The 144,179-nt window shown below is 41.1% G+C and overlaps 4 protein-coding genes across 5 annotated transcripts in view; 2 read left to right on the forward strand and 2 right to left on the reverse strand.

Moving 5' to 3' along the window:
* The first annotated feature begins 12,986 nt into the window (after positions 1–12,986).
* LOC119859427 (solute carrier organic anion transporter family member 1A2-like) lies at positions 12,987–32,747 on the forward strand. The gene is made up of 15 exons (XM_038411565.2): positions 12,987–13,076; positions 13,602–13,717; positions 15,095–15,236; positions 18,443–18,575; positions 19,840–19,949; positions 22,236–22,382; positions 23,673–23,771; positions 24,227–24,460; positions 27,047–27,211; positions 27,325–27,520; positions 28,763–28,928; positions 29,857–30,041; positions 30,601–30,665; positions 31,285–31,402; positions 32,357–32,747. The coding sequence occupies exons 2-15, from the start codon at positions 13,658–13,660 to the stop codon at positions 32,505–32,507; spliced, it is 1,971 nt and encodes a 656-aa protein (XP_038267493.1). The 5' UTR covers positions 12,987–13,076; positions 13,602–13,657; the 3' UTR covers positions 32,508–32,747.
* A 16,285-nt stretch (positions 32,748–49,032) lies between these two features.
* LOC119849945 (solute carrier organic anion transporter family member 1C1-like) lies at positions 49,033–86,485 on the forward strand. Of its 2 annotated transcripts, XM_043516701.1 has the most exons (16): positions 49,033–49,269; positions 54,958–55,103; positions 55,739–55,880; positions 55,982–56,114; positions 57,370–57,500; positions 58,269–58,415; positions 65,735–65,833; positions 66,538–66,783; positions 68,084–68,248; positions 69,349–69,544; positions 73,289–73,454; positions 75,997–76,178; positions 79,592–79,656; positions 81,273–81,390; positions 84,319–85,593; positions 85,697–86,485. In XM_043516701.1, exons 2-15 carry the CDS (start codon positions 54,993–54,995, stop codon positions 84,539–84,541), a joined length of 2,124 nt encoding a protein of 707 aa, XP_043372636.1. In that variant the 5' UTR covers positions 49,033–49,269; positions 54,958–54,992; the 3' UTR covers positions 84,542–85,593; positions 85,697–86,485. The 2 variants fall into 2 exon arrangements, with proteins under 2 accessions (XP_043372636.1, XP_038243311.1); XM_038387383.2 differs by lacking the exons at positions 49,033–49,269; positions 85,697–86,485 and having other exon boundaries at positions 54,958–55,078; positions 84,319–84,670.
* A 29,597-nt stretch (positions 86,486–116,082) lies between these two features.
* The window catches only part of LOC119858829 (solute carrier organic anion transporter family member 1C1-like), an 86,443-nt gene continuing 58,346 nt past the window's right edge, over positions 116,083–144,179 (reverse strand). Inside the window, exons 10-15 of the mRNA XM_038410288.2 lie at positions 124,841–125,036; positions 123,933–124,095; positions 122,622–122,806; positions 121,365–121,429; positions 117,967–118,084; positions 116,083–117,011 (exon numbers count right to left, since the gene is read on the reverse strand). Coding sequence (XP_038266216.1) covers positions 116,795–117,011; positions 117,967–118,084; positions 121,365–121,429; positions 122,622–122,806; positions 123,933–124,095; positions 124,841–125,036 — 944 coding nt within the window. The 3' untranslated portion in view covers positions 116,083–116,794. The remainder of the gene's footprint in view (positions 117,012–117,966; positions 118,085–121,364; positions 121,430–122,621; positions 122,807–123,932; positions 124,096–124,840; positions 125,037–144,179) is intronic.
* LOC119858833 (solute carrier organic anion transporter family member 1B3-like) overlaps positions 142,513–144,179 on the reverse strand; it is an 18,550-nt gene continuing 16,883 nt past the window's right edge. The window contains exon 6 of the mRNA XM_043516835.1: positions 142,513–143,481. Within this exon, the coding sequence (XP_043372770.1) occupies positions 143,343–143,481 (139 nt within the window). The 3' untranslated portion in view covers positions 142,513–143,342. The remainder of the gene's footprint in view (positions 143,482–144,179) is intronic.

Here is a 144,179-nt window from a genome sequence, read left to right on the forward strand (position 1 = left end):
GGGAGATGAGGATGTTTCACACCTGGCAGGACTCATCAATACAAGAGGAAATCCCTATTTAAAAATGTACTTAGAAATTTTGAGGGTATTACCTATAAACATTCTGTATGAACCAGGAGACTAACGAGCTGGATGATGATATCAGCGCGCACAAAGCATGTTATCACAAGCCAAAAAACTGGGGCCTGATGGATAACGAAAGTGAAATGTTTTCAGGTTATATAAACCATTGACTAATGAATCATACTTAATGGCATTTTTCAGAGAGAAAGACTCAGGAGAGACTTTGAAGCTTTTGAACTGCCAGTCAACCTTCAGCACATTTGCTACTTTATGAAAATTTAAAGGATGTTCACCATATAATATGCCTCGTTAGCAGAAAACTGACAAACCGGAACACACAACAAATTTCTTTGAATCTTCAGCAGAATATCTTCCTGCCCAAAACTGCATCTTTGGGTATTCACCATTTTTTTTCTATAAGTCAATTAATTTGGAAAGCTGCTTTGACAGCTGCAACATTTTATATTTCCTAACATTTAAAAATAAACGTTTGTGTAACTGAATGTCTTAGTATATTTACCACATGGCTGGAAGACATAAACCTGTTTTATTTAGAAAACAATTATAATACAATACATAATGGAAATAATTATGCTAAATAGTGTTCTGATAGACTTTGGCTTCAATCTAAATAAACAGGGATAATAATTAAAATAAAATAATAGTTATAGTAGTTTGTACTTATGTCAGAGTAGTTTTCATCTGAAGAACTGAATTAGTATTATTCCCATTTTACAGAGTGAGAAACTGCAGCAGGGGGTGTTTAAGTGGCTTGCCTACAGTTAGCCAATCAGTGGCAGCCTGGGGAACAGAGCCACACTAACTCCTGCATCCATGATCTAACCACTAGGCAATGCAGTCTTTCAGATAAGAATAGACTGTCCCCTAAGCCACCTCACACTCAAAATCTGAACTCAGGGGTTAAAGTAAGAGTGTGTGCATGTGTTTAGGGGAGAGCACAGTTCCTAAATGCAGAGGGAAGCTTTGCCTCCTCTCACTGGCTTGGGAAAGCAGTGCTCTTGCAAGTTTTCCGGTGCAGTGATATCTCCCCCTCTTGTTTCAACCTATTGTCACAACTTCCTGAACGAACACTGCTTTAGATGAAAAAACTTCAGTTAACTAGCCTGCTATCTCATTATTTTTCACCCTCACTCTGTATTTCCTGGCTTGAAAGACCCAGAAAGACCCCCAATACCACAAGAACAACTGTTTTCACTATACCTATTTCCAGGCCAATTAGGGGCCGTATGTATAGGAAACTACATGACAGAGATTGTCTGCGTGAGATTCCCAGCGCGGTTTTGCGGATCATCCCAAAAGGCACAGACATGCATCCACACTTTGGGTACTTATCCAAACAAAAGCAGAACTCTGAGTGGCGGATTCTGTGCTGTGCCTCACAGGACGTGCAGCACAGAGGGAAGGGTGGCTTTAAGCCACTTGGGTGTCGCTCGGATTCTAGGTCAGCAGGCAGCTGACATGGAGGCTACTGTAATTTATAGCTGCCTTACTCAGCATGCGTATGGACTTCACTACATCCTAGGGCAGCCCACAACATGGGTGGTGTGTGACTCCTCCATCTGGGGAGGCTGTGTGCACCCGGACTCTGGCCCCGCCCCGAGGCCCATCCCTACTCAGCCTCCTCCCCTTGAAACTCCGCCCACACTCCACCCCTGATCCCAGGCAGCCCCCTCCTCAAGGCCCACCCTGCTGCCACTTATGCCTCTTCACCCCCTTCTTCAGCTCCCCCACCCCCGGCCACTCAACACTTGTGTGCCTATTTGCCCCTCCACCATTCCCCCCTCATCATTCAAGCCTCTTTGCTCCCTTCCCCAGCCCCCCGCCACCGGCTGGCTGGCCACTCCCCGCTCATGTGCACCTCTTCGCCCCCTCGCACAAGACCCCCATGTGAGTGGAGTGGAGATGGGAAGAGGCAAAGACTCGGGGGAAGAGGATGCATGAGAGTGCGGCCTCAGGGCAGAGCGTGGGCCGGGCCACAGCTGGCTGCGGTGCCCAACCTTTCAGTGGCTGCACGCTCCAAAGGCAGCAGGCTGGCTGTTTGGGGAGGCTTACTTTCGCCTGGTCTCTTATACGTGCCTATAGCCCACAATCTCAGTAATGTTCAGCTCTACCATGGATGCTTCCCTTTTCCCTCCTTGTTCCACTCCAGCACATTCCCTGTGTGTATAGTGCCTCTGCACTGCACATGTGCTCTACACTGCTCTTGTGCTGGAGGAAAGGCCTGTATGGTCTTTATATGCTACCAGAAAGGTATTTAATATCCCGAGTGGCAGCCAGGATTGGCCCCGAATCTTCTGAAGTTCATCCGTGGCTATATAAAATATTGCCCTGCTTTTAGATTAGTACCAATAGGTTTCCTTGACTGAAATATAAGATTGAGACTTGGGGTCAAATTCTGCATTTCATACTCATCACTGGTTTCAGAGTAGCAGCCGTGTTAGTCTGTATTTGCAAAAAGAAAAGGAGGACTTGTGGCACCTTAGAGACTAACAAATTTATTTGAGCATAAGCTTTCATGAGCTACAGCTCACTTCATCGGATGCATTTGGTGGAAAATACAGTGGGGAGATTTATATACACAGAGAACATGAAACAATGGGTGTTACCATACACACTGTAAGGAGAGTAATCACTTAAGATGAGCTCTTACCAGCAGGAGAGTGATATATGCCATCATGTGCCAGCAATGCCCCTCTGCCATGTACATTGGTCAAATTAGACAGTCTCTACGTAAAAGAATAAATGTACACAAATCAGATGTCAAGAATTATAACATTCAAAAACCAGTCGGAGAACACTTCAGTCTCTCTGGTCACTCGATTACAGACCTAAGATTGGCTATTCTTCAACAAAAAACCTTCAAAAACAGACTCCAACAAGAGACTGCTGAATTGGAATTAATTTGCAAACTGGATACAATTAACTTAGGCTTGAATAGAGACTGGGAGTGGATGGGTCATTACACAAAGCAAAACTATTTCCCCATGTTATATCCCCCCCACCCCACGTTCCTCAGACGTTCTTGTCAACTGCTGGAAATGGCCCACCTGAATTATCACTACAAAAGGTTTTCTTCCTTCTCCCCCCCCCACACTCTCCTGCAGGTAATAGCTCATCTTAAGTGATCACTCTCCTTACAGTGTGTATGGTAACACCCATTGTTTCATGTTCTCTGTGTATATAAATCTCCCCACTGTATTTTTCCACCGAATGCATCTGATGGACTGAGCTCTAGCTCATGAAAGCTTATGCTCAAATAAATTTGTTAGTCTCTAAGGTGCCACAAGTACTCCTTTTCTTTCTACTCATCACTGGAGATTTTTAAGAGCAGGTTAGACAAACACCTGTCAGGGATTGTCTAGATAATACTTAGTCCTGCCAGGAGTGCGGGGGACTGGATAGATGACCTCTCAAGGGCCCTTCCAGTCCTATGATTCTATGATTTTACTCAAACAAACTCCCATTGACTTCAATAGGAGAGTTATTTGAGCAAGGAGTGCATGGTTTCTCCTCAAAACTTATTATTTTAATATATCCTGCAAACTATAGATTGTAAACTCTTCACAACAGGGGCTGTCTTTATTCTGTATATTGCAGAGTGTTAAATGTGTGTTCAGTGCCTTGTCATAACCATACAGCTAGAATTTCTCCTTACCTGTAAGGGGTTAAGAAGCTCAAATAACCTGGTTGGCACCTGACCAAAAGGACCAATAGGGAAAGAAGATACTTTCAAATCTTGGTGGTTGGGGGGAGGCTTTGTCGGTGTGTTCTCTGGGGAAAGCAGAGAAGCATCAGGTCAAAAACTCCTTCTCCTATAAACCATCCTGTATAAGTCTCTGATATTACAAAAAGAGTAAGTAAATAAGGCAAGGCACATTAGATTACCTTTTGTTTTCAACTTGTGAATTTTCCCTTTGCTAGAGGGAGGTTTATCCCATTTTTTTGTAACTTTAAAGTTTTGCCTAGAGTGAAATCCTGTGTGTTTTGAATCTGAATTACCCTGTAAAGTATTTACCATCCTGATTTTACAGAGGTAATTCTTTTATCTTTTCTTTAAATAAAATTCTTCTTTTAAGAACCTGATTGATTTTTCATTGTTCTTAAGATCCAAGGGTTTGGGTCTGTGTTCACCTGTACCAATTGGTGAGGATATTATTCTCAAGCCTTCCCCCGGAAAGGGGGTGTAGGGTTTGGGGGAATATTTTGGGGGAATAGGACTCCAAGTGGTCCTTTCCCTTGTTCTTTGTCTAAATCACTTGATGGTGGCAGCATACTGTTCAAGGACAAGGCAGAATTTGTGCTTTAGGAAAGTTTTTAACCTAAGCTGGTAAAAATAAGCTTAGGGGGTCTTGCATGTGGGTCTCCACATCTGTACCCAAGAGTTCAGAGTGGGGAAGGAACCCTGACAGTGCCAAACAAATAATAATAATTATTAATAAAAGCATATTTTTGGAGTGCACTGTAATTTCTTTGAATCAATCCAGCCAAATCTGTATTTCTAAGGCACTCATCCCCTGGGGCTCAAAGGGCTTCTAATGCCCTTTTAAAAATACATTTCTTTATGTATTTGTGATCTGTGAACCTCAAAAGGTTTGGAGGTTCAAGTTTAGATAAACACCCAAAAGTTCAGATGCTTGTTCAATAGCACTTTGATCTAAAAATTGATGAGGAAATCTCACGACCTAGTTGTCTCTCAAGATTTTTGGCAGTTTCTGGTTTGCGCAAGTCAATGATAGTCAAAATAGGCTTGTGGTATGTCTAGAAGCCTGCTCAGGCCAAAATGAAGAAGTGCAGAGGCTTGTGAAAATTTAGTTCTTCTCCATCCAAAGGTCAGAAAGTCTGGAATTCCCTATCTCCAGAATCATGGAGAAAAGTTAAGGATAGCAGCCCTTCTTCACATGCAAACAAAAGCGTCAAGTTGCCTTATCTTGTTACAGTTCAGTGTAGTTTTTCTATCTTCATGATGCCTTAAGAAAAATAGAACAAAAGAATCTAAATGAATCTCCCATGAAGCCAGAACCCCCTTGGGTACATTGAAAATACAGTTGTGCAAGATGACCAAATTAGGGCAAATTAAAAATGAGTTTGGGAGTATTAAATTTAAGCAAAGTGTACCAGAAACAAATCTTGTATAATGAGCAATCTGAATCTCTGGAAACTTAGGCATTTGAATGTCAAATCTCAGCTGAGATAAACTAGAATATACAGTAATTTGACATCTTTCTGAAGATGCATTAGTCTTTAAAATAGAAAATGTGGGTATTTTTGTAAGCAGAAAAGAGGGCAATTATTTGTTTTAAGATTCTAAAATGCAGATTGTTTGTGACACGCTCAGTGTAAAAGCAGAGCTCTCTAAACTGGGGCCATGGAACCATAACTACTGTAGGCACATGCTATAAATGACTTAAACTGCTGCCTAGATTGTTTTTCTGCAATAAGGAAATAAGTACTTTAAGGGAAATTGTAAAGTATCTGCTATCTAGTTTTCATAGATTTATTTATTTTGCTCACTTGTAATTCCCTTAAAATTTAGGGCCAGAGTCTGCTGTCCTTACTCGCACTAAGCAGCAATTTTTCATGAAAATAACCTTGTGGAAGTCTATGGGATTACTTGTGTGAGAAAGGACTTCTCACTTGAGTAAGGGTTGCGCTTAAAAATTACATAATAAGATGCTCTCCTTCAGATTTTATCCAGGTCTATTTAGCAAAGATCAGAACTTTTCTGCTATGGTTTTGTTTTCTTGTTTTCCAAAGTCTAACAGGTGTGGGGCATAATTTCAAAAGTTCATGTGCATTAAAATGGACAGCTGCACTTATGCATAAGTATAACTGGAATACAAACTTTTGAAAATATGACCCTTTCTGACCCATTGTACAAAAACTTTGACTATTGCTTAGAATAAATAGACAAGAATTAAAAAATAAAATACCCTCTAATTAGTTAATGGTTAGAATAGCACATTAGTTGTATGTGTGTGTGTGTAGAGAGAGAGGCATACAGAGGAAGGGATTAGCACCAAGAAACAATGAAAATAGTATCTGCTAAACATGAAGTGAAGAATAAATAAAAACTGGTTTGAAGGCATGGGCTCTAATTAATTAATTAAAATACCTATTATTGGATTATTTCATCCAATCCCCATTGTCTACAAATTAACATTATTAGGCTAATTAGGCCTTGCTTCTGCAATCTGATTTGCATGGATGGATTGTTACAGTCACATGATTGACGTCTCTGAAGGGAACGCTCCAAAAGCATTGGGGGTGAGGGGAGGGCAATGCTGCATGGACAGCTGAATCTCTCTTCTACATGGAAGTGGGTAGATCCGTGCACTATGAGTTACTATACACAGCACCCCAGAACTAGAGAAGTGACTTGAAGCCTCAGGCTGCATTCACGTGTTGCTGACTTTTCCAGTGGAAGAGCTGCAGTTTTGGCAGAAAGCATACTCTTCATCCACCACCCTGGCCTGCCCACCTTTCAGGAAAAGGAGAGATGGCTACATGGAGACAGAGAAGCATTTTGCCCAACCATTTTTTCCCTTAGCATATCTCCCCCATGGCTTTTTAATTGTGCTGTCTTCACTCCACATCATGCAATATGTGGGCAGGGAACATAAGGGCCATTATCTTTATGTTTTCTATTATTCTGTCATTGCTAATATTTTATTCTCCAAAGCATGAGGACTTTGCACAAGAAAACTAAAGGTTAATAGTGTTTCTATTTTAAATTAAATAATCTAAAAGAAAACCCACCAAATTTTCTTAGCACAACCAGCAAATAAGAGGCCATCATGAATGTAAATTTGAAAGCAGAACTGTAGCTTTCATTAAATTACAACTTTTGTGTGAAATTTTCACATATTGGAAAATTTTCTACAGATTTTCATGCAAACTGTTTCCCTCTGTCTGTGAAACTGAAAAGCTGTTCTCTCTAAAGTACATATTTATGAGTTTTTGACCTGAAGGCAGGTGGGAAAAAAGAGACAACCTCACATATGCTCTAGTGGATTGACCACACAGCTGGGGGCCAGGAATTCACAAGTTCCTTCCTCACTGACCTTAATAACACTTAGCACTTATGTGGCTCTTTACACATATTAGTAGCACACACTGTGAGGCAGGTAAATATCTATGTCCTCATCTTACATAAGGGTAAACAAACTCAGTTGACTTGTTCAAGGTTATATAGGAAGACTGTGTCAGAACTAGAATTAGAATGCATCTCTCCTGATGCTCAATCTAATCCTTAATTTACTAGACTACAGTGCCTCCTGGACAAATCAAATACCCTCTCCCTGTTACAGCCACTAAAGCTCCACAAAACTGGCCAAACTACACTCCACTTTCAGTATGTGCTAGCATGGATGAGTATGTCATGCTGTATGGTAGCTGTCATAATACAATTTGTTGGATTAGCTCTGCTACATTTCTGCTATGTGACCTTGGGCAAGTGTCTTCATCTCTCCGCTATTTGTTTTGTCTGCTTACATTACATTACATTACATGCTTACATGTCTGCTTTAGGGCAGGGATTGTCTCTCACTATAGGTTTGTACAATGCCTCACTCAGTGGGGCTCTGACCTCTGTTGTGGCCTCTAGACGTTATGGTAATAAAAAAGATAATAAAAAAATAAGATGCCTGAACCCACAGAACTATAATTTATCATATAAATGACTTAAATTGTGGCTTCTTCAAATACATTGATTAATCTATTATTTTCAACATGGGCATATCTGAGCTCAGTATAGAGGCCCAGAGTGTGAACGTAAGCAGAAAATTGCTCCTATCAAATCAAGATGAATTAAAATCTGAAATAGCAAATGTTTGACTAAAACAGAACTTTGGTTACTGCACAGGGGTTAATTTTCAACAAATTAGGATTAAGAGCAAAGTCTCTTTTTTGAAGGAACATTATCAACCACTTGTTCAAACACCTCAGCAAGTTCAGTAAATCGATGACTTGGCAAGTTCAGTAAGTAGATGACAAATTTTCTGTTATAAGGCTTGTAAAATTGCTCATAAAATTTGTTTTCCCCAATATAATTTACTTGGTCAGCAGAGTTGGTTTTATTAAAACAGGATTGGCAGTTTTAAGTGGTTTTAAAGAATTTCTTAGTTATGCCTATTTTGCAGGAAATCTCCTTTGTACACAAAGATTAACTTAAAGTCATCGCATTGTCCATGCAAAATGGTTGTGCCAACTGGTTAAGGTATTGGCATTGACGAGCTCAATACCTCAGATAGTTGACTGCAAAGAGATGTTTCTGAAAAGCTGAGAGTTCTTAAAGGTATCCTGCAAAGAAATAAAACACAACAAAGCTGGGTTTATAAAGATGACCTGAAAGATATTGTGTTCTGCTTGGGGCTTTAGTTGTTGTTGTTTGGTTTTACATTAGAAATTCAAGTCCTGTCTTCCCAGAAGACTATAATGGCTGGAAAACTAGTGAAATGATGTCATCTCAACAGTTATGAAAGTGAAATTTGAGCATTCAAGACAAGAAGAGATATTTAGTCAGGTTAACAAAAACTTTTATTTATTTATTTGTTTTGTCACCACCTATTTAACTTCAATGGCCAATTAACATTTTGGATAAAGGACATCTCTGTTAAAATTCAGCACCCTAAGGCCTTCAATTTAGGTGTAATATCACTCAATAAACATGAGAGAGATACACATCCTCCTCTAAACACAGGAAAAATCATAGCTGGTATTCCTGATACTTTAAAGTAACAATCAAGCAAATGCCCCCTCCCTCCCTCTCCCTACCTTCTTTATGCATCATAAAGAAGGTAAAAAGAGTACAATCCTGATTTTTAAAAAAGGCTTAACTATTTGTTCAATCTAAATGTTTAACATCACCTTTACAGCTTTTAGACTGAAAGCAGTAATCTGTTTATCACACTACCAGCCATTTTTTAGGGCAAAGTTCTCTTGCCATTTTGATACAGCAGGGAGATTGCAATGAGAGCTGAACAAATAGAAGGAAATAGAAGGAAAATTATTGGCAATCAGTCATTAGACTTCAAAAGCGAATTTCAATTCATCCATGTTCAGAAAAGTGAATTGCATGTTATGCATTGGTTATTAAATTTGTAATTCAGACTTTAGGTTAGTTACTTAAATCACTGAATGCCTTTTGACAATGGACTTTAGGTAAGGAAGTTACAGAGATCTCTGTAAGTCTGTGTTTGCTTGAGCACCATATGACTAAGCATTTGGGACATGAAGCCACAAAAACATTTGAAAGCTAGGACTATTATTCACTGTACCCTCCACCCTGTCTCAGGAACATTGCTGGAAATGATATAGTTGGATGACAATTGTGACTTTCAGATGATCTTCCCTCCCACTCAGAAACAGATTAAAAGTAACTTTACACAAATAACTTTTAAAAAATACAGATTAGAATTATTAACAGTTGTGCTTCAAAGGCAGGTAATAAATACTAATTAAGGGCAAAATTGCCATTTTACAGACTGTATATGTAGGACAGTACGTTGTGATGCCCCAGAGGAGACCAGAAAGCTGATTGTGATTTTGAATCATAATCTGTCTCCCGGTTTCCTTCTGCTCCAGCAGAGGCCAACCCCATAGTTAGCACAGCATATGTCCTCATATATGCCAATGCAGCTGAACTGGTTGGCAGAACCAAGGATCCACCCATTACCTGCCCCATACTGCCTGTTCTCCACCCACATATCTGGGGAGGAAGGCCATAGTGGGCTCCAGGAGACTACTGTCACCTACATACTGCTACCCATGCTATGACATGCTGTATGCCCCACAGTCTGCATAAGACAAAGCATACATTTTCTCGTGATCAGACTCGGCAAACACATGTTCAGCCTAATAAACACAATTTAATTCTCTGCACTATTGTTATAACCATTTTTGTCTAGTATATTAGAGACACAAGGTGGGTGAGGTAATAGCTTTTATTTGACCAAGTTCTGTTGGTGAAAGAGACAAGCTTTCGAGCTGCACAGAGCTCTTCTTTACCTTACCCACTTTGTCTCTCTGCAATTTAATCCTGGCAGTGGAATAAAATTTGCAAGTAGATAGGTTTGCCTTACAAAATAAAAAACAAATAGCATTTATTCTACTATGCTACTTGTCTAAAATGCTGGAGCACTTGAATTAGTTAGTGCAAATAGTTAAACGAATGTTATAATACTGTATAGCTTCATTAAAGGCTGAACATGAAGAGATGAAAGCTGGACTGTAATATGGGTTAATGCTAGTGAATCGGCCAAGAATCAAGGTCATGAAGAAATACATTTGAAAGGATTAACATTGCTGTGGAATTTACCGTTCCACGAGGTCGATCCTATGGGATTCAAGAGGAAGACTGTGAAAGAGCAGTTGAGTGCCACTGGTAGGTCTAGTGGAGGCTGTTTCTTTTTTTCAGTTGTGATCCAGTAAGGTAAAGTAGGTTGAGAGGATCAGGTGCTGTGAGATGGGAAAACCAGAATACATCATAAGGCAGAGTATAAGAGATGAAAGAGATGAACTGATAAATGCACATCCATTCCTGGTGTAAGTGTAACCCACACACCTCCTGGGTGTGATGTTCTGTCCCATCTAGTGGTACTGAGACCACTTAGAGCAGCGATGGGCGAACTTTTTGGCCTGAGGGTCACATCGGGGAATGGAAATTGTATGGCGGGCCATGAATGCTCACAAAATTGGAGGTAGAGTGCGGGAGGGGGTGCAGGCTCTGACTGGGGGTGTGGGCTCTGGGGTAGGGCCAGAAATGAGGAATTCAGGGTGCGGGAGCGGGCTCTGAGTTGGGGTGTGGGGGGAGGTGAGGACTCTGGGGTAGGGCTGGGGATGAGGGGTTTGGGGTGCAGGAGGGGGTTCCAGGCTGGGACCAAGGGGTTCCGAGGGTGGGAGGGGGGATCAGGGCTGCGGCAGGGGGTTGGGGCATGGGGGAGGGGCGTGAGGGCTCCGTCTGGGAGTGCGGGCTCTGGGGTGGGGCTGGGGATGAGGGGCTTGGGGCACAAGATGGGACTCTGGGCTGTGAGCGAAGGTGGGAGGGGGGATTAGGGCTATGGCAGGGGATTGGGGTGAGGAGGGGGGCTCAGGAGTGTAGGCTCCAGGTGTCACTTACTGCAAGAAGCTCTTGGAAGCATGTCCCTTCTCCGGCTCCGAGGCACGGCCAGGCGGCTCTGCACGCTGCCCTGTCCACAGGTGCCATCCCTGCAGCTCCCATTGGCCAGGAACCATAGCCAGTGGGAGCTGCGGGGGGTTGCGCCTGCGGATAGGGCAGCGAGCAGAGCCACCTGGCCACACCTCCATATACTACGTAGGAGTCAGAGGGGTGTCATGCTGGCTGCTTCCTGGGACCTGCGCGAAGTGGGGCAAGCACCTGACCCCACTCCCCCAGCTGGAGTGCCGGAGCGGGGTAAATGTCCAACCCTGCTCCCTGGAGGGAGCTGAGGGTCAAATTAAATGGTCTGATGGGCTGGATGTGGCCTGTGGGCCATAGTTTGTCCACCCCTGATTTAGAGAGAGATTAATGAGTGTGCTCTACAGTCTTAGCTAACAACGGTATGGCTTTTAGCTCATGCAGTAGAGGCTCATGCCCTAAACTCCAGAGGCCCTAGGTTCAATCCTGGCCCCTGACGATCGGGGACTATCGGTGTTACAACTGCGGGCTTGTCTGGGATTTCAGCTGGGAAGTCTCTGAAGCTTGGGACGCACTTCCTCAGCTAAGGCAAGTATGTAACCCTTGCACTACCTGGGTGTTGCGTTCTGTTCCATCTCATGGCACTGATATAACTTAGAGAGAGATTAATGAGTACGCTCTTCACTGGCTTTTAGCTCATGCAGTAGAGGCTCATGCACTAAGCTCCAGAGGCCCCAGGTTCTATCCCGCCCACTGCTGCTGGCCTTACATAAAGTGGGGCCTGGCTGAACTCTAGCTCACTCTTATTTTGTTCACATTCTCTCCCTTACAGCCAGTAGGTAATTGTATTATATAACTTGAGTTAATGAAGCCCTTTCATAGACTCATAGACTTTAAGGTCAGAAGGGATCATCATGATCGCCTAGTCTGACCTCCTGCATATTGCAGGCCACGGAACCTCACCCATCCACTCCTGTAATAGACCCCTAACCTGAGTTACTAAAGTCCATGATTTCAAGACTTCAAGTTACCGAGAATCCACCATTTACACTAGTATAAACCTACAAGTGACCTGTGCCTCATGCTGCAGAGGAAGGCGATTTTTGACAACAGTCATTAAAGGTAAATTCCTTCAATTCTGGCATTTTCTCTGCTTCACTCTGGCTTTCTGCTGTAATTACATCTCAAACACTCAGGGGCTTTTCAAGATCAGTGGTGCCTCAGATTGTATTGCCCTTTCTCCTCTCACACCTTGGAGAAGTCCCAGAATGTATGAGATTTGAAGAGAGCAGCTGGCTTAGCAGAGCTGCTAGATCTACTAAAATACCAGGAAGAATCAGTAAAGGTAGGAGGCTCTTTGGGAAACGAATCAAGTAGAGTGGAATACTTACCAAAATTTTTATGGGAAAACTGTTTCTGGTTCAGTTCAGTTCAATGTTTTAGGCCAGTTCAGAGTTTTTTGTCTCCTCCTTTCCCCATACAACTTGAAACCAAGAGATTAGGTCCTAATCTACTTCCATTAAACTGAATAGAAAAACTTCCATTACCTTAAATGGGAAGTTGGATTGGGGTCATAGTAGCATTCAGAACAAGACTAGATGACATTGATATGGCTAATAAGAACATGCATAGTTACATTTGATAGGAGAAAAAAATCATGACGGATAGAAACCTTTGTGCTTCAGCGTATATCTTTAACCACGCATTGACTGTGTTTGGGAAGAAACATCCTGTATGAGCAGGTTAGTATATAATTGTCCAAAATAGGTTTTTGCTCCTTCCTCCGAAGCCTCTGGTACTGGCTATTATTGGAGACAGGATAGCAGAATGCATGGAGACAGACTCCGGCTTTGAGCTGGTAGGTAGCCAATCTTCCTTCTCTATTATGCACATGTAGGGTGACCAGATAGCAAGTGTGAAAAATCAAGATGGGGGTGGGGGGAAATAAGAGCCCATATAAAAAAAAGCCCCAAATATCGGGACTGTCCCTATAAAATCGGGACATCGGGTCACCCTATGCACATGATCATTTCACAAGTGAGCCCCAGAGACTATCAACCAAGGGCCTGATCCTGCTAGGGCAGAGTGCAGGCATCTGCATGCCTTTAATCGCCATTGAAGTCAATGGGTAGTTATTATCTCATAGGAGGTGGCCAGTACCTTGGAGTTTTGAGCATCATGTCTTAAAAGTTCTAAATTAGAAAAGTTTATAATTCATTTCCATAATGGCCTAATTTTTTATCTATGTATTTATTTAATTGTGCTTATTATTTTGAATGGAAACTGCTCCAGTTTAGTGATATTATTGAATCTCAGAAGGATTTTGTTGCATTTTTGAGAATATTCCTTTACTATGGTTTCTTTTCTTTCTTTTATACAATAGTAGCATCATCAGAAATTTTCACAAGCAAACATCCAGAGCCTCCTTAAAAAAGCAACATGAAAGAAACTAAGAAACCAGCTGCAACTGAGAAATTCTGCTGTATTTCCAAGCTTAAGGTGATCTTTTAATTATTTTATTTATTTATACACACAGTTGTTGTAGCTGCTTGCCTTTAGATTAAAAGTTATAAACCAATGGAACTGTAGGTACAAAGGTAGGAAGCATTGATTATTTTAAAGTCTCACAGTTAACTATAGGTTTCAGAGTAGCAGCCGTGTTAGTCTGTATTCGCAAAAAGAAAAGGAGTACTTGTGGCACCTTAGAGACTAACAAATTTAAATTTGTTAGTCTCTAAGGTGCCACAAGTACTCCTATACAGTTAACTATAAAGTTCAAACATAGTTTACTGTAAAATGTTGTTTAATGTCTATCACCTTAAGCTCTGTGATGCACTGGAGGGAGCACTTGAAAGCTCCTTGTTAAAACTCCCCTCCAAACTGAAGGAGGGACTGAGGGGATTTCCCTTCCTCTGCTATAGACACCTCATTTCTGGAAACTGCTAAAGGATTCTTGGCAAAGGTGACATACTTGCGATGAGCTAATATTTTGCTTTGAATAAACCGAATTGTATTTAGTGGCTTCATTTTGTGTTAGTATTTCATAGTCACTGTTTGTTACTAGCATTTCCTACACTTGAATATGATCGTTAAAAGTTTGGAAGTTATTTAAAAATATTCTCATTTTTATTTCATGTTTACTAAGTAATACCCCCAGATGTAAAGGCATCACTCAGCAAATGAGTGCATTTATATTTAAATAATCTCTTATCAATTACTAAACATTACTTGAAAAAGGACATATTATTATTTACCATATTTTAAATTTACTAACTTTGGGCCAGATTGTGAACCCTGCTCACATGGGAGAGTAGTTACTCACAAAAGTAGTCCTCTCAAAGCCAATGGGACTGCTCCTGGGAGTAACTGATGACCCACATGAGTAAAGCCAAAGGCCTTTCAGGTCACTTGGTTGGGGTTCTTTTTCCTTTGGTGCATGTATTATTCAGTCCCACAGATGGCACTCTTGCAACAAACATCTGCTCAGTGGGGAAATTGCTGCAACTAGACTATCTAAAAACGAACCTCAAACACATCCTTGGCTGTAGAACTCCATGTTAAGTAGTGTCTGGTGAAGAATGGGATCTGAGGGTTCTGAAGGATGAACAGCAATGATAACACAGATGTATGTGAACAGATGGAAGGTAAAAACCTGCTCTCCTTATTCATGGATGTAGTCCCATTGAAGTCACAACACTATGCACAAGTACAGCAGATAAAGCATATGGAGTTGAATTCATATTTAGTTCAAAACTCCAGGGCTATGTATTTTCTTTCACTGGAAACACAACGTTGTTGGGAAAAGTAGCTATGAAGTATGCCTAAATCTCCGTACTCTTGTTAATTTGTGCATGTATTCTTCTCTTCTTCTCCCAGGTATTTCTGCTGGCATCATCATTTGCATATCTAGCTAAAACTATGTCTGGGGCTTACATGAATAGCATGCTCACACAGATAGAGAGAAGATTTAATATTCCAGCCTCTCTGGTGGGCATTATTAATGGAAGCTTTGAAATTGGTAATCATTTATTTTAATATTCTTTGACAAAACAGTATTTTTCCACAGCTGGGGTGAGGGGCTATTTCGGCTCTTCCCTTTCTTCATTAGTATGTCTCCTGTATTTAGGCCCATTGAAATCAATGGGACCATTTATGTGACAAAGGGAATGCAGATGCAAACTCTGGTTCCACTAGCTTGATCTGCTTAGGAGCTGCCAAAGAACACCTGACTGTTATATTTTGCCAATAGAACATCCAGTTTAGCACAAAAGATATTATTTAACATTTATATGGCACTGTTCATCAAAATTTTCAAAATTCTTTAGCCTGGTAAGTATTTTTATCCTCATTTTACAGATGGGCAGATCTTAAAGGAGTAAAAAGCTGTAAAAACATACTTCTGTAACTGAAGTTTGAAGATTTGACTCTGAACAGACAGGGAGCAGATCCATTGAGAAAGAAGGGGCTATTTTTTGGGTCACTTTTCAGAAAACAACTATATACACTTTAATGTTTAAGAGCAGGATTGTCCCCTGGAATTGTGGCACTCTCCTGACTCCTTTTTCTGGCTACCTGCCTCATAGATCATAGGACTAAGGGAGAGTAACCCCTGCTGGGGCCACTATTCCATCTCCTACACCAGTGAGTGGGGAGTGAGAGAGCAGGGGGGAGGGAACGGAGCGACCCCTGCCTCCACAACAGGTATAGATCTACAGCAGATTATTTTCCCCCAGAGCAAGGAGGAATCCCTTTGAGTGTCACAATTTCCTCCCTGGTCTGTTTCTTCAGCAGTGCAGCTATGGGCCACCCATTACTCAGGGCAGCTTGTGTTCTGCAGTACCCAGATTCAATATGTTTTTTTAAAAGCTGGGATTCTAGGTGTATGTGGGGGGTGGGGAAATGAGATCCAAAAACAGTCTTTCAAAAAAAAAAAAAAGGGATCATACCTTTGATATTGTATGAAAAGGTTGTCTGGGGGGGTGGGGGAAATGAGATCCAAAAACAGTCTTTAAGAAAAAAAAGGGATCATACCTTTGATATTGTATGAAAAGCTCCCAGCTCTGCAATTACTGAGCACAACCCTGCTATCAATGAGGTCGGTTAAGGCCAAACATAGGGCTCATTTGTGGCTTTGGTGCAAGGCTTGAGCAAAGGGCAGTCGGTAGCTGAGCTGCTACAGGAGCAGACCAGGAACCAGACTTTGATTCTAAAAGGGTATACTTTACAGTGTAGGTCCTGATTACCCCTTGCTTCGGGGGGTGGGGGGAGGAAGAAATCTGCACTATAACTGGCACAGATTACTTCCCCTGGAATGCCGACTCATTGATGCTGGCTATTGCAATGGTGGGGGATGGAGCCAAGGATTCTTCCACTTCTCTCCCCTACCTGCCCACTCCATGCCCACTCTGCAGTGCAGTCCCATAAGGCAGCTCAGAATGGAGCCTTTGGAGGGAGGGACCTTTGAAGGATTTACAGATCCACCCAGGATAGTCTCATGCTTTTGAAATAACAAAGGAAATTGCCAAAATTACTGATGCTGGGTCTAAAAAGGTGATGGTTTAAAACTAATTAGCCCCTGTTATTAATATGAACATGTAACTGAAAAGACGTGTGGATATTGTCATCTTGATTGATTTAAAATTTCAGGATTAAAATAATATTAATATGTAATGTAACGAACTCCATAGGCATGCTCCAATGTAGAAAGTTGCACCCATACTTAAGTATAAATGGGACTTTTGAGTCTTATACCTGGCTCAATGCAGTTTGACTATCGATTAGACATAAAAAGGATATGCCTCATTTCTTGCACCTTTCTCGGACACTGCTGGCACTGGCCATTGGCAGAGACTCAATACCAGACTAGATGGACACATGATTTAACCCGGTATGGCAGTTCCTGTGTTTCCAATAAAAAGGAGGATGTCTTAACAAGTGTATCAAAAATTATACCTGCCCTGGACCATTTTGGATCTGGTTCTGCTCTCAGCTATACTGGTTATAAATCCAAAGTATAGTAAATCCAGTGAAGTCATAGGAGCTACATAGATATAAGATGAATGTGAGTGAGATCAGAATCAAGCTGTTTGAGTCTATTTATATTTTATAATGACATTCAGTACAGTAACCTCTTTTTTCTCCCCTATTAAGTTATTTTTGCAAGTAATATAAATGAATCAATTCTTCTTTCTATATGTGTTATCTTGTATTTATTTTCAGTGTTGAAGTACTTATATTTATATTTCTGCATTTTCCCCCATCATTGCATTTATGTGTTAAAATCTGTGCCATAAAATCTGTATACATAGAAAGTGTCCTAAGAGAATAATAACGTACCAAGACATGTATTATCTTGGAGCTGCAGGGCCTAGTTTCTAGAAAACAGTGTTTACAATATATCATAAAGCTTTTCCTCACATGAAATGTTCCCTCTCTAAAAAGAAATGATTTAATGGGGGACTTCCTTTATCCATGTTATTCCTCACAAATCAGGGAAGAAATAAAGGGGATATCAAACTGACTACACTATGTAGCATCCCCATCAGAACTTAGAGAATAATAGATTTTTGAGTTCGGTTTCCAAACAAAAAAATACGCGCGGCGTGGGGGGGATTTGATTAGTTTTGAACAGAATTTAAATGTTGTTTGTTTTTCCTTGCCAAATTAAAAAAAATGGTTTGTTTAGAAAATGTAGTTTTAAATCAATATTTTGTTTCATTTTAAAACAAACAATTCTGACATTTTAAAATGTTTGTTTTTAATTGTTTTTCAGCTGAAATTAATAGATCAATTAGACCCAAATTTGAAAATAGAGCCAGTGACCTGAAAAATGCATTTTTTGGCAAATTTTTATTTGCTGAATAAATTTCACCCAGCTCTAATTCACATGGGTTTCTGTACTCATCCGTGTTTTCTCCATTAAATTTACATTTCTCTGAAAGTGCACTGACGGCAGTAATTTAGTATGCAGGTGGTTGTTTTCTTCTTCTGACAGCCTCAGTTGATATTCTCCTCTTTAGTCATAATTTCTACTTTACTTAACATTCTATTATCAGAGTATTTCCTAGTTGGCCTAGCCCTTTACGCAAAAACCATAGACACAAAAAACATAGATGAAAAAGTCTTATTTAATCATCTAGCCAATCCTCTTGCTAGTACAGTAACACCCACATCGGGTAATTTGGCATGTAAATGTGAAAATGAACCATGCTCTTCTTTCTGCAGGAAACTTGTTGGTGATAGCATTTGTGAGTTACTTTGGTGCAAAACTTCATAGACCAAGAATAATTACTTTGGGGTGCACAGTTATGTCTTTTGGCTGTCTTTTGATATCACTACCTCATTTTCTCATGGAACGGTGAGTATTTAGCTAAGGATGGACCAGATTGTGGTATGCTTACTCACCTTGAGTAATACGTTATACCACAAGTGGTCCCACTGAAATCAGTAGGACCACTTCTGGAGTAAGGTACGCTCAGCATGAATCAAAGTATCAGAATTTGGTCCTTTTTTTTTTTTTGCAAGGGCTTCAGAAGTTAATAACTACTTCCTAAACACAGATTAATGTCTGGGAGATTCACATCTCTACTGGGCAACCCATAGGTGCTGACTTTTATTTTTCCTTGGGGGTGCTCCAGCCCTGCTCTGCCCCAAGGCCCCTCCCTTACCCTGTTCCCTCCCCGAGGCCCTGCCCCGCCCTGCCTCTTCCCACCCCCACTCTGCCCCTCCCCTGAGGCTCCACCCTCACTCTGCCTCTTCCTGCCCCCTCTTCAACCCCCATCCACTCACTGCTCTCCGCCCTCCCCCAAGCGCCTCCCACAGCCATCAAACAGCTGATCAGCAGCACCACCAAACAGCTGTGGCAGGTGAGTGCTGACCACCTGCTATTTTTTTTCCTGTGGGTACTTGAGCACTGGAGCACCCATGGAGTCAGCGCCTATGGGGCAACCTATGTTCTTCCATTTTGTTTCATCTCCTGATCCGAATGGGCAGTTATCACCATGGATGATTACCTCTCTGCTCTGTGATGTCTCAGCAGGGGAAGCTCTAAGTTGCATTGCTCTCTATTACTATCATATTAGGATACCATAGTAATATTATTAGTATACCTTATTATATTTTCTTGGCCCTGAAGTCTCTTTCTCCTGTATCGCCTGTGTCTGTAATGATGCCTACATCACTTCAAGTAATATCACACATGTAAATCACTGACTTGTATCCCCCTCTACAAAATCCTTTTTCATGGCTTCATCTCCTCTGGCCTTGACTGATTCAACTCTTTCCTATATGGATTTCCCAAGTCCCAGCTCTCTGGCTGCAGCACAAATGGAATATAGGTTTCTATTATGGGGTTTCTTTAATCTTCATCTGAAACATCTGATACTGCATTCTGTCAGAAACTGAATACTGGACTGAATAGACCACACATCTGATCCAATATGACAGTTTCTTTATTCCAGAGATGATTTTGGTTAATGAATGGAACATTCAATGAACTTTTGATTCTTATTATATCTGCTAATTCCTTTTCTAAACAGCTTCAGTACAAGAGAACAGCTTTATGAGCTGGATCTGATATATTCTCTCTTTAATTTGGAAACATTTTACTTTGGCTCAAACAGGTATCAGTATGAAATTGCCCTTTCACCATTAGAGAATTCTTCATCAAGCATGTCCATGTGTCTCATAAATCAAAGCCAATCCTCCACATATATGGAGAAACAATCAGCAGGTATGTCTCTTTCTGTGTCTAGTGCTCCTTTTTTGCTTAATTTCTTTTGTAGGTTTTGAGCAGGCTGCATGTGTTTCATGAATGCTTTTTCTTGGGCTCAAGGTTAGGTGTAAAAAGCTGCAGAACTCGGGCAGTTTCTTTGCTTTAGTCTTTTTCTTTAGGACAGTGTAATAGTCTGTGGCCCTAGAGACATTCATGGCTCCACGTGCAGATCTTACAATGTTCACAGGCATGGTGGACCTTCCTTCACTGTCTGATTGTGAGAAAAGCTAACAGAACATAGATTTTGGAAACACTCTCCAGGCTACCTCGCATGAACAAGGCAGCATTGCGAGTGCTGGGAAAATGGGTAAGAGATATAAGAATCCCACCTTGTTGTATCAAGCAGTGGAGAAAAGGAGGAGGAGGAGGAGCAGAGAAGAGAAGTAGCATCTACTCCCTTTCAGTAGACGGTATGTGTGATGGGGGAGAAACTAGAAGCTATAAACTAGGGTCTGTAGCTTATTTTATTGCTTGAAACATGCAAGTACCTTGCCAGTGCCATATTAATGTAAATTAATGATATTGTTATCAAATGGCACTACAGAGACCAATGAAATACTCATGGCATAGCATCCTGCCACTAAGTTGTTATATTTTTGCCATGGTGTTCCATCAATCTATGATAAGGGTGTATCATGGTGATGCAATATTATTATGCAAACTTTGCAACATAAAGACAGGATGTCATTATTTTTTGGTTCTTTGTGGCTCAATTTAATGAAGAACATGCCCTTCAAGCTCTTCATGGTTGTGCATCACTGTTCTGGAACTTAAAGAAAAATGAAAATAATACATGCTACTTAATACTACATGCTACTTAGCAACCACACTTTGTGTTACATATCATCTTTCATCTGAGGATTTAGAGAATTGTTTGCCTCATTTTATGAAGGCAGAATATTATACACAGAGAAGTTAAACAATTTGCCTAGGTTATGCAGCAAATCAGGTTGTAAGTAAGGAATAAAACCCAGAAGTCCTTATTCCAAGTCATTTGCTTTGGGCAAATTATTTTGGTTTCACTATGAACATTGTTAGATTTGCATAGCTCTGTATGAACTTTCAGCCCGAGTTTTTAGTTTAAGTGATAGCACAAAATATTGGTTTTATACAACTGTAAACTGAATATTCTGACAAGGTTATTGAATTTTGAGCTAGCTCAGCCCAGTAGTTTCAAGGTGGCATTAATTTTGGGAACCTTAAGTCAGGTCTTGAAAGGCAAAAAAGCTTTCAGAAGGGCTGATAGAAAAATTTCAAGTGAAACATTTTCATATTGGAAAATGAGATGTTTTTAAAATCAATTTTCTGCAGGAAAAGATAATCTTCAGCAAATTTTCCATCAGGAATATTGAAACAAAATGCTTCATTTCAGGGAGTTCAACCCAAAACAGTGAGCATAGCAAGTGAGCCACAGGGAGAGACCATGGTGTATCATGGGAGATGTTGTGTAGCCAGGTAGCAGTACCCATAGGAAAGAATCAGAAAAGAGGTTTTCCAGTTTTGTGTTCGTTTGGAACTGTCAAAATGTTTTCATTTTGATCAAAAATGTCAAAATATAATGCACCATTTCCAAACTGAAATTTTCTACATCTTTTATTATTTTAAGAAAAATTTTGATATTTTGTACTCCTCTGGGATGAAAACAAATGGTGAAATATCATTATGTTCCATGGGACAGATACGCTGTTTTTAGATCATCTCTTACTTTTGGTTCACAAAGGTGTTTTTCTGCCATTTTAAGGATACACATCTATTCCATGAATTATCTAGGGGTCAAATTCTGCCAGGCCTTTATGCAAGTAAACAGCAATTTTGGAGGAGGAAGAGATGGTGCAAGGACTTCACCTAAAGGCCAGGCAGAATTTCAGAATCTTGTGCTCACAAGAATGCAGGCATCATTGTCTGCAACTGACCTCAAAGTTACAGTGGCCCAGTGGGTGGAGAGGAGGCAGAGATCTGGCCTAGGCAGTGACCAACATTCCTGACTGTGCGGACGGAGTAAATTGCACTCCATAAAGTGATGTAGCAGCAGGCATAATGCCTCTGAGGCAAACTCTTTACCAGTTCTCCTACTGGGTTAATATGTATGACTCCTCATTGCCCCATTCTCTGGGCTGGGCCTATATGGCTCTACCAAACCCTAAGTGGTGAGGTGGCTTTTCATATTCATTTCTCTTTGTAGAAAATATTTCATTTCCAGGCAACATTAAAACCACTAATACAGGTTTCTTGTTTTATTCACAGAGTGCAAACAAAAGTCTGGGTCCTTGATGTGGGTGTTTGTGTTGGTAGGAAACATGATACGAGGCATTGGTGAAACTCCCATCATGCCATTAGTAATTTCATATGTGGAGGATTTTTCCAAAGCAGAAAATTCATCTTTTTACATAGGTATATCTTCAAGTGCTCAATCTTGTTGTGTCATGGGCTGGCTTAAAAAAAAAACAAAAAAACCCACCCCCGCCCACCCTTTTTGGCTCTTCAAAGTAAATAGTGCACCAAAATTCTTTTTATTTATTTACTGAGTAGTCAGAGGTGGGTGCACACTCCAGAAAATGTCATTCAACTATCAGTTAAAATGTTTAAATGAATTTGAATGTACATTGTTTGTATTTGCACCCGTGGAGGCTGGGATCCTGCACTGAGAATCAACTGAGCAGACCCCTGAGCGTAGGTGGAGCCCCACTTAAATCAATGGAGCTCTGCCTGGGTTTAGGGATTTACCCTTGTGCCCTTAGCATTCGCTTTCTTTAAATATTCTAGTGAAAAAGTTACTTGGTTGGTATATTTGACTGATCAAAAAACAGAGGGCTTGATCCAAAGCCCATTAAAATCAATGGAAAGACTCAGGCCCATGAAGCACATATAGGAGAACAGGGACAGCAAGTGAATTTCAGATTTATAAGCAAGCAGCCTTGATATTAAGTGTCAACCAGAGAACAAAGTATGCTAGGGCACTTATAGAATCATAGAAGTATAAGACTGTTAGGGACCTCATCTAGGTCCAGTCCCCTGCACGCCGGGCAGGACTAAGCAATAACTAGACCTCTCCTGACAGGTGTTTGTCTAACTTGTTCTTAATAATCTCCAGTGACGGAGACTCCACAACCTCCCTAGGAAGTTTGTTTCAGTGCTTAACCACCCTGACAGTTAGGAAGTTTTCCTAATGTCGAATCTAAACCTCCCTTGCTGCAATTTAAGCCCATTGCTTCTTGTCCTTTCCTCAGAGGTTAATGAGAACAATTTCTCACTTTCCTCCTTGTAACTACCTTTTACGTATTTAAAAACTGTTGTCACCTCAGTTGTCTCTTCTCCAGACTAAACAAACCCAATTTTTCCAATCTTTCCTTGTATGTCATGTTTTCTAGACTGTTCATCATTATTATTGTTCTTCTCTGGACTTTCTCCAATTTGCCCACATCTTTCCTGAAATGTGGCACCCAGAACTGGACACAATACTACAGTTGAGGCCTTAGCATGGAGTAGAGTAGAAACAAGTCAGCGACAGAGCTGGGATAGAATCCAGGAGTTCTGACTCAAAGTCCACTGCATTAACCACTAGACAAAACTCCCTTCCTGTGTGCTCAATCAATTGAACTGGGCTAAAAACAAAACTGTTTTCCATGAAAATAACTCTGTGTAGGTCTAATTTTGTGTATTTTTCTCCTTTCCCAATTTTAGGGTGCCTACAGATAGCAACTGTGATAGGTCCTTTTCTTGGTTTCATGTTGGGATCATATTGTGCACAGCTGTATGTGGATCTGGGATTCACAGAAATAGGTAATGAACTAATATATCTAAATAAAATTTGTATGTATTAATCAACAGGGATGATTTTTGTATATTTCAGCATCAACTGCACTTGTAGTTTTATGCCAGTTTGCTAGTAATAGTTTTCTGATGGAAAATCATGTTGTTCAGTTCAACAAAATCACCTGAATTCAAACATGAGTGAAAGAATCTGTCAAACAGATCATCTGGTAAATTATTCTGTCATCTGAGATAGTTTAACAGTAAAAAAATAACATATTCAATATAAAACACCCAGATTTGGCAGATAAATTATTTGCATAAAAAAGAGATATTGGTGACCTCCACAAGCCTCATTTTAAGAGGTACTTTGAATCTTTCAAACAGTTTTATTCTATCTTAAATATGAAAAATAACCAGCACAACCAATGACCACAGGGAAAGATAACTCAGAGCTAATCAGATGTGTGTTCCTTTATTTTTAGAGGAGGTGACTATAACACTTACTGATGCCCGTTGGGTTGGGGCATGGTGGCTGGGCATTCTGATTTGTGGATCAGTAAATCTGCTCGCTGGAATACCTTTTTGTTTTCTTCCCAAATCCCTTCCAAAGGAAGGACAAGCAAGTGATACTGAGTTATTAAGTAAGATAAATGAATCACTGCTACAAGAGAGAGGTGAAACTCAAGCCAAATGGAAAATGCGTGAAATCACTAAAGGTAAGTTAAGCTAACTATCTCCTAAATGTACAAATTGTCATTATATGGTAAAACACATTAAAACCAGCACCATACTAGATAAGTCTTTCTTTTCTCTATATGATTGGACTCTGTGTGTTTTATAACTAAAGATGGTACCGAGTTGCAAATTCACACAGTGATTTTCAACTCCCCAAAGTATAAGGGTGTTGGATCTGGGATTTTGGATTGGCCCCTTATAGAGATAAATGCCTGCTTTGAAATTGAGATCCAGATTCACCTCCCCACTTCTCCTAAATTTCAGGGGAGTTTTGATCTGGAGTTTTGCTTCCAGCCAATCGCTAATTATAACTAGAGCTGGGCAAGACTACTGTACACTGACAAAGTTTAGACAATGAAACTGAAAAATCACAGGAAGTTGCAAATCTTAGAGGGTGAAATCCCCTCTCCGCGTTTCCCCAGGCAGAGAACCAGCGCAAGGCCTGTGTGCCACTTAAGTCCCAGTTAAATCCTCAAAACAGGACCTACAAGGCACTCAGGTGGTTCATAGGTCTCTGAAAACAGGTGGATTTCACCCAGAAAGATTTACTAATTTTTTTTTTTACTGTTGCATGGATATAGATAATAAGCTTTATATTTGTAAATTTCCAGGTTTTCTATATGTGGTATACCTTGTTTTTTCTTTTAATTTCTGTATGTCTTCCAGTTCTTCATATTGACCCTTTAGGAACATAAATAACTAAAATTAATTATAGGAGAAGATTGTCGGAAGAGACTAGTGGTACTGGTTGTCCCAAGTGAGACATTTTAACAGGCCCTAATTTTTTAGAAAGGACTGAGCACACGCACTCTGAACATCTTATCTCTTGAAGGTATCTCAAGATAGGTGCCACTTCACATTCAATGTACCCAAAATCATTAGTTACTTTTGAAAACCTATATTAAATCTTCACTCTGTTAAATACAAGGTCATTTCTTTTCAGTCATGTAGTCCAAAAATCAACAGCCAGTTTTCCTTCCATGAAGTAATCTTTTGACAAAGAAAGGTGCCCATTCCATCACTCAGCATTTCTAGTCCTGCAGTGTTATGTGAGAGCACTTTTCTTTCTATCATCATTCATAGGAGCAGAACTTTTTATTATATTTATGTGGAAGTCCACTGACCCTAAAAATCCCTAATTAAAAGGTGTCTTGGTTTCAAGTGAAAAATCCACTTTGTGTAGTTCAACTTAACACTCCCATCCCTTTCCAGAATGTTTTGATCCTAGACCATGTGGCATCTACAAACAAGGCAGCCTACTCATAACATTTCAGCCATTAGAGACATTTGATTTTTTTATTATAAACTAAACAATATTGTGAGGCTGATATATTAACCCTCATTTACTGAGATACTAGTCCTCCCTCCCTCGAAGGATACATTTCGATGAAAAGCGGTGCTCATTTTCGACAAATTGTGGTCATTATGTTATAAAAGTTTCAGTTTGTTTTGCAAAGTTTCTTGACAGTACATCAGCACACTAGCTAGTGCAAAAAATTAAACAGAGAGGAATTATTTTTTTTATGGTTTGGATTCTGATTCTGCAAATTTTACTCAAGCATAACTCCCAAAGAAACCCAGTCCCACTAATGTCACTAATCTTTGACTGAATGAGAACTCAGGATCAAGTCCTTAGAAGTGTGGTGGAAGAGACAGTGGTTAGATCCTAGGTAGCCATTATGAAACCAGCAGTGCAGCATTTCAGGAATGCAAAATCTGAAAGAATGATGAGATCTAGTTAGCATGGTGCAGTGGGAAGAAGCATTAATATCCATGTGTATTTAATATATGTGGGACATGCTTAAAGAAGTCATAGTTAAAAATGAACTGTATTTGAATTCCACTGTGAAAGAAAAATGGACGGAACCAAGAATGCCTGCACAAAACGAATGAGGACAATAAAAGATCCTGTATTGGAAATGGAGGGGAGGGGGAGACTCAAACAAGAAGAGAGTCAATTAAGGTTTTTGTTTAAAAGATGAGGGCAGGAAAACAAACCCAGAATGAGTTAATGCTACCCACACGGTTTATTAGTAACCAGAAGGTTACTAATTTATTATACAAATACATCATGATTTAAAAAAAAAAAATAAGCACTCTTTTGTGCTTTACAGGCAGTTCCTTGCATTGGAATTGGGTGTGTAGGGTAGGATAGGGACATCCTGGGCTAACAAAAGACCCTCCAGGGGACCATTCCAGATGGTTTCAGCAGCCGTGTTAGTCTGTATTCGCAAAAAAGAAAAGGAGTACTTGTGGCACCTTAGAGACTAACAAATTTATTTGAGCATAAGCTTTCGTGAGCTACAACTCACTTCATCGGATGCCAATGATGCTATAGCTCTCGAAAGCTTATGCTCAAATAAATTTGTTAGTCTCTAAGGTGCCACAAGTACTCCTTGTCTTTATTCCAGATGGTGTTAGTTACAATAGGTCTGTGGCCTCTGACCAATCCCAGGATTGAACTGGATTCAATTTAGGGCCACCTATGCTTCCCTCCTTCCTCAGCCACAATGAGCAATGTCATCTTGTAAAGCTTCAAAATAACGTGTCACATTCTTTCATTCCAGATTTCATCCCATTCCTTCGGAGTCTGTTTCACAACCCAGTTTATATGTTGTTTATATGCATAACTGTGATGCAGTTCAGTGCTTTCATTGGTATGATCACCTTCATGCCAAAATATCTGGAACAACAGTATGGGAAATCTGCATCACAGGCCATCTTTTTAATAGGTACACTCCCATTATATCTCATTTTTGCCTACCAGCTGGTGACTCTACTGAGGGCTTTATATGATAAAATATTTTCATAACAAGAAAAGCTTTATTTGCTTGTGTCTCCATAGCTATTTACAATTTACCAGTTATATGCATTGGATATTTTCTTGGAGGCTTTCTAATGAAGAAATTCAAGATAAGCACCATTCAAGCTGCCAACATAGCCTTTTGGATCTCTTTAATTGAATACCTAATCTACTTCGCTGCTTATTTCATGGTCTGTGAAAATTCTCCAGTTGCTGGTCTAACAGTCTCCTATGAAGGGTATGTTCTTTAAGTCACAATACTGAAATGATCTGTCATCCCCTTGTAATAAAACAAATATTCTAGTTAGAAATGGGCCAAGGAGTCCACAGTTTGGTTTTGCAAAAAACAAAACCAGGAGCACTTCAGATTCAGGTTTTAATTTATCCAAACCATCAATGTCCAAGAAGGCAAAGGCAGTGAGTTTCTCTCTCCCTCCCCGACTCATCCTCCCACCCTATATCTAAAACCATAGTGTTGAGAAGTTAGTTAACGCGGTGGATTAAGTCCACTGAGTACTCTCCTTGGAAGATGACCTACCCTAGGTCTCAAACAAAAGTGAGAATGTAGTGGAAGAGGTGAAAGTGCTGCAGTGCTGTGAACTGGGTTCATGTGTTCTGAACATTTAAATTAGCCTGTTTGCCTCCAGTTTTCTAAAGCTTCCATGCAACAATATAGAAACAAAAATGCACATACAGTTGCATGTCCCACTGGCACTTGTGACTCATACAGTCATATATTCAAGTCAGATATTTGCTGGTGTAAGTGGCCAGTTATTTGTCTGGCTGACCATTCACATATGTAATTGCAATAACAGAGGGACATACAGGAGATTGTTATTTAAATATTATTTTCATGTAGATAACATGGAATGTTTTATCTGCAGTTTCTTGAGTTGAAGGTTGCCACTAATCTGTATGTGTGTGCCTGTGTATATACAAACCTATACACACACAGACACACACACACACATGAATAGATGATATAAGCACCGCAGGCTATGAAAGTCATGTTGTACAGCAGTTGTAGTATATCTCTACAATATCTCGAGCCAAAAAAAATTACACAGAAGAAAGACTAAATTTTAAGGTTTCAGAGTAGCAGCCATGTTAGTCTGTATTCGCAAAAAGAAAAGGAGTACTTGTGGCACCTAGAGACTAACAAATTTATTAGAGCATAAGCTTTCGTGAGCTACAGCTCCGATGAAGTGAGCTGTAGCTCACGAAAGCTTATGCTCTAATAAATTTGTTAGTCTCTAAGGTGCCACAAGTACTCCTTTTCTTTTTACTAAATTTTAAGGGTCTGACCAATGCATGTTTTATGTAAGAAGTGCAGGGCCAAGTCCTGGAAAAGTTCCTGACCTACCAAGAGGGTTTTATGTAGTCAATGATAAGAAGTTTCTATTGGGGAGTTGTTTTAGGTGGTGGTGATGGTTGTTTTTTAACTCCTTAATTGTTTATTCACCTTTTAAATATATTTCAGAATAGAACAGGTCTCATACATGGAAACAACCCTACTTGCTGACTGTAACAGTGATTGTGATTGCTCAAGTAAAGTGTGGGACCCCGTTTGTGGGGAGAATGGAATAACGTATGTTTCACCTTGTCTTGCTGGTTGTAAAGCTTCAGATGGAACAAGCAAATATACAGTAAGGCCTACCAGCTCAAATTATGAAATCTAGCTAGCACGGTGCAGTGGAATATATACATACACATTTGACTAGGATTTTAAAGAGTGATAATTAGAGATGGGCAAAGTGGTTTGGGTACAATAAAGACTGACCTGACCCTTTGCCCCAAATTCAAACTGACTGTGAAAATTTGAAGCTTGAATTAGTTCAATTAAACTAGAAAGAAAGAAAGAAAACAAAAGATTGAACAAGCCTCTTCTCTTTTATGGAATAGACAGAAGTGGAAATACCAAAATACCATTTGAGAAGTTATGCCTCTGGTATTTTCCACTTCTCTGAAACCTGGAAGTGCCAGTGTTTAAAGCAGTCTAAAAAAGTGGGGGATCTATCATAATCTGGACGCAGCATCTTTGGTAAGATACTGCTGAAAGTTTCAGCAATCAAGTGCAATTTTAATTGGGGCAGGGGTCAAGTATTTGACCCTTGCACACAGACCCCCATCACCTTTTTAAACACTGGGAAGCACTAGAAATCTCTCAAAAATAATAGAATTCTAAAGCAGGGCTATAATGATCTCTAACAGGATGGCTAACAAACAAACAAACAAAAACTCTGATGAGAGGTTATTATCTTAATACGGTAAGAATTTTCCTTAAGGCTTTAGTTATAAATTCTTGCATGCTAGTTGGAACATGACTGAGAATGAGAACTGCAATACAACAAAATAAAACACAGTCCAAAGAAGAGTTTAGAAAGTCTGAGAACCAATAAACATATTTTAAAAACTATGAGATCACACAGAGGGACAGATTTTGATGCCTTACTCATGATCATTATTCTCTTGCTCTGTGAATCAACTTCATTGGCACCTCACATGGTGTATGATACTATTCAGTGTAAGGGTATCGTAGTCTGGGCCTAAATGATTAAAACCATCTTTTGACAGGTATTTGAAAATTGCACCTGTGTTGCAGCTTCTGGATTTTCATCTGGAAAAGTCTCTGCGGTTCTGGGCCAGTGTGACAAAGAAGCAAACTGTGACATGATGCTTCACTACTTTTTAATATTATCAATAGTCTGCAGCTTCATTTATTCCTTAGGAGCCATGCCTGGATATATGGTTTTAATAAGGTACAGTAGAATACCCTTACTGTAAGCACCCTACTAGAAATTTTATACTGAGGTCATGCATTCCTATGAGTCGGTGGAGGTTCTCTGTCTTCTTATGCTGATTGTTAGGGCTTATATTTCAGGATAAATATTTCTAAACTTTGGAAGGTGATTTTACTTCTGCCCAGATTAATGGGAGCTCTTTGATTCAGTTTACTGAGACACCTTAGCAAGGTGCATAATAACTATGAATTTACTGATCACATCTGCTCAGCGTGCATATAAACACAGCCCTGATTTAACTCCCAAAGTCTTGCGATGGGCTCATTGCAAAACAGTGGATGGTACTGTGAGGGCAGCCTTTCCTCTGGTTGTTCAAAAGTCTTGGTCAAGAATCTCGAAAAGACCTCCTCTTTCATGAGAGCCACTTAATCAAGATAATGGACCCCTGTAATTTATGGCCAAGGTAGTTGGATTCTGGTATAATGTGATGCAGAATTTGATTGACAAACCATTGGCAACTTTGTTTCACATTTATATTGCCAACTGTTGTTCAATATACAATGCAATTCTCACTTAGGTCTCTAAAGCCTGAAGAAAAGTCATTTGGTGTGGGTATCCATACACTTGCTTCAAGAGTATTTGGTAAGAAATGTTTTAAACCATGCTGTGAGTGCAAACAAGGACAAATGCAGAGGTTATATTCACAATATGCATCTCCACTTATCTGAAAAAAAGAACTGCTGGTACACGGGGCATGGCCAGGCAAACATGAACTTTGCTTTAGAGCCAGAGGCATCTGGGTGCAAATTAGACCAACTTTCAGTCTGGGCTAATTTATGCCAGGGACTTGACCAGCCTCCATCTTAAAGCCACCTTGTGCCATTTTCCTCCTGCCAAATGTTCACTGAGTATAGTTCAGCTGGAAGAGAAAATCTCTCCCATGGTATCTTAAATATTTCTGTTTGATAAGTGTGGGCAAATGTTGACATATGAATGGCAACTACAGTATATATTTTTTAAACTGCAGTATAAAGTGCCAAACAAGCATCAAGAAAGAAACTACTTAGGTGGAAATAAGAGAAGGAGGCTAAGGAAAGAGAGAAGCTTGAATGAACTATAGAGAAGGGGGCTGATATAGGAAGAGGGAGGAATTGATGATCCTATATTTATTCCATTAATCTGCAGAAAAAGTGTGCTTCTTACATAAACATTGAAAAATGTCTTACTTATCCTCACAGTCACCCCTTTCTCTCCCTTCTAGCTGGAATTCCATCTCCCATTTATTTTGGAACTTTAATAGACACAACATGTTTGAAATGGGGAACTCTGAGTTGTGGTGGTGAAGGAGCATGTAGGATGTATGACATTGTCACATATAGGTACAGTTTCTTTTGCACACCTATCTATATCTGTTCCTCTATACTGTGTTCATCCCTATAATATCTGTTCTATTGATCTTCCTCTAGTTGACAAACCACAAAATTGGATTATAGATTTGGCCATAAACATATTCTTCAGTATAAACCTATTTCCCTTTTAAGGTTACCTTTGCCAAGTATTCTGTTTCCATAACAGCTTCTCACCAAAAGTTTCTTGTTATTGCATCATGCCCATATATTACCCCTTTTATCACAAAGAATCCTAAAATGTTTTATTATGGTACAAGTATTATTTTATTTATTTATTTAATTTATTTATTTGTATTACCATAGTGCCAATGGGCCCTAGAAATGGACTAGGACCCCATTGTGTTAGGTCTGTACAAACACCTAACAAAAAGACAAGCCTTGCCCACAGGGCTTCTACCTCTGAAATACAGCTGCTGCTATTGAGAAAAGTGGCAGCTGTTTAACAGCTGACAACAACATTGCATAACATCTTTGAATAGGAAGTGAAGGACACTGTCTCCAAATGGAATTGCAGGAGTAGTTCAGGTAGAGAAATGTAGTTTTCCAAGTTGGAATTTGTCTAAGATACCATGGCTATAGCCCTCTATGGTCCTAGAAGAAATGCTGTGAGATCTTTAAAGACCACTTGTATTCAGCTCCTCATTTATGTCTTATTGAAAAAATGGTCCCTTCAGCAGACCATTATCCACCTTTGTTAGGATATTGGTTCAATATAGGCTCAGAAGTACGAAAGCCACTTCCTAAATAACCTAAGTATTACCTCATCCATGTACTGATCCAATGTACATTGAGATCCAAAAGAATCACAGCTCAAGCCATTAGCGTACTTTCAGAGCAGTGAGGTTTTACAGTGACAAGAACAAAAAGCTATGCTCTAATGCTGCAAGCAAGCATGTTTTTAATGAATCACACCTTTTATTCCAGATGGCTCTACCTGGGACTGCCAGCGATATTACGTGGACTGTCCTACATCCCATGTGTGTTAATTCTCCTTATTTTAAAGAAACAACTTGCATCTTCTGAAGAGAAGACCTTAAATAGTTCACCAATGGCAACAGAGGTCATAGAAGAGTAAAATGACTGAACAGAGAAGCATTCCAAAAGCTCAGACTTCTGCGGGGCACATCATGAGACAGCCTCATAGTATAAACTTGAACATATCTTTACTAATGATTGGTGATTGAAACTAGTGAACACTTGGACTGAGACTAATATAATTATTAGGGCTGTCAAGGGATTAAAAATATTAATCGCAACTAATCATGTGATTAAAAAAATTAATCCCGATTAATTGTGCGATTAATCGCACTGTTAAATAACAATAGAATACCATTTATTTTCAATATTCTTGGATGTTTACTACATTTTGAAATATATTGATTTCAGTTACAACACAGAATACAAAGTGTTCAGTGCTCACTTTATTTTTGATTACAAATATTAGCACTGTAAAAAACAAAAAAATTGTATTTTTCAATTCACCTCATACAAGTACTGTAGTGCAATCTCTTTATCATAAAAGTTGAACTTACAAATGTAGAATTATTTACAAAAAAATTGCATTCAAAAATAAAACAATTTAAAACTTCGGAGCCTACAAGTCCTCTCAGTCCTACTTCTTGGTCAGCCAACCACTCAGACAAACAAAGTTGGTTACAATTTGCAGGAGATAATGCTGCCTGCTTCTTGTTTACAATATCACCTGAAAGTGAGAACAGGCATTTGCATGGCTGTTGTAGCTGGCGTTGCAAGATATTTATGTGCCAGGTGTGCTAAAGATTCATATGTCCCTTCATGCTTCAACTACCAGAATATATGAATATATGCACCCATGCTGATGATGGGTTCTGCTCGATAATGATCCAAAGCAGAGCAGACTGATGCATGTTCATTTTCATCATCTGAGTCAGATGCCATGAGCAGAAGGTTGATTTTCTTTTTTGGTGGTTTGGGTTCTGTAGTTTCCACATCCGAGTGTTGCTTTTTCAAGACTTCTAAAAGCATGCTCCACACCTCATCCCTCTCAGATTTTGGATGGCACTTCAGATTCTTAAACCTTGGGTCAAGTGCTGTAGCTATTTTTAGAAATCTCACATCGGTATCTTCTTTGCGTTTTGTCAAATCTGCTGTGAAAATGTTCTTAAAATGAACATGTGCTGGGTCATCATCCGAGATGGCTATAACATGAAATATATGCAGAATGTGGGTAAAAAACAGAGCAGGAGACATACAATTCTCCCTCCAAGGAGTTCAGTCACAAATTTAATGGACACATTATTTTTTAACAAGCATCATCCACATGGAAGCATGTCCTCTGGAATGGTGGTCAAAGCATGAAGGGGCATATGAACGTTTAGCTTATTTGCATGTAAATACCTTGCAATGCCTGCTACAAAAGTGCCATGCAAACACCTGTTCTCACTTTCAGGTGACATTGTAAATAAGAAGCAGAGAGCAGTATCTTCCATCAATGTAACACACTTTTTTGTCTTAGTGGTTGGCAGAATAAGTAGTAGGACTGAGTGGACTTGTAGGCTCTAAAATTTTGTTTTGTTTTTGAGTGCAGCTATGTAACCAAAAATAATCTGGATTTGTAAGATACGCTTTCACGATAAAGAGACTGCACTACAGTACTTGTATGAGGTGAATTGAAAAATACTATTTCTTTTGTTTTTCGTTTTTACAGTGCATATATTTGTAATAAAAATAATAATATAAAGTGAGCACTGTGCACTTTGTATTCTGTAAAAAGAAAAGGAGGACTTGTGGCACCTTAGAGACTAACAATTTGTTTGAGCATAAGCTTTCGTGAGCTACAGCTCACTTCATCGGATGCATTCTGTGTTGTAATTGAAATCAATATTGAAACTGTAGAAAAACGTCCAAAACATTTAATACATTTCAGTTGGTATTCTATTGTTATAAGTGTGATTAATTTTTTTGAGTTAATCACATGAGTTAACTGCGATTAATTGACAACCCTAATAATTACACATAGCTGGTTCTCAGTTTCCTTCTTAAAAAAATCTAATAGAAGACAGACGGGAAAAAGGTGTGTGAATGGTATAAAAGAACTGAAACTCTCAATATTATAATTATATAGGAAATGTCAGAGGCTAGTGATCTGAGGATAGTACTGTGAACCAAAAACAGCTGAGGTTAAATCCTGGCTCCACTGAAGTCAGTGGGACTTTTGCCATGGAGTTCAATAGAGCCAGGATCTGTCCTGGAATTCTATATCCAGTTCTGTCACACACTTGCTTTGTGACTTTAGTCAAGTCATTTAACTCTCTGTGCCTCAATTTCCCAAGTTGTAGGTAATACTTATTTTCCCTGTTGTGAGGTGTCCCAGCCATGGTCAAGCTCCCCTTGCTGGACACTCACAGCTTGCTGTTTTTGGATGCCAGCACTGGATCTGTGTACTTCTGGCTTGCTGAGTCCAAGCAGAGTCCAAGCAATGCCTCTGGCTTTGGTTCTCTAGGCAAACACTCAGAGTACAGATTCTGCATTTAGCAGTCCTTTCTGAGAGCTGGGACTTTGTAGCCAACTGCTTAGGTCTTGAGACTAGTGCCAGCTCTCTGAGTAGTTTAAGCACACCATTCCCAGAGCTCCAATCTTGCGGGCAGTTTACAGTTTACCTCTTCAGGGACACAGTGCAAATAGGCACAGAGGTTACAGAAGGATTTCTAACACAATGACTTTTTTCTTTAGACGGCACAAAAGATCCATAGATTTAGGAAAATAAGACACACTTGCACATGAATCCCTGTCTTATTTCCTCACCATTCTTGAGATTTCTTTGGGATGTGGGTCGGTGTCCTTTCAGGGTCCAGGAGGTCCCCTCTGCTGGGCCATAATCCTGCAGTTCATGGTGTCTCCTTCAAATCATGGAGTCTCTCTGACCTCTGCAATCCGTTTTCTTCAGCTTTGGCTGATCCCACAGTCAACAGGTCCCCTCCCCCTCCTAAAGCCTGTCCCTTTGTTCCTCTCTGTCTCTCTTTGAGTCCCTCTGTATTTTTAAAAGGCTGTACCAACACCTCAGTCTCTTTGTTCTCCCTCTACGGAAATTCTGCTGCTCCTCTCCCCTCTCCCTGTAGACAAGTCATGTAGACTTCAGCCATCACATTGTTTTAAGGTGCTCTCATTTGAATGGGAAGTATTCATGTTATTGACTTTCCATTGTCCCTGGTCTGGAAGGGATGTGACACCAACCCTGATAGCATATGGCTGACTCAACATCCACTGAAGTATTCAATGATATAGCTGCTGCTGCTTCATCTCCTTATCCCATCAACCAGGATTGAGTTATTGTGCAAGTAACAGCCATCTACCTCTGTCTGAAGTGGCACTAAGGACCAGCTGTTTACCATCTTCTTTGATGCAATCCACCCAACACTTGCTCAGCTTTCCTCGGGGTCTCTTTCTTATCTCCCTTTCCTCCCCTGCTATCTTCACCAGGTCCCCTCCATTCATCCTCTGCATGTGTCCAAACCAGTGAAGTTGCTGTCTTTTAGGATATTGGGCTTCATTGCCTGTGCAGGTCACTGCTTTTTGTCTGACTCTTTGCTCTGACCGCTGCTCCCCCTGACCCTTTAGAGGTCAGTTCAGATGCTAGGTGCCAGAAATCCTATTGGCCAGTGACTGCCAGACTTAAGGCAAGTAAACTTCTGGTATAGACATGAAACACACTCCCACCAATAGCAGTAGTCCCTTGTGGAGACGCATACTGGCCAGTCTCACTCCTCATTATAACCAGTATCTATTACAGCCCTTTGATATCTTGCCATAAAAATATGAAAATTACTTGCACCGATATAGTCATCTTGTGCCAGAGACCATAGTGTGTTGGCTGAGGGCCTTTCCCCAGTTAGACTAAGCCCTGGTCTACACTAGGAGTTGAGGTTGAATTTAGCAGCGTTAAATCGATTTAACCCTGCACCCATCCACACGACGAAGCCCTTTTTTCGACTTAAAGGGCTCTTAAAATCTATTTCCTTACTCCATCCCTGACAAGGGGATTAGCGCTGAAATCGGCCTTGCTGGGTTGAATTTGGGGTACTGTGGACACAATTAGACGTATTGGCCTCCGGGAGCTATCCCAGAATGCTCCATTGTGACCACTCTGGACAGCACTCTCAACTTAGATGCACTGGCGAGGTAGACAGGAAAAGTCCCACGAACTTTTGAATTTCATTTTCCTGTTTGGCCAGCGTGGCAAGCTGCAGGTGAGTGCAGAGCTCATCAGCAGAGGTGACCATGATGGAGTCCCAGAATCGCAAATGAGCTCCAGCATGGACCGAATGGGAGGTACAGGATCTGATCACTGTATGGGGAGAGGAATCCGTGCTATCAGAACTCCGTTCCAGTTTTTGAAATGCCAAAACATTTGTGAAAATCTCCCAGGACATGAAGGACAGAGGCCATAACAGGGACCCGAAGCAATGCCGGATGAAACTTAAGGAGCTGAGGCAAGCCTACCAGAAAACCAGAGAGGCAAACGGCAGCTCTGGGTCAGAGCCCCAAACATGCCACTTCTATGATAAGCTGCATGCTATTTTAGGGGGTTCAGCCACCACTACCCCAGCTGTGTTGTTTGACTCCTTCAATGGAGATGGAGGCAACATGGAAGCAGGTTTTGGGGGCGAGGAAGATGATGATGAGGAGGTTGTAGATAGCTCACAGCAAACAAGCGGAGAAACCAGTTTTCCCGACAGCCAGGAACTGTTTCTCACCCTGGACCTGGAGCCAGTACCCCCCGAACCCACCCGGCGGAGAAGGGACCTCTGGTGAGTGTACCTTCTAAAATACTATACAAGGTTTAAAAGCCAGCATGTTTAATGATTAATTTGCCATGGCATTCGTGGCTCTCCTGGATATACTCCCAAAGCCTTTGCAAAAGGTTTCTGGGGAGGGCAGCCTTATTCCGTCCACCATGGTAGGACACTTTACCACTCCAGGCCAGTAGCACGTACTCGGGAATCATTGTAGAGCAAAGCATTGCAGTGTATGTTTGCTGGCATTCAAACAACATCCGTTCTTTATCTCTCTGTGTTATCCTCAGGAGAGTGACATCATTCATGATCACCTGGTTGAAATAGGGTGCTTTTCTTAAGGGGACATTCAGAGATGCCCGTTCCTGCTGGGCTGTTTGCCTGTGGCTGAACAGAAATTTCCCCGCTGTTAGCCATGGGGAGCAGGGAGAGGGGAGAGCTAGCCACGTGGTGGGGGGAGGCAAAATATGACCTTGGAACGAAAGCACATGTGCTATGTTTGTAATGTTAACAGCAAGGTTTACCGTGAAAGAGTGTACCCATTGTTCTATAAAATGTATCTTTTTAAATACCACTGTCCTTTTTTTTTCTCCACCAGCTGCATGTGTTTCAAGGATCACAGGATCTTCTCCTTCCCAGAGGCTAGTGAAGATTAGAAGGTGAAAAAAACGCACTCGTGATGAAATGTTCTCTGAGCTCATGCTGTCCTCCCACACTGACAGAGCACAGATGAATGCGTGGAGACAGACAATGTCAGAGTGCAGGAAAGCACAAAATGACCGGGAGGAGAGGTGGTGGGCTGAAGAGAGGGCTGAAACTGAAAGGTGGCAGCAGCATGATGAGAGGAGGCAGGATTCAATGCTGAGATTGCTGGAGGACCAAACTAATATGCTCCAGCATATCGCTGAGCTGCAGGAAAGGCAGCTGGAGCACAGACCGCCGCTACAGCCCCTGTGTAACCAACCACCCTCCTCCCCAAGTTCCATAGCCTCCTCACCCAGATGCCCAAGAACGTGGTGGGGGCGCCTCCGGCCACCCAGCCACTCCACCCCAGAGGATTGCCCAAGCAACAGAAGGTGGCATTCAATAAGTTTTAAACTTTTAAACTTTTAAACTTTTAAAGTGCTGTGTGGCCTTGTCCTTCCTTCCTCCACCACCCCTCCCGGTTCTTCTCTCCTCCACCACACCTCCTGGGCTACCTTGGCAGTTATCCTCCTATTTGTCTGAGAAATTAATAAAGAATGCATGAATGTGAAGCAACAATGACTTTATTGCCTCTGCAAGCGGTGATCGAAGGGAGGAGAGGAGGGTGGTTAGCTTACAGGGAGGTAGAGTAAACCAAGGGATGGGGGGGTTTCATCAAGGAGAAACAAACAGAACTTTCACACGGTAGCCTGGCCAGTCATGAAACTGGTTTTCAAAGCTTCTCTGATGTGCACCGTGCCCTCCTGTGCTCTTCTAACCGCCATGGTGTCTGGCTGCGTGTAACCAGTGGCCAGGCGATTTGCCTCAACCTCCCACCCTGCCATAAGCATCTCCCCCTTACTCTGACAGATATTGTGGAGCGCACAGCTAGCAGTAATAACAGTGGGAATATTGGTTTCGCTGAGGTCTAACCGAGTCAGTAAACTGCACCAGCGTGCTTTTAAATGTCCAAATGCACATTCTACCACCATTCTGCACTTGCTCAGCCTGTAGTTGAACAGCTCCTGACTACTGTCCAGGCTGCCTGCGTACGGCTTCATGAGCCATGGCATTGAGGGGTAGGCTTGGTCCCCAGGGATAACTATAGGCATTTCAACATCCCCAATGGTTATTTTCTGATCTGGGAATAAAGTCTCTTCCTGCAGCTTTTGAAACAGACCAGAGTTCCTGAAGATGCGAGCTTCATTTACCTTTTCAAGCCATCCCACGATGTTGGTGAAATGTCCCTTGTGATCCACCAGTGCTTGCAGCACTATTGAAAAGTATCCCTTGCGGTTTATGAACTCGCCGGCTTGGTGCTCCGGTGCCAAGATAGGGATATGGGTTCCGTCTATGGCCCCACCACATTTAGGGAATCCCATTGCAGCAAAGCTATCCACTATGACCTGCACATTTCCCAGGGTCACTACCCTTGATATCAGCAGATTTTTGATTGTGTTGGCTACTTGCATCACAGCACCCCCCACAGTAGATTTGCCCACTCTAAATTGATTCCCGACTGACCGGTAGCTGTCTGGTGTTGCAAGCTTCCACAGGGCTATTGCCACTCACTTCTCAATTGTGAGGGCTGCTCTCATCTTGGTATTCATGCTGTTCAGGGCAGGGGAAAGCAAGTCACAAAGTTCCATGAAAGTGCCCTTACACATGAAAAAGTTTCACAGCCACTGGGAAACGTCCCAGACCTGCAACACTATGTGGTCCCACCAGTCTGTGCTTGTTTCCCGGGCCCAGAACCGGCGTTCCACTGCATGAACCTGCCCCATTAGCACCATGATGCCCGCATTGCCAGGGCCTGTGCTTTGAGAGAAGTCTGTGTCCGTGTCCTCATCACTCCCGTCACCATGTTGATGTCACCTACTTGCCCTGTTTTGGTTTGCTAGGTTCTGGTGCTGCATATACTGCTGGATAATGTGCGTGGTATTTAATGTGCTCCTAATTGCCAAAGTGATCTGAGCGGGCTCCATGCTTGCTGTGGTATGGCGTCTGCACAGAAAAAAGGAACGATTGTCTGCCGTTGCTCAGAGGGAGGGAGGGGCAACTGATGACATGGCTTACAGATATTGGTTGGTTTACAGGGAATTAAAATCAACAAAGGGGGTGGCTTTACATCAAAGAGAAACAAAAACAACTGCCACACAGAATGGCCCCCTCAAGGATTGAACTCAGAACCCTAGGTTTAGCAGGCTAATGCTCAATCCACTAAGCTACCCCTCCCTCTGGCATTTCAGGCAGGACTGAATCTCCATTAAAATTTTCAAGGTGCCCCTGACAGACCTCACTAAAACGATTGTCGGCCATTGATTTCACGGAGGGAGGGAGGGAGAGGGGAGCAAATGAATACAAAAGAAATCTGGTCTATTTCTTGTTTTAATCCATTCCATTTATCTTTTACATCTTTGGCTGGCAGCATATGGTGCAGTAGGACTGGTTTCAAAGTAGCAGCCATGTTAGTCTGTATTCGCAAAAAGAAAAGGAGTACTTGTGGCACCTTAGAAACTAACAAATGTATTTGAGCATAACATTCAAAAACCATTTGGAGAACACTTCAATCTCTTTGGTCAATTGATTACAGACCTAAAAGTTGCAATTCTTCAACAAAAAACCGCCTCCAACGAGAGACTGCTGAATTGGAATTAATTTGTAAACTGGATACAATTAATTTAGGCTTGAATAGAGACTGGGAATGGATGGGTCATTACACAAAGTAAAACTCCCTCCACCCCCCCCCCGCATTCCTCAGGTGTTCTTGTCAACTGCTGGAAATAGCCCACCTTGATTATCACTACAAAAGGTTTTTCTCCCCTCCCCCCCCGCTCTCCTGCTGGTAAGAGCTCACCTTAAGTGATCACTCTCGTTACAGTGTGTATGGTAACACTCATTGTTTCATGTTCTCTATGTATATAAATCTCCCCACTGTATCTCTACTGAATGCATCTGATGAAGTGAGCTGTAGCTCACGAAAGCTTATGCTCAAATAAATTTGTTAGTCTCTAAGGTGCCACAAGTACTCCTTTTCTTTTTGTAGTAGGACTGCAAGCCATCCACATCTCCTTCTGCTCGGCAGAAGATGGTACAATAGGACTGCCTGCAGGACTAAAGAGAATGACCTGGTCAAGTCACTCCTAATTTAGTACCTGTGCCCATATCTGCCCAGGCGCACCTGATCGACCTTACCGAGGCGGCCAGGAGCACCTCAGACATGATGAGGATGGTTTTCAGGCCTATTACATCATCTGCTGCCACAAGGTAGTGGGTTGCTGCTGCTGTGTAGCAATGCTGTACCGAGTCTGACAGCACCCAGGAGACATACAGTGACAGTGAGCTGAGAGGGCTCCATGCTTGCCGTGCTATGGCGTCTGCACAGGTAACTCAGGAAAAAAGGCGTGAAACAATTGTCTGCCGTTGCTTTCACAGAGGGAGGAGGGAGGGAGGGAGGGCCTGATGACATGTACCCAGAACCACCCACGACAATGTTTTTTGCCCCATCAGGCATTGGGATCTCAACCCAGAATTCCAATGGGCAGCGGAGACTGCGGGAACTGTGGGATAGCTACCCACAGTGCAACACTCCGGAAGTCGACGCTAGCCTCAGTACTGTGAAAGCACTCCGCCAAGTTAATGCACTTAATGCACTTAGAACATTAGTTCTAAGTAGGCTGCCCACACATACCCTGAGCTTTCTGGTTATTTTAAAGGCACCAAATGACTGCTAATAAAACCTTAATAACATGTCACACCCTCATATGTCTGTATGTCCCATGTCTGTTACAGATAACTTTTTTTCTTAGTATTGTTTTTGGAGATTAAAAAAATTATTGAAACTATTTCTTGTATTTCTCCAACTGTAAAGCCAGGTGAATCAGATTTTCATTTGAGTTTATAGGTGTTCACTGGGATGACCTTGTGATATATCCAGCCTTCCAATAACACAGAGATTCATTCTGGCGTTTATTCTAATGTATTTCCAGTTTCTGGCTCCATTAATAATGCCTCCTCATAAAGTGTACCCAAACACCTTGGCTGGGATTTTCATAAGAGTCTAAGGCAGTGAGGTAGTGAACTATTGAAATTCAGTGGATTTTGGGTGCTTAAGTCCCAGCCTTAAGGAACAATCCAAATGATTCTGCATCATGGTGGAAGAGTCAGGTTTAGATACAGGGTAATATTTTCAAAAGCATGGTAGTCCCATTTTCAAAAAATGCCCTAGGCATTTAGGAGCCTAAGTCCTGTCGGCTTTCAATGGCATAACTTGGTTTCCTATGTGCCTACGTCACTCTTGAACATGGAATCTCAACTCCTATGTCAGTTAGGAGTGTTTGAAAATTTTAGCTATGAACTTATTCAATTTGGTAGCAGGCATGACAAAATTATATGCCAAATATGCTATAGTCCTTGACAATTTACAACTCCCCATGCTAGATCACATGTGTAAAGGGCTTTTATTAGTGCCTAGGGGAGCCAAGGCCCAGATCCTCAAATGTATTTAAGTGCCTAAATAGGCAAAAGTGCCTATTCTCCAAGCTGGAGGTCATGTATCACAATTATTACCTCCAAAGAGGGGTGTTTAGGAAATACAAAGGGAAAATGCCAGTGATGCAGGGCAGAAAGGTATGTAGTGTGGGTGGGGAGTTATTTAATTCTTCAAGGTTGGGCAGTGTGACAGGAAAGTCCTCATTTGGAGAACAGTGGGCCAAAAGCCCATTGTGGGTGTGGGGAAGGGGAAGAGATTGAGCTCAAAGACTATGTTTTATGTAAAATGTCTTGATCCCAATTGTGTGCATTTTTAACGACTGGCCTGTTTAACAGCGTTACCATTTAACTGGCTCCAAACAGACTTTGAAGCTAGACATCTCACAGAGATGAATGGTGAAGCAAAGCAGTACAGTTCATACTGTACTTTTCTGTTACTATTGTTTTGGGGCAGTTTTCTGGAAGGCTGGACAAATAGGCAACAGTAACTGCTAGCTGCAACATGAAGGTTCTTTGGAATGGAAAAACAACCTGTAGAAACTTTACTCAATAAATTAAATAAAAATCCTGGGGTTCCACAGAAAAAATCAAAAATTGCTAAGAGCGCCCAATAGAGCACGATCTGTGCTTCATTATTTTATTTGACATAGTTTGCCATGTCACATTGTATCATCATTCTCAAAACACCTCCTAAATAATCTGGCTCACAGGGAATTCGGCATCTTGCTCCTGCTACCTTATATTATAAAACCTGTACCCCCCACTGATGAGCAGTTATTTGTCTGGATACGCCCATTAAGAACTATATTAGACTTAGGTATTTTATTTATTTGTTATTTATTATAGGGCCTACTAAGGGCCAGTTGCAGGCAGTGGCAAAACCCACGCTGAGTTCAATAGGATTGTTAGCCCCAAATTTCTTTCCCTTTTTTACAATTATTTTTATTGGTTGCCATATAAAAGATTGGCCTCATAAAACCATTCTCCAGAAACTAGGAAAAATGGAAGGTCTAATTGGAAGGGGTTGTTACACTGGAGAAAAGTCTCAGGTGAATTAGAGCAGGGGTTCTCACCTTTTTTTTCATTTGTGGACCCTCTAAAAACTTTTGAATGAATGTGCAGACCCTTTGGAAATCTATTGTCTGTATAGATAGTTGAATTCTGCATGGTCAGTTTTCATCTAAGTCTTTCACAACCCCTTAGACATAGTCTGCGGACCTCTAGGGGTCCGTAGACCACAGGTTGAGAACCACTGAATTAGACTACCTTTTCTTGCCATATTTGCTAGTCGGAAATGGCTTGAGCAGTGAAGGGTGAACGTGAGTATGAGCTTTCCCTATTCAGAGATATTTGGGTCCATCTCACGCTTGTCCATACTCATCAGTGCAGATATTTGTATTTAGAGAAGGGCTTACTTCTTTCCAGCCCATCTTCTCTTCTTATTCAGTGATATCCTACTACTGAATTTGTGACATCAGACATTTCCATGGCAACAGACTGTGATACCATTACCAAAGATTATAACTTTACTAAAGGATTAGAGAGATGGAGAGTCTGGTACATGAGAAAGAACTCTTAGGTTTAAACATGGTTAGCTGAAATAATAGCAACAGGAGCTCTGAAAATGGCTAGCACATTGCATTTTGTACTCTGTGTATGTGTGTTTTAAGTTTTCTGCAGTATTGCAGGTTGAAGTATCTACGGGAACTAATTCATAACCACACAGAAAGCTCCTCCCTCCCCCAGAATATTTCAGGTGGAGCTGATGTCTTTGGACTATAACCAGTGTATTCATTCAGTCCTTTTTCATATTTCTGTCTTTTACTTGGTGTCCTGTCTTCACTATCTTCTTAAATGTTATAATACATAAAGTATGAGAAACTCCTTATCATTCATTTTTCTTTGAAAGCAGATTCAGACTAAATACTTCTGCAAAACACTGAAAAGATCTGCATTTGTTTTATTCTGCATGTCTTTGAAAGCAGATTTTCTCTCTCTCACTGGTTTTGCATTTAATACTTTTGTCCCCTACTTTCCCACCTTCTGCACAATAGGAGAAAACCACAAGAAAAGCTGTAATTGAGGCTCTCTGACAAACCAATGCTTTTCAAGAGCTACTTTGTACCCTTTGCCTGTATTTTCACAAAGCAGGGGAACATAAGGACTTTGAGTTCCTCATTCTTTACTATTCTTCTCACCCAGAGTGAAATCAAAAGTGTTTGATCATTGCTTAAGAAATGCGACCTGTTAATTTTGTCTTTTTAAGGGCTAAATTCTCTGCTAGTTAAAACTGGTTCCACTCCACTGAGACTCACATCAGTAATCCCAGTATAACCAGGGACCATTTTACATGAGTCTAGGGGAGCTGCACCAGTATACACTAGCAGACAACTTGTTCACATGGTTTTAGAATACAGCCCCATCGAGGTGAGATTAGGAACCAGCAGCCACTCCCGCTCTGGCATTCTACCTGAAGCCAACACATCTATAGAACCAGAACTTTCACTTAAAGTGGGATCAGCTAAGGAACACTCAAGACATGAAGAATGGGTCATCTGGCTAATACACTCAGTATCTTATCATCGTTCAGCTCAGCCACAGGCTCCTTCAGTAATGAGGAAATGCTCCTTCAGAAAAATAGCACCTTGGCAGTTTTAAGTCCGTTAAAAACATATTTATTTGATAGGATGTTCTCTGGTTATTCACACCCGGTCCAATTTCTAAGCAAGCTTCTGTGTATAGAGGAAACTAGGGAAACGTGGAGGTTTGTTTACCACATTAATATTGTGAAATCTGGCTGAGCATACAAGAATGAAGAGCGTTGTTCCTTCTTGCCCTGTACCTTGGGCAGTCATTTTCACCAGTGGGTATAAAGCACTACCATTCAGGTTTAGTGACACTTTACCTGCACACCTAGCAGAAAATCAGGTCAAAAGAAAATCAGGCCCAAAGAAAGTATCACCTCAGATACAGCCAAAGCTGAGTTATTTTACATCAGATTTTAGGGCAGTTCATAGTGTATTTTTTTAGAAACGTACTTCAGTAAAATGGGCTGTAATTTTTGTTACATTCTCACCTCAGTGTAGGTTACTATTGTTTAATATGACTTTTATGTACATATAGGCTACATCTACACTACAAGCTAGGGGGGTGATTCACCTGCTTGTGTACCTTACTTGTGCTAGCTCTCATCCAGCTAGCCTGAGTATGAATAGCAGTGTAGCCAGGGCAGCACAAGTAGCAGTGGCATGGCTGAGGTGTGTTAAAATAACAGAATCACAGGGTCAGAAGGGATGGCAAGGGTCGTCTACTCTAACCCCCTCCCAAGATGCAGGATTGATGTATCTAAACCATCCAAGACAAATAGCTATCCAGTCTCTTTTTGAAAACTTCCAGTGAATCTCCCTAGGCAGTCTGATCCATTGTCCTACTGTTCTTATCGTTAGGAAGTTTTTCCTGAGATTTAATCTAAATCTGCCATGCTGTAGTTTGAACCTATTGCCTCTTGTCCTGCCCTCGGTGGCAAGAAGAAACTTTTCTCCATCTTTTTTTTTCCCTTTCTTTTCTTTTTTTGAGCATATACCCACCCGTTTCAGGTGGGTTTGTACTTGCCAGGGCTCAGCTGTGACTCCGCTAGTGCTACCCATGCTGTTGTAAAAAGAAAAGGAGTACTTGTGGCACCTTAGAGACTAACAAATTTATTAGAGCATAAGCTTTCGTGAGCTACAGCTCACTTCATCGGATGCATTTGGTGGAAAAAACAGAGGAGAGATTTATATACACAGACACAGAGAACATGAAACAATGGGTTTATCATACACACTGTAAGGAGAGTGATCACTTAAGATAAGCCATCACCAGCAGCAGGGGGGGGAAAGGAGGAAAACCTTTCATGGTGACAAGCAAGGTAGGCTAATTCCAGCAGTTAACAAGAATATCAGAGGAACAGTGGGGGGGTGGGGTGGGAGGGAGAAATACCATGGGGAAATAGTTTTACTTTGTGTAATGACTCATCCATTCCCAGTCTCTATTCAAGCCTAAGTTAATTGTATCCAGTTTCCAAATTAATTCCAATTCAGCAGTCTCTCGTTGTAGCTACTCTACTATTTATCCTCACTCCAGTATGATGAGAGCTAGCATGACTATGTACGCACGAGAAAGGAAATTGCACTCCTAGCTCATAGTGTAGCCATAGAGGGAGATATTCTATGACACAAATAGGAATTAGACACCCAACTCCCAAAGCATTTTAAGGGCAATTAGGCATCTAACTAACTCCCCTTTCTGCCTTTGAAAGTGTCCCCCATAATGTTTTGCTTGTTTGTATGGGTATAACCTTTTCTTGTTTGTGTGAGCAGCAGGTCAACTTCTACGAAATAATTCAGTTGGAGAAATTAAGGCCTTCATTCAAGATACTTCAGTGTGTGTGTGTATCTTTAAGGACGTGAGAAATCCCACTGACTTCAATGGGACTACACAAATCCTTAAAATGATACATGTGCTTTAAGTACCTTGTTGAATTAAGACTAAGGCAACAAACCAACTTTTCTTGTGATAGCCACATTAATGGGTCCATTTAAATTAAATGTCCTTTTCGATATAAATGTTGTGTGGGGAATAATCCTCAGGGTGAATAATTTTTTGCTGCAGAAACAGAGCCCACCTGCTCTTCAAGGGAGCTAGGAATAGCTGTCAAACTACAATATTTATTTCTCCATATAAGATGGGTGTCCAGGGGGACTTGGCCTGCCCATCTGCTGGGCCTATTATTAAAAGACTAACAGTGACATGGTAATTAAAAGGAGTCTGAGTGCAATTTACAAGTTTTGCATATCTTCTTATACAGTGGCAAAAATGGAACCCAGTGTAAGTTAAATCACAGAGTAGAAATGACCAATTCACTCAATTCATCGAATCCAAGGCTAGAAGGGAGCATTGTGAACATCTAGTCTGTATAACACAGGCCAGAGCACTTCCCCAAAGTAATTCCTAGAGCAGATCTTTTAGAGGGAAAAAAAAAAACAATGATACCCTATCAAGCAAAGCAAATAATCAAATATCTTAAGTAAAACCACGATTTATAATATGTAGGCTATTACCAACCAAAACGCAGTTACAGCTGTGAACACGACTGAATAGATTATTTGCACTTACCTATGAAGATTCTGATAAGAGGGGTATTGAGATGCTTAAAATGCCTTTTAGGTTACAATTATGTTTATATTTCAGGATTAAAAAATAAACTATTTAATACATCACTGAGTCAAATTAACCACTAGCAAACCTCTCAGCTGGTGATGTCCAATGTGTGTGAAGAAGGCTGATTACGCTTAGCGTTCGAAGTGTCTGAGGAGATGTCTGCACTACAACTGGGAATGCGCTTCCCTGCACAGGTAGACAGATGTGCTAGTTTGAGTGGAGCTCGCCCGCTAAAAACAGCAGATTAACTTGGGGTAGCACAGGCAGCAGCTCGGGCTAGCTGCCCGAAAATGTGCCCGCCCGGACCCCTTGGCTACATACTCGGTGGCTAACCCAAGTTGCCACCTGTGCTACTCACAGGTATGCTGATATTGTTGGTGTGCTAGGCTAGCTCAAGCCCAACTAGCACGTCTGTCTACCCCTGCTACAAAGCACACTGTCCCAGCTGCCGTGTTTTAGAAGGGATATAGAAGTTATGGGATGGGAAAACTCCTTTTATTCTACATTTACAGCATATTTAAAAATCATGGTTTCTATATTGGAATTAAAATACATTTTTGTGGTTCAATTTTCTCTAGCTTCTGGCAAAAGTAAGCACCAGGCTGTTGCATGCCTTGTTAAAATTTTGTTTCGCTGATAGTTTCAGTAAGGGCTAGAATGACTTCCAGCTCAGTATCTGCATTTGCATGGCACACGCTTTCACTCAGAAGAAGAGTGCTGATAGCTGGTTCAAAGAATGTATGAGCTCTGCTGGATTAGAGAGCTGATGTTCTAAACAGGGCAGGTGTGTGGGGTTTTGTGTGTGAGAGAGCCATATTAGCTACACATAATGGGATCCATCCTTGTGTCTGGCTGAACTGCAACTAGGACAGGGCCTATTGGAGGACAAAGGGGGACCACCTTTGTGTTTCCTGCATCCCCAGTTTGGTCTCTGAAGTAAGTTAGAGCAGCCTCAGAGCTGCTCTAACACTCACTTAGGACTGTTATGCTAGCCAGTAACTTCCTGAGTATATCAATATTCCATCTATGCCCTTTTTTCCAGGCATAGTCCCTTTTCTTCAGCTTCCAATTAGGGCAACTTTACTGCCCCTTTGTGCCATGGGTGTGCCATGGGTGTGGCCCAAAGGGGATGTATCAGGGACCACGATCTCTCGATGTAAAGGGTTAGTTCAGTCCCGAGAGCTAATTCCGTCCTTAGCTTCTCCACTGAGACCCTCAGCAAGGGCATCAATTAATGCAAGTTGTAGTGTTTATAAAGTGATGTGGATACTTGTTTAGAAACTGAGCCTTTACCCTCAAGCTCCTTTCACCCAGGCCACCAAACAGCTCTCAGATTTGCAGTGTGTAAAGGTTCTTAGTCCAGCTTTAGCATTTACTCTGTAAAAAAAGTAATGGAGAAAACATGTTGTTGTTTTTTTTCTGGGAGAGGCTGGTACCAGCAGCGCTCTAGAAGGCAGAATACCAAATTAGTGACTCTGCAAGAAATCTGCCTGCTTTTGAAAAGCTGTTGCTTCAGCGGCTTTGGAAAAGTTTTGAAATCACAGTAAAAAAGAACACCGAAGTTTAGGAATGTTGCGGAGTATCCTCTACCTTTTAAAGAAGGCAGCCCCTCCTGCTGTGACCTTACACTGGCATCCTGCCCGAAAGCTCTTGAGCACTGAGAAGAAAGGGTCTGACACAGAAGTGACACAAGTAAGTTCTCTTTCTCACTCTCTTTCTTTCTCAGTTTCTCTCCCTTTGTTATTTTTTTAATGATTAAATGCTATCTATGGGGGTGGGAAAAACTACTTAACACTAAATAGCATTGGGTTTGTGTTTGTTGGTTTTGCTTAAACTTGGAAGAGACTGTTTAAATCCACAAAAGACAAAGGTACAGTATATCTATGTTGAAATATACTTTTTTAAAAAAGAACAATCATTGTGGACAGCTGGTGTTTTCACTGATTTATTTTAAAAAACTTGTTACATGAGTGATTCAATAGTTTCTCAGGATTCCTATTATTACAACTGCTCACTAAAAATATGACTGTCTCACTAGGAAGAGCAGGAAAATGCCTACAGAGAGTTTAATGTTTGTTATCATTTAAAGGTGAATCCTTAGTCTAGCAGTATAGCACTAAACATTTGGAGAAGAAAATCCGGTCATGCAATTTAAATGATATTTATCTAAAGGAGTCAGATATTGTACACAGTTAATCATCAGCAAAAGATAAGAGGGCACAAAGTTCATTTGCTTTAGAGGACTCCATTTTTCAGCTCAAGTCTCATTAAGACTAGAGTAGATTTGAACACACAATACATTATGATCTAAACTGTTAGGTTTCAGAGTAGCAGCCATGTTAGTCTGTATTTGCAAAAAGAAAAGGAGTACTTGTGGCACCTTAGAGACTAACAAATTTATTTGAGCATAAGCTTTCATGAGCCACAGCTCACTTCATTGGATGCATTCAGTGGAAAATACAGTGGGGATATTTATATACACACACAGAGAACATGAAACAATGGGTTTTATCATACACACTGTAAGGAGAGTGATCACTTAAGATGAGCTATTACCAGCAGGTGGGGGGAGAGAGGGAAGGAAGAAAACCTTTTGTGGTGATAATCAAGGTGGGCCATTTCCTGCAGTTGATAAGAAAGTCTGAGGAACAGTGGGGAGTGTGTGTGTGGGGGGGGAAATAACATGGGGAAATAGATTTACTTTGTGTAATGACCCATCCACTCCCAGTCTCTATTCAAGCCTAAGTTAATTGTATCCTGTTTGCAAATTAATTCCAATTCAGCAGTCTGTCCTTGGAGTCTGGTTTTGAAGTTTTTTTGTTGAAGAATAGCCACTCTCAGGTCTGTAATCGAGTGACCGGAGAGATTGAAGTGTTCTCCAACTGGTTTTTGAATGTTATAATTCTTGATGTCTGATTTGTGTCCATTTATTCTTTTACGTAGAGACTGTCCAGTTTGACCAATGTACATGGCAGAGGGGCATTGCTGGCACATGATGGCATATGTCACATTGGTAGATGCACAGGTGAACGAGCCTCTGATAGTGTGGCTGATGTGATTAGGCCCTATGATGGTGTCCCCTGAACAGATATGTGGACACAGTTGGCAACGGGCTTTGTTGCAAGGATAGGTTTCTGGGTTAGTGGTTCTGTTGTGTGGTGTGTGGTTGCTGGTGAGTATTTGCTTCAGGTTAGGGGGCTGTCTGTAAGCAAGGACTGGCCTGTCTCCCAAGATCTGTGAGAGTGATGGGTCGTCCTTCAGGATAGGTTGTAGATCCTTCATGATGTGTTGGAGAGGTTTTAGTTGGGGGCTGAAGTTGATGGCAAATCATGCCATTAATACTTCAACATGCCTGTCATATGCATGGATAGACATGGTCTTGGTTTAGGATAAGACTTCAGCATTTATACAAGGGAAGCAGAAAATTATATATGTGGGCAACCCTAGTGAGTTCTTTACCCATAAAATACATCCCCGTGTGCAGTGTCCATGATAAATGCTGTCATTCTTGCCCTTATTAAGCTAGAACTTCATTTCTTATCTTTCTTGGAGTTCTTATCCTCACTGGCATTACAATGTCCAGAATCACCTCCAGGATCCATGCAGAACCTTCTGTGCCCAATACTTCAGCTGATTCAGTCATGATGTGTGAGTGTGTTGGAATGTTGAGCTCCTTTCTGGAAATGTCCCTGATTTTCCCTTACACTATCCTGATATATATGCTAATGAGTCTTTTCCGTATGACAATGAGGTGCTGGCGGGTACAGCAGGCAGGCAGGGGCACTTTCAGGTAATTTGCATTTTGAAAATTCCTCTCTCTGTGGACCTGGTCTTCCCCAAGTGCCTTTTGCCGTGCAGAATCCTGGCCCCCTCCAAATCACAGACTTCCATTCTTCGTAGTTATCATTGTGCCTGTCTCGTATATCTGGAAATAGGTAGTTTTCACAACCGAAATGAGACAGACGGCATACCCATTTCAGCAGCTGCATGATCAAATTCTTTGCAGTTGGGTACTTCCCACTGATGACTGAAATGCAAGGGGCTGTGACTGCAGCTGCCCAAGAATACTAGCATAGTCCTCATGTACTGTGTTAGATATTGACAGGTTTCAGAGTAGCAGCCGTGTTAGTCTGTATTTGCAAAAAGAAAAGGAGTACTTGTGGCACCTTAGAGACTAACAAATTTATTAGAGCATAAGCTTTCGTGAGCTACAGCTCACTTCATGAAGTGAGCTGTAGTTCACGAAAGCTTATGCTCTAATAAATTTGTTAGTCTCTAAGGTGCCACAAGTACTCCTTTTCTTTTTGTGTTAGATATGCGCTGATTATCCTCCTGATTGTTGCCCAGATTGGGATGCATGGCAAGCTTGTGATGGATCCAGGCTGACAGAGCAGCTAATCTGTAAATGGCATTATAATCATAATACTTAGCACTTACATAGTGTATTTCAGTCTTAGATTTTCAAATTACTTTTCAAATGAGGTTAGTAGGATTATCCTCTTTCGGGGACACTGAGGCATAGAGAAGGGAAACATGACTTGTCTAAGGTCACCCAACAGGCCAGTGCCAGAAATAGCACCCAGGTACCCGTCCAGTGCTCTGTCCACTATCCCACACTGCCTCACCCCTGTGAAGTCTGCCTACAGCAAAGTCTGAAAGTTCCACATGACATTATGTATCCAAAACTAAGCACTGAATTTCCTTACTCTGCCTACAATAGGCCACCTTTGAAAAGTCCCCCCAATGAGAATGTAGTATCTCTGAAATCAGACCCTTGATCTGTGTATACTTAAGATACAGAAGATGGATAAAAGTGTTATGGGCCAAATGCTCTACTGGTACAAATTAGCACCGTTCAAATGACTTCAGTGGTGTTGCACCAACTGGTTTCAGCAAAGAATTTGTCCCTAAACTCTGGTTTCAGAGTAGCAGCCATGTTAGCGTGTATTCGCAAAAAGAAAAGGAGTACTTGTGGCACCTTAGAGACTAACAAATTTATTTGAGCATAAGCTTTCGTGAGCTACAGCTCACTGCATCCGATGAAGTGAGCTGAAGCTCACGAAAGCTTATGCTCAAATAAATTTGTTAGTCTCTAAGGTGCCACAAGTACTCCTTTTCTTTTTTCCCTAAACTCTGTTACTTGTTAAAATCCTCATCAGACCCTATGATTCTAAGAGTTTGGGTCAGCATTGCCTTTCAGGTTCACTGTAGTTTCCCCTGATTGGGTAGCTCAGACCATCCCTTTTGGTGAAGAGCACCGTTCTGTCTGAGTCTTTAAAAAAAAGATTTTACAGCAACATTAAAATAGGCTTCCAGGTATTAGCCTCACATGAAACATATTGTGAAAAATACTCCTTGAATAGCAGGGTGCTCTTTTTCAATCTAGCTTAAGCATCTTTCACTATGTATCTTATTACAGAGATGTCATTCCCCCTTGTTTTGTTGTCTCCTTTCCACCTCTGCCATCGTTTATAATTATCTGTCTAATTTTGGGCCTGATCCTGCAAACACTTATGCCGGTGAGTATTTTACTCACACAGAAAGTGCTACTGAAGTTAATAGAATAGCATTCATCCTGTGCAGACATTTTTGCAAGATAATGCCTTTAATCTGTATATACTACAGCTGTGCTGAAGATAAAAGTTCCATTTATGAAGGACTTTCAGATTTTGAAATTTGGCTATTTTCCGAACTGAAAATTTTCAAATTCTCTGCAAAAGAAAATTCCCCCCACCCTGGTTCCCCAAAAGTTTTGGATCAATTGAAACATTTCTTTTCAACAAAATCAAAATGTTTTGTTTCAGTTTTGTTGGTTTTTATATTTTATTATATCACAATACATAAAATAATATAATTTTTTTTAAAGAAAACTAATATAAAAATCGAAACATTTTGTTGACATGGTTAGATCTTTTTTTCGGTCTTCTTCCCAAATTGAAGTATTTTGATTTCAATGGAATTTCATATTTCAACAGAATATGGTTAGAAGTTTCTCTGAACAGCTCTATAAACATTTTGTGGCAGGGTTGTGGCATCTTATTTGTCTGTAAAGCACCATGCATGCTTTTAATAATAGAATCATAGAACTTTAGGACTGCAAGGGACCTCAAGAGGTCATCAAGTCCAGTCCCCTGCACTAACAGCAGGACTAAGTATTATCTAGACCAGGGATAGGCAACCTTTGGCCTGTGGCCCGCCAGGGAAAGCCACTGGCAGGCCGGAACGGTTTGTTTACCTGCAGTGTCTGCAGGTTTGGCCGATCGCAGCTCTCACTGGCTGCGGGAAACGGGAAACGGGGGCTGCGGGAAACAGCACGGGCCAAGGGATGTACTGGCCACCACTTCCCGTAGCCCCCATTGGCCGGGAATGGCGAACTGCAGCCAGTGGGAGCTGCGATTGGTGAACTTGTAGATGCTGCAGGTAAACAAACCATCCCGGCCGGCCAGTGACTTTCCCTGGTAGGCCGCAGGCCAAAGGTTGCTGATCCCTGCCCTAGACCATCCCTGACAGGTGTTTGTCTAACCTGCTCTTAAAAATCTCCAATGACGGAGATTCCACAACCTCACTAGGCAATTTATTCCAGTGCTTAACTAACCTGCCAGTTAGGACATTTTTCCTAATGTCCAATCTAAACCTCCCTTGCTGCAATTTAAGCCCATTGCTTCTTGTCCTATTCTAAGACGCTAACGAGAACAATTTACCTCCCTCCTCCTTGTAACAATCTTTCATGAACTTTAAAACTGTCTGCATGTCCCCTCTCAGTCTTCTCTTTTCCAGACTAAACAAACCCAATTTTTTCAATCTTCCCCCATAGGTCATGTTTTCTAGATCTTTAATCATTGTTGTTGTTCTTTTCTGGACTTTCTCCAATTTGTTCATATCTTTCCTGAAATGTGACACCCAGAACTGGGCACAATACTCCAGCGCAGAGGAGAGTGGAAGAATTACTTCTTGTGTCTTGCCTACAACACTTCTTCTAATACATCTCAAAAAAGATGTTTGGGGTTTTTTTCAACAGTTGACTCATATTTAACTTGTGATCCACAGTGACCCCCAGATCTCTTTTTGCAGTACTCCTTCCTAGGCAGTCATTTCCCATTTTGTATGTGTGCAACTGATTGTTCTTTCCGAAGTGGAGTACTTTGCATCTGTACTTATTGAATTTCATCCTATTTACTTCAGACCATTTCTCCAGTTTGTCCAGATCATTTTGAATTTTAATCCCATCCTCCAAAGCATTTGCAACCCCTCCCAGTTTTGTATCATCCGCAAACTTTATAAGTGTACTCTCTATTTCATTATCTAAATCATTGATGAAGATATTGAACAGATATTATATGATTACCATATAAATAATAACTCACTAATTTTTCCAAACAGGAAGACTTATATATTCAATCTAGAAGAGCAATACCATGGAAACAAGAATGATTCCCGACCAATCTAAAGACAATCCACCTTTCCTGGACAGAAGTATTGGGCCACTTCCTGTCAAGATAATGTATCCTTATTTTTCTAAGTTAAAGGTATAAAGACCACAGCTCAACCTTTAATTTCCTAAAAAAGCGTTGAAAACTGTATTTTGATGTTTTATGAATATTCACTGGGTTCAGTGTGCTAGTACGTCACTATTTATTAAAGTTCTGGAAATGTTACTGCTTTATAGTCTGAGCCCAAGCCCAGTTAAGTCAATGGAAGTTTTCAGTGGGCTTTGGATCAGGCTGAATCTTGGAAATGGATGCATTAGAAATATACAGAGTGGTAATAATAACAGTAACTATGGCTACATTTATTATTAATTATTAATTAATTATTATTATTATTATATTTAAATAGCTTTACACAGGAAACCCTTGCCAGGAAAGGCAACAGCAAAGACTAAAATGTAGGCAGGGAGTGCATTCCCCACTGTGGCTAGCAGCCCTTCTCAGATAGCACATAGAAACAGTGGGAGCTGAAGCTCAACATATTTTGATGCAAAGTATGAGAGTTTGGAGGCCAGCCTAATTATGAAGTAAAATCCGTTAACTGAAGGAAAACCACTGAAAGGAGGTTTTACCCAAACAACACATCCAATATCTGTATTTCGTTGCCAATCCCCTGAGCCATCCAATCGCTGAGAAAAGATGGTTCTTAACCAACTCAATTTCCTTTTCTTCAGATATTTCTTGGGGCATTAGCATTCTCCTTTTTTGCCAAAGGATTTTCTGGAAGCTACATGAAGAGTATGTCAACTCAAATTGAAAGGAGATTTGAAATTTCATCGTCAGTTGTCGGCATCATTGATGGCAGCTTTGAGATAGGTATGTATCTTTCCCTTTGGAAGTAAAAAGGATGAGCATTTTAATGGACAATTTGTTTAAAAGCAGCTATTCTCATAGGAGCTTTGCTTATATCTCTTCAGGTAACTTAATGGTGATGATACTGGTGAGCTATCTTGGGTCAAAGATTCACCGACCCAAAGTAATTGGTGCTGGATGTCTCATCATGTCATTTGGAACATTTTTATCAGTGATGCCTCATTTCCTAATGGGACGGTAAATATGGCTGATTATTATATTATGCACCATTTAGACTCCAACTTCTGAAGCAGTTTTTCTTCAGTACACTTGATATAAAAGCTGAAGAACTGGTTTGAAAAATTAAAGTTTCCCCCAAAGATTGGATGATTTCATTAGCACTGTAGGGCATGATATTTTAGCATTCATTGACTCTCTGACTTACTGAAGGTCCTATTCTGAGCCTACCTGGTTCTGTGGTACGGGGGCAGCCAGAGCTCCATGTTCAGAGAATGTTACTTGGATCTAGAACTAGCCAACAGATCCTGATGGAACAGTCTTCTTTTTCAATGGTCACTATAAACAGCTGCCAGAAAGCACTAATTTCTGGGTGCTGTATGAGGCACTGCCCCTTTCCCATCCCCACAACTGCCATATATGACAACCAGGGCACTGAAGGAATGACATCATGGAAGACAGTGCCTCCCCACCATGCCAATGGGAGAGGCTTGTTTCTTCCCAGATCAGGGCTAGCCAGGGAGGAACTGCCCTAAAAGAAAGATTGAGTAGGGATACTGAGTGGGGCTATGTGGACCAAAGAGCAGAAAACGCCCCAATCTCTACTTTGCTTGTGGAATTGTAGAGGGCCAGCAGTCTCTGAGAATTGTATGGCACTGCCCAGTGAGGGGTATATTCATTTAATCCATTCTCTCAATAGAGCTTTGAAAGATAAACCTTTTCCCATAATGCAACTGTAATATCCAGAGGGAGGGTGGCAGCGAGCCATGGACCATATTGCCTTTCATCACATTAGTAGAGGCTGCCACTATACTATACTAAATCCCAGATGCTGTAAAAAATAACAATGTGGCTGTCAGTATGTGGAAACACTACTGAACACCAACAACATCAGGTTGTCCCTTCTTTACTCCTCTGAATGAAGTCTCTAGATAAAAACATAAGCTATTTGAATGTGCAGCCAAGCCAGACACTGAGTGGTCACAACTGAATTTAAAATTCCTGTAGCCAGGGTTGACTTAAGGGATGTGCAACCATTAATAGCTCTCTTAGCCAGGGGACAGCATTATAGTCCCATATAAAGGTGCATCAACAGATATCAATTCTCTTTGGAGAACCACTAAGCTGTGGACGCACCCAAGCCATAGCTATTTGTCTATCAACTCTGCCTTCATATAATAGACAAAGTAATTCCATGAGCACCAAGTTTATGTACAATTTTCATAAAAAATAAGTCATTTATATTTCAGCTACATCTTACACCATTATTTTCCAGTTATAATTATGAAAGAATACCACTTACTGAGGACAACTCTTCTACAAGTTTATCAGCATGCTCTCTAGCATTACCTTTACATCGTCCGACTTTAGATGCTATAGAAATGACTAGAGAGCTGAAAAATTCTGGTAAGCAAAAGCTCTGTGATTGGACTCAGTCTTGGTTAACATCATTTTATATATTCTCTTTTTATTGGAAAGTATAATATTAAAACCACTAAGAGGAAGCATGTTCTCCAATCATCCCTCCCCTCCATCCCATCCCCCAAATTTAATGGAAGCCATGTATATATATTGAGGAGAAAACAGAAAGAGCTAAGTGTAGAACTCCTATTATCCAAATTAGAATCTCTTCTTATTTACATACACATTCAACCTTATATAATTCCACTAATGTATGAGGCAGAATATCCAAAGAAAACATATCCATTGTCCTGATTAAGCAAAGCACTTAAATAGGTGCTTAAAGTTAAACACGTACTTAAGTGCCTCAACTTCAGTGAGAAGACCTGTCTGAGTAAATGCTCACCAATGTGAGTAAGTATTGCACAGTCAGGCCTGTTATTGGGATATCCTGCTTGCAAGATTACTGCTCCCCCCGACATTTTTGTGGCCAGCAAAATGTCATCCCCTTGCAATCTAATGACATTTTTCATTGTATCACTGGATCCTGTCAAAATATTATGATATTGCAACAGAACACCTAAGATTTTCTCTTGAATGGCTGGCATAAAATGGACCTCAAGGAGGTATAGCAGATTGAGAAGAAAACAGACTAACTAAATCTATTATCGGTGTTTTTCTCCACATTGTTCAAAAGGCACCATTTCAATTCCATTGCAAATAAGTTCTTCTGAAAGCTCTCTTTCCAAAAATGTAAATATTTATTGCCTACAGGATGTGAAAAAGCAGCAAGCTCCTATCTGTGGATCTTTGTACTGATGGGAAACCTTTTACGTGGAATTGGTGAAGCACCTATTATGCCACTGGGGGTGTCATATGTTGATGATTTTGCCAAAGAAGAAAACTCAGCATTTTACATAGGTAATAAATTAATGTACAATATCAACTCCCAGATCAATCTTTTAAACATTTCTGCATCAAAACTAGAACAACACCAGTGTTCATTTGACAATATTCTGCATTCTTTCCTCACCTTACAACAGTAAGAGTGGAATGCTGAGCAAGTTCCATGCTTATCTTTGGAAAAGAGTTCCAAACAGCACCTTTTCCGTCCCCTAAGGGTGTCTTGCAACATGGATCAGTTTGTTGGCTGACGGAACAAGTGGAGCATAGTCAAAAACTTACCCTGAGAGTAGTACATGGGGGCCATGAAGAGCTGTGAGTGGCTCTAGACCCACAGACTGTCATTGCTTTAGAGAACAAATTCTTCCTAAGCACCCTTCTCCAAATAACTCACTTTAATAATAATACTTTAAACATTTTATTAAAAGCTTTCAGAAAGATTGCAGCTGGCACTTGAGTTTTGTCACCTAGCACAGCTGATGTAAAGTCACCAGTGTCAGGGAGGGACATATTCAACCAGCTGCGAGGATGTCATTTCCAATCAATGGGCATTTCTTTGGAAGCAGAATCCATTGTTGACCAGGGGAGAAAGAGTCCCAACTGTCCTAGCTCATTCATAACCAGTTTAGTACCTTGAACTACTATACCAAACCCATAATCTGTGTAATTGATGCATGGCTAAGCAATTGCCCAGAATAAATTTGATGGCACATAAACTGGCCATGGAAATATCAATATAATATACTAATCTCAGGAAGAACTTGATAGATGATACTGCACCTAAAGCCACTGAAAACAGTCTTCACTTGGGGATGAGGAAAGAAAAATTTTAGATAGAAAGATGTGGAATATACAAAATAGGACTGTACAAAAAACACTAATTCCCTACCTCAGTTTATCAAGATATTCATGATCACCTCAGAACTTTCTAATTAGGACTGGTCCAAAAGTCACACTACAGTCACTCAGCCACAGGGAAGCACCATGGTGCATCGGGGAAATGTAGGAGCAGGTCTCTTAGGGGCATATGGGACCTGCAACTACAATACCCTTGATACCCTCTGGCAGTTCAGACAGACTCAGAAACTAACATTGACTCAACCTGAAACTAAACATTTTCTTTTGGGTCAATAAACTGAAACAAAATTTTTGATTTTGGAATCCTGAAAGGTTTCATTTCAACATTTCTGAGTTGAAAATTTTCATAACTTTTCATTCCATTAAAATTTTTGATACTTTTACATTTCATCCCAATTTGGAATTAAACCAAACACTGAATAATTGGATTTTCTCCAGGATGTAAATTCCACTTATTGATCATCTCTCATTGCAATACTCTTCTGCATATCTGATGAGCAGGACCCATTCATGCCATATTAGTGCCTAATAATTATCGTCCTGTAATGGAAAAATTCCACTCAAGGCTATTGTGGAATTTTGACCACAAATCTGTGTGTGCGACCTTGGTCAACTAATTTCACTGCCGAGTGCTCACATTTCCACTTGCCCTCCTTTGTCTGGCTAGTCTACTTTCGGGCAGGTCTACACTATGGGGGAAAGTTGATCTAAGCTACACAATTTGAGTTACATTAGTAGCATAACTCAAGTCAACATAGCTTAGATCTACTTACCGCGGGGTCCATACTATGTTGTGTCAACGGGAGACACTCTTCCGTTGACTCCCCTTACTCTTCTGGTTCCAGTGGAATACCGGAGTTGACAGGAGAGTGATCTGTGGTCGATTTAGCGGGTCTTCGCTAGACCCACTAAATCGACCCCCAGTAGATCAATCGCTGCACCGTTGATCCACTGGTAAGTGTAGTCTACACTACAGTGATCCATTGTAGGAACCGCTGCTCATTTGCTGAGCAATCACTGTAGTGAGATCTATAAAACAAGGAGCTTCTCAAATTACAAAGTGTATAGAAGATAAATCTCCACATGAAAGGGTAAAAGAAGTTGTATTAGGCATATTAATGTAGATTTCAAGGGTGGTCAATCCAATCATAAATGGCTCCAACTGTCACCCAGTAGGAGATTGTTTCCTCCCATTGAAAACAACATAATAAAGTCGGAGAAATCTCTTCCGGGATTAAAATTTTCAAAACTTCCTACATAATTTAAGCAGCTGTGTCCTGCTGAAAATTAATGGGACTGAGGTGCTCAAGTCACACAAGTGCTTAGGTGACTTACTGCCTCTTTAGACACCTAAGTCCAACATTTAGGTGCCATTGATGTTCTCAGAAACATCACTCAGCTCACAGGTGCCGACTTTCCATTGTGCCAGGGAGTGCTCAACCCCTGGCTCTGCCCCAGGCCCTGCTCCCACTCCACCCCTTCCCTCACGCCACACCCTGCTCCTTCCCCACCCCACCCCATTCCGCCCCCTCCCCCAAGCATGCAGTGTCCTTGCTCCTACCCCCGCAGTTTCCTGCATGCTGTGAAACAGCTGATTGAGGTGCGGGGAGGAAGGGGGAGGCACTGTGGGGGGCTGCTGGTGGGTGCCCAGCACCCACTATTTTTTCCCCATGGGTGCTCCAGCCCCGGAGCACCCACAGAGTTGGCGCCTAAGACTCAGCTGTCACCTGACCCTGTAGGCTCCCAAGCTTTCACTAGCAGGCATGCACAAAGCTGCCTAAGTCCTGATGCCACCCCACAGCTAACAAGCTGTTCAGAGCTGAAGCACAAGTGAAAGCACTGGCAGCTCCAAAGCAAGAATCTCTTCTCAAACTATGTGTTCCCTTGCCTTCTTGTCAGCAGGGTCCAATCCTGGAGATGTTCTCAGCAGAGGCGCCGACTCCGTGGGTGCTCCGGGGTTGGAGCACCTATGGGGAAAAATTGGGGGGTGCTCTGCACCGACTGGCAGCTCCCCACTGCCCCAGCTCGCCTCTGCCTCCTCCCCTGAGCGTGCTGCGTGCCCACTTTTTCCCCCCTAGCTCCCAGCGCTTGCACCACAAAGCAGCTGTTTAGCATGGCAAGCACTGGGAGGAGGAGGAACACAGTGCACTCAGGGAAGAGGCGGGGCCAGGGCGGGGATTTGGGGAAGGGGTCCAATAGGGGCAGGAAGGGGGCAGAGACTTTGGGGAAGGGGTTGAAATGGGGGCAGGGCAAGGGTGGGGCCAGGGGACACAAGCACCCACTGGCACTGGGGAAAGTTGGCACCTACGGTTCTCAGAGCACACTTACAAACTCGGGCCCCACACAAAAGATAGCTGCGTGGGTATATGTCTTCAGGATACTCAGTAGCCCAGTGATTGGGGCACTTAGGTGGGATGTAAGAGACCCAGGTTTGAATTCCCATTCTGCTTGACTTGAACACTGGTTTCCCACATTTCAGAGGAGTGCCCTAACCACTAAGCTACTGGCTCTTATGGGTTGAGTTGCCCTCTTGTTCTCCATGAGAAAGGGCTGATCTGGCTTAGGTACCTAACTCTAGGAGAGGGTTCACATCTGAGAATTTGGCGTAGAGGGAGGCATACACTTAAGGCCAAGATCAATGGGGGTTAGGTGCTTAAATACCTTTGAGGATCTGGGCCTAAGCCCTGCAGCTTTCCTTTGCATTCACGCTTGGTTAATTTTGGCAGCTCCCACTCAGTTTGCTGGCTTCTGATAATCCCTTCTTTAGATGACTTCCTCTCCTTGTACAATGCATGGGGAGCTTGAGCACCTAGATTCATACATTCATAGATTCATAGATACTAAGGTCAGAAGGGACCACTCTGATCATCTAGTCCGACCTCCTGCACAGCGCAGGCCACAGAATGTCACCCACCACTCCTATGAAAAACCTCACCCATGTCTGAGCTATTGAAGTCCTCAAATCATGGTTCAAAACTTCAAGGAGCAGAGAAGCCTCCCTCCAGTCAACCATGCCCCATGCTACAGAGGAAGGCGAAAAACCTCCAGGGCCTCTCCAATCTGCCCTGGAGGAAAATTGCTTCCCGACCCCAAATATGGCAATCAGCTAAACCCTGAGCATATGGGCAAGATTCACCAGCCAGATACCCAGGAAAGAATTTTCTATAGTAACTCAGATCCCATCCATCTAATATCCCATCTCAGGGGATTTGGCCTATTTACCCTGAATATTTAAAGATCAGTTACTTACCAAAATCCCATTATCCCATCATACCATCTCCTCCATAAACTTATCGAGTAGAATCTTAAAACCAGATAGATCTTTTGCCCCCACTGCTTCCCTTGGAAGGTTATTCCAAAACTTCACTCCTCTGATGGTTAAAAACCTTCGTCTGATTTCAAGTCTAAACTTCCTGGTGGCCAGTTTATACCCATTTGTTCTTGTGTCCACATTGGTGCTGAGCTTAAATAATTCCTCTCCCTCTCCTATATTTATCCCTCTGATATATTTATAGAGAGCAATCATATCTCCCCTCAACCTTCTTTTAGTTAGGCTAAACAAGCCAAGCTCCTTAAGTCTCCTTTCATAAGACAAGTTTTCCATTCCTCGGATCATCCTAGTAGCCCTTCTCTGTACCTGCTCCAGTTTGAATTCATCCTTTTTAAACATGGGAGACCAGAACTGCACACAGTATTCTAGGTGAGGTCTCACCAGTGCCTTGTATAACGGTACTAAAACCTCCTTATCCCTACTGGAAATGCCTCTCCTGATGCATCCCAAAACCGCATTAGCTTTTTTCACAGCCATATCACATTGGCAGCTCATAGTCATCCTATGATCAACCAATACTCCAAGGTCCTTCTCCTCTTCCGTTACTTCTAATTGATGCGTCCCCAGCTTATAACTAAAATTCTTGTTATTAATCCCTAAATGCATAACCTTACACTTCTCACTATTAAATTTCATCCTATTACTATTACTCCAGTTTACAAGGTCATCCAGATCCTCCTGTATAATATCCCGATCCTTCTCCGAATTGGCAATACCTCCCAGCTTTGTATCATCTGCAAACTTTATTAGCACACTCCCACTTTTTGTGCCAAGGTCAGTAACAAAAAGATTAAATAAGATTGGTCCCAAAACCGATCCCTGAGGAACTCCACTGGTAACCTCCCTCCAACCTGACAGTTCGCCTTTCAGTAGGACCCGTTGCAGTCTCCCCTTTAACCAATTCCTTATCCACCTTCTGATGTTCATATTGATCCCCATCTTCTCCAATTTAACTAATAATTCCCCATGTGGCACGGTATCAAATGCCTTACTGAAATCTAGGTAAATTAGATCCACTGCATTTCCTTTATCTAAAAAATCTGTTACTTTTTCAAAAAAGGAGATTAGGTTGGTTTGGCACGATCTACCTTTTGTAAAACCATGTTGTATTTTGTCCCATTTACCATTGACTTCGATGTCCTTAACTAATTTCTCCTTCAAAATTTTTTCCAGGACCTTGCATACTACAGATGTCAAACTAACTGGCCTGTAGTTACCTGGATCACTTTTTTTTCCTTTCTTAAAAATAGGAACTATATTAGCAATTCTCCAATCATTCGGTACTATTCCTGAGTTTACAGATTCATTAAAAATTCTTGCTAATGGGCTTGCAATTTCAGGTGCCAATTCCTTTAATATTCTTGGATGAAGATTATCTGGGCCCCCCGATTTAGTCCCATTAAGCTGTTTCAGTTTCGCTTCTACCTCTGATATGGTAATATCTACCTCTATATCCTCCTTCCCATTTGTCATGCTACCATTATCCCCAAGATCCTCTTTAGCCTTATTAAAGACTGAGGCAAAGTATTTGTTTAGATATTGGGCCATGCCTAGATTATCTTTAACCTCCGCTCCATCCTCAGTGTTAAGCGGCCCCACTTCTTCCTTCTTAGTTTTCTTCTTATTTATATGGCTATAGAACCTTTTACTATTGGTTTTAATTCCCTTTGCAAGGTCCAACTCTACTCAGGGCAGAGGATTCCACTGGGAGGCAGGACACCTAGGAGCATGGTATTGTAACACTGAACATTACAATATCTGTTTGAATCTAGCCCTTAGGCATTTTTGACAATTTTATCCCCTTTTGTTCCTTACAACTAAAAACTCTACAGATCAGCATAAGTGAAAGGGAAATGCTGCCATCCATGTAGGAATTAGCTTTTTGGAACTTTTTATTTTTTCAGTATAGCCATGACATGTAATGAGAAATAAAATCAGATTACGCTGCATTTCACAAATTAGATGATAAAACATTGTAACAAAATGCACTATAGGCCTGACCAGTTTGTACTAAACTTTACTGCTCATTCATTTGCTTCTTGTTACATCCCCTCAGGGGGAGGGATAGCTCAGTGGTTTGAGCATTGGCGCTAAACCCAGGGTTGTAAATTCAGTCCTTGAGGGGACCATTTAGGGATCTGGGGCAAAAATTGGGGACTGGTCCTGCTTTGAGCAGAGGGTTGGACTTGATGACCTCCTGAGGTCCCTTCCAACCCTGGTATTCTATGATCCACCTCCTTCATCTCTGATGTCTGTTTAGTTCGTAAGCAAAGACCTTGGGTGAAATGCTGGCCCCAGTGAAGTCAATAGCAAAACTCCCACTGACTTCAATAGAGCCAGGATTTTCCCTCTTGTCTCCTTGTTTCTCTACTAGCCTACTTTTGGAGCTGTATAAATAAATATGAACATAGCTTTTTGTTGGTTTGCTAATTCTCACATTTACTTGTATTTTGTAGACATTTTTTATACTGAACGACACTTAAACACGGGCATACTAATTCAACCTTTTGAGTAATTGACATTTTCAGAGTATTCTATCTAAATTTCTACTTATTAACCTGCACTACTACTTATCCCTGTACTTTGGCTCTGAATGAAGAAAGCTTATAAGCACATGCTTAACTTTAAGTAGACGAGGCAAAGGAAATACCCCTCCTTAAAGTTAAATTCAGGGCTTGAGTATACGGTACAGGGAAAGTCATGCATCCCACAGTCATGTAAACTGCTTGTGACCTGCAGTGGTAACCACAGTTGTGAACCCTGCAATATTTATAAAACTATATGCTTCCTAGTAATGTTCATTAACTGAATGATACAGTCACATAGAGCTGAAAGAAAAAAATCTTTTTAGATTAAAATCACTATAATATGCTCTTTTTCCATATTGTCTCTTGACCCTGATCCTACCAGGTATAATATATGTTATCCCATACAAAACCACATCGACTTCTGTTGGGCTCCAAGTGGGTGAAGGAATCTGCCTGAATATTGTAACAGGCAGGATCAGAGCCTTAAAATGAAAAGCAGAGTTTCTAAAACATAAAATTAGAAATTCTCACACACTGTAAGCATTTTTTTCAGACTAATGGTTGTTTTTCTGTATAAAGTGTATTATTTACTATATCATAATATCTTCCTTCTCTTACAGGTACCATAAGATCATCAGGAATGGTTGGGCCAACACTTGGCTTTCTGCTCGGATCTTTCTGTGCTAATCTGTGGGTAGATGTTGGAGTGGTAGATCTTGGTAAGACACAGAGATGATTCACTGAATGATAATACTGAAATATCAGTGACTCAGATGTTCTGTATGTGTTCAGCAACTGTTTGTCAGTTAGCTCTCTCAGAAACGAGGGGGTTTCCAATGGGTATTACTGGTTCAATAGCTAACATTATTGTTAGGATTACATTTTAGATGGGAAGCTGGAAATGCAGTGATCTGCACAAATGAAAAGAAAAATGGGGAGACTATGTTAAATGAACATTGAGGATCTCCAAAGAGCTGGTTCTGCTCCAGGTCAAGGAATGGGCAAAGCTTCATGTGGCGGATACTTTCATCATCTAAATCGCTTTGCTTATCTCTAATCCTGGGTAGAATTTTGGGTCCCATAAAGGGACAATGTTGCATTTTTATGAGTTTTCTTGGAAAAGCATTGCAATGGCAGACTTCAGCAAGGAAGGGACATCAGGGAATGTGAGGGACATGGTGGCCACTGAATAAGTGAATAGTATTTTCTATTCTTGGGTGCTTGGGAATGATTCACCAACAAAATAGTTTTTAAATTTCTGTAGCTAATCTTAAATGTGGCTAATCTTAAATGTTTAAATATTGGATACAAATGTTCTTATACAAGTTTAAATTGCTCTGTGTACTGAAATATATTATATGTCAGTTAATCAAGAAACAAAAACCTGGTGCTTAATTTGGAATCTCTCTTGCTCTCTTTTTAGAGAGTTTAACCATAAATCCTAAGGATACGCGTTGGGTTGGTGCCTGGTGGCTTGGATTGGTGATATGTGGAGCAGTCAGTTTTCTGGCTTCATTGCCTTTCTGGTTCTTTCCTTACTCCTTACCAAAAGAAGGAGAAGAAAGAAATTTGAAGAAGCTGAGTGAATCATCTGTAACTATTCAAGAAGATCACTGTAAAATAGAATCTCCAAGTCAACCACAGTTAAAATTCTCAGAAGCAGCAAAAGGTAAGAACATATTGGATGATCTATTTCACATTGTTGTCTTTCAAGTATTCATTGAGGGCTGCTTATATGTTTGTGCAGTACTGACCACAATCAGGCTGCATTCCTGGATGTTACTGCAATGCAAATAGTAAATAATCATCATCCTCCAATGTAGTGCTGGTATAACTCCCTGGTGAAAGTGTGTTACAGGTCCCCCTCTGTGCCACTCCACAGAGAATATGAGGTGGTAAACCCTGCTCACGACCACCACCACCATCTACAGAGCTTTAGCTAAAGCTATAACAGCTCATTCTTTTATGTGTTTCAGTGTGTTAGCTATCACACTGGCATGACATGTTATATGCATAAACTTAAGATAACAGGTATTGAGCAGGGAAGACAGTGCAGGAAAACCTGATTCTGCATTAATGAGTCCTTCATTCTGCTAAAGTTACTCCCCTCTATTAATAAGATCAAAGTAAAAGAGGGAAATACCAAGCACAGTATTGCCAACACCTACAATTTTACTGCAAATCTCATGATATTCAGTGTTTTTCTTAAAGCCCCAGCTCTTGAAGTCACGTGATTATGGGAGACTCTTATCTTTCTTTTTTTTTTTGGAAGTAAGCTTCTAGCCCTCATGATTGAAGAGGAAAACCTGAAGATGCAAACCCTCAATGCTCACCTGAAGAAGAGCTCTGTGTAGCTCAAAAGCTTGTCTCTTTCACCAACAAAGGTTGGTCCAATAAAAGATATTACCTCACCCACCTCATCTCACAAAAAAAGGCAAATAAAATGAACCCCAAAATATTATTTAAAATATCATGATTTTTGGGACCCAACACATGAGTTTGAACACCTAGGGTTGGCAATACTTCAAATAACTTGCAACCACTGACATTATTATAATTATTAGTAGTGCTAATTAGAGGCCCCAGTCAAGATTTGAACTAAGCACTGTACAAGCACATAAGAGACAGTCCTTGCCCCAAAGACTTTACAATCCAAGTAGGCCACTGACAAAATCGGGGTTATAAACCAGGTCTCTTGATTCCCAATCTAGCACACTATCCACTAGACTGCACCGCCTCTTCATGTACTAGTATCTCTCTAAGTCAAGTATGAAAGAAGAGGGAAGTTCTCACTATTATAAGGATGCCCTTCGATAGTGTTTAGCATAATGGGGAGAAAAATAAATTAAACTTTCTAACACAGCCAGTAACTAAATCAATGTCTGGTTCATCAGCTGAATAAGGACAAAGCTTTCCATATGTCTATTTCATATTTAGCAGAGAATAAGACACTCACCTTTCCTTTCCAGATTTCCTACCAACTTTGAAGAAACTTCTTGGGAACCCAGTCTTTCTGGTGTACTTGTCCCTCACTATTCTGCAGTACAATTCTATGGTTGGATTGATAACTTTTGAGACAAAGTTTATGGAACAGCAATTTAATGTATCCGTGTCAAGAGCCATCTTTCTAATTGGTATGTGTCCCTCTTCTTTTTATCTTACAATGAAAAATTTTCATTTGTTACTTTATCTTCCATCTTAGGACCAAATCCTGGTCCCATTCATTTCCAAGAGAGTTTTGACACTCGCTTCAGTGGAATTGAATTGGGCCCTTAGATAAAACATGGATTCCTTTGTGGGTGGGGGTTAAATCTTAAATTGAGGATTATTATTTACCTAAAGTATTTTTGAAATATATTGTTCTAGTGATCATTTTCCTAGGTTTCTTCATATAGTAAACTGGCTGATACTAAATCACAGACAATGCTTTTTTCTACTATTAATGGGATAATGTCATCTGAACCCTTTGGGATTTTAAGAATATTGAGGACTTGGATTTAGATTCCTGAATCTGAACCAATCCCTACTGCTTTCATTATAGGTTGGATGAATCCAAACTGGAAGGACCTTATTTCTGGTCCTGGTTTGGATGCATCCAAAGTCTCACAAAAGAAGATTAAAATCTCACAATAACAGCTTGTAAGATTTCTGAAGTTTGGGGTCAAAATTTCAGGAGGAGAGTTTGTGAGTTTTCAACATCATTGAATCTGAGACCAAACCTTAGCCAGGATTCAGGCTCCAACCTACAAATGGAATCCCAACTCAAGCTCAGTCCAAATCCAAACACTGTTTCCTTTCACCATCTTTGTTAGCTATCTATGGCCAGACCTCAAAAGGTTTGGAGGCTCATGTCAGCTGAGTAAATGCCCACAAGGTGAGATTTTTATCTGAATTGTCCGAACTTCTAGCACCTGCAATCCTGTGCTGGAAATCACATACAAAAGGGCAAAGAAGAGAATGAAAACAGTCTTTTTCTAAGGGAATTGCAGGCATAAGGAGAAAATGAAGCATCAAGCAAAAATGAAACAGAACTTTATTGAACTTCAAAAGATCAATCTGAAGAATAGGGCAAGGTCTGGATTAGTGTCTATTTCAGCTAACCTGAATTTCACGAATTCATAGTTAAGAAACTAAAAGACACAAAATGCAAACCACAAACTAGCATCAGATTTTTATTTTAATAGGGTGCTGTTTCAATAAATGTAAACATCCTTCTGTTCCTTTTTGTTTGCAGGTGTGATACTTTTACCCATTACAATTCTGGGGATGTTTCTGGGAGGCTTTATCATTAAAAAGTTCAAGTTACACATAACTGGAATGGCAAAATTTGGATGTGCCACCTTTATAGCTGCATACCTGTTAAACCTCTTGTACTTCACATGTGATTGTGAGGTGCTCCAGGTGGCTGGTTTAACAGTCTCCTACTCTGGGTTTGTATTCTCTCTGGGTTTGTATTCTTGTCTTCATCGTTCAAAAACACACTTTCCATCTCCTTTAATTCTCATGATCGCTACGTTTCAAGTCGATCCCAAAGTAGAATGCTAGGGAGCAGTTCAGATCTGAATTTAGATATAAACTCTGTGACCCAGGCCCTTGTTTGCATACTGTAATTTACTGGTATATAACTTTATACACAAATATACTATAAGTATTTGTTTGTCTTAAAGTTTTAAAGTATAAAGTTTATAGTGTTTAGTTAAAGAGAAAAATAACGGGACCACATCCTCAGCTGATGTAAATCAGCTCAATTCTATGGAGGTCAGTGGAGCGACATTGATTTGTGCCAGCTTTGCTCGTTGAGGCCTACTGCCAGTGCACACTAGAGAGTGTTAGTAGTCAGAAGAAAAGGAGTACTTGTGGCACCTTAGAGACTAACACATTTATTTGAGCATAAGCTTCCGTGAGCTACAGCTCACTTCATTGGATGCATTCAGTGGAAAATACAGTGGGGAGATTTATATACACAGAGAACATGAAACAATGGGTGTTACCATACACACTGTAAGGAGAGTAATCACTTAAGATGAGCTCTTACCAGCAGGCCATTTCCAGCAGTTGACCAGAACGTCTGAGGAACAGCGGGGGGGGGGGGGAGGGGGGAGGGAGGAGAATAAACATGGGGAAATACTTTTACTTTGTGTAATAATACATCCACTCCCAGTCTTTATTCAAGCCTATGTTAATTGTATCCAGTTTTCAAATTAATTCCAATTCAGCAGTCTCTCGTTGAGTCTCTCTCTCAGGAGTCTGTTTCTGAAGTTTTTTTGTTGAAGAATTGCCACTTTTAGATCTGTAATCGAGTGACCAGAGAGATTCAAGTGTTCTCCGACTACTTTTTGAACATTATAGTTCTTGACGTCTGATTTGTGTCCATTTACTCTTTTACATAGAGACTGTCCAGTTTGACCAATGTACATGGAAGAGGGGCATTGCTGGTATATATCACATTGGTAGATGTGCACGTGAACTAGCCTCTGATAGTGGGGCTGATGTGGTTAGCTTTATGATGGTGTCCCCTGAATAGATATGTGGACACAGTTGGCAACGGGCTTTGTTGCAAGAATAGGTTCCTGGGTTAGTGGTTCTGTTGTGTGGTGTTTGGTTGCTGGTGAGTATTTGCTTCAGGTTGGGGGGCTTTGTAAGTCCTTGCTTACAGACAGCTCCCAATCTGAAGTTGCTCAGTGTTAGAGATGTATGGAACTTGGTGGTGTCAGTTTGCAAATGGCTCTGCAGACCTTGCTTCACTTTCAGCTCATGGCAATTTGTACACTCCGGATCAGATTCATCATTGCTTTGCACTTTGTATAGACATTTATCCCTGGGCGTAGTGGGTGCAAAGTACTATCATGGGCAGACATCAGTGGAGACATTGGAATTGGTAGCAGTTTACACCCAATTTACAGAAGTGTAAATGTCTACCTAAGGTGCATGGCAGTGGAGATTCAAACTCCCAGAATTTTGTGTTGAGTTCACAGTCTAATTCAAACAGACATTCAAAAGGAGATAGAGTTGGACAAATAACATATTTTTTGGTTCAGTGGCAGTTTCAGAAAGTTGGAAAAAATGCTTCAGGTCAGACTGAAAACCAACATTTTCATAATTTTCAGTGAATTGAATGTTAAATAAAAATTGGGTCGAATGAAATGGTTTGTTTGGATTTTGGCCATTTAAAAATAAAATTAAAGGAAAGTTTGAAATGAAAAGTTGATTCAAGCTGAAGAATTAAAATGTTTAGTTTGAAAAATGTCAAAACAAAATGTTTTCTTTTTTTTTTCAGAATTTTTTTGTTTTTCCCTAACAAACTATTCAGCTAAATAAACTTGAATTAGGAGAATTCACTGTCACTGAATATGCATTTTTCCCCTTTTTTTCCCCTTCCCCTCTTCTCCAAAAACATTTAGTGTGAAAAATTTCACCCTGCTCTGCCTGGTTTCCAGACCAGGTTTAATCAAAACTCAGTCCATTTTTCTTGAAGCAGCCTATATTTTACCTAAACGTTCCCAACCCTTTTGTCAAACCAGTCACCAATGTTCTCTGTAACCAGGCCAGCGTGACTTGGAGTTTAGTTACAAGAGGATCTCAGAGTTTTGTTCAGTGGATACTACTGTGGACAAGTTCTGTCCCTGGCAATCAGGCTGCCTGTTGAATTAGAGATGATGCTGGAGGATTAAAATGACTGATTTTGATTGCTCCCAAAAGTGGGGGTACCCCAAAGATGAATAAGTAGGTCAAATAGCTTCTCCATATCCCAACAACTCACTACTGGGGGATTTACCAAATCATGGGATCTTTCTGCTGAAGTGAAAAAGAGACCTTTGGATTCACAGATTATTTCAGCCATCTCAGCACTCTGCAGCCACATTAATATTCTTAACTGTGAGATGAGCAATATCATAACTCTGGGGAAAACACAACTAAAATACTTTTTCATTCGAAAAATTCGGGGGTGGGGAGGGGTGATTGTTTTTCCTTCAATGGCATGGTTTTAAATTGGGAACCCAGGCCAAGCTTTTCAAAAGTGATTTGTGGTTTTGGGTGCCTGAATCTTCGGGTGTCTGATGTCAGACACCTTAAAAGCATCTGATTTTCAGAGGATGGGTGCACAGCATTTTTGGAAAATGTGTTCATGCATCTCAAGTTGGATACCAAAACAAACCCAATCACTAGTCATGTATGAAAATGTTGGTTCTCGTCAGCAAGATCTTAAATTGGTCCCTCAATCTCACTTGGACCAGCATAAATCAAGAGTAACCCCACAGAGGTCAATGGTGTTATTTTGGGGTGAAACCAATGTGAGATCTGAATAAGGCAACAGGAGTCCAGCCTGACCAGTGTTGCAGGGTTGCTGCTGAGTAGAAGACTTCAGATGAGAGCAGTACTCATGAGTCAGTGCTTGTCTACACTTAACACTACAGCAACACAGCTATGCCACTGCAGCTGCCCTGCTGGAGAGCTTTAGAGTCGAAACTCCATTTGCTGAACCGAGGGATTCATGCATTGGCGTTGCTAGGTTGATGGAAGAATTCTTGCATTGACCTAGCTCTGGATTTTTCACACACTCCCTCCCCCCCGACTGATGTAATTAAACCCACCTAATTTTCTAGCACAAACCAGGCCTCACACACATGTATCCAACAGACCAAGGAGCAGCATTGCTACTGTTACTCTGACCAAACAACTAGAGCTATAACAAGCATGTAGGGGTTTAGACCACTACCTCACATTTGCAGGACAATGTGGAGGGAGGAAGGATAGAGTTAGTCTGAAGGTGGCAACAATTTCATGTGTGATTTTTTCCCCCCCTGGGCTGAATCTTCCACTAAATCTATTAGCAATCCCATTTTGTGTCTGTTCATGTCATCCTTGTCACTGATGATCCCACCAAAGATAGCTAGTCAGACATGGCTTGCAATTTGAAGCTACAATCCAGCAAAATTCTTAATGTTTTATGATAAAACCAAGAGAACCTTGGCTTAGATCAATTTAGCTGACATTCTACCTGCAATTACTATCTATCAGTTCTTCATGCTCCACTGAATGCAGGCTGCCAATGGTGACTGCTTTACTCCACCTCATTTCTCTGTGCTTGATCATTCATGTGTTGTCTATGTTTATTTTTCTAATAAGGAATTGTTTTATTTGATCAATTAAGATTCTACTTGTAATCTCTCCAGAGTAAAACAATCTTCCTTCCCCAAAAACAACTTAATTGCTAGCTGCAATTCTGGCTGCAGCTGTGTATTGAATCAATGGGATCCTGTGTGTGGGGACAATGGAATCACTTATATGACCGCATGCTTTGCTGGGTGTAAATCATCGATTGGGGCTGGAAAGAATATGGTAAGTAGGTAGATAGATATGAATTAAAAGAGTGCAAATAATAATTATTTATATGGATGGATTTCTGTTGCTTTTTTTATGCTAAGCAACCATGTAGAGCTAGATACCCATTCTCTACCATTTTACCTCTGAACTAGTGAATGGAGAAAGCACAAAAGCATCCAGCTGGGAATTTCAAGGGAGCCTAAGGGCACTAAATGCCTCGCTCCATTTTCAGAAGAACCCAGAGGAGTCAGGCACCCAACTCCCATTGGAATTCAATAACCTAGACTCACTTTTAGATTTACTTTGCTTTAAAGTTTTTTTAAAATTTAGAATTTGTTTTTTCTAAACAATGTTTTCTTACTCGGGAAAGTGACTGTAAATATATATTTCTCAGCAAATCTGTTACTCAGATGTAGGCGGATAGAATGCTGAATACTTCAGTGACAAAAATAATTTTTTACTGCTTTTGTTCCTGTTAGCTCACAGGGGCAACACTGAGTAAGAGGATTCTATAGAATTTTGTGCATTATTAGCAGAATTATTAGCTATATTCAAATCAGTAATATCGGCGCAAAAACATAAAAGACAACGAATTTGCTCAAATGTTTATAATGGTTTAATCTGGCTTGCATAATCTGTATTACTGAGGACAATATGTGAGATAGAAAGATCCTAGTTTAGGGCCTGATATTCATTTTCACTTAGGGATTGTCCACATGAGGAAGTTAAGGTATGATTCCAGATCTATTCAATTAAATTGGGCACAAAAAGATATGTACATTCTCCATTTTAGTTCAGTTTAGTTTACATTAATTAGGAAGCAATTAAAAATAAACCAAACTAAGTAATACACAAAACTGAAATAAGAGTGTCTACGCAAGTGTTTGTATCAATTTAAAAGGAATTTGAGATAAACCTATGCAACTTTCAAGTAAGAAGGCCCTTTTACATCACACTGGGACAGTTGTCATATATTGCTCCAGGTAAATAAAGAAGTTTACATCTTGGAAAAATTGCATGTCTATATTAGCATTTACTAAGGAGCTTGCCAATTAAACCCAAGTTATCTATCAGTTAACTCAGATCACAATAAGGTCACAAACCTGAGTCCTTCCTATTATGAGTATGGTCAACATAGTTGTAAAATAAGCAATGTAAGGTTAAGTGCTTGAACAAAAATGTATGGCTAGGATTTTCAAAGTAGAGCAGGGAATTTAGTTCAGCATCACCATTGAAATTATATACCTGTATTGCTCTGAAAATCTCAACTGGTAAATTGTTCTTGGAAGTAGTGAAAGTGAGAAGAAAACTATGATTAAACTCAACTGGGTTTCCATGACATCACCTAACAATGATCAAATATAAGGCAATACTTTCTAACGTGGTAGCATCTAAATCCATATTCCTAAATGGCACCTAAATAAGAGTCCTGGGTTTCAGAGGTGTTGAGCACCCACAACTTCTACTGACTTCAATGGCCACCTACAATTGGGTGTCCACCCTGCTCAAGGTAGAGTGGGTTAAGTGAGGTCCATTAACCTGATAGGCTGCACCCGGGTTAGAACCAGGGACTGAAAAGTTAGTCTAGCTAAGAAGGAATAGATGGGGCTGGTAAAAGCCAGAAGCTGGCAGCAGAAAGGGGCTACAAGGGAAATAATCTGTAGTCACTGCCTGGGAGATGGGAGTGTGTTAAGTAATCTGCTGACACTCCCTGGGAGGAAGGAATTTGGATTGATAAACCCAGTCAGGGGCCAGGCCAGAAGATAAGAGCAGAAAAGTAGGAAGGAGTCCAGGGGAAACAGCAACCAGGTCTGGGTGTAAGCAGACCACAATTGCTGGACATAGGGTCTCTGGACTGGAGCCTGGAGTATTGGGTGGGTCTGGGTTCCCCTACCAACCACTGAGCAAAGTGGTTTAGACTGGGCAGTGGAGCCAAAGACTTCATGGGATAGTTGTCTAGGCGGGACTTTGATATCCAGGAAGGGGAAGACTATAGTGACCTGGCTGGAGGGAGTACCCTGAGTCCCAAAAAGAGAGGGAAGGGCCATGGTGTGAGGAAAGGAGTGTCAGACCTGGAAGGAGCTAATCCCCTAAACAGCCAGGAGGAGGCTCCCTAGTGGTGAGTGAAACCTGTTACATCACCACACAGGCCACTTTTATTTAGGTCCCTAAATATAGATTGGGGTACCCAAATTTGAATATTTAGGCCCTTAGTAATCTATACTTATTTATGTACGTTAGATGGCCTCCAAATCTTATACATGAACAACCTTGAACTTTAACTTTAACCCATCTTTAAGCTAACCACAGAATTTCATACCCCAGTTCAGTAATAGCATGGCTGCCTAAACTGGATTCACAGCTGGTTTGTGTCACTGGAGCAATGCAAAGCAGCAGACACATACAGGGTAAGCTGGCCCAAAGTCTGCAAAGCATTTAGGGGTCCGCTATTCCCATATGAAATACACTGTATTCTGAACTACCATCAAAAGTCTAGATGCTTGGAAATCTATGAGCGCTCATGTAGTAAGTGAGTCATCTCATCTTTCTCTTTCAGGTGTTTCACAACTGCAGCTGTGTGCAAGTTGAAGGGCTTGAGAGTGGCAATTTCTCTGCAGTTCTGGGACAGTGCCAAAGAGAAAGCTGCACTAAAACATTTCCCTATTTTTTGGCATTACTGAGCACATGTGCACTTATTTTAGCTTTAGGAGGCACTCCTACATACATGATTATGTTTAGGTAAAATACTTTACCTTAACCTTGACCATAAAGTTTTGGGCAAACAGAAACAAAGTATTAATGTACCATTCTGTCACTTCATTTCTGCTTTGAAGAATGAAATTCTAATCTCAGAGAGGCAGTGGGTGTTTCTGCACTTCCTACAAAACCCACCCCTGTGCAAAGGGCCAGCAAAAGGCCAAGCCATCATTTGTCTCACTTAAACTCTATTTGGGACTTATGTGATGGATTGGATCTGTTCTGACGACCCTCTCCACTTAATTATGGATGGGGGGCAGGAAGAAGGAAGGGGGGATTATTCAGTAGTCAGAGCAATGGATTGCTTTTCTGACTCTGTTCATGACCTTAGCAAAGTCACTTAATTTGTCTGTACCCAAGTTAAGCCATTTGTAAAATGGATATAATACCTACTTCACATAGAGTTTTCTGAGAAAGAACTCACCTTTATAAAGTGCTTTACATAAGGCAAAGTGCTGTGAATCTGAGATTAGAATCTCTGGTCTGTATTTCTCTTTTACAGTTATATTTGTGGTTTTCGGTATACTTGACTTCAGTACACACCCTGAAATATCAGATCTCCTATTTTATCTAAAATTGGAACAAATGAATAGTTCCAGCACCAATTAAAATTGACTGGTATAAAAAACAAAACAAAAAACTCAATTACCACTGCCCTTTAAACATAAAAGTAAAACTAAAACTCTTACCAAGTCTGTTTCTGTTCATTCATAAACATAGATTATAATCTTAAATTATTGGTGCAGAGCACCACTTATTGCTGCTTCATTTGTGGTGATTTTAAATGCAGCAGTTCTCTCTACCTGTGTGGATTAGAATCTGTTACAGCTAAACTGCTGTAATTATGATGTATTCCACTGGCTCCCCATTCGTTTTAGGAACCAGTTTGAAACTGCCTTCTGTTCTCTGTTGACTTGCTTTAATTCACCTGATGGATTGATTATGATGTCACTGCCTAGAAAGGTATGTTTTTACACTGAGATAGCTAATTCAAACTAATTATCTCGCTGTTAAATCCTAGCTGTGATAGTTCATGGCAACTGCACTTGTATTCCCCCAGCATGGTCCAACCAGGGTACTCATTCTAGGCTTCCAGCTCCTCAGCTGTCAACTATCTTGGGCAGAAACCCATGTCTCTCTCCTGTCTGACTGGAATTCTTTGAGACTGCACAGTTCCCTTCCTAAACTGAGTTTCTCAGCAAGCCAGACTGCCTAAACAGGCTGGCATTTGTTTTTTGCTTTCTCCTCAGAGGTTATCAACAGTTGTAATTGCCTACAGTTATCAGTTGCCACACAGTTCTTTCTAAGAGAGCACATTTATTCTTAAGGTGAAAACATATTTAAAACAATTAAAAAAACCCTACATGCTAATCATCTTATTAGAGATCACCCCCAGCTCCAACAAGGGCTCTGGTAGGTGGTCAGTTCTTCAAATCCCACCAAGGCATTTTTGTGTGGTTACAAGTTAATAACAGCTTTAGCTCAGAACAAGCACCACCTTGAATAGTGCAGCCTTCCTTTTATACTGCTTGGGTCTTTGATCTTGTCCTCAAATAACACGTGATCAGCAGACAATGGTTCTCTCTTTGAGGCATAGCTTCAAAAGTGTCTGGAGGTGAGAATTTGCATTCAGTTCCCACCAGGGATTTCCTAGGAAATGCTCTTAATTTTGTTTATCCCAAAAGTTTCTTCTTGTCTGCCACATTGTTTAAACTAGTTCTTCGAAGCTCATAACTGTTTCCAACTTTTACACTGGCCACATCTCCCCATTAGAGAAGTTACATAAAATCCCACCATAACACATAAACTTTGCATTTAATACAATGGACTCCAAAGAAACTTAAGCCTAATTCAATAAGATTTTTCAAGGATGTTATAGGAAATTGCCCTATCTATCACACTAGCTAACTGAGGTCAGCCCTCCCCCACCTGTGATTTACTGTGACTAGCTACATTGAGTTAGTTATCTCACTGTTAAAATACATCTTTTATGGAAATGTTCCTGTGAAGAGTGTTGCATGTACAAGCTAGGGTAAACAGTTATTGGCAGGACAGCAGGACCCAGTCATTTGCATGCTACACAGTCATTAAATTACTCTTGCCTATGGTGCCTAGTAGCAAAAGGAAGGCAAAAGGCAGCAGTATGTAATCAAGAGCCTCATTTGCATGTTGAAGATCACATTGAAGCCCATGTCTCCTCACATGCATCCAGGCCTTTCACCATCTGAGAGTAAAGGATCTGGCCCTTAAAGGGTGTGAGATTTAATACTTTTGAGTGCAGAAGACTTGAAACTTAAACTTACTTGGGCCTAACTCCCAGTTACACTAAAGCCATCTTACACTGCTTGGGTAAACACCACCTTAAGGCCACTGCACCAATATAGTTAAAGTGGTACACCCTCCCCCGTCCAGTGTGGATGCTTCCCATATAGTAAAAGGAATAAGCAATACTGGTGTAAGGCACCTTCATACCAGTATAACTGTGTCTGCACCAAGGGGTGCATCAGTATAACTTTATTGATAAAAATAATCACATGCCCCTAACTGACATTTGTAACACTACAAAAACTGTAGGCAGACCATGCCTTAGTGTAAATGAGAATTGGTCCCATTTATTTCTACAGTTGTGCTGGCATGCAACACCATTGTACTCATGGCTCCATGCCCGGTTAGAATTGAAGGCTTTGTGTCTATTCCCTTTCCTACTTCTTCCAATTTGTACCAGCCCACAATCTTGCCACTTTCAGCTGTGATGTTTACCACAATTACAGGTTTCAGAGTAGCAGCCGTGTTAGTCTGTATTCGCAAAAAGAAAAGGAGTACTTGTGTTACTCCTTTAAAAAGAAAACAAGTACCACAATTACAGTCATCTCAAATTGCCTTTCTGTGTCTGCCTCAGCAATTTTCCAGCCCCTTTCAAATGTCATCTGAAATGCTCTCTCCACGTCCTTGCTATACCTCAGGCCCTGAGACAGTAACACCTTTACATTTGTATATTAATTTTAACAACAAGAGTTGTCCCATTGAATTCAATGGGAGGACTCAGGGCTAAGAGTCTGGCCGGATCAGGCCCTTAATAGTATTATGATAGAATGTTTACTTTTCTTTCCTCATATGGTGTCTTCACATATATTTTAACACTATACACCTGATTGTCTGAAAGCCTGCTCCTACTTCTATGTAGATCAATGAGTGCAGAAGCAGCATCTTAAATGAAACCTTGAGGAGTGTTTTCCATTATAGCTTGTATGCAATTTGCTATGTAAAATAAAGTTGTGTGGCACTTGTTACAATGGAACATATATGGACATGCTCAGTGTAGAGGCTGGCAAAACTGCATTATCTTAAGTGCTCTTCCCGTGAACATAAAATTAATGTGATCGCCTACTTTTCAGATCTGTTTCACCAGACTTGAAATCATTTGCGGTTGGCATTGACGCTTTGTGTGGAAGAATACTAGGTAAAATTTTTGGTTTTTTTCCTGTTCTTCTTTATTCCTCTCAGGATTTAACTAGAACACAATAGAGATGGACCTGATATGACTTGGTGTAATGTCCTTGTTCTATGTCAGAACCAAAAAACCAAACAAACCCCCAAACCCTTCCAAAAATTTGGTTTTGTGAAATTTGTAGAGCGTATTGAATATTTCCACCTCAATATGCTTCATAGGTATGTCCTAGCACATGAATATGTAATATATTTGTCTATTTAAACAATCTATGTAGTGAAAGAGTCAGGGAAAGGAGGGGATTGAACTGCAGGGGTTTTTCGTTTCGTTTTATTCATGTAGGCAGGCACCTGAGGATTATGATTTGGTGTTTCAGACTTTAAAATGGGATAATATTACCCAGCTTCTTTAGGGCTGCATCTCCAAGTACTCTCTCCCCTACAACCACCGTGGAGCACGTCCCCACAGCTTCCACATGCTCTGTCGCCCTACTCTTCCCCCTTACTGTCACAAGGATCTCCCTCTGCTCCCATCCCTGCCTTATCTGGCCATTGCAGGAGCCCATTTCCCAATGAGCTCTCACTGGGCCATTTTCATATTTTTGTAAAAGAATTTTTCCTAACAAAGCTGAACACTGATCATTGTAAATTGTGATTGATTTTTCTTTTGAAAATGGGAGTGTTTGGCAGTCAGTCAAGAAATTGTTTAGACCCCAGTTCAGCAAAGCACATGTGTGCCTGAAGTCAATGGGTATGTCTACACTGCAAAAAAAACAAAAACCCATAATGCAGAGTCTCAGAACGGAGGTCAATAGGGGCTTGGCCTGCAGGGCTAAAGATTGCAGTATAGACATTCCCACTTGGGCTGGAGCCTGAGCTCTGAAACCTGATAAGAGGAGGGTCTTGGAACCTGGGCTCTAGCCCAAGCCGGAACGTCTACACTACTGTTTTTAGCCTCTCAGCCCCAAACCCATGCACCAAGTCGATTGGTATGGGCTCTGAGACACAGTACCATGGGTTTTTCTTGTGTAGGCATACCCAGTGAGACTTAAGCACATGCTTAAAGTTAAGTACATACTTAAGTGTTTTGCTCAGCTGAGCTCTAGCACTGATCTATTTTAATTACACAGCTTTAATGGATACAGTGATGTACATGGGATTAGAATTTGTGATGAATTGTGACACAGAAATGAAAACCAGGAACAGACTGATGCTCAAGAGAATGTGAAGAAGAGGACATTTAAACTTTTTTTGAGAGAGAGGCAAAAAACTGAAAAAGTGGAATCACTGGAATCATTAACTTTCTTTTTCTTATTTGGGAGTAATAATAATGCTTGTCTAGTCTACAGAAGACTCCATCCAAATAATTCAAACCACTTTACATGCATTAATTAAGCTGACAACAAGGCTGGGAAGTAGGAAATTACCATTTTACAGCTGGGCAAACATGGAGGCTGATCAACTTGCCTGAGGTCATGCGGCTAGCAGAGGTGGGAACAGAATCCAGGAGTCCTGAGTTCACATGCTCCTGTTCTAACCATTTATTAAGGGGTTCCTTCCTCCACTATAAACTAAGCGTTGTTATTGTTATAATGTTACGCTCATTCTACTAATTTATTTTCTTTGCAGGTGGACTTCCAGCTCCTATTTATTTTGGAGCTTTGATAGATCAGACCTGCTTGAAATGGGGAACAAAGAGGTGTGGAGGATCAGGATCTTGCAGAGTGTATGACACGAAAGCATTCAGGTGAGATGAAATTAAGAATAAAGGCTAAAAACAACAGGGAAAAGAATTTGGCTTACCAAGCAGTGTTGACTGAAGGGTATTCAGAATAGCTCCTGTCTCCGGTTCTTCAGTCAGCTGCAGCTTGAGTTTAAATTAAGTTTTCTACTAGTTATACTAAATTTTCTGTTGATTTGTTTTTTGGGGGGAGGGGGATGGACAACTGGGTTTTTGATTAAACAAAACTGTTCATGAAAATCATTTGTACCATCTTTGAAAATTTTCAAATTTGTGTCAGAAAACAAACCATTCTAAAATAAGTTTTCAGCCCCAAATAGTATGTTGGGCTATTCCTATCAGTTTTCAGCCAAATATATTTTGGGTTTTTGGCTGAAAACCTCAACTTCTAGGTTTTGAATTTTACTTTTTTAATGAAAAGTCAAAACTTTCTTCAGAAAAAAAAAAACATTTTCCAGCTAGCACTAAGTCTCAGGGGCAAAAAAGAAAGTCACAAAATTGGTCAGACAATCTCAAAGCATCTAAATTTTGGCTAGGCCTTAGGAACAATGTTCTTTTGATTAGTTCTAACATATGAAATTGCAGAAGGTCTCGTCTTTATTCCTAAAGGTCCTGTTACCAAAGGTTGCATTTTTAATAGTTGTTAGTTTAATCCTTAGAACACCGAGGAACACTGATATTATGGCAATGGGAGATTGAGTTCAGTGCAGTGCTTTGTGTGTTAGGGGTTGGCAAAATGAGTGTCTACAATTTACTTTAGGGTTTTCTCTACCACTCAACTGTGCCTTGCACTGGTTAAATGGCTAACACTTTTCTAAGGTGGCTGCTTCTATACAAGTAGAAAGAAAAGGAGGACTTGTGGCACCTTAGAGTCTAACAAAGGTGCCACAAGTCCTCCTTTCTTTTTACGGATACAGACTAACACGGCTGCTACTCTGAAACCTGTCATTATACAAGTAGAGTAAATGCTCCCTGGATAAACTGTTCTTTTCTAACTTGGCTCTTTAGTGTGGCTGTGAAGTGCTTTGGCTCAGATATAGAAAAGAGGACTGAAGAACAAAGAGGGTGTTTTCAAGTTGATTCTCTCCTGTGCCAAAAATCCACTCAGTCCAGGAGAAAGGGGGGCATCACAGCGCTGCCTGAAGTCCCCCTGCCAGGCAGCTCTAAGCTGTGCCACTGATGGACCCTATGTCAATAGAGGATAGGCCTAGCAGAACTAAGATGTGTGATTAAGCTCTGCTCTGTTACACCCTCTCCCTGCCCTGACATACTCCCCAAACTGGTTGGAGGGTGCCAAATGCAGCACCTTCACTCCCCCCCACCCCAGCAGGGAGCCCTTTCTCTGATGGAGATTATCAAACAGTTTATGGCCTTTTTGCACCACCTGAACTGTGCAGCGGAGAAGTTCTAACATCTCCCACACCCTACCGCCTTAGTGTGTTGTGTTTGTGATTTAGCAGGATTCAGAGAGTCTAAGCAGCTTTTCATAAATGCATATTTTACATCTTACACTCAAATTCCATTAAGGCCTGGTAAGTATTGACATTTTAGGGCTCACCCAGACCGGCAAGGGGTTCTGTCACCCCTGCCCTGTAACCTTGGGTGCCTTAATGCTCTGCTGCTATAGCTCAGAGCCCTGACACCAGGGTAGTAACCAGACCACAAGAATAATGTCTCACCCTGGCTTCTCCCTGCCTAGTTATTCCTTGCAGGGTGACCCCAACAGCCCTTCTGGTCCCAAGTCTTCCCAAATCTGTCTCCCCGAGCTCTTAACTACCAGACACTTGGATTTTTCCTCTCTGGTTCATCACCCCCAAATATGTGAAACCAGATCACCACCCCCTCCCCCAGATACCAGCTTTCTTTAGCCTCCACACAGCTTGCTCAACAGAGACCTGGTTCAGGTAAAAATAAACAAAAGATTTCTTTAATAGAAAAACCACAGATTCAAAGATGAAATAGTAAGGGAAAGCAAACCCATACAAGTTACACAGAAAATAAATGTAAAGGTGCCACCTCAGGCTTTACACTTACATATTAGATAAATTCCCTTTTCTAATACAAGATACCCATTGTCTTTGAACAATTTCCCAGCATACCCCCCCCCCCCCCCCGACAATAGAGGGATCTAGCTTTTTATGGATAGCTTCTCTCCCACAGGCTGTCGGTCAATTTCTGGATGCTTTTCACTTCAAATCCCTTTCATTTTAAAAGGTCTGCATTTTCTTTTCCTTCAGTCTCTATAGATATTCAAAGTGGGAAAATCATCAGTTGTCTCAATATCTTTTCATTAAGTTTAATGGCCCGTCATTGTCTTTTCCTCAGTTGTACAATAGAGTGTTATTTGAGTCTGATTTGGTGTAAACAAGTGTTTTGGGAATGGAAGCTATCTATTAGGTCAGATCTGCACTACAGACCTATATCAGTATAACTACATCACTCAGCGACATAGTTATACTGACCTAACCCCCTGTGTAGATAGCACTATGTCGACAGGAGAGCTTCTCCTGTCAACAAAGCAGCTGCCTTTCAGGGAGGTAGATTAACTACACCGACAGGAGAAGAGTCTACACTTAAGCGCTAGAGCGGCGCAGGTGCAGCTACACCAGTGCAGCATTTTCAGTGTAGATCTGTCCTGCTGTGAGGTGGAGCCAAAGTTAGTGAGCCCAGTTCTCTAAATACACAGATACATAAATTCATAACCATAGTCTGCATACATATGTTAGAATGATTAAGTTTAGAACATTACAAGCTTTTATAAAAATCCTTCTTTGACATATGTTTATGCACAATAACATGCTATACAATCAGTAGATTCAATTGCTTATTCTTTGGGCTTTAAACCCCCCGTTCTCTATTGAGGGGGGTGTTTGAACCCTGACTCTATCTCAAGTATCAATGATACAAACATTCATGATTTCATTTTTTTTCTAGAAATGTCTATCTTGGACTCATTGCAGGACTGAGGGCAGGATGTTGTTTCTTATATATAATTCTCTTCATTTTAATAATAAAACGATTCAGACCAGAGAGCAATGAGCTGATAGACTTGAAAAGTACAGAAGTACCATCCAGGAAGGGATCAACTACTGACAGTAAAAATGAAAATTTTCCTTCTGCAAAAGCTTTGGAGGCAAAGGAAGAAACATGTATGTGAAAAGGACACGGGCATTTTCTAACTCTGAATGCTCAAGTGGGGGTTTTACAAGTAGAGCATAGGTCCAAATACTGAAGTCTACAGCTTTTTGGAATTGTGATGGAAAATTTTCAAGTTTTAACCCCTCACCTCCCCCCAAAAAGTAGGAAAAATGATAATTTTGTTTTTTAAACAATTGTAAGGCTGGTTGAAATGTTTCCAAATTCAAAATTTTAATTAAAAACAGGTGGAAAATTTACAATAAAAAAATTCGCAACAACTCTTGCCTGTTTTTCAACCTGATCTATATAAATTCTAGTCCTGCAATCCTTATTAAATCAAATAACCCTTACATACTCAATTGTTCTTCCTGAGTTCAATGGGCACATTCGTACGAATGAGGATTACTAACATGAATAAAGATTGTAGGGTTGGTCCCTCAGTCGTCATTCAGGCAAAAACCACCTTGACTGCAAACACTTCATGACAACTTCAGGATTTGGCTCAAACATTAACCAGTCAAAATAGACTGCAGAAGAGAGACTATACTGTATTAATTGTAAAGTACCTTTCAGTATTGAATCAAACCTTTTCTCGTCATTAGTGTAATTATGCTGATCCTGTGCAATGAGGTGGCAGACACTGGAGTTATATTTCTTTGATTTTTTAAAATTTTTTTTTAGAACTTTATCAATGTAAGTTTGTAATAATTGAAAGACTGCAGTATATATATTCGTCAGCCCCCAATAAAGTGCCAAAAAAGGCCATTAAATAAAGTGCTAAAAGCCCTCAAATAGAACTTTGATGACATGCCAGAGAAGAGAGAGCCTGAATAACAAATGCACCTATCATTTATTACTAAAATGTCTCTTTAAATAAAGCATCACTACGTGAAGTGTGATGTCCCCCTGACAAAGACTGCTCTGTGACTTTTCAAAGAGAATGAATATTACTAATAAGAACAATTGGGGTAATTTGTCACCACTGTTGCAGCATGTTGAGTCATATGCTTAGGGATTGTCTACACTCCAGAGCCTTTGTTGACAGAGCCCCCTAACGGAGATGCAGTGTAGGCTGACAAAAAGAAAAGGAGTACTTGTGGCACCTTAGAGACTAACAAATTTATTAGAGCATAAGCTTTCGTGAGCTACAGCTCACTTCATCGGATGCATTTAGGCTGACAGGAGTTCTTCTACTGGCATAGCTATACCACCTTCCTGAACAACATTAGCTAAGCCAGAGGAAGCATTCTTCTGTTGGAGTACTCACGTCTACAGCAGGTGTCTTCTTAGCCACCATAGCTATGCTGGCAAAACTTTGTACTGTAGACTAAGTCTTGCTCTATTCTAGGGTTAAATCCTACGCTCCCCAGGCTCTATGTCCAGCCTGAGGAGCCATGAGAACCATGCATGACTGGATTGGAATAATCTCTTCCATACCTTGGGCTATAGTTTATAGACAACGGAAGGAAGCTCAACACGTCTAAAAATGAGCTCTCTCTGTTTCCCTGACATGGGAGAAATAACAGGTGGCTCCCCATACTCAAAGAGCCTTTGGTCCTGTGCTTCCACAACACCCCCACCAGTCTGGTTGTAAATAAAAGCACAGGAAGCACCCATGACATGGCACATGTGCAGGTCACTGGTGTGAGAGCTCCTCAGATTCTGGTCCTGGACAGAAGAATTGCCCCAGTTTTGCTGCTCACAGAATTAAACCAACATGTTCATACTTTGGGGTACTTTTATAAAGGGTTGTTTGACTTCAGGCTACAATCAGATGGAAGAAAACAGGCTGTTTTGAGTGTTGGAATATAAACTACATCAGCATTAACTATGTCAGCATTAGAGATGGGCCTGAATCAAAATCCCAGATTCAAACACCCTTGGACTTTCAGGGATTCAAAATCATTCTCCTCAGGCTTACATTGGTGCTATTGCATTGACTTCTCTCGAGTTACCCCTGATTTACACTCTGCAAATGAGAGGCATCTCAGGCCCTGTTACATGAATCTGAACATAGTGGCTTGAACTGAGCTTGGGTTACATGCAATTCATTTTACTTTTTGGGGTGATAAATTAAAATATGTTGATTCTTGCTGATCAATGAATGTATGCTGCACGATGTTTTGTTTATATATTAATAAAGCATTTTTGACAAAACAAGAGCACTGTTTGCACACTCTTATTTTACCTTCCACAGTAGGTTCTGTTTTGCTGAAGATAAAGCACTATGTCAGGAGAGGTGTAGGGTTTGGGTCAGATGTGGAGATCCAAGACCAAATCTGAACATTTTGATATTTACATGTTCTGATTGCCATGTGATATGTCTGCCAGGAAGTTTTAAAAACAAATGCAGCTCCTAAGACAATGATCCAAAAATAGTTTGCACAATAATGGATGTTTAACCCACTCTGGTAGAACTCCCCCCCCTACAAAGCCAAATAAAAATCATTAACAGTTACACTTCATAATGTAAAACATGGTTTTCTTCTCTAATTCTTAACAGCATGAATCTGTTCACATTACACATATTCTGCTTGTTTTCAGGTGTCACAAAGTTCACTTGGACAGTGTAACCCTAAGCCACTCTTGTTGCTCTCTTCCATTTTCTGTCTGCTTTTATTACCCCTTTCATGTCCTGACTATACAGGAGGATGTGGATTGCACAACATTCTGATGTTCTTTCCTACACTGATTTAAATCAAGTGTAATTCCACTGCAGTTACCTCAGTGTAAATTAGATTAGACTCAGACCAACTCTCTCGAAACTTGATCTTCCAAAGTGGTGTCAGGTCTGGACCTGATCCAGCAAAAGCACTTAAGCATATTCACAACTTTAAAGCACATGCATTTAGAAGTGCAGTCACAGGTAGACAGAGTTTACCCATTTCTCCTTTGGAGAATATGGGGTTTAGTTGAAGCGTTTACTCACTTTTGTTTTTTTAAACACCACTCCACCATCACATAAACAGTCTCGTCGAGTTCAGTGGGACGACTCATGCCCTGACGCTGAAGCACACACCTAAGTGCTTTGCCGGACTGTGGCCAGAGTGCTCAACGCCGCACATGATCACACCTTGATTAGTACAAGGTGGACTTATGCTTCTTTTCTAAAGATAGGTTTCTTTCTCCTCATCAGAGGAATCTGCAAAGCAGTCCTTGTTCTTTGAGGTAACATCGATATTCTTAGCTCCTCCTTTCTATCTCTCATTTTCTGTGGGACTGCAACCTCCTGTGTGATATTTCTTCACCATCACAAAAACAGGCAAGCTAAGAAACGGAAAGGTGCCCTTATACTTGCAGCTAGGCCTCTGTAGTTATACCTGGGAACAGAGACCAGAAACAAAAGACTGTCCACAGATCTTTCTTCACAGCACCGATGCTTCGCTGGTGTCAATCAGCGTAGTCCCATCGAAGTCAATGAAGTTATGCTGCTTTGCTGCAACTGAGGAGCTAGCTGAACTGTGATGTTCTTATCAGACAAAGTAAAACTTAGGACCTGAATCTTGCGTTTGGCAGAACTATGCTCAGCACAGAAGGTGTGTAGTGGGGTGGCTGCCCCACTCCTGGAGAACAGGGGTTAAAAAGCAGCCAAGCTAGGCTGATTGGGGAAGCAGCCACAGCTGGGGCCATGCCAATCAGGGCCCAGCTGGCCCTGATAAAAGGGCTGTGGGGGGCAGGAGACAAAGGAGTGTCTTTCTAGCTTTGGGGAGAGATGGACCTAGCTGCCTGAAGGAGCAAAGGGTACTATGGACAGAGCTGTGCTGTGGAGCTCAGGTCTGGCGACCTCCCAGGCTGCAGCCTGACAGGAAGGCCTAGAGAGGTACTGGGTTGCAGGGAAAGGCAGCAGATCCAAACCCCCCTTGCCAATGATGAGTGGCCATTACACTGCAGTCTGCCCCAGTGAACAGGGGCTAGATGATGGCTGGCAGTAGCCACTAAGGCAAGATGGGCTTGGAGGGGTGACCCAGAGAGAGGGGGTACTACTGAGGCAGAACCCCAGGGTAAGGGGCACCAGGAGGGACATAGGGGCCTGAGGCAGGCAAGACACCAGGCAGCAGAGAGTGCTCCAAAACTGGTGAAGACTATTTCCCAAGATGATCAGCAGGAAGCATCTTGCCGGTGAGTCTTCACTTCAGTACAAGGTAGGAGATGGAACAGGTGGAAATGTAGCTTTACACTAATTTGGTGCCCAGTGTATGTTAGAAGACCCAGAAGGCTGCTCTAACTTAAGCCCAGATACTCATGGTTTCCACGCGGCTCTTCTGGCAGCTGAGAATTGCCAACTTGGAGACAGGTTTCAGAGTAGCAGCTGTGTTAGTCTGTATCTGCAAAAAAACCAGGAGTCCTTGTGGCACCTTAGAGACCAACAAATTTATTAGAGCATAAGCTTTTGTGGGCTTTTTCAATGCAGCTGATGAAGTGGGCTGTAGCCCACGAAAGTTTATGCTCTAATAAATTTGTTGGTCTCTAAGGTACAACATGGAGACATGCTCCAACAATGCCCTGTTCATCTGTCCACGCTTCCTATGCAGAGGGCCAGTAATTGAGTGGCCAGGTCTATGCCAGAGCATGAGTTCATAACATCGCCCTTAATTGTTATTATCAAGGCCCCTCCTGGGAAGAGAGGAACTTACTTGAATAGATAATGCAGCCTTCACTTTAGCATGTCTTGACTTAAGTGTGTAAGAAAAGCAGCTGTAATGACCTATGACTATTAATACACATCTTCATGTGAAATTTCCAAGATGTTTACAAAAAAGAGGAAAAAACCCACATTAGAATCGTATATCCTACGAGCTCCTCGACCCCCACAGATTTTGCTTCCCTATTTTAAGCAAGTTCTGTCTACCAAAGCACCAAAATAAGCGAGGGCTGGAATTGCAGCTGTAGTGAAACAAGCAACAAATGCATCAAGATGTCAAAATACATTTCAAAAGCACTAGTACAAAAATAGAGTGAAAATATTAGAACAGGTTCAGTCTGTTGGAGTTTGAAATACATCAGATGTTGCAAGAAAATCCTTTTGCTTAGTTATGGTTTGGAGCATGCTCAAAATTCTCTCAAATCTAGATTAAGAATTCTGCATCATACATTTTAGTTTAATTGGATAATTAACTGAAGGATAAGATATATATGTAACATTAAAAATAGTTAATACTTGTATCCTTATGCATTAAATCACAAAATAATCATAACTCAAAATCATTAATCTTCTTCTGTCCTACAAAAACCTGGCTCATATTCATGCTTATGCACATTTTGAGGCACAACCAAACCCCCTATATAGAAGGGGCCTCACATCAGGAAAGTTTCCCTAGTAAAGAAGAACTCCTCAAGCACAAAGGATGTGCTTACGTTCCATTGAAGTCAATGGAGTAAATTCCTGTATCGTTTTAGTTTTGATATGGAAGCTAAAAAACTTTAAAAATATTTAATACTATGCAATTTGGCCTAAATTTTCAAGTGGGTGCCAAACTGTAGACATATTAAAGGAGCTGGATTTTTCAGAAAATACTGAGCGCTGACCCTTTGAAAATTTTGTGCCTTTAAGCTGTCTCAAGTTGGGCACCCAAAAACTGAAGCACCAATTACTAGTCATGTCTGACAACATAAGCTTTCATGTAGTCTACTGTATGCTCATATTTGATTAAACCAGAGTAGTTCTTTTTCAGCATACTATGCAGAATTACTTTATGCATGTAATTCTCAAGGCCTTAATTCAGGAAAACATTCCTGTTCAGGACGGCACTTAAGCCCATGTTTATGTCCTATTGATTTCAGTGCTGTCCTGAATACAGGTGGATATAAGTACATGCTTATTTTCCTGAATCTCTATCATACGGTTATTTTAGATCCCATTTATTATTAATGGATGTTTGGTATCCAGAAGTCTCTCACACTACTGAAAAGGCAGTTTGCAGTGTATATCGAGTAGCAGCTAAACAACTAATAGAGCCAGAATACTCTTACTTAGAGATCTCATAATCGGTGCATACATTGCAATTGCAGTGCTGGATGACACATCTAAAGTAGATACACAATCAATCTTGATAATACCCGTTTAAAACAGTTTTAGGGGCTGAATTCTCTAGCTTTCAAGTTAGCATAACTCTCCTGGAATCACGGCAAACTTGATCAAAAGTAGAAAGGTGCATTTTCAAGGGGAAGCCGGTGATGGTCCTTTTTTGAAATCCTATGGCTGAGTCCAGAATTCGCAAGTTATATCCCTATCTCTGCCTCCAACTGTCCTTAATAATCTTTACACTTATAGGGCACTTTGCCAAATTAGGTCTCTCAAACACCTCTAAGTTATGCAACTATTATGATCCCCATTTTCCAAGGTAGGAAAAGTGAGATTCAGAGACTTGCTCAGGGGAGTGAGCTTATATGGAGCAATTTGCAGGATCCAGGCCTGAAAGACAATGCATCAGCCTATTAAACTCAAAAATCCATACTCTACGTTTCTGGAAGATAGGGCCAAACCAGAACTCAGCTCCACTGTGTTTTGGGTATGCTTGGACCCTGTTACATTTCTGGATCCAAATTTCTTTGTTCAGGGCCAGCTCTAGTTGTAACAGTAATTTAAATATCACTATGAGGCATTCAGCTGATGGATATGCATGCTATTCCTCCTACCAGTGAAGGACAGGGACTTTGCTATCTGTGTAACAAGGAGTCTCCATAACCATCATAGGTCACTGTTAATCCTGCTGTCTTGCAATTCTCATAGCCAAGTACAATACATAAAAGAGTGAAGATGCAAAATCTAAGCAATCATCAATGCAAATTTTGTATCTGCAACAATGCCTAATTTGTATATTTTCATGATAAATCCTCTAGTGAAAATCCCTACAGCTGCAGGTGGTGAAGTAGTTACTCCTAAAATTGTGGCAATTAATCACATTCACAATCGGTACAGTATTTGAATACAACATAGATATGAAGCCATAATATATGGTAAATGTAGAAATGGGCCCAAACTGTAGAATTCAGAATGCGATCTGGATTTTGAACACCACAAAGCTAAGTAGGGTTCAATATTGGGTTTTGGTTTGGCCCACTGTAATGAAAGGGGCTATTTTTAGTATTCAGATCTTTCTCTTTAATCAGTTTTTTATACCTCACCTATGACTGTAGTATGCCTCACAAAGAGATCATCATCAAACTAAACCAGTACTTCAATTTTCCTCAATCTTCTAGCAATCCTAATTTAGGTTTTACAAGCTCAACATCCCCAATGCTCTAGGAATCCCTATATTAAGCATCATTGAAATATCAATCTGCAACATGCATTGTGATATAAGGCACTATATCAAGTGTAAATTGTTTTTATCTTTATAAACTTTTTTCTTAGTGGAAGAATGTTTTACATGAAATAAGTTGATTGAAAAAATGAAATATAAAATTAAGGAGCCATATGATACCAGTAATAAGGCATATTAGGTATGTGTACTCCTTGGATACTGAGGCCCATCTCTTGGGAGGCTGAGCTTGTAAGAGCTTTCTGTTTAAATGTTCAATAGTTATAAATGCATTTTAAAGAGAGACCTTCTATTAAATCTGTAAAAAGAAAAGGAGTACTTGTGGCACCTTAGAGACTAACAAATTTATTTGAGCATAAGCTTTCGTGAGCTACAGCTTACTTCATCGGATGCATTCAGTGGAAAATACAGTGGGGAGATTTATATACACAGAGAACATGAAACAATGGGTGTTACCATACACACTGTAACAAGAGTGATCACTTAAGGTGAGCTATTACCAGCAGGAGAGCGGGGGGGCAGAACCTTTTGTAGTGATAATCAAGGTGGGCCATTTCCAGCAGTTGACAAGAACGTCTGAGGAACAGCGGGGGGAAGGGGGAGAGAATAAACATGGGGAAATAGTTTTACTTTGGGTAATGACCCATCCACTCCCAGTCTCTATTCAAGCGTAAATTAATTATATCCAGTTTGCAAATTAATTCCAATTCAGCAGTCCCGTTGGAGTCTGTTTTTGAAGTTTTTTTGTTGAAGAATTGCCACTTTTAGGTCTGTAATTGAGTGACCGGAGAGATTGAAGTGTTCTCCGACTGGTTTTTGAATGTTATAATTCTTGACGTCTGATTTGTGTCCATTTATTCTTTTACATAGAGACTGTCCAGTTTGACCAATGTACATGGCAGAGGGGCTTTGCTGGCACATGATGGCATATATCACATTGGTAGATGTGCAGGTGAACGAGCATCTGATAGTGTGGCTGATGTGATTAGGCCCTATGATGGTGTCCCCTGAATAGATATATTGGCACAGCTGGCAGTGGGCTTTGTTGCAAGGATAGGTTCCTGAGTTAGTGGTTCTGTTGTGTGGTGTGGTGTGTTGCTGGTGAGTATTTGCATCAGGTTTGGGGGCTGTCTCTCTCGGGAGAGGGCATGTGGGGGGAGGGGGAGCAGCAAGGACATTGAGAATAGTTACAGGGCGGGGGAAGGGGGAAGCTTTTTTCCAAGTTTTTTCCACCAAATGCATCCGATGAAGTGAGCTGTAGCTCACGAAAGCTTATGCTCTAATAAATTTGTTAGTCTCTAAGGTGCCACAAGTACTCCTTTTCTTTTTGCAAACCATCAGAGTTCATTCAGCACTAGTTTCACATCTGTGTATTCAGAATTCCCTCTCTGACTTATTTCTAACACAATTCGTAATGTGGAAAAGTTATGGTTTTGGCATGGTGCCACTTCCAGGCTTTAAAGACCTGTGAAATACTTGTCTTTAATCATTTCTGACCACTTCACTGGCTGCTGATTTCTCTTGCCTTGATCTCCCCCATTTTAGAGATCAGGTGAAGATTTGGCATTATTTTCTCCCCCTGCTTTTTCAGACTCTTAGGCAGGAAGCAGAAGGCTATGGCAGCCACACAACTAAATATTCTAGCTATTAAAAATCCAAGTCACAATGAACCAACCCACCAAGAGTCCTGTGGAGTTATTGTTAGGTTGCCTAGAAAAAAGAGGTAAAAAGACGTCTAATTAATGAAGAAAACCCACAACTTTTGATTATTCAATTGTTGTAAATTTCATCCGATACATTGGAAGAAGACCACTGTGATAATCATAACATGGGCTCTGATTCTGTAATCAGAGCCATGCAATGAGCCCTTGACTTGTATGGATTTAATTGCAACATTAGGGTCCTATGGAGCAAGACCTTGAAGTAAGTGTGGGGAACTCAGACTATAATATTATACATTCCCTGGAAAAAAGGTCAGCCAGAGAATCAGCAAAGCCTCTATGATCACTGCTAAATGTAAAGCAATGACAAATTGGTAATGAATGCTTTAGTTAGGGTTGCAAAACTATTGAGTCCTGTTCTTGGGTGCTGGAGGAGCTGAAATTCTGAAATTGTCCTAGTGTAACCTCAGCCAAAAGGTGACTTATTTTAATATTAAGAAATATCCTCTCAGCTATCTTCATCTACAGGGTAGTAAATGGCTAGAGGAGATAGGCCACTGATTGGAAGCAGAAGCCAGACAAATTAAATTAGAAGTAAGGTATACATTTTTAACAGTGAGGTTTATTAACCATTGGAACAAACTACCAAGGGAAGGTTCTACATCTCTTGATGTCTTCAGTTCTAGACTGATGCTTTTGTGGAAGACATGCTTTAGTCAAACAAAAGCTGTTGTGATCAAAAATAGGATGAAATTCTATTCCCTTTGTTATGCAGGGGGTCAGAGTAGATAGTCTAATGGTCTCTTCTGGTCAAAAACTAGGATAGATTTTTAGATATACAAGGCTAAAAATCATTGTTGCACTTGAGTGCAATTATCAGCATGCTTGTCACAGCTGAACTGATGCTTGGGGCTCAATTTTCTAATCCCTATTTCTTATTCTCTACACTCACACAAAAATGGCATAGCAGGGTTGAAAATAAGGCCTTTGGCATGCAAATACTGTGCTTTTGGTGTATGGCCATAATTAAGTTTGAAAAAAGGATAAGCAACCGCAAAATTTATTCTGGGCATAAGTAGGGTGACCATACTTCCCTATGCTGAATAAGGGACACCTGGTAAAATTACTCGTATTCAAGAGAGTTCAATGGCAATCAATCAGAACTATGCAGTACAAACATTCAAATTAACATCAAGTAGACTGAGCCCCCGTTAAATAGAATCCAACTACGTAGTATTTCTTTTTATTTACTTCATATCTTTAAGGCCCACACCGGGAGGGGTCACACACACACTCCTGTACACCTCTCACAGGGGCAAAGACGGTGGGGGGGGGTTACCGACCAACCCGACCCTCCCTGCCCATTGCTCTCCGCCCTCCATGTCTGGCTGGGCCCCCACGACAGACCCGCCTCTCCTGCTCCCTGGTGCCGCACCTTCTGGAGGCAACATTTGGGAGGCACACAGGGTAACATGACCCCCCCCCCCCACACACACACACCAAGATTTCTGCCAGGGTTCACACCAGAATGTGGCCAGCAGCACTGTGCAGGAGAGGAGGAGTTGGGGAAGGGATGACCTGGCCCGTTTCTTTGCAGAGCTCATCTCTTCTCCTTCTTCCCCCCCCCACCCCCACCAACCAGGGCTGGAAGCAGCTTGTCCCTCCCTGCCGACAGTGTCAAAAGGCAGCTAACACCTCCAGGCTGCTGCTGGCCACTGACATAACCCAACCACCTCCTGTATCCCGGCTAGGCAGGAAGGGGTTAAAACCTAAGGATGCATTGTGCACCAGGGCCCAGATTACCTGACTGCTGCTGGGCTTCAAGGAACCTGGCCATAGAGGTAGTTCAGCAGGGGAGGGTGCTTAAGGGACAGAGCAGCCCCACACTCCCTGGGGGAAGGACCCCGGGGTGGGGGATGAAGATGGTGCTAAGCCCCCTGCCCAGGAGGTTGCTGTGAATCCTGCAGGTTCAGGGCGTGAACAGGCTGGAAATCCCTTTCCCTTCCCTCCCCCCACTCCAAAGCTTAGCTGAGAGGTGGAGAGACTTCTCCGTGCCAGCGTTGTGTGGGAGTTTGGCACTTGCAGGGCTTGGCTCTTCCTGGCCAGCAGCCAGTGCCGGAGGGTCTGGGGCTTTCCTGGGGTGCCAGCACAGACAGAGGCAGTAGGGGAAGGAAGGAGCCTGCCGGCCAGGCTCTTGGTGAGCTGAGCGCTCCAACCAGGGGCTGGTTCTCTATACAGCACTGGGAGCAGGACGTACCCTGCCATGGGGGAGGAGAGATATATGGAGGATCAGTGGGGCTGGGGGATGAAGGGGCAAAGCAGGGAGAGGACAGTGAGAGGGGGAGCACATAAAGGATTGGTGGGTGGGTAGCAGAGGCGACACATAACCGGCCGCTGCCTGGTGCCTGCCTGCACACACCAGCCATGGCAGCATGCAGCCAGCACCAGCCGGAAATGGGATGGGGGCGGTGCCCTGCTGGCCAAAAGCTGGCACACAGCGCGGGCTGTGCTGATGGACCGGCCAGCCCGGCACACTGCATCTTCGCCCCACCACCCATCTCCATCTTCAGCCACTGGACCCTCCCTCTCACCCCTGATGGGCAGGCAGCTGGCAGACAGGAATCTGGACAGCAGCAGGACCCACCATTACTAATGGGGAGGACAGAAAATATAGGACAATTTGCCCATTTTTAAGAAAAAATCAGGACACTTGCCGGAGGTCTTAAATACTGGACTGTCCCTTTAAAAATGGGACATAAGCCTATCACCCTAGGCATAAGTGGTGATGAGACATTTACTTTCAGTATATTATTCAGCCCCTAGATGTCTCTGTGCACTTTATGGAGGTCCAGACAAAGATTCTGATAAACAGGGAAGCAAAGCAGCGACTGAAGCTGTATGAAAGACCATTTTGCTTGTGTCTATAGTTTGTTGTTGTGTACCTTTAAGATGGAAGCACAGAACTGGGAATCGGAAGAACTGGAATCTAATCTGCTATTTAACTGCTGTGTGACTGTGACAGTCGTACTGAGCCTGAGGTAACTCGCACTGAGGTCAATGGGAAGCTTTTACTGACTTCAGTGGGAGCTGCATCAGGATTTTATACTTCTCTGTGCCTCCGTTTCCCCACATTTGCAGATAAATGGAGCGGATGATTTAATAGGCCTTTCCATCTCTAATGTCAATGGAGCTATCAAACTGAAACAAACACATGCAAAAACCAACTTCTGGATGATCCAGAGCATATTTATCATATTTCATTTTAAGTGGTGAAATGTGGCTAAAATGTAAGTAAATTGTTAGTGCAAAGGCCTCAAAACCTAATAATCTCTAATGACTATGCTTACAGTTAGCAAGACTCACATAAAGCTGTGCAAAAAAGTAATGCTAAGAGAGATAGAAAGCTACTATTTGTCAAGTGGAAATATATTTAAGAGCACGAAATTTGTCATTGCTATTAAGGATTGTTTTGATATTATGATTGGCTGTGCCTTGTGAAAAACATTTTTGCTGCTTGGCTCTAATTATAAGTGAAACCACAAAAAAGAGTATACAAGGAACGTAGCTAATCTTGCAGCTGCATAGGATCATAAAGGTAGCATTAACATGCGATTGGGCTATGCTTTATTGTCAGTAGGCCAAGCTGCTTTGATTTTTCATAAAGTTAGAGTGTAATAGGGAGATGCTATTGGAAATGACATTTTGATACTGATTATATGATGCTAACCCACAATTGTAACATGAAATAAACAAGGGGGGGGAGTCTATAAAAGACCTATAGATTGTAAACCAACTCAGTCCAGTGTGAGTAGATGGGCCTGGGCTCTGGATTGATATGTATTAGCTTTTTATAACATGCTATTGTTTCTTTAGTCAGGGAAACCTAGTTTAATAAACTAGGTTGAGCTTACCTTCTGATGTTTCATTAATTAATAACCTAAACAGAACCCATTGAATTACATCATGCTATTTAATACACAGTTTATACATGATTGTGTAAATCACAACAGGGCGTGACAGATTGGCATATGTGTGCAACATCAAATGTCTGAATTCTGCATCAAATGACTGAATTCTGTTTAACAGAGCAAGTAACAATCAAATACAATTCCTGGTGAAGATTTTCAGCCCAGTTCTTCTCCCTTTGCATTGCTGACGTAGCAGAAAGGGAGCAGGAAAAGAGCAAAGACTAAGGTCTGGTCTACACTACAGACTTGCATCAGTATAACTACGTCACTCAGGGATGTGAAAAATCCACACCCCTGAGCGTAGTAGTTATACCAACCGAACGCCTGGTGTAGACAGTGCTGTGTCAGCAGGAGACCTTCTCCTGGTGACGTAGCTACCACCTCTTGGGGAGGTGGATTAACTATACCAATGGCAAACTTGTATTGACATGAGCAGTTGCTTGATTAAGGGCTGAGCATAAACTAAAAAGAGGATTTGGGCCTTGGATCTACCTGTTCACATGTTAGAGGAAACCTCTTCAGAGTTCCCAGACATCAGATGAGAATGCTGCTATATAATTTACTTTAAGGAATCTGCCTTCATTGAACTTGGACTTCAAAACCTCTAATTGACTTATAGGCTAAACCACAGCACCTCTGATCAAGTGACTGCTACCCCTGAACAACCCAGCTCTTTCAGTGCATTCCGTTAGTATATAGAAAGCAGCGTTTTCTTCTTTAGCAAAGTCATCCAGGTAAGAAATCCCCAGAGACATTACTGGTGTTTCTCCAATCCCACATAATGTTTTCCATTAGGACATATATCCACGTAGGTGAACCTGCTTCCTTCACAAAATCTGTAAATAATGATTCAAGGCTTTTTTTTTTTTGCTGAGTAATATCCTATATATTTGTTTTATAACCATCTCTTTGATAGAACACAGATACTACTTATTAGCTCATTTATGTGCCACAAACTGCTCAAATGTCTCCAAAGGTTGGTGGTATAACAGATGCCAAATCTTGGGTCTTGGCTCCTAGTACGTGACTGTTACAACACTCCTTAGATCAGGATTCTGTACTATTTTTTGTGTTCTCTACCACCACCACCACCACTTCTCATAGTTATAAACCCTGCATTTTGCAGCAGTATTTGGATTTCCATCATTCAAGAGATGACGACAAATATCCTGACTGTGGAGGATTCAAAGACAGACAAGACCAACATTAAAAAAAAACAAAAACATGGCTCTGATCTTGAAACCACATATGCACTCAAAAGTTACTCAACTTTAGGTTCACAAGTAGTTCCATTGAGTTCAGCAGATGTGATACTGAACCAGCAGGCTAAGTGACCCAAAATCAACCTTTAAAATCATGTTAGGGAAGTATTGAAATGATAAACATGGCCATTTCCTATAGATAGTTATCAAAGCCATATAAGCAGACTAAATCCTTTGAAATGTAGATCTGTATTGTCAGCGAATTGTATTTGTCTGTGTTTATCTATATCTGTTAGAAGTTTCACAATGTGATCTTGTTAGTTTGTAGATAAACTTCTATTCCTGTCTGTTACTATATTCTGTTGATTCAGAGATCGAAAGGGAATATTAGCAATTAGATTAAACATGTGGTGTAATGATATCATTGTCTTTATTTCTCTTTGAAATTTGCAGTAAACTCCCTGAATCTTTGAACGGTTAATTGCCTCATGCTAATCAATGCAACTAATTACCTGTGTATACATAGGAAACAAGAACTGACTTCAAAGCAACAATATACATTACCTATTCTTCATCCAAGGAAAGCCTGCTGTGACAAGAGGTTGAGCTTCAGCTACAAAAAAAACTTTGGGACCTGATCTTGTTTATCTCAGATCCACTTAAATTTTGTCAGGGGAAGTTTAAGATGCAAGACTGAGGTCTCCAGCTCTATATTGAATTACCCTGTAGTTTCTCTTGGGAGAATTTGAACCAACTCTATACATGGACTGCCTAGAATTTATGGAATTGATTCTGGAAGAACTTTTTACAACTTAGTAGTTCACCACCTGCTATGAAACTGACCTAAGAACTTTATTCATGTCTATCTCTTAACCATGATTTTTTTCTTTTTTAAAATAAAGCTTGAGATTAGTTAATAAGAATTGGCTGTAGGCATGTATTTGGGTAAAATCTGAAATATTCATTGACCTGGTGGGTATTGTATCCAATCTCTTGGGATTGGTAGAACTTTCTATATGGTGAATAAGATTTTAAGTAATCCTCACCATATCTGACTTGGCTGTCTGGATTGCTTAAGGGAAACTATTTTGGGGCTTCTTGGTAACAACTAAGGTATTATAGAAGAGGTTTTGTGTTTGGCTTGGTGACTCTAATTATAAGACTGAACCACCAGTTCTGGGAATCGTCTGCCCCATTCTTTGCCATTTGCCCTGATTGAGCAATTTCAGTGTGGCCCCTCCAGTGACCATGGTCCCAGCAGCAATCATGTGTTTCAGTTTTTGCAGGATCGGGTTCCAAGTCTGAAACATCTAGGACTTGACACAGTGTGGGGGGGAAACAATGAAAGTTTGGGGGGTTACTTCTGTTTGAATAATGCTTAGACAATTTAAGTAAAACATTCTAAAGCCACCAAAGAGCAAAATGAAATATACTATGGATTAGACAGCAACATCTGTCAGTCACAAAAAACAACTCATCTATCACTGGTGCAAAATTAGATCTGTGAAAAACATATGGTGGAGGAAAATACTGACTCTTATACCTCATAAGTGAGTAGGCACTTTCCACCCACTGATGAGTTGGTTTAAGGTGCAGGAATTTGAGTAATAGGAATTCAGTCAGTCATGCATTAAGAGTACAAACCCACAAGTGTGGATTTAATATTACACTAACCTTTGGAGAAAGGTGAATGGATTGTGGTACATAAATATTTTTGGAATCTGTAGTCTCACGTGATTAAACATTCTATAAAAACAATCAGGTATCAAGAAAGCAGATGGGAATTGAACCATTTTGATTATACCTGTGTCATTCCACCCTTTCCCAGAAGAGCTCTTATCTGCAGAGAATAAGTAAACAGGGTGCTTTGTGCAGCTGACACTAGCAGATAGGGCTATGGTTTCAAAGCAACATGCAGGAGGCACATCTCTGATAATCAGAGAGTTGCAAAACTGTCAGCTTGAGTTTGTACAGATTTAAGCAAAAGAACTGACCTGATCCAGTTGATTATATGTTGCTCTTAAAATTTACCTGAAGTATTGATTCAGTGGTGAAAAGGAACATCACAAAGTGATAGGCCAAATTTTCTGCTGGTTCAACTCTACTGAAGTCAATGGAGTTATAAAAACAATTAATTCGGTTCTTGAAATCATTATATGTGGCTTAAAATTCAGTAAACCATTCACAGGAATATGTAAAGTTTTAGCTATATGACATATAAAGACCAATTATTTTGTTGGAAAGAAAACATGTCTGACCATTTCACCAAAACTTAGTCTTTTGTATTTGTCTTGTTTTTCAACATAGAGGGAAAGTAGACATTGTAACACTATTTCAAAAAAAAATGCAAACATCATTCTGGGATGTATTAGCACGTAAACAAGACACAAGAAGTAATTCTTCTGCTCTACTTTGTGCTGATTAGGCCTCAACTGGAGTATTGTACCCAGTTCTGGGTGCCACATTTCAGGAAAAATTGGAGAAAGTCCAGACAGGAGCAACAATAATGATTAAAAGTCTAGAAAATATGACCTATGAGGGAAGATTGGAGGAAAAAAAGGGCATGTTTAGTCTGGACTAGATTTTCCAAAAATAGAAAGTCTCATCCTTCTTATAATCCAGAATCATTTAGGTGTCTCAAGAGGGGCATCCAAAAATGGAAGCATTCCAAATTACTAGTCGTCTTGGAATATTTGAACCTATATTTTTCGACACGTGTGGGAATCTTACTCATATCTCCCAAAGCATGACATTTCCTTTCATAGCCTCACTTCATTTCTAATCCTATATGTAGATTGACAGAATCATCTTTTTGGGCCAATTATCCCAATGAGTTCACTTGCAATATTAATAGACTTCTAAAATTGATCATAATATCCTTGCATGACTTATACTAGCAGCTGCATGTGAAAAATAAAAACAAATATAGAGATTTCTTTAACATACCTATAAGCTGATATCTTTTTAAATGAACCTGTGGCTTTAAAGGTTATAAAATGTGTGTAACTATGTGAGTACCTGGCAGGTCTCTTCAGTTCACCTCTTATTATAATAGCACCTATGAGCCCCAGTCTTGGACCAAGACCCCATTATGCTAGGTGCTGTACAAAGATAGAGCAAGAAAATAATCTTTGCCCCAAAGAGTGTTTTGTGTGTGTATTGACAAGAGTAGATTCCTTTTGGCAAGGGAATTGCAATCCTTTATACCTTTAATGAATTGCTTGGATTAGTTATTACCTATTATAAATTAAGAAGTCAGGTATCTTGTCTATAGGAACCGTAGAGTCACAGTTTTCACACCTTAAATAAATGCCAAGTTTATTTGGCATAGGGTAGACCATATAGAGAAATGTAACAGGGTGTCTTCCCCTGTGAGCTGGAGAGCCTGGGCTAAGCCAACCCTGTAAGGAATGAGCCCCACCTGGGAGAATCAGGCAATCTCCTATAAAGAGAAGAAGATGGCCGGAGTAAAAGGGGGAAGTCAATGAGGCTGCAGCATTGTTGATGGATGCTGTAGGGAGGGGGAAAAAAGCTTTCCCAGGACCATGAAACCTGCCAGGGATCTTAGAGGCTAAAACTTAGAGTAGGAGGCTCATGGCAGGAGGGACTCATATTTAGCTTGTGATCTGCCATGTATAACTCCCAGGTTCCTTTCTGCAGTACTCCTTCCTAGGCAGTCATTTCCCATTTTGTATGTGTGCGACTGATTGTTCTTTCCTAAGTGAAATACTTTGCATTTGTCCTTACTGAATTTCATCCTATTTTCTTCAGACCATTTCTCCAGTTTGTTCAGATCATTTTGAATTTTAATCCTGTCCTCCAAAGCAGTTGCAATGCCTCCCGACTTGGTATCATCTGCAAACTTTATAAGTGTACTCTCTATGCCATTATCTAAACTGTTGATGAAGATATTGAACAGAACCAGACCCAGAACTGATCCCTGTGGGACCCCACTTCATACGCTCTTCCAGCTTGAATGTGAACCACTGATAACTACTCTCTGGGAATGGTTCTCCAATCAGTTATGCACCGACCTTATAGTAGCTCCATGTAAGGTTCTATGGTCCTAGTTTGTTTATGAGAAGGTCCTGCAAGACAGTATCAAAAGCCTTACTAAAGTCAAGATATATCACATCTACCTCCTCCCTGCATCCACAAGGCTTGTCACCCAGTCAAAGAAAGCTTTGAAGTTGGTTTGACATGCTTTGTTCTTGACAAATCTATTCTGTTACTTATCACTTATTATCTTCTAGGTATTTGTGAATTGATTGCTTACTTATTTGCTCCATTATCTTTCAGGGTACCATAGTTAAACTGACTGGTCTGAAATTCTCCGGGTTGTCCTTATTTCCCTTTTTATAAATGGGCACTATATTTGCCCTTTTTGAGTCCTCTGGAGTCTCTCCCGCTTTCCATGGTTTTTTGAATTAATGTCTCAGATACCTCCTCAGGCAGCTCCTTGAGTATTCTAAGATGTATCTCATCAAGCCCTGGTGACTTGAAGACATCTAACTTTGTCTAATAAATTTGTAACTTGTTCTTTCCCTAGTTTAGCCTCTGATCCTACCTCATTTTCAAATGATATGCACAAACTTTGTTATCCCAAATGGAGTTTCCTAAACACTTCAATACAAACACATTGGTTAAGATCAGTGGTTCTCAACCAGGGGATACATCAACTCATCCAGATATTTGCGTAGTTTTATAACAGGCTACATAAAAAGCACTAGCAAAGTCAGTACAAACTAAAATTTCATACAGACAAGGACTTGTTTATACTGCTCTATTTAATATACTCTGAAATGCAAGTATAATATTTATATTCCAATTGGTTTATTTTATAATTGTATGGTAAAAATGAGGAATTAAACAATTTTTCAGTCATAGTGTGCTGACACTTATGTCTAATTTTGTAAGCAAGTAGTTTTTAAGTGAGGTGGTATGCAAGGCAGATCAGACTCCTGAAATGCGTATAGTAGTCTGGAAAGGTTGAGAAACACTGATTTAGATAAAACACTAAAACAAATGTATTAACTACAGAAGATAGATTTTAAGTGACAAATAATGAGGCATACAGGTCAGAATTGGTTAAAAGGAAATAAAAGCAACATGCACTTAACAAGCTAAGAAAATACAAAGCAAAGATCTCTCTCACCACATGTTTCAGCAATCTTACTGCCTGAACTTCTTTCAGTCAGGGTCTCTCCCCCAGGCCAATGCTGCTTCCTTTGTTCTTCAGGGGTTGATGATGCTGTGGGTAGAAAGCAAGGGAGACAAGATTTTTGGGCATCTGCTCTCTCCTCTTATGTCCTTTCTCTTGCACAAGAATCATCTCCAACTGAGTTCAGGAGACAGAAAGTCTGCATGGACTGGAACCTCAAACTGTTCCTTTGTCAAAATTTAGATTTTTTTTGCCCACACCCTCTCTCATGATGAAGTGTGGCCACTTAATCTGGTGATGTTCCATTTGATCTCACTGACACCTGGCTGAGGCATTGGTTAGCCTTTTGTCTCTGGGGAACTTGTTTGTGACAGCCCTCCTGCACATGTTAGAACATGACTTGATAATATTATACAGTGGAATCTCATAACTTTATGTACAATGTTGCCACACATATTTTACCAGGACAATAATGATCAGCAAATCATGAGTTTTCAAATGATACCTTACACAGTATGCTTTGTACAAAATTCAGCATAGTCTTGTAAAATTGGTGAACATGGGGTACAGACTGTCACAATATATTTAGCTAAATTTTTAAATGAAACCTCATTTCAAAATGAAAAGTTAAAATATTTCATTTTGAAAATGTCAAAACTTTTTTGAATTTTTTTCTTTTCTTTTTGTCCCTGCAGAAACTATTTGCCAAATTTAACTTCAGTTTGGTGTCAGTTGACTCAAAAACTGCATTTTTCAACATATAAACTATTCCTCCAAAACACTTCACCCAGCTTTACTTAGCACCTCTCAGATTTGGGAACTGTTGCAAGTCTCAATTAGACAAATTGGTTGGGATTTTCAAAACTATTTAAATGTATTTAGGAGCAAATACATCAAAAAGCTCTGGGACTTGTGCTTCTAAGTCACTTAAGCACTTTTGAAAATCCTGTAAGAGATATTATGGACACATAGAATATTCAAAGACTGTTTTATCAACATTATATAGCTTTATGGACTAGGGATTGTATTTTGGCTCCATGGGGGAGTTTCCTGCAGGAACTAAAATAATTAGGAGGTAATTAATGCAAATCCCTAGACAGGTAACAAGTCTGGAGAAGCCTGTCCGCGGTGGAAAATTGCATAGATTTGTTTGATCTGGTTAAAGAAGCTTGGCAAACAAAGAACTGAAAACTACATAAGAGTGACAATCTAACACAGGGTTGAGAGATCACCCTTACCCCATCCAAAACTGACATGCCACCATGGAGGACCAGAAGTACTTTGAATAGAGTGACTATATTTCCCTATGCTGAATATGGGACACCTGGTAAAATTACTCGTATTCAAGTGAGTTCAATGGCAAACAATTGTACAAACATTCACGTTAACATCAAGTTGACTGAGCCCCTGTTAAAAAGAAATACTGCTCAGTTGGAGTCTTTTTATTTACCTTCTTATCTTTAAGGCTTTAGGGTTCACATGGGGAGGGGTGACACACACATACCCTAACTCCCCCCATGGAGAGGGATGACACACACACACACTCCCATACGCCTCTCACACATAGGGGGTAACGAACTGACCTGATTCTCTCCCCTCTCGCCCCCCCCAAACACACACACCCAGCCTGGTGCTCTCCACCGTCCATGCCTGGCTGGGCCCCCAGGATGGACCCACCTCTCCTGATACCTGGCACCGCATCTTCCTGAGGCAACACATGGGGGGGTCATATGCCCCCTTCCCCAGATTTCTGCTAGGATTCACACCAGTATGTGGTGTGCACAAACTGTCGGCATTGTGTGGGAGGGAAGGGACGGGAGCTGCTTCTACCCCAGGGGTGGGCAAACTTCTTGGCTCGAGGGCCACATCTGGTGGGGAAATTGCATACAGGGCCATGCATGTAGGTCTGGGTCAGGGGGTTGAGCTGTGGAGTGTGGGAGGGGCTCAGGGCAGTGGGTTGGGATGCAGGGAGGGATGTGGGGTGTGGCAGGGGGCTCAGGACAGGAGTTCAGGGTGCAGGAGGGGGATCAAGGCAGGGGGTTGAGGTGCAGGAGCGGTGTGGGGATGAGGCAGGGGGCTCAGGGCAGGGAGGTTGGGGTTGGGGTGCAGGAGAGGTTCAGGGTGCAGGCTCTGGCCCAGCGCCACTTACCTGGAGCGGCTCTAGGGTGGCAGTCGTGCTGCGCCACTAAGGAGAAGCTCAGGAGGAGGTACCCTCAGGTGACAGCAGCGCACGGAGCTCTCTGCCTCCCCCCCCCCCCCAGGGACAGCAGGGACATGATGCCGGCTGCTTCCAGTGGCTGTGCGGGGCCCACAGCTCCACAGGGGTGGCAATCCCACAGGCCGGATCCAAAGCCCTGAGGGGCCGGATCCAGGCCATAGTTTGTTCTAGCCGCAGGGGAAGAGGAGCGGGGAAAGGGATGACCTGGCCCGTGTCTTTGCAGAGCTCATCTCTTTCCCCCTCAACATCACCATCACTCCCGTGGGGTTGGAAGCAGCTTGCCCCTCCCTACCCGCACAGTGTCGAAAGGCAGCTAACACCTCCAGGCTGCCACCGACATAACCCAGCCACCTCTTGTCCCCTGGCTCCAGTGCAGGCAGGAAGGGGTTAAGCCCTAAGGATGCATTGTGCACCAGGGCCCAGGGAACCTGACTGAAGGGGCTTCAGCAAACCTAGCCAGAGAGGTGGCTCTGCAGGGGAGGGTGCCTAGGAGACGGAGCAGCCCCACGCTCCCAGAGGCAGGACTTAGGGCGGGGCAGGGGGGAAAGGGGGTGCAAAGCCCCTGCACCAGGGGCTGCTGTGGAGCCTGTAGGTTTGGGGCATGAACAGGCTGGAGATCACTCCCCCTCCAGCCACTCCAGAGCTTCACTGAGGGGCGGAGAGGCATCCCCATGCAAGTGCTGTGTGGGGCTTTGGCAAATGCAGGGCTTGGCTCCTCCTGGCCAGTGCTCTGGGGCCAGAGGGTCTTTCCTTGGGCGCCAGCCCAGCCAGAGGCAGTGGGGGAGGGAAGGAATCTGCTGGTCAGGCTGCTGGTGAGCTGAGCACTCCGACCAGGGGCTGGGTCTCCGCACAGGACTGAGAGTGAGCCGCACCCAGCCGGGGTTAATATGAAGGAGCAGCAGGGCTGGGTGTGTATGTGAAGGCGCAAAGCTGGGAGAGGCCAGCCAGAGGGGAAGCACATAAAGGGTCGATAGGTGGGCAGCAGAGGTGGCACGCAGCCAGCCGCCACCTGGCGCCTTCCCGCACTCACCAACCACCACAGCTCACAACATGCAGCCATTGCCAGCTGGAGGGAGGGGGGGGCCCTGATGGCCGAGAGCTGGCACACAGTGGGGACTGTACTGATGGACCAGCAGGGAGACCGGCTGGCTCCACGTACTGCATCTTCGCCTCACCACCAGCCTTGCACACCCACCCCCATTGTCGGCCACTGGACACCCCCCACTTACTGCTGGTAGGTGGGCGGCTGGCAAGAAGGGATCTGGCCAGCAGGAGGCCCCGCCTGTACTGATGAGCAAGAAAACACTGGACAATTTGCCTGTTTTTAAGAAAAAGTCAGGACACCTGCAGGTGGTCTTAAATACAGGACTGTCCCTTTAAAAATGGGGCCTCTGGGCACTCTAACCTTAAGGGTATTATTTGTGTATTGTGAACCAATGATGTGCTTAGAGCTGTACAAGGCAAATAAATAAAAATTGTACCTACCCTAAGGAGTTTACAATTTAAAAATGTATCCAAGTTAAATTTACTCTGTACTCAAGCTTGTCAATCTCCCAGTATGAAATTTAGGGTTTCCCATGATCTGCTACAGTTTTTAGTAACCTAGTCTTAACAGAAATTTTCATTAATACACTTTCCAGTTTCTCCTCCAAATCATTGTGACTGCAATCCTTCAACTAGGGTCCAACTGCTGAGCTCCTCACTCAGTTTTCATTCATGTGCCACCGAGGATATATGGCATCACGCATTTTTATTCAAAGATCTGAGGAGAAAAGAAGACAAATACTGGAAATAGGGAGACCAAACTCCTATTGACTTCAATGAAGAGAGAATTTCACCATCAGAGTTATTTATTGCTTACAGGGAAAAGAAAAACAAGCTCATGTTAACCTTTGGGATCATGGAGTGTAGGAAGGTATTTACAGCTATATCAGGGAAACAAATTTCTAGAGCTAAAATAAGTCTATTAATTCATGACTATAGGATGAAATTAGCGATGACTCAAAAATGGCTGAGATGCTGAACTCCTTTTCAAACCAGTCCTCAGGAAGAAAAATTTGGAAAGTTAGTATGAATAATTTAAAGCTACATTTTGGTAAAAGTATTTATAAAAAGTATGAAAGGGAATACTTGCAAATTTTGAACACATTTGTAAATAAGACACTCTGGAAAGCAAGCAAAATGAGTATTAATATAATGACCTACTCTTGGCCAAGTATTTTTGAAAAATAATGGCCTACTCAGAGAATGGGACTACTTATTTCCAAAAAAGAAAACAGCAGTGATACTAGCAAATATGTTTCTATAAGACTATTTTCTCTTGGCCTGCAAAGACCATGTGACAATATCATCTGTTGCAGGAATATGGTCCTGATCCAACAAGGTATTAATGCATGAGATTGTGATATTCCCCCAGGGTACCCTCAGGACTGTTGACTCACTGTGTCACTTTAGTTCTCAAGCCCCGGGTGCTGCTGCTTTACTGTGAGAACAAACCAGTCCTGGCTCATTCTCTTTCAGCATGCAAAATCACATCCAGCTGAAGTTACATGAATGCTTTCCCAGCCACTTATGAACTACACACAGAGCAGCCCTAGCCAGTTCTGTAGTCTCAGACTTGCACCTCAAGAAATATGCATCTTGTACTGCCCAGTTCACTCTCTTTGCAGCCCAAGCTCATATAAAGTTCAATATTGCAACAAAGGGTAATGTTTATCCACCAACTTTGTTAACCTGAGTAGAGGTTCCCACAAACACTTCAACCAAAACACACTGGTTTAGCTAGAAGAATAAAACAAGTTTATTAACTAAAGAAAACTCCATTTTAAGTAACAACAAGTGTTTAAGGTATAAAAGACAGAATTGGTTACAAAAGAAATAAAATATAGAACTGCAATCTAATTCCTAAACTTTGCCAAGCTAGGCAAGACTTGAAGCAAGGAACTTTCTCACCCCACCAGATGCTGCAGGCAGTTCACAGTTCTTAATTCACAGGCTGGATCTCTTTATAACCTTGGACCACTTCTCTAGGTCAATGATGCTTCGTTGTCTTTCAAACCATCTTGCCCCGTGAGTAGCGGTGGGGGAGGATAGGTAACAAGGAAGCCATTGTCCCTTATTTTATACTCTTCTACTCTATTCGGTGAGTATACCCCACTGGTGTCCAGACAATCACTCTGTGGTGTATGTGAGATTCAAAGTGTCTCTCAGGTGAATTGTACATATTTTCCTCCTCACCCCTTCTATGTATGTGACATATGAGATGACATGTCTTTGTTTGCAGTCCTTTGCTTTCTTTGAGGAGCTAGTCTGTGGGTGTTCCCCAGAATCATAACATGTTTCAATAACGAACATATAGCAAATCTTCTAACTCCATATACAAAGTTGACACACACTTTTTAACAAGACAATGATGTTCAGCAGATTATGACTATTCAAATAATACCTCACAAGGCATACATGTACAAAATATGACTATATACAAGTGGTGAATCTGGAGTTACAGGGTATTATAGTGTATCACAGAGGGTAGTCCCACAAAAATCAAACTGGGCAGTTCATATATAATTGTGAGTATTTCACACTGCCTTAGGGAATTAATGTATAAAATTCAAACAAGTATTTTATTAACGGTTAAAAAAAAGCAAGTAATGAAAATATAGGGACAAGGGTCTGTCTGCAACTCATTTTGCCAGAAAGCCAGTTCTCATTTTATACATTTTTAAAAACTACAGCTAATCTTTTACTCTGTGTCAAGGGAGGCAAAATGGGCCTGATCCTCAGTTTGTGTAAATCAGTATAGCTCCATTAAAGTCCATGAAGCTACATTGATTTACACTAGCTGAAAGTCTCTATCAATATGACTAAAACTGCCAGGTTATATATTGGTTTTAGATTGTATCAAGTGTCATATATGCACTTAGATCTGAGCTTGAGTAGAAACTGTCTGCTCATAGATGGTTCTGAATGGATAGACTAAGGTTCCACAGCAGATGAATGGACCACTTACTAGCCAAATTTTCATCCTGCTTCCTCATGCTTTGTTTTGATTTAGCCATGCCAACCTTGACTGCTTCACTAAACAGTTCCTTGCATCTTCATAGGTCTAGCTGTTCTTTCAGACTTGGCTTGCAGCTCAGGTACTTTTTCTCTGGTCAGTATACCAGGTCCACATGTCAAGTAAATCTGACATTTGGGTGTTTGCTATGTCCTTCCCCCTCTCTCCTCCCCAATGCTGGGAGTACTTCTAAATTGTCTTTAGAGATACAGTATATAAATAGATATATTCCAGTCTCTCTTCAAGCAGGTCTGCACTTAAAACGCTTCAGCGACAGCAGCACTTCAGTGAAGACAATACCCATGCCGATGGGAGGGCTTGTCCCATCAGCACGGGCACTCCATCTCCATGAGTGGCAGTAGAGATATCCTGGGCTAAGCCCTCCTGTAGACAGCATTATATCAACACCAGGGGCTAGGTCGGTTTAACTGAGGATTTTTCACACCCCTGACTGATGTAATTAAACTGACCTAATTTCCTAGGGTAGCCTGGCTTTAGGCTTAGAAATTTAGGGAAAACACTCTTCATGATAATCTCTTTTCTTGCTAAATCACAGACATAATACATTTTCTGGCTCAGTTCATAGTGTTTGACTATTAATTTTCTTTTGGCCCTTCTAAATTTATACTAATTGTTATTAGGGTTGTCAGTTTTGGTTGGATATATTCCTGGATGTTTCATCCCATGACAATATTTAATTAAAGATTAATCTTTAATTCCTGGAGACTGCCAGTCAACCCTAGAGGGTTGGCAACCCAATTTGTTATTGTTTCTGGCTATTCTTTGTTACAGTATCTTTCTCTCAACCATGGTGCTATAGTACTTTTGCAACTTCTTCTCCTCTTTTGTTTTGCTTTTGGTTCTGAGCACTTATCCTTTCCTTAGTTTTCTCTGTCTTCTCTGATGTTCAGATTTTTATCTATTGCTTACAAATTTACGGCTTGGTTAGGAAAGTCTAGGCTATTATTAGTCCTTTTCACAATTCCTCAAATTGCTAAGAAGGGTATCTTCTCCAATTAGCCCAGGATGTACTGGTTTGGGCCAAAGCAAAGTGAGTCCAGTGGTCTCCTTATAATGATTTAGGTTTCTAGAGGCTTTTATGAGGGTGACCGTAAACCTCCCTCTCTCTGCAATGTTTGCCTGATAAAATGTCATGGCAACTTCAAATTCAGCTAATTTTAACCCTGAACATGAATTTGTACATTATTTGTAAAGGCAAGCATTTTCAAACTGGAGTGCCAAAAGTGAGGCATCTGAATAAGAGTGGCCTGGTTTTCAAAAGGGCTAAGCAACTGGGGAAATATGGGCGATCAGCCCCTCTGAAAAAAAATCAGGCCATGTTTATCAGGTGGCTAAAATGGATTCACATGCCTCTTTCGGGGCACCCAAGTTTTGAAAATTGCAGCCAAAGTAAATAACTGTAAAAGGCAGTTGAAATTCATTAATATCCATTTCCCCACTTCCCAGCACAAATGTAGCAGCAGTACAGGCTGCAGCGCTTTGTAGTCAGAGTGGGCCAAGAGGAAGCCAGTGAAATGTGTTTGCTTTGCCTCACCACAGATTCCTCCACTGCTGCTACAGTTCTCCCCTCGACAAGATAGAACAAAACCAAGTTGGTAACATGCTGAGTTGCTGTGCAGCCACATGGAGGCCTTGCCAACGGGAACCTGACGCCCTCTGGAACCATGCTGCCCAAAGCGGAACTGTTGGAAAGAAGGAAGGGAGAATGTGCTGGCTTGTCTCTCTGTGCACAAGGGGGCATCCTTCCCTGTACCCCTGAGTGCAGAGGGTCACAGCTTCTGAAACCTGCAATACTCCAAATCCCTTTCATCAGTGGAGTTGATTCACTTGGCACAATTTTCTTTCTTCCTTCCTGCTCCCCATGGGTTTCTATCCCATTTGTTTGAGACCAGTGCATTTTAAATGTAGCGTTGAATGCATCTTTTCATGGGTAGTGGTTTTTGGATTGTAGCTTCTCACCTAAAAATTTGACCATGTGTCACCACTGGGAACAGGATATCCCCTAACTTATATTAATAAATAATACATTGGGCAATATTAATGTCAGCCATGCAAATCCAAAGAATTACCACTGTCCCCCAAAACAAACAAAGAATTAACTCTAGGGTTTTACATATAGGTGAGATGGCTCATCCGTTCAGCTTTCAGAGGTCTTCTTACTGACACATCTGGATCAATCAAAATGTGGGTTGCTGAGAAAACAGCAAGGAAATAGCCTAGTTAAATGCAGTGTGTCATCCCCCTTGCCCTATAGCCACAAATAAATCTCACTTCAATTGAAAAATTCTCCCGCTGTTTCCCTTAGGTATTATTATAATTAATACTCTAATAGATTATTATAGCAGGCAATACTGCAATTTCTGAACAGATCAATAGGTCTTGCACAACACACTTTATTATGACCCTTTATTCCTGGATGTGGCTAATATCCAGGTCCTCTGTTCTCTGAGTCTGCTCGTGACATATTTTCCTCAGAATCCATCCATTGCTGTAACACTGTTCTTCAGGCTCTAGCCTTTTATTTAAAATAACAAAGGGTTTCTAGTACTGGCAGTTGTCTAGTGGGATTTTCAAAGGCAACTAGGGGCTTAACTCATTGAAAATCCCACTAGGTGGCTATTTGCATTTCTAGGCATTGAAATACCTTTAAGTGTAAACAGTGTAGTATTGTCTTCCTGAGTCCTGCAGACAGCCTGAAACTATACCTCTCTCTGAGAGGTGTGTCCTGCCCTGTGTAACTCCTTTGGGGTTTAGAAAGCATGGCCCCTTTAAATCTTTTTCCTGAGGGAGGGGAGAGTGCTTATTGTTCCAGAAGGAGGAAGTGCTGTGGGGTGGGGGGGGGGAGCACAGAAAGAGGGGAGAGTGACAGGTGTGTGTGTCAGGAGCTCCAGACAGAAGGGCTGCAGCTATCAAGACCTCAGAGTGAAGCAGCTGAGAACCTGCCTGAAGCCTGGGAGGGATAGAGCAGCCGATCAGGGACACCCCGAGAGCATTGTGCCAGGGAGGAAATACCCAAGGACAAACTGGAGCTGGACCTATAACTGCTGCCCAGAGCTGTAGAGGGTGACCAGATTTCCCGATTTTATAGGGACAGGCCCGATTTTGGGGTCTTTTTCTAATATAGGCTCCTATTACCCCCCACCCCGTCACGATTTTTCACATTTGTTGCCTGGTCACCCTAGAGCTGTATGGGGCTGTGAGTATTGGGGCTTGTCACTTTGCATTGGAAATAAGGAGCGAGGCTGTACCTAGTTAACTGGAGAGGTTGTCACTCTGTGTGGCTTTGCAGAGAGCAGCAGAAGAGGGCACCGGAGGGGTTTGTTGGGGAAAGTTCACTGGCTCCGAAGATGACCAGGAGCACCCAACACTCACCACTGGACTGGAACTTTGCCCAGGACTCCTGAACTCTGTGTGCAGACACATTGCTTGGTGTCTTCCCTTTCAGACTGTGCTACCCCGTGCCTGGTGTTGAATGCAACCCTGTTTTACCACTCCCCCTATCTTTCCCCCTGTTGTTTTTCTCCTTTCATCCCTCTGTAAGTAAATATTTTCCTTTTCTATATTCATTGTATGCTTCCGGTGTGTGTGTGTTCACTTTGGGGGTGTTTGGAACAGGTGTTCCTGGGGTGAAATGGACTTTCCCTTCTGCATTCCTGCACGCACCTTTTCTTGGCCAGAGCTGCCTGCAGAGCAGACTCCATCTTGGCCACAAGGGCGCTGAAGTTACACCCGTCTTCTCAATGAGCGGGTAACTCTGAAACCTAAAGATGACTGGTATAAGCAATTTGTTAACTATTTCACTGATGACCATTTCAGGAAAAACATTGAGTAAATGGACCCTTTGGTAATAATATATGTAATGCTGACAGACCCTGGTCATCAGGATCGAATCTGGGATCTCCAGAGCTAAATGCATGAGTCTCTACTGCATGAGCTAAAACCCAGACATTTTTCAGAGTAGCAGCCGTGTTAGTCTGTATTCACAAAAAGAAAAGGAGTACTTGTGGCACCTTAGAGACTAACAAATTTATTTGAGCATAAGCTTTCGTGAGCTACAGCTCACTTCATCGGATGAAGTGAGCTGTAGCTCATGAAAGCTTATGCTCAAAAAAATTTGTGATGAAGTGAGTTGTAGCTCATGAAAGCTTATGCTCAAATAAATTTGTTAGTCTCTAAGGTGCCACAAGTACTCCTTTTCTTTTTGCGAACCCAGACATTGGCTCTTAACTAAGGCTGTAGAGTAGATTCATTCATCTCTAAGTGGTCTCGGTACCATTAGAGGGGATAGACCACCACATACAGAAGGTGTGTGGATTACACATATGCTAATATAGAATTGTGTGTGGTAATAACATTAGTAATTTCTTTACAGTTTTGTTTTATTGCATTCATAAGTCCAAAAATGAGACAAATGGAAATTCATGCATAAGGGAAAAGGTTATTTTATGTTTCAATGTCAAGTCTTGGACTCCAGTGCTGTGATCCCTATTCAAGCAACACCCTAATTGTAGGGAAGTTTCAGGCACTTGATGTCTAAAACAGCTACCAAACCTAAGGGATTCTAATAGGATTGAATCCAATAGCATGATGAAAAGCTACTTCAACAGTATTTTAAATATGCTGATCAAAAGGAAGTCTCTAGTCTAGGATATTGTTTAGGTTTAGCAATGATTTTGAAACTGATATTATAGACTGTCTCAAAGAAATCTAGAGCTCAACTTTCCTAAAAACAATGAGGATTAGGATTTGGTATGTGACAAACATGATAGATTTGGGCTCCAATAGTCTGGTAGTTAATATTATTATTCTTTGAGTGCCCTCTACTGGCTGTTATATGGCACAGTAACAGAAGTCAGCTTCAGAATAAAATAGCCTAAAATGTCTGGGTTTTGCTTTGAAAACAAAGTCACTACAAAGCAGAAAATATTTCACTGATCAATTTAGTAAATAATTTAGTCTAATTTTTATAAAATGCTATAACTTTTAACTCACTTAATAATCTTCATTTTAAACTTTCTTTTAAAAAGAAAAATAATAAAATAATTATCAATGCACTTAAAGATATGATGGATGAATCAGTCACGATTTCAAAATTAGGTGCCTACAATTAGACTCCTAAGTCCATATTTAGACACCTAAATCAGTGCCCCATAATTTACTTCATGGGTAGTTTCATTGAAAGTAATGTGATAAATTTGGAATAAGCTAATACAAAACAGTAAGAAGAGTATCAGAAGCTGGTCTTTTTTTGGCTTTAATATTAGTAAAATTGTGGTAAACTTTGAATTTTAATGCTTTTGCAATGGGGTGGGATTTTCCAAAAGCATGTAAGTTAGGAGGACAAGTTCCACTGACTTCCTCAGAGGTGCTTTTGAAAATTGCCTTTTTTTTTTTTTTTTTTTTAAACTGCTAGTTTTGAAAATGAAATCTTGAAAGCATAGGTCCCGGTTTGTTGTGGAGAGTTTTTTTGCATTCTTTAAAAATAAATTATTCAAGTTTTGCTGCTTTCCTGTGGATGTCTAGAGAGCTCCTTTTAGGCAGAGGAACAGTGAAACTGAGTATACACAGAGTACTGTCAAAATCTACTAAGTAAAGAAAAGTAATTGATTTTTTTCAGTTATTTCATTTACAGCAAACTTAGGTGCTTCTTACAACTAGAGCCAGTTGAAAATTTTCCAGTAGAACAGTTTGGAAAATGCTGATTCAATGAAATTGAAACATTTTGTAGGAACATATTGATTTCATCAACATTTTCAACAGGAAATTAATGAAATGATTTGTTTTGATAAGGTGAAAATATTTCATTTTGATAAAGTTAACATGTTTTGTTTCAGTAAGGTCAAAATGTTTTATTTTGACTTTATTGTTTCAAGTTTATATCATATTATCATTTATAAAAGCAATATAATATAAAAGTAAAAATATTATGACATTTATATTATAAATGATAATGTAATATGACAAAAAAGTTGAAATTATGTCAAAACCAAATGTTTCAATAAGGTTGTTTTGATGTTTCCTAAACAAAATATTTTGACATTTTCATTTCACAGTAAAAATCTTGAAATTTCAACTTTTTGTTCCAATTCAGGATGAAAGCAAAATTTGAAATGCTGGAGTTTCTGATGGAACAGAAATTCCATTTGATAACCAGCTCTCCTTACAACGTTAGTAGGCACAACATTTTCAGTTGGAAATATGATTTTTCAAGTTGAGTGTCCCTGAGGACGCAGGGGGAAAAGAGGGTTTGGGCCTTCCACCTAGCTATTCCCTGGCAGGCCAGAGATCAGAAAACTACATTAGCTTCTTACTGTACTGTGCAGACCCTTGCAACTACGCAAAGTCCTTTTGACTTCAGTGGTACTCAGTACAGGTGGATCTGTGGGCACGACTGGGGCCTTCCAGAGTAGTATTTGGAATGCAGTTACCGTGCCAGAAACCACATTCAAGCCATTTAAAAATTACAAACAGTTGCAATTAGCAATGCAAAACAGGATTTTCCTTCATTAGTTAATTAATGGAATTTGTTGTGTGTGTCATTGATAAGCAGGTTCATATAAGATAGTTAAATATAAATCATATGTGCACCTAACTGCCCTTGTCATTGACTATGTGTTCATTCTGGTTTTTCATTCTGAGCAGTGTTATTGTTCAGGACATTCTGAAAGTTGATTTTAAAAGATGCTGTCCGGATTCATGCAACATGGACGTAAGTAGTTTTTCTAAATACATGATTCTTTTTCCACATCAGAAGAACTTGATAAATATTCACTGCTCTTTGAGTTAGTTTCTTTGTTCATAGGAACGCTTTCTTGCCCTCCGTTTTCTGTGGATTTGGGACCCTTTGCTTGGTACTGTTTCTTCACCATTGTATAAAACAGGAAAGCTAAGAAGTAGGATGGTAGTCTGAAACCTGCTATTAGGCCAAGGTAGGTATACCTGTGAAGGGAGAAGACAAAAGGCAGTTCTCCTAATACAAACAAACTTCAAAAGAACTGCAAGTACTAACATTACTTATAAACGGATCTTTTCAGGAATGGTACAAAAATCAAAAATGCACAGTAGTCCCTGAACTCTTTAATATACAATAGTTAAGGAGACAAAATCTAAAGCGACCTTGTGAATGGTGCTATAAAGTGGACATTTTCACTGTTTGTTTACACTATGATTTATGCCTTTGAAAATATGTGTACAGTAATAATCAATCATTTCTCTTCTACTCCTGCTGAATTTGTAGAAGCTTCAGGGGCCAGGATTCCTGCAGCACCTGTATGTGTCACGGGCTCCCTAATCCTGGCTACTCTGCATATAAATAAAAATCCTCCACAAATGTGTGGCCATCAAGAGTTGCATGAAATAAAACAAATGTGAAAAAAAACAGTTGCTTTGAGTATTCTTCAGGCAGATATTTTTTGGTTGTGCTTAAAAAGCATTTCTCTACAATGTCCTCAGCTGCCCAATAGCTTTTATTTTTCATTTGTTCACACATTAAACATGGCCAATAAAGCAAAATTGGCAGTCTTCCCAATGTGCATGGTAGGCACTGTGAATTTGGATGTCTTTTCTATTCCTGCTTGTGAATCACATCATGACTATGGATTTCTGAGCTGGTCCAAAGTATAGAAAGTATATCCACTATTCAGGAAAGACTCAGTCATTGATGTCAATGAGAGTTTTGCCTGAATGAGTAAGGCCTATATAAAGAACTGAGTAGAGACTTTAGGATTTGGCCCCAAGAGTAGTTAGTCTGAAGATTTCTTGACATTTGAGATCCTGTACTGACCTGTATGAAGGTGAAGCCAAAATTAGATGACCAGGGCCAGAGCATCAAATAATTTAGAGTCCTGATGCAGAAAAGAAACTCACAACCACGCTGTGTTTTGATTTAACTTACTTGTATGCATCAGAATCATATATCCTACAAGCTCCTCGCTGCCCACAGCTTCCGCTTCCCCATTTCAAGCATGACCTGTCTATTAATGCACCAAAATAAATGGGGGCTGCAATTCCGGCTGCAATAAAACATTCAAAAATATATCACTATGTCATATTATGAGGCACGACTTTAGAAAATATAATAGCATTTTCATACTAAGCTCCAACCCTGCCCTGTCCTGTAGTGCTCTGGTGGGCAGTGGGCTATAGGGAGCTGCTTCTTCCCTTTATAGAAATTGGACAGGATTCTTCAGAATAGTGAGCTGGGTGACCACTTTTGGTGCTGTTTGGAGCTCCACAGTGACGTGGTCTGACACCTAGAGGGCCTGGCCAAGCTATCAGCCTGTGGTGACACACAAGGCTTTCTCCAGCATGTATTAGCTCAGCAGTTCCCAAACTGTTCTGTAAAGCACTGGTGGTTGGCAGCTCAATTGCTGCAGCGGTTTTCAGGACTTGGTCCATGGACCTCATGCTGAGCCTCTACACTTTTAGGCCCCTAGAAAATCATTAGACCAACACTGTGATTCACAAAGAGCTGAGTTGGGCACCTAGGCTCCTATATAATGCATGGGGAGAGACAGGCGCCTTAGAATGTGATTCTTATAAGCCAGCATGCTAGGTGGGGAGCTATCCAATGGGAGATGTTGCCAAGATGGGTGTGTGCTAAGCCCTACCCCTCTCATAGAGAGACTGAGACCCACAGCAGAATAGCCCATAGCTCAGTGGTTAGTGTTCAAATCCTTTCTGCCCCTTCAATAGCAGGCGGGATTGAATCCAGGTCTCCCACCTCATAGGTGAGTGCTCTAACTGCTGGGCTAAAAGGCATAAGGTGGGCACTATCTTCTCCTCCAGTGGCCAGATTTTAAATGGGACCTGATTCGGTAGCTGTCCTCTGAGCACACCAATTGGATTGGGCCCCACACATGAGTCAGGCCAGCAAACTCCTAGCTTCCCCTGTTTGTGAATCGCTCAGGGGCTTATGCGGGAGATGAGTGTCCAGACGACTAGAGTGAGTAGCAGCACACATGTTCAGATGGGTGCTGAGGGAACTTTCAACCTGAAACCTTAGGTGCCAAATGATTTTAGGTGCCTACAATGTTTGATGGCAATTTTGTGAAATGCAATGGAGCATTTTAAGAGATTTTAAGCACCTGAGTCTGGGATTTAGGAGTTTAGGTACCTTTGTGAATCTAGGCCTAGAAGCCTAAGTCCCACTGACTTTCAATGAGACTTAAGCTACAAAGTCAGGTATATGTTGCAATACTGAGCAGAACAAAGCCGAAATACTTCTCAAAAGCTGGGCCTGAGTAATTTAGCAGTCAAAGTCCTATTTATTTCTAAGAGTGATGTAGGCACTTAGGAATCTAAATCTCATTGAAAGTCAGTGGAACTTAGGCTCCTCTTTTGAAAATGGGCTTTAGGTACCTTTGAAAAGTTTACTCAATGTAATTATTTTTTCAAAATAGGACAAAACATTTACTGCACTGAGGACAACTAAAAATTGATGTACACATTCCTAAAATAACTGTCCCAGATGCTATATGTGCCACTGGGATTTTGTGTCTCTGAATGGAATGAGAGTTGGTCTGTGCCTTGCAAATGAGTGGGGCAATTATACTTGGCACAATCTTTGTATTATACTGTAGTTCACACTATGAAAAAATTTAGAAATTCTTGTGACTGGCCAAAGGAAGAGCAAGATGCATCTGGCATTGCATCCTCCACTCCGGCTTGCTCTGCACTGTGCTGCCCTTTACCCCCGTAAAATAATTTTAAAAAATCCTGGCCCTGTTACAATCCATGGGAATTTTGGCATCAACTTTAATAATACCAGGATTCCAATCCTGTACTGAACCATGTTTGTGCCAGCTTTTTTTCTGCATTAAAATATTGCACTCCTATATAGGAAACACTGGTTTAATCTAAAAGGAGTGTATTCTCTGTATATTCTATCCAGAGGGCTACATGTACATATTCTGCTCTTATGAGTGTATCTGTGATCTGCTTCTGCAGGTCCATTTCTACTTTCTATGGCCCTAAACAAACTGGGAGTGTGGACTTTTATAATCTGATATAGCTTGGTCTGAAAACTAGAAAACCATTATGACACTTCTTCTTACACATTTTTTCATTTTTGGATAGTGCTGTAGGCACCTGTCCCATGAATTAAAAATCACAAAAACAAACAAACAAAGAATTGCCTATAACCATATCCACCTCAGCCCAGTGGTGCTGGAACAATTTGTATAGTGGGGGTGCTGGGAGCCACTGAACCAAACTGTAAACATAAGAACATAAGAATGGCCCTACTGGGTCAGACCAAAGGTCCATCTAGCCCAGTATCCTGTCTTCCGACAGTGGCCAATGCTATGTGCTCCAGAGGGAATGAACAGAACAGGTAATCATCAAGTGATACAACCCTGTCGCTCATTCCCAGCTTCTGGCAAACAGAGGCTAGGGACACCATTCCTGCCCTGGATGGAAACCACTTCAAGCCATGGGGTGTTGCCGCACCCCTAGTTCCAGCACCTACACCTCAACCCACTCCCTCCTCACTGCCTTGGAGGAGAGAGAGAAAAGATAGGTGTTATAGCATGTCTGGAACATTCTGGGCTCTGATGGACCAATGAGGGGATTAAGTTCCAAAATGGAGGACCCTTCACAGATAACAACCTGCCAGCAGTTCCCTCTTGTTTATATTAAGGGAGCTCCAATTTGACTCTCTCTTCTGATTTCAACTGCGGCAGTATGTCACAGGACGAGAGGCCATCTTCCAGGCAACCAGGGCCCTAACCTTTTAGGGCTCTTTATAGGTTAGAATGAATGCCTTGAATTCCACCCAGAAGCTTATTGGAAGCCAGGGCAGATTGTGGAGCGCTGGCCTGATGTGCAATTCCACTTAATAAGCAGGCTGCAGCATTCTGTGAAATAGCATCAGCTTCTGAATGGTGCCAGGGTGCAGGCCCATGCACAGCGTATTACAGCAATCTCATCTCGAGGTGAGGCATGGGTAATTGTGGCAAGGTCCAAATCAGAGAGGAAAGGTGGTTTTGTCAGGTGCAATTGCAAAAATATGCTCTTGGCCACATCTTGGACATCCAGGAGCAGCCCAGAATCTGACACAGGGACTGTCTTTTTGTTTTTTGTTTGTGCACTGCCTAGCACAGTGGGGTCCTGCTTGATGGCTGGGGCTTGGTATTACAGTACTATTACTACTCCCACTAGTACTATTAATAATAATAGCACTGCCAAATTGTGCATCTGTTTTGCGAATGCACTTGGTGTCATTTAAAGCCACACAGACACTCAAAGGTATCTAAAAAACTCAAATACTGTAGTCGGAATAATTTATCTTACCTAGGGCTCTCATAATGAGCGTGTACAGACCAACTGCAAGAGATTTCAGCTCTGCGTGAACACACCTAAAATAGATAGATGTCAGTCACAATAATATGTCTCCATAATACCTAGATGCACTCATTAAAATTTATTATTTCCCCATAGAATTATTATTCTTAATGACAGAATACAAAACTTCAGAAGAAAGCTGTCTCATACATTTGCCAAAAACACATTAAATGATGTGAGAAAAGTGAACTAATCAATTACTCTCCATTGAATATTCACTGGGAAGCCAATGTACTGCACATAATTAGTGAGGTGAATCTATATGAAATACTGGCACCTTCTACCCATGTTTTGCAGAAGAGGGTATCCCTAAATACCTGTTCTATTGCCTTTTCATTATGAGCATTATGAAGTGATGGGGACTATGATATTGCCCTGGGGCAAAACTTCTAGAAATGGCATAATTGGAGCAACATCTTGTAACATTGTAATGTCATTCCTAAAAGCTGTGTTTTCAAGAGCCACATTCTTAGCAAAGATGCAAAGCAACATGCCACTCAAATTGATGTATAACTAATTTCCAAGAGATTAAACTAAACTGCTGCCACAAGGGAATCTGACAAGGGTTCTGAGTTAATTATATACCCATACTGTGTTGGATCCCTTTGAAGTTATTGTCATGAAAAACCACCTTCTTAAATAACAACTTTATCTACATACTACATTAGCACCTCTTTCTGCATATTCATATATGACAAAGTAATTTTTAGAACTCTTTAGAATTCCCACTGATTTTGCTTCCAGATTGCCTTTGGGATTTCATAGTGACCAACCTTTCTTACTACCAAGCTTTTATCCATCTCTTCACATAAAGAAACAGCGTCAACAAAGTGTGTTTCAGCTGGACTTTCTTTTGTTCTTCAGTCTACTTATACAAACTACAGAACCATTTGTGTTTGTAGCTTTTAATCACAGAAACAGATCTAATTATTTTCTGTGCTACAAACAAAAAATTCAGATGTAAAAGCCAATGTGGGTCAGATTAATAGAAACATGGAGAAATTGACTGTAACGTATGAATGTAATAGTTAAATTTGGTGGTAGTGTCCACCAGCTGATTTAATTCTTCATAATTAAAAATGGATTCAGAGAAGACAGCAGTAAAAGTGTGTTAGATTTCAAGAAAGTGTAATTTGGGGAAATTAAATCTCCCATGATGGGAAAAGCCCTTAGTGATATTAAAATAATTATTTTGGTTTCACTTACCTAAACATAACTATGTATAAAGGGGTGCCTCCTAAAGAATAGAAAAAGGCACTTATAACTTGTATTACTGTATAATAAATAAACTTTCTTGAGCAGTCATCACTTTTTGGACATTGTCCCAGAATTACAGAGGTATTTCCTGATTGTGAACCTGTAATTTTCATGCAGCTGCAGTTATGAAACACCTAAAAGACACAATTTTGATTTGTCGGTATATCATTAATGCAATAGGACATACAGCATTAAAATACAAGCAAAACCTCACATGAAAACATGACCCAGGTAAACACAGCAGGAGCCTCTAACCAGCTCTTGTTTGCATTTCTCAGAGGTTTCAATGTTCAGTAGTTTCTTTCCTATGTGCCATGTACTTCTTGTACATAGTCGGTTGCAAGGCTTCTACGAGCAGGTCAAGCTTCTGTATCAATTATAGACTGACTACCAGGGCCGTCCCTGTGGGGTCAGGGCCCGGGACATTAGAAACTTGATGCCTATCTGCTGGGTGGGGTGGGGGGGTGCTCTCCCTGGCTCCGCCCAGGCCCTGTCCCATTCCACCCCTTCCCCTAAGGCCCCACCCCAGCCCCACCTCCACCCCACCTCTTTCCCACCCAGTTCCACCCCCTCCCCCGAGTTTGCTGTGCCCCTGCTCCTCCCTCCTCCCCCCCACAGCGCTGCCTGACGCCGCAAAATGTTTGATCTATGCCAGGTGGTAGGCGCTGGGAGGGAGGGGAAGGCACTGATCGGCATGGGGCTCCTAGTCACCACCCCCTCCACCTGCCTGCTGCTCGCCTCCCCATTTGTCTCCTCACCCCACTCACTCACCCACCCACCTCACCTCCCCGCCCACCTCCTGTGGGGCCCCCCAAAGCACGGGGCCCGGAGCGGATGCCCCGATTTGCCATACCCTAGGGACGGCTCCGCTGACTACAGAGCTTATTTCTCAGAGATACACACCAGGTGTCTTTGCCATAGAATCCTTTAATGCTCTGCCCGGTAGGGCTAAAGATTAGCTTAAATAAGGTATTTTACACACAGCACCGCCTAATGGCTGAATCATATAATGCAGTTTAATGACAGGTTTCAGAGTAGCAGCCGTGTTAGTCTGTATTCGCAAAAAGAAAAGGAGTATTTGTGGCACCTTAGAGACTAACTAATAAATTTGTTAGTCTCTAAGGTGCCACAAGTACTCCTTTTCTTTTTGCAAATACATGACAGTTCCTCTTGCTCTGTAACTGATTAGATCTTTTCTAAATATACATCACTAATACACCAATGTTCTTAAGCAAAAAAGATAGGAAAAAAATGGCTTACTGTGTTCTTCCCATGTCCTGTCGAAGTCTTGCATCCAGCAAGACAAGCTGACATATATGTGATTCCATTGTCTCCACAGACAGGATCCCACTGGTTCGTGGCACATTTGCAGTCAGAGTTGCAGACAGAAAATAAGGCAGTTTCATGACGTGCAACTGGTTTGCTTATGAGGTAAATTTACAAAGGCATAACATTGTTTTATTACAAAATGCGTCTTTCAATTAAACATTAAAGGACAATATAGCAAATTTGTCTTTCACTCCTACTTGGTATCCTCATTATTATAGAACTAAACTAATATTCCCCCAGGTAAACAAGATTAAATTGTTCCTGTTCTTGTAACATTGATCTTGTGGCCTCAGCTTCCATCTCACACACATTGAAATACAGATGACTACTGGTTTATGAAAAATTCTATGACAAAGAAAGGGATTTCTGCCCGTTATAGCCCAGAAAAGCCAGACCTTTAGTTCTAACACACAGTGAAATTCTTGACACTATCTGTGTCCAGTCCCACCATTCTAGCTGCCTAAAACCACACCCTAAAACTTATTCATTTTATACATGAATCACACTGACACAGTTATTCAATTAAGATCCATACCCCAAACTGATGCAATTATGAAGCCCCCCCAGTAGCAGTATGTAACTTTCAAACAAAGTATATCAGTATAAAAAGAGGGCTACATTCTCATCTGGTGTAAATCAATCTAGCTCCATTACAATTTATACAAACTTAGAATCTGACATTTTCTAATGGTATAATCCTTCAATATTTGTGGAAGATACACTAAGTACTAAAATGGTGTGTTTGTATTCAATCATGACAAAACATTATGCTATTTGTAATGCTTCTCTGCTACCAGAGAAAGGAAATGTGCTGTATCTTACATAAGATGTATACATACCCATCATAAGATACTGTCAATCCCGCCACTACATGGTTCTCACAGCCCACAAAAAAGTGTGAGAGGGTTATGAGAAAAGCCATCAGTGACATCCCAAATCCAAATTTTGTAGCTCCAATCATGCCCATTTTGTATTTCTTCATTATGAGCCCTCCTAAGAAAATCCCAATGCTTACAGTGGGTAAAGCAGTTACTCCTGTAATAAAAGAGAAAGGAGGGATACTGGAGAGGCGTAGTCATATTCTGTCACACACAACTGATTTAACACGAGCTGATTGAAATTGGTGAAAATTTTCATAACATACTGCCTGAAAAATTTCATCCATTTATTTCGTATGTCTCAAAATACCATGACGTTTCAAGGGCTCAAGAATCTCCCCTAATACTTTTGTCAATGAACCTGTGAAAATTACATCTAGATCTATGTAATTAAAGGACCAAACTCTGTCCCAACTCATGCAGCATCATGAGAGGGTAAGAAGAAAAGGAGTACTTGTGGCACCTTAGAGACTAACAAATTTATTAGAGCATAAGCTCTAATAAGCTACAGCTCACGAAAGCTTATGCTCTAATAAATTTGTTAGTCTCTAAGGTGCCACAAGTACTCCTTTTCTTTTTGCGAATACAGACTAACACGGCTGCTACTCTGAAACCTATGAGAGGGTAAGGGAGCATAAGGCACCTCCTTTTGCCCTTGTGTTGACTACCTGTACCATAGGTTGCAGCAAGGAAGAGGAAGTTAGATCTGGAGAACAGCTAAATTTTTCCCTCCCACTGGAAGGAGCATTAGCTTTGCCCCCTCCAAAGTATCAGCCAGAATAATTGCTCCAGCATGTTGGGTGACATGCACTGCACCATGCAGAGGCCCAATGTGGAGTACCACCCCAATCAGGGCAGTGGGGACACCAGGAGGCAGACAGTGACAGACATCTACACTAGCAACTATGTATGTGTCCATGTGCAGGTTTGTGATGTAACCCCTCCATCCCAATGTCCACACTTAAACCCCAGAAGCATGTGTCTTAAGGTGAGCAGAGGGCACATAAGCTAGCATGCCTGAGGGTGTGAGCAAGTACACACCTTAGCTGTGGAACAGCCCCATAGCTGTGCCAGTTTGCAGTGTGAATGGAAATGAGGAGCATCTACCAGGTTTCAAGTTTCAATAGTCCTTCAGTTCTAGTTTCAATGCACTGAATGCTTTTCTTCCTGACCCTTACAAAACCTAGGTCTCTGTCACCTTGTGCACTGGTAGTAGTGTGCTGCACTGCCCCCGGCAGAACAGTTGTCTGTTGCAGTCTTTACGGGTGTGTGACATTACCCAGGGTATTATCTGGACCACAGGTGCCAGCTTCCTCATTTCCCTGGGTGTGCCCGCTCACCCGCTCCAGTTCAGACCCTGCCCCCACTCCACCTCTTCCCCCAAGGACAAATCCTGTTATTCCAAATAGAATTTCCCAAACACTTCAATCCAAATACAATGATTTAGATGAATTCAAAGCAAAGATCTCTCTCACAGCAGTCTTCCTAACTGAATTCCTTTCAGTCAGGATCCCTCCCCAGTCCAGTGATGCTTCCTTTGTTCTTTAAGTGTTGTTGATGCCGTGAATAGAGCTGAAGGTAGAGAGAGATGTTTTGGGTCATTTGCTCCCCCTTCTTATATGTTTTTCTCTTCTTTGAGAATCACCTTTAGCTGAGGTTTAGGAAACAGAAAGTCTACGTGGATGGGACCCCTCAGTTGTTTCTTTGTAAAAATGTAGATTTTCCCCCACATCCTTTTTCCATCCAAAGAATCGCCATTTAACCAAGTGATGGGTCATTTTTGATTTTGATGACACTTGGCTAGGGTGTTGGCTAGCCTTTTGTCTCTAGAAAACTGCTTTGTGACTGCTCTCACAATTTGGAATTTGTCTTAGTACCATCACACAGTAGAATCTGATAACTTTACATACAATGTTGCCACACATATTTTACCAGGACAATAATGATCAGCAAATTACAATAGAACTGCAGAGTTACGAACACCAGAGTTACGAACCGACCGGTCAACCACACACCTCATTTGGAAACCAGAAGTACGCAATCAGGCAGCAGCAAAGACAAAAAAGAAAAAAGCAAATACAGTACAGCACTGTGTTAAACATAAACTAATAAAAAACAAAAGGAAAGTTTAAAAAAAGATTTGACAAGGTAAGGAAACTGTTTCTGTATTTGTTTCATTTAAATTAAGATGGTTTAAAGCAGCATTTTTCTTCTGCATAGTAAAGTTTCAAAGCTGTATTCAGCTGCAAGCTTTTGAAAGAGCAACCATAATGTTTTGTTCAGAGTTATGAAAGATCAGAATTATGCACAACCTCTATTCCTGAGGTGTTCGTAACTCTGAGGTTCTACTGTATGAGTTTTCAAATGATACCTCAACAAGGCAGTCACTTGGCCCATGGAGCTGATCAGTGTGTGGAAACAGCATATCATCCTCCTTAATTTCAGCCAGAGCAGCAGGAACATTCACCTGTACCAGGAAATTGCACAGAGTCTGGCTCAGTGCTATGAATGCATGAAGCACTTGAGGCTCCTGTACAGGAAGTAGTAGGTTTGGAAGTGCTTATCATACATGCGTTTTCTACAAGGAGCTTGACTCATGCTTTCAAGGACCTCCAGCACAGAGCCTGAAGTGGCTCATGATTCCTTCCTCAACCCTGAGGCCTCATTGTCCAACAGTACATTGATGTGTGCCAGAGCAAGGAGGCAACAGGGACCACACAAGATGCCCCGAAAGACCCAGAGGATGAAGAGCATGAGATTCTGCATCTTTTCCCAGAGAAGCAGGTTGAAGAAACATCCCATTACAAACCTGAGGAGGATCCCAAGCCGTGCCAGGAACCAGAACCCCAGGCTGGTGAGTTATAGTGGGTATCCACATGCCACAGCAATATCCCCTCTTGCTCTGGTGCTAAATTCCCTATTTTAAGGACAAGGACTTTTGAACTACTGTGCACTGATTTTTCTTCCCTGGATAATAGACCATGCATTACTACAGTGCTGAAGACATGGCACTGTTATGATCCATCCCCTTACCAAACACCTTCAACTTTCCTTCCTCCATCCAGTCCCCTCTCTGCTCCACCTCCGAAATGGTCCTCAAACAAGACAGAGTTCTAAATCAATAACTTTATTGATTTCTGATGAACCACAATTATGCATTTGGCTTCTAAAGCTTCTTTTTTTTTCAGGGGAGGAAGGACTGGATGTGGAAGGGACCAGCACACAGTTGAGGAAAATTTACAGTTGGGTGTTGAATGAAAAGTTAGTAGCAGTGATCTTTTCTGCCTTGGAAGATTACGAAGTCTTTACAGTCCCTGTCTTTACCCTGTCACCACCCAGAGCTATGCTGCACGAGCCAGGGCTAGTGAGGGTGGCAGAAGGGACTGGTCTGGCGGTTGGAGAAAACAGTGTAGTGCTGTTTCCCTTTCCAGTTATCTGAGGTGAGAGGTTGCGATGCTTAACTGTATCTTCAGGAAACCTAATGAAGTTACAGATTGTCTCTTTCTCTTCCTTTCCATTTCACCTTTGCTACGCAGGCATAGAGGCAGGATTTTCTCACAAAGTCAGGTATTGGGATGGTTCATGGTTCCAATGTCCTTTTCCATTAAACCTCTGTATTCCAGCTCAGAATTCCATCCATTTCTAGCCAAATTCCTTCCCCGTCCTGTAAGCACATTTCAGCAAATTTCTGTTGAAGCAAAAACTCCAGTTGATTCTTCAGGTTCACCAGCAGTGCAAGTCTGCCTGGTCCACCTTTATAGCTGACCAAGCCCCTTCATTCGGCAATATGTAGTAGTGGGGGTGACCATTAGCAGAAACAGTTCTTTGGCATACTCTCCTTCACAGGCCTGGAAAGCCACTTCTCTTTTTCATTTTAATACTCTGAAAACAACCATGTTCTCCAAATGTTGGCTAGTCTTAAGGGAAGAAACTGTAAACTGGTAACATAGCCTCTGGAAGGAATTATCCCACCGCCACACTCCTATTTGAACATCTTGAACATTTTATATTGCTACAAACACTAGTATAGGTTTTCTTGTCATTACCAGCCTCTGCTCCTTCCTCATGGACCACAAAAGGTTTCTGAGAATCAAGGATAGTGAGACAGCTACATTCCTGGAATGCTGAAAAGTAACAAAATTGTGGGCCTTTACAGCAAAGTTATGTTATGTGGGGGGATTTCTCAGCTTATTACAAAAGCCAAAAACATAATGCTCTCCTTCTCTTTGAGAACTGGCAGGACTTTCAGCTCCCAAGAGTGAAACCATGGAACCAGGAGGGTAGGAGCAGCATCTCAGGGACAGCAAAGACAGACAGAGAAGGATTCTGGAGGAGCTACTCATAAACTGGAGAAACCAAGAGCAATTTGAATTCCCCAGAGCATTGGAGGAGCAGTCTCTTCAGCAGGAACTGGTTTGTGGACATGGAGACACACCACAGGGAACAGGAACATTCTCTAATGGATAGGCTCATTTGATGGATGAAAGGGTAAGGCATCCACCTGCTGCCAAGACCCCACAATCATCCCATCTGCTGCTGCTGCCACCGTGTCTGGCTGCCAACCAGGTGCTGCTGAGCTGGACGATCCTGTTGCAATAACTCTCCCAAATGAGTAGGAGGAGAACACTGAGCCTGCAGTAGTCCTAGAACACTAATGTGTACCAGCCTCCAAAATCCTTTGCAAGAGACATCCACAGATCTCACTACAAGTCATTGTCCTACTTCGTTCACCCCTTCTAATGAGGAGGGGAAGGAGATGAGTGCAAAGACAAACTGTGGGCTGTGTTATCAGTAGTAAACAGATACTTTGCTAACTATATGTTATTGTTCTGATTTCAAAATCTTTCCATTGAACCTTCTACTTCATACTTTTAGTAAATGTTTTGTTTTGTTTAACTGTGTGTTGGCCCTCCTTCCTAATGATGAAATGAAGGTGCTTTTTCATTCTTGAATGGGCCGCAAGCTTCCTACTTCATTTAATGGAATGGTGTGTAAAAATCTGGTGTCATCATAATTCAATAGTTTTGAATCCCCCTAAGGTTCAAAAATACTTTAAGTCACACAATTACACAGAAGGGATAGGGAACCACTACTATTTTTCAACCTAGTAGATATCCAAAGCATAGAAAAGGGGTCAATCAATCTTTTAAAGGCTTTATTAGACATGTTGAAAATCAAAACCAAAGAATAGTAATGAACAAAAAGGGAACATGCCAGCAATAACCAACTATAGCAGTACCCTGTACAGAAACACCCCCTTCCTGCCTTGCCAAAATTTTAAGAATTTCAACTGTACCAGGGACTAGTGCTCTATAACAGTCCTTAGTTGCACTTAACTCTGCTGATAATAAAAAGTCAAAAAGCACAATGCAATACTTTCCCCATCAAAGCAAACAGTCATAAGCTCATTTAAAAACTTTAAGTGCTCCAAATAAGCAAGGTTTCTAAAGAAGTGTGAATAGTGTAGACAAAAACATTGCTCAATGAGCTCATAATAACTCAGTTGCCACCCTCCACAGCACAAACCCAGCACCAAGGTGATAACCCAGTAGAGGTGCCCTGTTAATTGTCATTACTGTGCGCAATGTCACATGAATGAATGGCTAATGATCTTTGGCTACAGGGGAACAAAACTCTCACAAAGCTGTGTAGTCCTGTAAGTAGTACCAATGTTTCCTCATGTGCATATCCTGCAGCTATACAGGATGAATAGATGTCCCTTGGCACAGGCAGGTGTCATCCTCTGCCTCTCTGCTGTGCCAAGATATATGCACATATGGCATCACTGATTTTCCTCTCCCATTGGGAACCAGGACCAGTGTGAACATGGGTGGAATCCAGCTGCCTGTACAGAGTTGTAAATCAGACTTGTCCTGAGATCACTCAGGATGGAAACACTCCCCTCCATCTCACAAATGTTATGAAGTACACAGCAGACAATGATTATATGAACAGTGTTTGCCACGTTGGCATCCAGACAGCTACAAAAGCAGCACCAATAAGCTTTCAGTTTACCAAATGTGCACTCCATTACCAGTCTACAGATACTTAGCTTGTAACTGAATTCCTGTTTTCCAGGGTCATTGATGTTGGGTACAGTTTCATGAGCCAAAGCAGAAGCAGGTATGCCACAATAAAAGTTGGCACAGACACACTGTATAGAACCAGATCATTTCTGGGAAATAAAAAAGCCCTTTTCCCCCACTTTGAGTACACTCTTGATCTCCTCAGCACCCAGCATCATTAACCTTTCTAGTGTTTCCCACATTTGTATTAATGAATCACAGAATTATAGAATATCAGGATTGGAAGGGACCTCAGGAGATCATCTAGTCCAACCACCTGCTCAAAGCAGGACCAATCCCCAACTAAATCATCCCAGCCAGGGCTTTGTCAAACCTGACCTTAAAAACTTCTAAGGAAGGAGATTCCACCACCTCCCTAGGTAACGCATTCCAGTGTTTCACCACCCTCCTAGTGAAAAAGTTTTTCCTAAGATCCAATCTAAACCTCCCACATTGCAACTTGAGACCATTAGTCCTCGTTCTGTCATCTGCTACCACTGAGAACAGTCTAGATCCATCTCTTTGGAACCCCCTTTCAGGTAGTTGAAAGCAGCTATCAAATCCCCCTCATTCTTCTCTTCTGCAGACTAAACAATCCCAGTTTCCTCAGCCTCTTCTCATAAGTCATGTGTTCCAGTCCCCTAATCATTTTTGTTGCCCTCCTCTGGACATTTTCCAATTTTTCCACATCCTTCTTGTAGTGTGGGGCCCAAAACTGGACACAGTACTCCAGATGAGGCCTCATCAATGTCGAATAGAGGGGAACGATCATGTCCCTCGATCTGCTGGCAATGCCCCTACTTATACATCCCAAAAATGCCATTGGCCTTCTTCGCAACAACGGCACACTGTTGACTCATATCCAGCTTCTTGTCCACTGTAACCCCTAGGTTTTTTTCTGCAGAACTGCTGCCTAGCTGTTCGGTCCCTAGTCTGTAGCGGTGCATGGGATTCTTCCGTCCTAAGTGCAGGACTCTGCACTTGTCCTTGTTGAACCTCATCAGATTTCTTTTGGCCCAATCCTCTAATTTGTCTCTGTATACTATCCCTATCCTCCTGTGGTCTACTAAGCCCCTGTGGTCTACTAAGCCTTTCAGAACAATTGAATGGTAACCTTTTTGGGTCACATACTCGGTTGTGCCCCTTGTGATGGGCAAAATATTTGGATATGAGTGCCATCAATGGTCCTTGCACAGTTCGGAAACTGCATCCTCTGAAAGTCATATATTATTTTTGGAACTTTTCTTATGGCAACCCATGGGTAAATTATTTGCCTCACAAATCTGCACAACGACAACCTTGACAGTGGACTTTCCAAACCCCGACTATGGCTGTTTGGTGTTGCAAGCTTCCTCAGGGCAATAACAACCCACTTCTGAATCGGTCTGGCTTCCTTGAATGCAGTGTGCTGGAAGGGTGTTGCAAGCTCTTCACATAGCTCAATGAAGGTGTGTTTCTTCATTCAGCAGTTTTGAAGCCACTACTAGTCATCCCAGGTTTCCAAAGCAATATGATCTCACCACACTGTGCTAGTTCTCCTGCATCAGAAGTGACGGTCAACTAAAGGGCCTACCATGACAACACTGGCGTTCATCATAGCTGTACCATGTGAGCTGAATGAATTGTCATTGACCTTAAAAGTCCACCATCTTCCATGTGTCAGAAAATGCTGGCCAAATTCCATCCCACGTCTCACAGAGTGCATACTCCACTGCATAACCATTGGGCTGCAATAAGGAGCAGAAGTAGAACCAGATAATCATCCTTTTGCTTCATGTTTTTCACCTAGTTTTGTAGACAATAACTGAAGGGCAACATGATCAGGAAGTGCCATAGGCAAATGTTTGAAAGCAGGGGACTGTACCAACAAAACACAACAAAGCAGTTCCCAGAGTGTCTCCCTGTGATGCACACAATCCTGGAACACTGTTCCTGAAACATTAAGAGCTAAAATTAAATACCTACAGAGATAGTGTGGACACAGGTATACATGTGTGCACAGCTTTATACTAGTTTCCAGCACAGCATGCCTGTGTATGTGTATATGGGAAACACATACAAGTATGAACATGTTATGAACATAATCCAGTACTTGGCTATGCACACAAGTATAGACATAGCCTGTAATATTCTGAGGTTATGTCTCATGATCTGCCACCTGGTTTGTCTGCTCCAAAGTTGCTCATGACAAAGCCACAATAGAGTCCTTAGCAATTCTATATATTCAAAGTGTCATGTAAATTTATCCTGGCAGCCACCTATTACAATTTTGGCTCATGTAAAGGAAACAAAGAGAGACACATTACAGTCACCCTAACTGTCCACCACAGAATCAGGCTTTATGGTGGCTTTATATAATTTCCTCACAAAAGGGGACTCTTTTTTTCCTTCAAAAAACTCCCCCAAAACTCACCATGCTCAATAAAATGCACATCAAAACACTTTTCCAAGCACTGTAACACTCACCTGTTATAAAGTTAGACTTAGATGCTGACTGACCATATTGCTGTTCCATGTATTTTGGTTTGTAAGTCAAGAAACCAACAAAGCTACTGAATTGTAATAGTGAACAACACAAAAACGTTACATAAATTCTATTACTCAATACTCTTTTCAGAGATATAAAGAAATCTGAAAGACACAATATACAATTTTATTTTAAAAAATGCTTGGCATAATTATTGGTAAATAATCTGTGAGATTCAGAGCCAAATCCTGCCCTCAGACACCTATATGCTTATCCCACTGTAGGATTTTCAGGTGAGTATCTGAGGGCAGAATCTGGTCCTCAATTAGAATATAGGCTGTGATATTACAGTAGAATCTTCTGAAATGGAAACTTCAGTGGAGACATGTCAAGTGAGGCCCCAGTCCACCAGTGAGATCTACACAGAAGGCCCCTGGGGAAACTGAAGTCAACGGGGCAGCACACAGGCCAAAGGGACTATCTGCTCACATGAATCTCACTGCAGGATCCAGGTCTAAGTGATTTCTCCATGGTTCCTCTGTACCTTGTGTCATGTCTTGCATTGGGAACTGTAGCCAATGATTTTAGTTTATTGTTCATTTATTGTGTGATGTTATGATTAACTAACATGTTATGTCATATATAATCATTGTATGCAAAATAGAGTTAAATTGTAGGATTATAGAAGTATAAAGTAGACCAATAGTTAGAAGGGATAATTACATAGTAGGTATGTAAGTAAGTAGGGCTGAAGCACAAGGCCTACAGGCTGAGGCCTGTAAGATTTTAGCTTAGCCTTACTAGGCTATAGACTTAAGAAATGCTTGACATAGGTAAGTGACCAAAGAATGACCCTATCCCCCCACAAAATTACGGGAAAAGATATACCAATGGGTGAGACTGTGAAAAATTAACAGAGTAATTTTTTGCTTACAAGATATCTGGTAGTCACATTTTTCTAACACATGCCCTAACCGAAGGGTGCACTATGTGCATAAATGCTAACAGGGTATAGTCAGAATCACATTATAAAAAGCGGGTGCCCAGATTAGGAAAACTGAGCTCCCTATGGGAAACTCCAGCAGGAACCATTCCTCTACTGATGATCAATTGGCAAGGCAGCCATCAGACCTTAAGAATAGCATTAAGGATGTGTGAGTCTAACAATATTTTTAACTTGTGCATAGGTCTTTATAGAATTTTTTATATGCTTAGGTAATCATAACTTTAATTGTAACTTTAACAAAACTTGTAAAAGAGTCTAGACCTTGTACGTGTGAATGTGCGTGTGGTCACTAACCTTGGTCTTTACATGTTCTTAGACACTCTAAATCTGAAGCAAGTAGCAGAGGTAACGTTCACTCTGTTGAACATGCAACTCTAGCCACCAGAGCCAAATCCACAATGGTTTAATACAACATTACTAAATTCACTTTAAATAAAGTAAAAGGCTGCAGAACTGAACCAGAATAAGAGAAGTGTAAAGATGACACAATGTCATCTTTTTCCTTGCCTCTACCCTCCCACATTCCTACACTGAGCACAGCTCAGCCTGAATGGAAAATCAGGCCTCCTGTATTTTTCATTGCAGACAGTTGATTTCACATTTTCCATTACATCTATGATGATCATGAAAATAATATGGAAATGATCATGACTTGCTGGGAAAAAAACCTTCTGATTTTTTTAGGCTTAACCCTCACTAATTTTAACACAGATTTTAGCTATTTTTGGTCACTCATTTTTCCTCAGTTCCAATTTGATTCTAGTACAAACTTTTAAATGTAAGACCTAATTACATAATTGACCCAATGCAAGCCAACCTTCATGACTATCCAGAAATCCAATGACTTCAAATAATCCTTGTGGGATGGGGGTGGGGGGGAACTTGGGGTGTTCCTGTGTTACATTGTACTGGCAGGTTTCCAGTTTGGCAGAACATATGAAACACTTGCCTTTTGAAGTTACTGACCACTTCACTGGCTGATGATTTTCAGATTCACGATGCTTGCTCTGGTCTCCTTTAATTTTGGAGAGATCAGATGAAATTTTGTCATTGTTTTCTTCATCCTGCTTTTTCAGACTTTTTGGTAGGAAACAGAATGGTATGGCAGCAATGAGATTAATTATTCCAGCTATAATAAAACCAAGCCACCATGCACCTACCCACCGGGAGTCTTTTGGAGTTATGTTTATGCTACCTAGAATAAAATGAGACAAAAAAAGAATTCTATTAATGAAGAAAAAAGACCCCCCACCCTCTATAGTTGCTGGGAAATCCACATTATACACTGGAAGGAAACTCAGAATTTTCAATATTTAGTGAGATATATTGAAAGATAACATAAAGCAAGCAGGGCATCAGCAGTCATATAATATCTTGGTTGGTGTTGTTTTTCACTTGCCTTCACACATTTGCTGACTTAGAATCATAGAATTGTAGACTTTAAGGTCAGAAGGGACCATTATGATCATCTAGACTGACCTTCTGCACAACGCAGGCCACAGAATCTCACGCGCTCACTCCTGTAACAAACCTCTAACCTATGTCTGAGCTATTGAAGTCCTCAAATCATGGTTTAAAGACTTTGAGGTGCAGAGAATTCTCCAGCAAGTGACCCATGCCCCACGCTGCAAAGGAAGGCGAAAAACCCCCAGGGTTTCTGCCAATCTGCCCTGGAGGAAAATTCCTTCCCGACCTCAGATATGGCGATCAGCTAAACCCTGAGCATATGGGCAAGACTCACCAGCCAGACACCCAGGAAAGAATTCTCTGGAGTAAATCAAATCCCACCCCATCTAACATCCCATCACAGGCCATTGGGCATATCTACCGCTAATAGTTGAAGATCAATTAATTGCCAAAATTAGGCTATCCCATCATATCATTCCTTACAAAAATTATCAAGCTTAGTCTTGAAGCCAGATATGTCTTTTGCCCCCACTTCTTCCCTTGGAAGGCTGTTCCAGAACTTCACTCCTCTGATGGTTAGAAACCTTCATCTACTTTCAAGTCTAAACTTCCTGATGGTCAGTTTATATCCATTTGTTCTTATGTCCACAGTGGTACTGAGCTTAAATAATTCTTCTCCCTCCATGGTATTTATCCATGATATATTTATAGAGAGCAATCATATCTCCTCTCAGCCTTCTTTTGGTTAGGCTAAACAAGCCAAGATCATTGAGTCTCCTTTCATAAGACAGGTTTTCCATTCCTCGGATCATCCCAGTAGCCATTCTCTGTATCTATTCCAGTTTGAATTCATCCTTCTTAAACGTGGGAGACCAGAACTGCACACAATGTTCCAGATGAGGTCTCACCAGTGCCTTGTATAACGTACTAACACCTCCTTATCTCTACTGGAAATACCTCCCCTGATGCATCCCAAGACCGCATTAGCTTTTTTCACATATCACATTGGCGGCTCATAGTCATCTTGTGATCGACAGTACTCCGAGGTCCTTCTCGTCCTCTGTTACTTCCAAGTAATGCATTCCCAGTTTATAACAGAAATTCTTGTTATTAATCCCTAAATGCATGACCTTGCCCTTCTCACTATTAAATTTCATCCTATTACTATTACTCCAGTTTACAAGGTCATCCAGATCTTCCTGTATGATATCCCAGTCCTTCTCTGTATTGGCAATACTTCCCAGCTTTGTGTCATCTGCAAACTTTATTAACACTTTCCTGCTTTTTGTGCCAAGGTCAGTAATAAAAAGATTAAATAAGATTGGTCCCAAAACCGATCCCTGAGGAACTCCACTAGTAACCTCCTTCCAGCCTGACAGTTCACCTTTCAGTGTGACCTTGAGGAGCTTAGGGATAATGGTAGGACGACAAATGGGAATGAGGATATGAAGGTACATATTACCACATCCGAGGTAGAAGCCAAACTTGAACAGCTTAATGGGACTAAAGCGGGGGCCCAGATAATCTTCATCCAAAAATATTAAAGGAACTGACACATGAAATTGCAAGCCCATTAGCAAAATTTTTTAATGAATCTGTAAACTCAGAGGTTGTACCGAATGACTGGAGAATTGCTAACATAGTCCCTATTTTTAAGAAAGGGAAAAAAAGTGATCCAGGTAACTACAAGCCTGTTTGTTTGACATCTGTAGTATGCAAGGTCTTGGAGAAAATTTTGAAGGAGAAAGTAGTTAAGGACATTGAGGTCAATGGTAATTCGGACAAAATACAACATGACTTTACAAAAGGTAGATCGTGTCAAACCAACCGATCTCCTTCTTTGAGAAGGTAACAGATTTTTTAGACAAAAGGAATGCATTAGATCTAATTTACCTCGATTTCAGTACGGCATCTGTCAGGCTGGAGGGAGGTTACTAGTGGAGTTCCTCAGGGATCGGTTTTGGGACCAATGAGGAACAATCTTATTTAATCTTTTTATTACTGACGTTGGCACAAAAAAGCGGGAATGTGCTAATAAAATTTGTGGATGACACAAAGCTGGGAGGTATTGCCAATACAGAGAAGGACCGGGATATCATACAGGAAGATCTGGATGACCTTGTAAACTGGAGTAATAGTAATAGGATGAAATTTAATAGTGAGAAGGGCAAGATCATGCATTTAGGGATTAATAACAAGAATTTCTGTTATGAACTGGAAACGCATCACTTGGAAGTAACAGAGGAGGAGAAGGATCTTGGAGTATTGGTTGACCACAGGATGACTATGAGCCGCCAATGTGATATGGCCGTGAAAAAAGCTAATGCGGTCTTGGGATGCATCAGGTGAGGTATTTCCAGTAGAGATAAGGAGGTGTTAGTACTGTTATACAAGGCACTGGTGAGACCTCATCTGGAATACTGTGTGCAGTTCTGGTTTCCCATGTTTAAGAAGGATGAATTCAAACTGGAACAGGTACAGAGAATGGCTACAAGGTTGATCCAAGGAATAGAAAATCTGTTTTATGAAAGGAGACTCAAAGAGCTTGGCTTGTTTAGCCTAAAAAAAAGAAGGCTGAGAGGAGATATGATTGCTCTCTATAAATATATCATGGATAAATACCATGGAGGGAGAAGAATTATTTAAGCTCAGTACCAATGTGGACACAAGAACAAATGGATATAAACTGACCATCAGGAAGTTTAGACTTGAAAATAGATGAAGGTTTCTAATCATCAGAGGAGTGAAGTTCTGGAACAGCCTTCCAAGGGAAGCAGTGGGGGCAAACGACATATCTGGCTTCAACACAAAGCTTGATAAGTTTATGGAGAAGATGATATGATGGGATAGCCTAATTTTGGCAATTAATTGATCTTCTAGTACTAGTGGTAGATATGCCCCATGGCCTGTGATGGGATGTGAGATGGGGTTGGATCTGAGTTACTCCAGAGAATTCTTTCCTGGGTGTCTGGCTGGTGAGTCTTGCCCATATGCTCAGGGTTTAGCTGATCGCCATATCTGAGGTCGGGAAGGAATTTTCCTCCAGGGCAGATTGGCAGAAACCCTGGGGGTTTTTCGCCTTCCTCTGCAGCGTGGGGCATGGGTCACTTGTTGGAGAATTCTCTGCACCTCAAAGTCTTTAAACCATGATTTGAGGACTTCAATAGCTCAAACATAGGTTAGGGGTTTCTTACAGGAGTTGGTGGGTGAGATTCCATGGCCTGTGTTGTGCAGGAGGTCAGACTAGATGATCATAATGGTCCCTTCTGACCTTGAAGTCTATGATTTGATGATTCTGTGAACCGGGATTATTTAGTCTTCAGACAAGAAGAATGAGGGGGATTTGATAGACGCTTTCAATTACCTGAAAGGGGGTTCCAAAGAGCATGGATCTAGACTGTTCTTAGTGGTAGCAGATGACAGAACAAGGAGTACTGGTCTCAAGTTGCAGTGCGGGAGGTTTAGGTTGGTTATTAGAAAAAACTTTTTCACTAGGAGGGTAGTGAAGCACTGCAGTGGGTTACCTAGGGAGGTGGTGGAATCTCCTTCCTTAGAGATTTTTAAGGTCAGGCTTAACAAATCCCTGGCTGGGATGATTTAGTTGGGGATTGGTCCTGCTTTGAGCAGGGGGTTGGACTAGATGACCTCCTGAGGTCCCTTTCAACCCTGATATTCTATGATTCAAGCAGAGTCCCCCACACACCCTGGATCTGCTAGGACACAGTACTTTTTACTGACCTTTTTTCTTATAGGACCTTCCAGCAAAATGCTTAATCATGTGCTTAATTTTAAAGCTCATTGGCTTCCTTGAGATTTGTCACATACTTAAGTCCGTATTATGGAGAATGTGGGAGCTGCCTGTAGAATTTTTATGAATATCCTATGTCCCATCTATTTGTTGGATTGTTTATCTATTGTTTTCTATGTGACTACCAAAGAGTTAAGTCATGCAGGAGCTGGGGACACTGGGCTGAGGAGCAGATGATGGCTTCAAATAAGCCCCACAGCTCGTACACACATACAATAGAGTTGTCAATTCCTATTAGGTTTTACTTCTACCTTGTAAGGGCACTGCCTGGCTGGTGATTCCATGTGTGTGTGTGTCTGTGTTTTGACAGGGTGGGGAAATCCATGCAGGAAATCTAAACAGAGAGCTTTGTCACTGATAGGACAGCCTCTGATGAGACAGTAAGAGACAGGGACTGATGAGTCTCCTAGTTTATCTCAATTTGCAAAGCAAATGTGGGAGTGCCTGGGATAAGCAAGGCCTGCCTTAGCTTAGCTTAGGTAAGATATAGATGTATATAGACTATTTATTGTTTTAAGATCTGTTTCTCTGAATGCCTTGGTTCTGAATCAACAATGTTTTGTTTTAAGAAACCTGCTTAGACAGTGTAATAACCACTTGTTAAAGATCCCAAAGGAAAGTCTGTACGAAGGTCCAAAACCCGAGTTGAACCTGCTAAGAAATCATGGTTTGTCCAAAGGGACTACAGCTGAAGGCCAGGTCTCATAGTGAGAGAGTTGCATGATTCCATCTCAAAAAGAAGTGGAGGTAATGAGACCTGTAATTTGAGAAATTGCACTTTAGGAGACCAGGAGTAGTTATAGCTGTAGTTAATCCAGTGACCACGGCATATATGATCAAAATTTTTTTGGGATCAGGGCCTTAAAAAGCAAAATAAGCAAATACCTGTATGGGGGTACTGTAAACAGTCTCATCCTGCAAGCATATGCTCAGATATTAGGCTATTTAAAGATCACCAATGGGTGTTACATTTCAAATGCCTTTATTATCATTATTTATTTATATTACACGTGCACAGATGTTTGCAATGGAAAAGAGTGGGCACACATGTGTCTGTGTGTGAAAAGTTGAATGCACACCAATGGACCCCCAATAGAAACCCCTTTGAAAACATCACCTCGTATATTTTCTTTTTTGTTTAACCCTTAGTAAAATTTGAACTCAGTAATAAAGAGTAATATTAAACAATTAATATCTTATATGCTCAGCCAACATTTGAAATTAACCACATAAAATGAAAAATTGATATGCTAGCCAAACCCCATTAGTAAGGGCATGACTCAGCAAAGCAGTCAGTGAGGGTGCTTAAGCACATACTTAATTTTAAGGACGTTTAAATGCTTTATTGAATAGGTATGGATTTAAGCCGAAGCTGAAGTGATTTCCTGAATTGGGCCTAAAATATTTCCCATACCTACAACTTTTAAAATTATTTTTTCAGTGAAAACACTTTGTTCTCACCTCACCTTGAACAAAGAAATTTATTATTTACTAAAAGGCATGAAAATATTTGGCATATCCTGCTATAACGCACTGGTCATATTGATTATTATACAACAGTTTATTATAATTGGCTCTCCATTTTTCCTTACCTAGATCCACAAATCCAATATCCACATACAAGCTAGCACACAGCGATCCCAACAGGTAGCCGATTATTGGCCCGATCATTGCTATTGTGTGCAAACATGCTGAAAATATAACGAAGCAGACACAGATAAATTTACAGACATGTGGCCCTATTTGTTTTCCATCTATTTTTCTTATTCCTCTCCTAGACCCAGGGTATTCCAGGAAGTGCAAAAACTAGCATCCTGCCATGTGAGATAGGTTTTTTATTCTTCTCCTATTTGGTGAAAAAGATCACCTTAGGCAGTATTAATGTATCATTTATTGATTTATTTAAATTTGTTTAGTGGCCATCCAAGACTACAAGAGCCAAATTAACTCCATTCACATAAAACTCAAGTTCAAGTCTCAGTGCAGGTAGAATGAACCAGGACTCGGTGGGTTAAGACAAAAACATTACATTGAAATTTATACAGCCTTATCCTTTTCTTTTGAAGGCAGCAATTGACTAGGAATGAAGGCTACCTCACTACTGTGAGGGTAACTAATTATTTGATTAGGTGGCCAAACAAATAAAATAAAATAAAATAGTTTTGAAACAACCCAAAATGAATTTTTTTAAAAAATTTTCAGCACACTGAAAAAGTCACCAAAATTTCATATCAGGTCAAATGAAATGTGTTGTTCAATTTGAAAAAAATATTCATTATTGAGGGGTTTTTTTGCCTTTATAAAAAGCTGTTTATAAAAGTGAATAAAATTTTGAAATGAAAGGTAATTTCAAATTGAAAAGCTGACATTTCATTTAGAAAAAGTCACATCCAAATATTTTGACTTTTTCTGATTTTGTAATGTGTGTTTCTGGGGGTTTTTTGGAGAGGGGGGTTGTTTGTTATTTTATTTGACCAAAACAATTTCGCGAATTCAACACAAATTCACAAAATGTTTCAGTTGATGCAAATCTGCATTTATCAGAAGAAAAAAAAAAGCTTTGTCAAAAGATTTTGCCTTGTTCTAATGGAGAGAGCTTTTTTTTTTTTTTTTTTTTTTAAGGACTCTTTAGGGGAAAGTGTAGATGATCTACTTTTAAAGCTAAAGCAACTTTGATCCTGTCACTGTTTCTTTGTAACCAGCCTTTTCATCCTCTTAAGATTACCTATGTATAAAGGAGCATCTTCTTCCTTAGCAAAATCATCAAGGTAAGAAATTCCTAGTGGCGTTATTGGCGTTTCCCCAACTCCACGTAACAAGTTGCCCAATAAGACATATATCCACATATATGATGATGCTTCCTTTACACAATCTGTAAATAACAGTAATTACCATCTTTACAGTAGAACAATAAACCATGAGCCTGGCTTTAACCCCATTTAACACACTCTTTCTCATCTTGCTCAATTGTTTTTCCTTACATAAGACTAAGACTCTGTCTAGGTTACCAAACTCATCAAACCTGTCTAGGTTACCAAAATCATCAGCCCTCCCTTTAACAACACTTCTAGACATCAGTCACATGCTTGTCTATCAAACATAGTAATGCAAGGATAATGGTCTGTATCGTTAGGGAAGAATATCTAGGAAAAAATAAACAGATTGAAATTGTGATAGATGTAGTCTATGACATTTCATTTACACCTTCAACTATGTCCCCTGATCCAGGCTAACAGCTGGCTCATGGGTCCTATAGTGACATTTTTCTCCTCCCATGCAGCATACAGCTGCAGATGCTCTTTCAGTATATTCTAAACTAATAGTGAGGTGTGTGAAGATCACAGAAATGCCAGTTAATTTCCAGTTAACTCTAACTCAGCTTGGGCCCTTAAATTTTCTTTGGGAATCAATTCTCCTCACAAATTATATGAGAAATTCCTTTAATGTCAATGTGAGGTACTTATATCCGGAAGGGTGGGAGAAACTGGGCCCAAGTAGTTTAGAGACTTCTGGATTGTTAGATGTGCTTGCTTTGAGTGAGATTTACAAGGCTGCTGTATCACTGAACTGTCACTAACATCCTCCAAATAAGTTAAGGCTTAAATGGGGTTTAGAATTGTACTGGCCCGCCACACTGGGGTGAATAGCCCTCTTGTGTGAAGACCGATTTATAAGTAGGTCAAAATTGTCACATTTAGACATATTTACAGTTACAATTCCTTACCTGAATCTGGATGTTCCGATAAGGTTTCACTGACACCAGTTACATTTTGATCCACAGAGCAGGGAGAGAGACTTGAAGTTGAGTTGACTGACAACACTGCATGAGATGCTGTTTCATACTTATAACTGAACACATACAACATTATATTTAGTAGTGATGTTTCTGGGCAGTTGAAGAAATACAGGGGTATATTTTATCTCAGTACATGGGGAATTTTGTGACTGCTGTTTTGGCAAATAGACAGTATGGACATCTAACTGGAAAAAAAAATTTGAATGCAGTGCACAGACAAAGTGTTAATTGAACAGTTAAAAGAGGGTCACTTAAGTAAAAAAAATAAGGGGGTGGGGAAAAATGAGCAAGAAAATATCAAAAGCAACTATATGGCTGATATAACATTTTAAACTGGGAACTTAAAAGAAACCTAAGAAATGTGGACATTTAACTCACGTAGGTTCCTTTGAAAATCCTACTCTTAGGATATATCTCTATGGAGAGATAGTGCATGATAAGCTGGAGTGTAAATCTACAGTCCTCTAGCCTGCCACACACTAACTGGCAATATGGACCTTGCTACTGTGCACTGAAAGTCCATTGTGCAAACAGCAGTGTATTAAACCATACTACAGAACTACAGAACTTTTAGTGTGCAGTAGAAGGGTCCACATAGCAAGTTAATGCATGGTATACTACAGCGCTGTAGATTTACACCCAGTTTGTCATGCACTAATTCCCCATATAGACAAGCCCTTAGTTATTTCTTGTAACTACAGTCCTATAGTCTCTTTGAGTTAAGTAATAGAAATGATAAGCCTGACACTAC

This window comes from Dermochelys coriacea, chromosome 1 (genome assembly GCF_009764565.3).
Source record: "Dermochelys coriacea isolate rDerCor1 chromosome 1, rDerCor1.pri.v4, whole genome shotgun sequence".
In the NCBI taxonomy this organism is placed as follows: Eukaryota; Metazoa; Chordata; order Testudines; family Dermochelyidae; genus Dermochelys; species Dermochelys coriacea.

What these genes read in the sequence shown, in the direction of transcription:
- LOC119859427 (XM_038411565.2), top strand. Translation starts at nt 13,658, where the DNA reads ATGAAAGAAACTAAGAAACCAGCTGCAACTGAGAAATTCTGCTGTATT. An exon ending in AATGCGTGAAATCACTAAAG is followed by an intron (nt 24,461 to 27,046) that starts GTAAGTTAAGCT and finishes CTTTCATTCCAG; the next exon opens with ATTTCATCCCATTCCTTCGG. An exon ending in CTAACAGTCTCCTATGAAGG is followed by an intron (nt 27,521 to 28,762) that starts GTATGTTCTTTA and finishes AATATATTTCAG; the next exon opens with AATAGAACAGGTCTCATACA.
- LOC119849945 (XM_043516701.1), top strand. Translation starts at nt 54,993, where the DNA reads ATGGAAACAAGAATGATTCCCGACCAATCTAAAGACAATCCACCTTTC. An exon ending in TAGAGAGCTGAAAAATTCTG is followed by an intron (nt 57,501 to 58,268) that starts GTAAGCAAAAGC and finishes TATTGCCTACAG; the next exon opens with GATGTGAAAAAGCAGCAAGC. An exon ending in TTTGTGTGGAAGAATACTAG is followed by an intron (nt 79,657 to 81,272) that starts GTAAAATTTTTG and finishes TTTTCTTTGCAG; the next exon opens with GTGGACTTCCAGCTCCTATT.